Source organism: Vanessa atalanta, chromosome 7 (genome assembly GCF_905147765.1).
Source record: "Vanessa atalanta chromosome 7, ilVanAtal1.2, whole genome shotgun sequence".
NCBI classification, from domain to species: domain Eukaryota; kingdom Metazoa; phylum Arthropoda; class Insecta; order Lepidoptera; family Nymphalidae; genus Vanessa; species Vanessa atalanta.
Genome location: NC_061877.1, coordinates 11,616,734 through 11,760,912, shown reverse-complemented (window position 1 = coordinate 11,760,912; position 144,179 = coordinate 11,616,734). Strand labels below are relative to the sequence as shown.

Here is a 144,179-nt window from a genome sequence, read left to right as displayed (position 1 = left end):
ATTATATCACAATGTACATAAATATCCTATAACATCTACAAAACACCCAATATCTTTTAAGAATATAAATCACGAAAATAATACAATTCTAAAAATAACTTTTAATTCAATTTATATGTAAAATCGTAAAAATATAAATATTATAATCTAGTGTTTCGCGAGAATGTAAACTGTCAAAATATTGTGAACCGTAATAATGTAACAAATTGCGTACAATTTAACTCATAATTTTTATCGGTCGAAATAAATTTGAAGTAAATATTATAAAAACTCTAACCTAACCTAACCGAAAGATTATTAACTCCCGATATTTTATACGTTTTATTGTAAGTTCATAATCATGTGACAGTTTACAATCTCGCGAGATATCTTATAATGTACTTACAATGTTAAATTTATTTTTTATGATATCCGTAGGCGGATGATCAAATTTCTTACGTAGTCATTGCGCCACCTACCTTGGGAACTAAGACGGTACTTTACGGTAGAATATCTGATGAGTGGGTGGTACCAGCCCAGACAGGCTTGCACAAAGCCACCAAGTAAAGTATGGTGATGTACATACTATATGAAAGTCAATAAATATACTTCTATTGTCTACATTATAATGAAATAAAACGGAAAAAGTTTTATTATAGTATTAGTATTTAATAAGTAAAAATAAAACAACGATAATTATATTAGAACAATAAAACAAATTAAATTCTTTATCACTGAACCGTGTTCACAACATGCTAAAACTATAAGAAGGTTAAAAACAAGTGTAAAAGGTCCCGCCACATTTTGATATCATTTGTTATCAATGTACAAATATGTTTTAAAAGTGTTAATAATTTAATGTAGGTAAGTAGCAGCCCCGTCTGGAGTACGTTGAGCACCCGGGTGCAAGCAATGTTACGGCGATCTTCAACCGCTAACAACATTTCATTAGTTCAAGGGTTAATCGTTAGACACCCCCCAACACGTAGCATGATTTATTTACACACCCTGAACTCAGACAGGCCTGGTGAGAACTGTTGAAAACTCATAAATGTTGTGTGGGGGGTGATTACTTAAACAATGTTGTCTTCCTCATTCGAATGTCAAATTCATAAATGACCGAAGGAAATAAATCAGCGTTGAACTAAAAAGTCGTTAAAAAACTTCCATAAGGCAGTTAGTATTTGTCTTGTGCTGGCTCCACACAAGCTGAACTCCCGCGTGGCAGCGAACTCGAATGAAAATAGTTTTCACGCTGTTCCCGTGTTTCACGCATGATTGCGTCTTGTTCTCCGTTCCGAGTCGGTATGTACCCGCGTCAAAGGGTTTGCGGGACGCGAATGTAGCGTTAACGCAAAGGCAGCCACTCGTACCACGAAAACCAGCGACGTGTTAGTTTATTATTTTCTATGTACACATAACTATAGTCACGTACTAATGATCAATTCAATAGAATGAGCTAATAATTTAACGTCCACGCACATTGAACGAGTGAAATAAACTGAAGTAAAGTTGTCAACGATTGCGACTGAGGAAATTCATGCTATTTAAGCCGGCTTCTCTTAAAAATGTTAGTTGGCCTGGTGGCTAGAGTAACTGCAAATACCTGGGTAAGATCAAACAAAGATGTGTGATACCTTATTGCGGAACGGGATACTCATCATACTCTAGAGGAATGCCGCTAAGAGCTAGAGACTTTAACGAGACGTTTACTACAATCAGTCGTGTCAAGGCGGATGTTGGTATCAATGTGGAGAAAGAAGGTCTCTTTTTGGAAAATAGATTGGCAGACAAACCACCTGATGGTATGTGGTCACCACCGGCTACAGTCATTGACGCTATAAGAAAAATCATCGATACCTTAAATTGCTAATGACAATCAACTCTGGGAACTAAGATGTTATGTTCTATTATGTGTTGTTATACTGGCTCACTCATATGAAGCTGAACGATTACGAAGAATTTACCTGTATTTATTTACATACTAAATCTTCGACGAAGATTACTTTCATCTGCTCAGAAAAGATTTACCACGAGTGGTGCATGGCAGTGGACGCCGAAGAACACGATCCCGCACCCTCTCTTATCCATGTTGCCGACGACCATCGAATGGGTTTGAATTGTTAAGAATTCCTTAAACAAAATCTTGGAAGGGGGTGTTCGAATTAGACACACGAGACCGTTACTTAAAGCATGGATGCTTTAAGCTAGCTAGGGCCACGCCCTATCTTTAATGGCCCCGGGCGTCAGGAGTGACAACACTGGCCACTACACCAAAGAGTCAGTTAGGTTAGGTTAGGTTTTTTTTAATAATATAGCACGGGCAAATGGGCCACTGCTGGTAAGTGATCACCACCACCCATAAACATTGACTCATTGATTCTTGTATAAAATATTAAGCAATCCTTACATCGCTAATGAAGCATTAATCTTGGAAACTAAGATGTTATGTCCTGTAGTTACAAGCGAGTTATTTCATCAAAATAAGCTTGGCAAATGTTTTCGACACTAACACAGATGTATATCAATCATTTAAAAAAAACTTGAGCTCTAACATTTTATAGTATTAATATGTTTCTTTGCTCTCGACATAAAATATATATTTAAATATATTTACATAGTATTGTCGAAACAAACAATTTCAAGGGCTCTATTATAATTACAAACACCATTATAAAAGTAATAGGTTTTTTATTCAACATTAAAATGTTGATTACACATGATGCAACAAGACTTAATCCTTTCATAATAACAGTTTTAATAACTGGTTTTGAAAATTAATCGACAGTCACATTGTTTACTAGGTAAGTTTCCACCAAGGAGTTCTTATGTACCGTACATACAAGATACACGACTCGACCTTACATAATATATACATTCAACAGCGTGTAGTATTAAATTCGTTGATTTTAATACATAGATTTTATATACAAATATAATTATATTTTATTGAATTTTTATACAATATTAAATGTATAAAAATTATGAATATTGTTATATAAATTTAAGTATATGCGTATATGAATACGTGAAGTAAAGGTTAAGTTCGCAATTTTTCCAACTTCGCAAAATCAATACATCGTTTCAAGGGTATTCGTTTTATAATAAGATTTTGCTGAACATTTTAAAATAGCGAGGTAATATACAACTTAACATAAATTTATACACTAACATTTAAAATTGGAAATAAAATCACTATAACGGAAATAAGAACAGATCTGACAAAAATTTTCGTCGCTATCAAAAATTTACAAATATCTATCTATGTCATTTACTAATTTATCTTTATATATGTTTTTAAACTTTTCTACTATGAAAAAGAACCTTTTACCCTTTGTATTTTTATGAAAAATAAAAACACTCGAATTTATACCGTGGGTGTTGTAACCATCAGAAACTCATCCATCAATTGAGGGCGTCACTGCTCGACCACCCGTATTTTGGGGGGAACCAATCCATCGGCAATGCAAGCTGGAATAGTTTGCTAAGTATTTTTTCAGAAGATCACAAATAAATTGGAATTATTATTCTTTGGAATATTTTTATTGGAATATTTCTTCTTCCAATATACAAAAATCAGTGGTGTATTTCCGTCTTTGAACCCGTAGAGTCCAGTTGAAATCCTACTGTCTAATCCACTGGTCCATTTCGCTTCAAATGATATATATTTTTAAAGAACAACAATTATTATTAAGTATACATAATATACAGTATATACTAATTGGTCTATTTTTCTTATAAAGTTCCGAAGCTTTTGATAGAAATAGGTATGATTAAGTCCAAGGTGAATCTGCGACTTTCATATCACTTTGCGGCGCTTGCAAGCCCTTGGAGCTACTGGCTTACTGTATAAGTTCAATTTAATTATTTTATAAAGTATAATAATATTGTACTGGTATGTAAAATATATACACTATTATTTTGACGACCTCTGTGGTCGAGTAGTGTGTACACCGGTTTTCATGTGTACGCCACTCCGATGTCCCGGGTTCGATTCCCGGCCGAGTCGATGTAGAAAAAGATCATTAGTTTTCTATGTTGTCTTGGGTCTGGGTGTTTGTGGTACCGTCGTTACTTCTAATTTTCCATAACTCAAGTGCTTTAGCTACTTACATTGGGAGTACTGTATGTGATGATGATATTACATCAGAGTAATGTATGTGATGTTTTCATGAATTTAATGCAAGTTAATTTGATGAAACCCGAGGGATCCAAGACTGTTGCGGACTCAAACAAGCAAGTACTAATGAATTTTCATGTGGTCAGTTTGTGTTTGTAATCTAGCGTTTGCCGATGAAGAATCTAGCGGTAGCCTGTTTGTGTCACATGTGTATCCACCAACCATGCATGCATTGGGGCGTGGTGGAACTTTAACTTTAAAACGACCTCTTTCTACGACATTACACTTTCGCAGAAAGAGACCATCTCGTTCCAGCACCTCTCGCTGCCTAGCATGGCGGTTATCACGTTCGGCAACGAGAGATCACCGCTGACTATCGCCACCAGGGAATGCCTCTGAGGCCCCCAAGCGGCACACTCCATCAGGGTTTGACGCGCTGTGTTCAATGGCGCACCACACTCGCAGGCGGGCGTCATTTCCCGCCTCACTATCTGGTACTTACCGAAACAACCATGCCCGGTAAGCAGAGTCAGTCTGAATGTGAGTGTGCCGTGACTCCGTTTCAAACATTGGGCGTGCCGCCCCCACTTGAGTCGATGTTCAGGACTCCAGGGCTGATCAGCTTACTATCAAATCATGTATTATCAAAGTCACTCAAAAATAATTCCAGTTTAAAGTAAATATTGTTTATAACATTCGTAAATATCGATGAACCATTATAGTACTCTTGCTATCATTAAAGCCAGCTATCACCGAACGATAAGTTTGGTCGCAAAAAAAAGTCGTTCTTAAAACAAAATCCATAAAATTATATGTTATCTTATACCTATGTTTACAACATTGTTATTGTTACGAGATAAGATTTGAAGAAAAAAAAAATGTAGCGTCGATTTGCTTTTAGTAACTCGTTGCTAAATATTGTTATTCTAAATTTAAAAATCTGATAAATTTTCTGTAATATGCAAATAGTAGCTCGAATTAAATATTACACGGACACAGTATTTATTGCATTTTTAAAACGCATTATACTTCACAAAATGGTTTGCCAAAGGTATGGTAATAAAAAACAATTCTATTCTATTAACGAGCGGGACAGCAAAAAAGTCATTTACGAATCAAAATGCAAGTGTTCAGGTGCTGGCTCAAATGTTTACAATCTTTCCAAGGCACAAGAATGAAAACACTGCCAAATTCCAGAAAACAAATTTTTTGTTAAGCATTCCAAAGATCTCATAATTTATGAGTAAAATTTTTGAGTTTGTTTTAAATCGTTGTAGTATTTAATCTTTGTTACGTTTCAATTTCAATTATTATATACTTAGGTTTATATTTTTGAAGGGCAAAGTTGTCTACACCTTTAAAAACGCATTACACGAATGTTACCGATATTAGTAGTCAATTTTAAGTGCTTAGTGATAAGTCGAAGGTGTCATTATTTCAGTAAATAAATAAATAGCCGTACCAAACCGAGTTTTGGATATAGGACCTCGAGACAAGCCACTGGACTCACGAGGTAGTCATATTACAATTAATTATATTTTATAGTTTATTCTCATAAAATCCGAAAAATTATTGTATAATCGTTCAATAATTGTATACGAGAAGTAAAAACTTCATGTGATTCCAAGAAATCGATACATAAATATTTCCCGAGGAAAGCTTTTCATTTCTATAATTAGATATTTTAACTTATCGTTTAAAACATTTAAAAATTATAAGTGTGTTGTGTGATAATATTACTTATATTTAATAAGTATGCAAAACAGTGAATATTTTTTTGGAGTACGAATGATTGCAATAAAAATAATTACATTGGTATAATAAAAAATAAAACAAATTATCCAAAACAACAAATTTAAACTTTAGTAATGTATAAATACTATCGAAATAATATGAATTTAAAAGATTAAATTATGTTCAACTTAAAAAAAAAAGTATTTGGGTTGCCAGTAATAAAAACTAATAAATATTCATACAAATTTGAATTAAAAACCAAATAACATTATATGCTTTCATGATTACAATATCCTTTGCATAAAATTACATCACAAAGAGTTATTCTGTACAAGCCTATAAAAAATGTAATAACAGAAAGTAATTATTTTAATTAGTGTTTACACAACACAAAAATGGGCGTTTTTAAAGACAGTTAATATAAAATCATCATCCTCGTCAATATTGTGGATAAAACACGTGGGTTTTAACCGATGATTGCAGGCTTAAATAGGCCAACGTCCTCACTTGTCACGTGCTTAAATTGTGTTAATTATTTTTTTTCATCTCGTGCCGTCTGACGAAGGAAAACATCTACTATAATGTATGTAATTCGAAGTAGATCAACGTTGTGGAATAGCGACCAAATCTTCGCCTTTAAGAGTAAAAGTTACATCATATTTAAAGGTTAGGTTCGAAATTCCAACTCCAATTGATTCCAATTACTTAAGAGAAGTAAAACAAAAATTATCAACTTTCAAATCGAATCGAAAAGATATTTGTCGAGATCTCGAATAATCTTTAGTATTAATTGGGGACTCGTGATAATTTTAATACATTTTGAATGACGCCGAAGTTGATATCGGAGTTTTGGACGTCAAATTAAATTAAATAATGTTAAATTAAAAATAAATATATAGTATTAATAATAGTCTGTAGTATATGACATAGCAAAGCTATAAGCAAATCATATGGAAAGTGTAAATCTAAGGTTTGTTTATCTTCAAAGTCGACTCCTTCAAGAGGAATAAGCTATATATCAACGTCATACTCATCACCCCTTTGTTTAAATGATAAATTATTTCCTTCATACCTTTTATCTTCTAAAACAATATGTGACGTACAGAAACACAATGAAGTCTCATCTCAAAAATTCTAGATTCTTTTTTCGGGTCGCATTGTTTTTAAAGTTTTTCACTAATGAGAGAATGATTGCTATATTATATTTTCAGGCTCATTTATAAATAAAACAATACTATAAGCACGATTTTTTTGGGAATTATTTACTGAATTAAGCTGTTGAACTCATATACATTAAACGTATATTATTAAGATATAGTGCGTTTCGATGGTTTTAGTATTGTTACCATCTTTGAATTGAGACTATTTATTGACGTCAAGTTATTGATATTGTCTGTTATCTATAAAAATATTATAAATGCAAAGATAACTCTGTCTGTCTGTCTATTGCTCTTACTCGGCTGAACGACTGAACCGAATTTGATGGAATTCCGTTTAAAGCAAGTTTGAACTCCAAGGAAGGACAAAGCCTACTTTTTATGTCTAGCAGCTGTTGACCAAACCCTAAAACACGAACAAAGCCGCGGGTGACAACTAAAGTGACAAATAAATTTGCAATACAAATAAGTTACCTAAAGGTGTTTATATATATTTTATATTAGCATTTCAAAACAACCACAACACCCGTGCGTTGTAGCCTTGATAATATATTTTCAAATAAAAAAAAAACGCATTTTGCATTATGAATAATTTGTCGTATAGTGCAAGAAGGATCCATGTTGCATCATTACGATTACAATTTTCTCACTCAATCCAATAGATTCTTACGTGATCTAAATTGCACTTGTTTTAATAAATTTATTACTTATTTCCTTATGTCTATCGAAATATTCTTTCCATTTAAATTCGAATGTTGTAAGACGGAAAAGAATATTGTAAAATTATTAATGCTTAGTAATTTTTAATGTTTTATCAATTAATCAGGATGTATTTTATTAATTTACTATTTATTTTATTTAATAACTTATCTATGCTTATATTATAAATGCAAAGGTAATGTATGTTAGTCTGTCTGTATGTTATTCTTTCACCCTCCAACCACTAAACCGAATTTGTTGAAAAGTTAGAAGCAAGTTTGAACTCCAAGGAAGTCCATAGACTACATTTTAGGGTTCCGTACCCAAAGGGTAAAAACGGGACTGTCTGTCACCAGGCTACACAATTGAAATTTAAGGGGGGTTCCCATAAATCAAAACGCCATTTTATGCCTATTTTTGCTCGAAATATTCATAAAATACTCAATTGTATATTTACTTTAACAATAAAATAAAAATAAAAAATATTTGGGAGGGACTCTCATACAACAAAAGCAATTTTTGCCCCATAATAAATCAGCACCAGGTAAACGCTTGAAATATTCAAATTTGTGTACATACTATTGTTTACGTGTTGTCAATTGTACGGAACCCTTCGAGTGCGAGTCCGAGTCACACTTGGCCAGTTTTTTATGCTACTTATTATTGCACTAAACTACTAAAACGAGAGTGAAGCTGCCGGCGACGACTACTTTAACATATATCACATAACATACACGAGGTATAAATTGTGTTAATAGGAACGTATATAAAAAATAAAAACAAAATATATTTCAATTCTATTTTATTGCACACATGCATAAAATTGGTATTGCCTTGTTAGAAATTTTTAATAGCTCCATCTGTCATCTTCATATGTCCATTTGCGACATAAAGAAATATAATACGTACAATTCATGCATTGAAGGAACCTATCTCTAAAACAAGTAATGAGTATGATAATTGTAAAGAAATTAAAGCTTTCATTAAACTTGTTTAAGTTCTAGTATTAGAACGATTAAGCTGAAAGTATGAACACATTTTTGATATTTTAAAACAAAAAAAATATTTTTTTTTTTAATAATTCAAACCTAATCGAATTTGATATCGAACTTTATAAACAGAATATAATTTAATTATCAACATTGTTGCATCGTACTTAATTCATCAATTTACCTAACCGTATCCTTGTTCACTTACACGAGGCGAGCGATGCCTCGTGTTTGATTTTATAATAAACTATAATTTTATTATTTTTATAAAAATAAAGAAGACAGTTAATAAAAATTTTGTTCAATCGGAAAATAAAGAATTTTAGTCGTGCTCATTTCTAATTTTAGTGTATATATTATTGGTTTTATTAATTATTATTTATTATGTAATAGTTAAAAAATGTATTAAAATTTTCATCTGTAATAATTGATTATGTTTGATTTATATTTTTAATAAAATAATATTGTGTAATGTGATAGTGCATGGTGAGACTACCTATAAATAGTAGGACATAATAATTTGGTTCAGAAAATGGTTTTCTAATAAGATATAATAAATATACCAGTCGGAAGTCGCGTTGGTGCGTTTCAGAACGTTGAACCATTATAATATTGGTTTAAGGGTGATTTATATTATACGGTGACCTGAAGGCTTTGGACAGCATTGGATCACGATCGGCTTATGTTGATAATGTTTGTAGGCTTTAATTCCAACTCCATGCATAGAGTTAATACTTACTTAGTTAATTAAATAAATATACGTCGATTTATCTTGTCAGGTTAACAAAGTAAGAAAGATGTATTTAGAAAAGACGTTTAATGTTTTTCTGTAATATAATATAACTTTCTAGGACAATTTTTTATCTTTTGTTGTTTTTGAATAAGGGATAGATTTAATGGTGAAGGGCATTTTAGGGGAAATGTGTTCATAAACTATCCTATCACTTCCACTGGGCCCTACCATAAGTAATGATGATAGTAATTACTGTTCCGATTACGATGACGACGATGACTAAGAAGTAGACTACGATGACGATAGCTATGAAAAAGATGGTGATGAAGATGAAGATGCTAATGATGATGACTTTGATATTGATGACGATGACAAGTAAGATGATGACGATGATAAGTAAAATGATGACAATGACCAAGTAATACGATGACGATGACAAGTAATATGATGACGATGATAAGTAATACGATGACGATGACAAGTAAGATGATGACGATGACAAGTAAGATGATGACGATGACAAGTAATGCGATGACGATGACAAGTAAGATGATGACGATGACAAGTAATACGATGACGATGACAAGTAAGATGATGACGATGACAAGTAATACGATGACGATGACAAGTAAGATGATGACGATGACAAGTAATGCGATGACGATGACAAGTAAGATGATGACGATGACAAGTAATGCGATGACGATGACAATTAATATGACGACGATGACAAGTAAGATGATGACGATGACAAGTAATACGATGACGATGACAAGTAATATGATGACGATGACAAGTAATACGATGACGATGACAAGTAAGATGATGACGATGACAAGTAATACGATGACGATGACAAGTAAGATGATGACGATGACAAGTAATGCGATGACGATGACAAGTAAGATGATGACGATGACAAGTAATGCGATGACGATGACAATTAATATGACGACGATGACAAGTAAGATGATGACGATGACAAGTAATACGATGACGATGACAAGTAATATGATGACGATGACAAGTAATACGATGACGATGACAAGTAAGATGATGACGATGACAAGTAATGCGATGACGATGACAAGTAAGATGATGACGATGACAAGTAATGCGATGACGATGACAATTAATATGACGACGATGACAAGTAAGATGATGACGATGACAAGTAATACGATGACGATGACAAGTAATATGATGACGATGACAAGTAAGATGATGACGATGACAAGTAATACGATGACGATGACAAGTAATATGATGACGATGACAAGTAATACGATGACGATGACAAGTAATATGATGACGATGACAAGTAAGATGATGACGATGACAAGTAATGCGATGACGATGACAAGTAAGATGATGACGATGACAAGTAATGCGATGACGATGACAATTAATATGACGACGATGACAAGTAAGATGATGACGATGACAAGTAATACGATGACGATGACAAGTAATATGATGACGATGACAAGTAATACGATGACGATGACAAGTAAGATGATGACGATGACAAGTAATACGATGACGATGACAAGTAAGATGATGACGATGATAAGTAAGATGATGACGATGACAAGTAATATGATAACGATGACAAGTAATACGATGACGATGACAAGTAATATGATGACGATGACAAGTAATACGATGACGATGACAAGTAATATGATGACGATGACAAGTAAGATGATGACGATGACAAGTAATATGATAACGATGACAAGTAAGATGATGACGATGACAAGAAAGATGATGACGATGATAAGTAAGATGATGACGGTGACTAATAAGATGATGACGATGACAAGTAATATGATGACGATGACAAGTAATACGATGACGATGACAAGTAAGATGATGACGATGACAAGTAATACGATGACGATCACAAGTAATATGATGACGATGACAAGTAATACGATGATGATGACAAGTAATGTGATGAAGATGACAAGTAAGATTATGACGATGACAAGTGATACGATGACGATGACAAGTAAGATGATGACGATAACAAGTAATATGATAACGATGACAAGTAAGATGATGACGATGATGACGTTGATAAGTAAGATGATGACGATGATAAGTAAGATGATGACGATGACAAGTAATACGATGACGATGACAATTAATATGATGACGATGACAAGTAAGACGATGACGATGACAAGTAATACGATGACGATGACAAGTAAGATGATGACGATGACAAGTAATACGATGACGATGACAAGTAATATGATGACGATGACAAGTAATACGATGACGATGACAAGTAATATGACCACGATGATGACAATGATAAGTTAGATGATGACGATGATAAGTAAGATAAAGACGAAGTTTACGGTGATATTAATAATGATGTTGATGATAACTTTCAGGGTGGTACGTTTTTTGTTTATAGTTTGTTACATGTAGTAACTACTTTTTTACTCTTTCTTGCTGTAAACATAAAAGTAAACCATGCGTTCTCGTCGAGACTCCTATATTTTATATTTTGTGTCTTATATATATAGCTAGTATTCCATAGTTATAAATAGTACAATACTCGTATATACTTGTACACCTGTTTCTATGAATAAGACCCTTAGGGGTTCGATACGATACTAATGACAGTTGGAATTACTTCGCAAAGTGCTGTTGTTTGAAGGGAGCCATCGATAAAAGTTTATGTACCGAGATAAGTATTAGGGTAAAATCATACTAGCGAGTTGTTGTACGGAGTTATCTTTAATATGTATTTGAATAATCATAAAAGAGAATTTGATGTATTTTTTTTCAAATTATAACCACGTAGCAGTCAATTTATTATGATGATAAAAATGGTCATGATGTACAAGGAAGTACCGTTCCTTAAAATAAAAAGAATGATTCTAAATTCCATCCTTGGATTGTATTCTTATACATTATTATAATATACAGATGTGTATACATCACAATCCAATCGGACGTCGAGCACCGGAGTCCTAGCATTGATTTTATTAATGTCTGACCCTGGGTTTGAATGCAGAACTTCGGAATTTTCTAGAGCTAAAACTGAAATTAAACGTGCTTTTGTGAAAACATATCACTACAAAGTAAATAATTAAGTCGCTTCCCACTGTCTGTCTGTCCCTATGTACTTAGATCTTTAAAATTACGAAACGGTTTTTGATGCGGATTTTGTTGCGAAAGGTAGATTGATTCAAGGTTTATATGTCTAATAAATACACGCATAACATAGTAGATAAAATAATGATAATTTTAGAGGTTTCTAATGTAAAGTCGTAAATAAATACATTTTTTTTTTGCGCTTTCTTTGCAAACGCTGGCTGAACCCTACGAGATATATAGATCAGAATAATGTACTACATTATTGTACACCTTAAAAGGTCTTTAAAAAAGTCGACAATGCTACACATCTATCTCAAAGGGATAACCATTTTTTATCCTTTACTTTTTACGAGAAATAAAAGCTTATTTTCGAAGCGATTTCAACCAACACAGCATGAAACCTTATTTAATTTGGTGCCTTAAATACATTGTACATTTAATATAGATTAATATGGATCTTTACAGCATGTAATCAAAATGAAGATTTTCGAAGATATTACCGATTTAAAATGCAGGGACATAGAGTGTCTAATGACAAAAGCTGTGAACGTTGTATATAAAGACATTTTGTATATACTACTTAATATCTGTTTGTTGTACTGTTTGTAACTCATAACTATGATACCTATACTATCACGATAGATAAAGTTCTAAATCCTCTTATTCTCATGTGAATATGACATTCAATGTTGTCTGTGTAACACAAGCCTTATCATGTTTCACTTAGACATTAATTACTCATCCTTAAATAGGAACTGCCTATAGTAGATACATTTAATCAATAAAAGCTCTGAATAAATCAAAAATCTATCAAACATACTAATAATTATACAAAACAAATGAGAATTTACTGACCGAATAATTCAGTTAGTGTGGATCCCGAATATGATTTTTTTTTAATAAAAATAAAAATGTTAACCCGTGGCCACAATTTAGACCATTATGTCAAGATGCGGCTGACGATGGAGCGGGCGAACCTATTAAATGCCGATTCTCTCTTTAAAGGGGTTTACGTTAGTACCCGGAAATACAGATGTCGGCAGTTCTAAAACTCAGCGGTGTTCATTATGAAGCAATCTGCAAAGTGCTTAGTTACGGTTTTAATATATATGATATTATATTGTACTTCGGCTTGTACTCAGATTATATAATAATGCAGATATGGTGTGATAGAGCACCGATATATATACCGTGTAAAGCTTGGTAGGTTAGATTTAATTAGCAACTTGTGGCCTATTAATCTCTTGCGTGTGTGTTGACTCGAATAGAGAGCGATAATGTGATATTTCGTGGAATCAGAGTCTTATTTATATCGCTTAATATGTTTATTTCTCGCATCTTTATTTGATATTACCTGATAATATCTTGGATTTAGGTGACTGTTTAAGTATTCTTTTTTTATATCGATACGTGACAAGCTGTCAATCAAACGGACATACTACGTAGTACGTAACGTAGTTTTTTACAGATCTTAAATGTAACCTTTTATATCCTTCAGCTTACATAAAACGTTGAACCCGAACCGAAGTTAAAGTTTGGTAGAAATGCTTATTGACTTGTATCTGCTTATACAACAGTGAACATATGATTCCTGATCTACGTAAATTATAATATTCATGCATTTCGAAGCAAAGAGAATTATGCTGGAAACTTTAAAAAAAATACGAGATTTAAAATCGATAGTACAGAGAGGGCTTTATATTACGTTTCTATAGTAATCAATATAGATTTATAGTATTTATTTGATACAAGATAATAACAGTGTTTCCTTATATATGACACGGGAAATTAATTATCACTTTCCGTAATTAATATTCGACTTTTCACTTAGGTATTATCATAATAATGAATAGTTTTATAAAAATAACTAGCTGAACCTTTACCCGCGCTATTTATAAAAAACAAATTTCCAACCCCCATTTTTCCCCTTTAGGGGTGGAGTTTCGTAAAATCAGTTCTTAGCGGATATCTATATCTATACAGCCTATAGGGAACCTAAAAGACAAATTTCAAATTTGTAGGTGTTGTAGTTTCTGAGGTTTCGTGATTAATCAGTGAGTGATATTTTGCTTATATGTATAGATTATATAGAGAGAAAGAGCCGAGATGGCCCAGTGGCTAGAACGCGTGCATCTTAACCGATGATTTCGGGTTCAAACCCAGGCAGGCACCACTGAATTTTCATGTGCTTAATTTGTGTTTATAATTCATCTCGTTCTCGGCGGTGAAGGAAAACATCGTGAGGAAACCTGCATGTTTCTAATTTCAACGAAATTCTGCCACATGTGTATTCCACCAACCCGCATTGGAGCAGTGTGGTGGAATATGCTCCAAAGCTTCTCCTCAAAGGGAGTAATAAATATACATTTTATACGTAGTTATTAAGATTTTCCCTTTACGTTTGATGATTCCGTATTTAGCATTTTAAAGTGTTGACACGAATATGGAGAGCTGTACGTCTGCAGTTGGGTGCGATGTTGACAGACGAGCACTGATGGAGTGGCATTTATATATTGAGAAATTGTTCCGCCTTTCTTGCGACTTGGAAATATAATATTTCGCCTATTTTTATTCGCTGTGAACTCTTTCCTTTCGTCATGAGTTTTATTATATATTATGAGTAGCTAGGGAAAATGTAGCTAGGGGAAAATGGAAAAATGGGTGAGAATTCCACTGCCAATAGACATTGGTACTGCTAGAAATGTTAATCATTACAAGTTTCAACCTAGTCCGTGTTCACTACACGTGTCTTTTTCAATCTATCAAATCGGAACACAATGATACTAAAGTACCTATTGCTGTTTGGCTGATGAACATAATGAATGGTACCTATACAGCAGGACTTGGCCTTCGAAGTCCTACTCCCAATAAAAGTATTTTTTTTATATAAATAAATATTATAAATAAATCTATTTAAAAGATTTAAAAAAATATATATTTTCTTGGATCTGGTACTATCCCGACGTACTACATAACCAATTCATATTATCTTGCATTTTGTATACTTTTGTTTCTAGTCAAGAGATATGTTTTTTGTAATGATATCAGAAAATAATTATTGAATTAAAACCTTTTGAAAGTATTGAAATTACAATGATAGAATTATTTTTTTTAAATTCTGTACCAACGAGAAAACTTCTTTATAGGATATATACCTTTCTTACTTATCACCAAATTTAGCACCTAATGCAAAAATTTTACTGCGTAAAACATTGTGAAAGAATCAATAAAAGACAAAACTTTCATCATCAAAGAGATACTCCCGTTACGATCTTTCATCGCTTTCCATGAAAATATAAGAAAAAGAAACAAGCACTAAAAAAATAAAATAAAAGAAAAACCTAGTACCTGCTGGAGGCGTAAATAGTCAGTCATTTTTTTTTTTTACTACTAGATCTAAAAACATTTTAAGGTACAGAAAGTACAACTTTTGCTTTAATTAATCATTGTATTCTTCTTGATTATTATATACTCCAAAGAGAACATCAAAGACATACTTATTTAATTACTATACCATGTTATTTAAATTCCGAAAATATTGCTCGTCTTAAAATAATTTTATTTCGTTAACCGTTATAACTTTTCGTGTATCGAAAACTTTGAAGTATAAAGCAACTCAAAACGCTCAACACAAACAAAGTGTCGCCCTACTCTAACAGTTCTTTGAAAAATTGAACGATACGATTGTAAATATTTTAGATAGGAATACCTACTATAAATTTTCAAAAGTGTTTGCGTTTAAGATGAAAACATTTATGTATTTTAAAACAAAATTGATTGCTTGACGTAACGATCATTTAACCAAGCGTTTTCAAATTAAATATAAGAATAATCGCGATATGGGAAAGAAAACCTTTGTATATTAACAATTCACCAAAAAGCGCTGCAGCAGCGATGTAAAATAAGCTGGAAGAATAGGAGCGGATTGCCTATCAATAATACATTAACGCGTCACTCAGCTCGATTTGCCTGGTGGAATAAGTAAATTTTAACTGAAAATTACGGGATTAAATTGAGGCATATTTGCCTCGTTGAATTTTCATATGTGTAATCCCGTACTTTTATACGGTTTATACGGTTTATCTCTTTTAAAACAAAAAACGGACACAGTGTAGGACTGGAAATATATAATCATTATTATGATTATTTAGTCTACCGTACCTACACCTTGAGAGACTTGTGTCTCCTGCTGGACACAAGTCTCTCAAGTTGCGTTAAAGACCTGAATACTTCGCCATCCAAATCCCGTTAGATCCCACCATGGCAATCGGTCATACGCCATAGTTACCAAGCCAGTACCACTTCAATCTGCTAATTTTCCAAATTGTTTTTGACTCATCGTCGCTCCGGTTCTTTATGATAATGTCATGTCTGATTTTTTTATTTAATGGAATTCCTCAGTTCCATATTACCTAAATTGAATTCTGTTTATAAATATTAAATGTGATAAGCACTTAGGTGTCTAAATTCGTCACTTTGTAACGACCTTAAAAAGTTTTAATTGAAGGGCAGACGAAAACTTTTCAATATAAGGAGTTTTTCTAAAGATAGTATCAAAATATTAAAGAATTATGGAATTTGATTTTTATGTGAAATAAATTCATTTATAATTGTGCTGAAATTATTGAAAGTATTGACATGTTATGCTGATTTTTTAACGATATTTTCCTCCACCGCCGATCACGAGAAGAATTAAGCACAAGAAAAAAAAACATGCAATCGTCGGCTAAAAATCACGCGTAACTGGTTATATTATTTTGAACGTGATTTATCATAGATATTGAATTAGTTTTGCAGAAAAGAGCTCTTTGATTTTTATACAATAGTAGTTCTATTCATACTTTCGAGAAAAATTTAAAGAAATAGGTGTTTTAACGCCTGGTGATTTTAGGTAATTGTATTCGCATATCTACATATAATAAAAGTGGAGTGTCTGTTTGTAATATTAAAATAACCGCTTCTTACTAAATGCATATGTATGTACACGGTACATACCAATACCAAATTAACATTTTTTACAATTTTTGTCTGTCTGTCTGTTTGTTCTGACTAATCTCTGGAACAGCTGAACCGATTTTGACGGGACTTTCACTGGCAGATAGCTGTGATAAGGAGTAACTTAGGCTACTTAGGAACGAAATGCGCACGAAGTCGCGGGCATCGCTAGTCTATACATATAATAAAATCGTAACTGATCAAAATCTGTACATCTATGAACGCAAGAGATCACGTAATATGATTTTTGGAATTTTAGTCTGTTTGTCTTTTTGTCTGTTTATGTGTTCGTTTGTTACCTCTAATCTCAGCTTAACTGATTTAGTTGCGATTTTCTCTGATGTACTGCAGTAACTTGAGGGTGTAGTAACTTACAGGGTGTATAATAATAAGCGTTTGTTTTTTTAAAATCGGGATGTTGTGGAAACAGGGCTGATGAGGTTACAGGTGGAATAGGTTAAAACATTTACAAAGAGTTCCAATGGTGTTACATTATCCCTTTGCATTTAAAAATAAATATACTATAAGTATAAATAGGTACGGCGCAGATTATTTTATGTTATTAATTTATAAGAAAGTCAAAGAAAGAATAAGAAAGACAGTTATATTATTTTTATTTACAATTTAAATAAAATACTTTCTTGCTATTGGTTCTCGGTGAGTTTATTTAACGAATCGTAGACAGGTTTACTTTTAATCATTTCAAATGGCGACTATAAAGTACTTTTAAAGAACTTGATTAAGTTTATTTTACTAGTTTACGCCCGCGGCTTCGACCGAGCGTTAGGAGGTCTAATGTTACTGCCACATTTATGATATTACTATAGATTTTATTTATTGTTTTATGCACAACGTAGGGTTCTACCCACTAGACGATTTCGGGTTCAAACCCAGGCATCACTGAATTTCATGTGCTTAATTTGTGTTTATAATTCATCTTGTGCTCGACTGTGAAGGAAAACATCGATAGGAAACCTGCATCTGTCTAATTTCAACGAAATTCTGCCACATGTGTATTCCACCAACCCGCATTGGAGGAGTGTGGTGGACTATGCTCCAAAACTTCTCCTCAAAGAGAGAGGAGGCCTTAGCCCAGCAGTGGGAAATTTACAAGCTGCTAATGTAATGTACAAATGTAATGTCTTATGCAAGTCGTTTGGTGATACAAAAGTGTTGAATATTGGAGTAGTTTATTTTAATTGTACAGTGAGGTACATAGCTGCGAATGACCCACTACTGAGCATCGACTTCACCTCTGTTACAGAGAGCTTTATTAAAGCTTATTTCACGACACAGTGACTGGATTTACTCCATCACGTGCAAATTTGAAATGCTTTAGGGCTTAAACCCGCAAATTTCATCTATCACTTCGAACGACAATACGCTAGATACAATAGTTAATAATTGTTATGACGTCTATACGCGTATATCTGAGAATTTGTACGACCACGTATTCCAGCCACAGAACCATCTCGGCTATAATGAAGAGGAAATTGGAAGGAAAAGTTTTTTGAATATTTATATTCTGTGATGAAAAAAATACTCTATTTATACTTTTCATGTTTCAAAACAAATATAGTTCTTGTTAACTCTCATTTTTTTGCTTCACTTCTGTTCCGAGCGCTATGTTATGTAAAGTTTATAATTGAAAACCATGGTTAAATATTTTTACACGTTTTTACTTGTTAGTAGGGCTTACTTTGTTCAATACCATCTGGGTAGCTTCTACCCATTATTCACATATTGGCCTACAAGTGCAAACAAGAATACTTACAATTGATGTTTTTCGGTTAAAAGGGTGAGTTAGCCAGTATAACAGTTACGAAGTAGATAATATCTTAGTTTCAAAGGTATGTGGCGCATTGGCGAAATAAGGAATGGTTGCTATTTTTCAGTGCATTAGTGCCTAAAGGCGATTGTAACCACTTACCATCATATGGCCCATTTGCAACAATTTATAATAAAATAGTTCTTATAGATTCGTCATTCAACAAACATGACGAATCTATACGGGTTCCGTTTTTTGCCATTTGGCTACGGAACCTTAAAAATATTATGACGATGTATGACATTTTATAAAGTCAAAATGTTGAGTTTATTAGAACCAAGTTGTTTTAATATTTAATCTGCTTTTAATAATTTGTTTATTATCAGTACTTATGTTCCTCGAAAAGTAAAGTATACCACATTATTTAGTACATAATAATTAACCATTATTTATACTACACTACCATGTCGATATTTTAATATGGTTCTTTAAGTGGTATCACAGGCGCCATCTATAATTATTTTAAATTGTATTTGAAATTCGTTTTAGCGCCATCTATGATAAAGATTTTAAACTATAACATTAGAACTGTACCAACTTAAGGTTCTGATTATTTAGAACATTTTTACAGGAGATGGCAGTGCAGATAGAAAATGGACTAAAACGTGTTTTATTAAGTATTCATCTTAAACATACATTTTAGTACTTACATTAAAATGGACAAAAACATAAAAAAAAACCTTTAAAAATTATTAACGCTTACACAAAAAAGTTAAGTTATAAGTTTAACGCATGCCAAGTAAGTTTATCTGTTTGTGGCATCGTAGCTCTTAAACGGATGAACCGATTTTGATTTAGTTTATTTTTAGTATCAACTTAGACCATAATAATAAATAAACACTTGAAGAATAAAATTTTATTCCATTATGATATTTTAATATTTTGATTAATAATAAAGCTGATTTTAATTAGTTTGTGACGGATACATAATGTTAAATTAACTCATGGTATTAACAAGAATTTTCTAAGGGCGGCTATTCACAGCCCAAAGACATTTTATAACTGGTTACTATATATTTTTAGATTTAATATTCAAGCGAGTTGCGATAGTCTTTTAAATGAATGAGTTTTTATTAATTTATCTTAAAGTACTTCAACTATATCTGCCATGAACAAATAAGAACAAACTCGTTTTTTCCGTTTATATTTAGACTTGGAAGTGGATAATTAAAACTGCCAGCGAATAGTTTTAATTAAAAAAGGTTTTATAAATAGAAAAGTACAATTCATCTATTAAGATAAACAGTCATAGTTACGTTCCGTTTCAGAAGGAATTATTTAATAGGTAAGGCCATTGTTTAGTATAAAACTTTAGATTCATTTTAAACGAGAATTGTTCTTACACGTCTCGTTCATTAGTAATAGTTTGTTGTACCAGTTGGTTGTTCACAGTATTTTCCAAGCACAGATTGTAAATAAATTTGTACCAACATTTATTACTTAAATTCTGGGTACAGGAATCTTGGTATGAAATATTCAAGGATTGAGGAATAAGATGTATTGCGGTATGAAAGGTGAATGAACTGCAGTAATTACACGTTAGGCACGTAAAATAGTAGCCATTACGTTGACTCAACTTTATTTATCGGGTCAGGGAAGTTATAATTTCGTCCGTTCGTATACCGAACCGGCCGTATAATATTACATAATTATAAAAAAAAAAACTATATACGGGTTAATATTTAAAGTATGTGATAGCTCGCCTAATTGAATCGGCAGATGATCAGGGGACCGACTCCACCAACTCATAACAGTTACGATACGTTCCCGATTTTCAAACCCCCGTTAAAAATAAACCTCAGTTTAATAGTAAGTATTTATATCGGTTATGATACAATTCTGAATAAATTCCGATTCAACTTCGACCGAACCACAAATGAATCGTTGGGTTAGTGGAATAGGATAACGGCTGAAGGGCAACGATTACGTGTCGATTCGACTGCGTTAGATGGTTAATTTATTAGTTGAATTGGGACCAGGTTAGTTCATTTATCGCACGGATAATCGGGATTGTAACTGAACGGAGAAATGCTATAACAGGTGCTTGATCGAGAACCTTATTATATATTAAACTGGCCAACCGCCCCGGCTTCGCACGGGTGCAATTCTGATACTAAATACACTACAGAATGTCTTAAAACGTTCACAGTTTTTTTGTCATTAGACAATATTTAATCGGATAAGGATTTTAAGGTACTTAATTGGATAAGGATTAATGCTGTATTATTTAAAATTGCTTCGAAAATATTTCATTATTAAAAAACGATTATTGTGTGTTATCCCTAAGAGATAGATATATACCATCGCGGACTTTTTTTAAGACCTTTTTAAGGTGTACAATACTGTAGTGCATTATTTTGATCTATCTCGTTTCTAGCGTAAAAATGTGTTTATTTACACAACTTTAGAAAGTTCTAAAATAATCAGTGATTCTCTACTAAGCTGTGCATGTATTATACATATAAACCTAAGCATACATAGTTACAGACAGCGGTAAGCGACATTGTTCTATACTATGTAATAATTATGATGATTAAAAGAAAAACATTTTGTTTTGGAGTACATAACTTATAATTAACATTACAATATGGTGTAAAAATAGTAATTAAAAATAATTTATGCAAGGAGGTTTACTATTTTATAAAGCTGCATGCTCATTTGTTTATCGAATTACTCGTGGCTGATCGCACTCAACTCGGTCACGTGTTATGTTACCGCTCTACTTGTCGTATACGTAGTTATATTGGTACTTTCAGGTTTATCTTATAATAAGTTAGTATTAAAAAGTTTCCGTCACGCGAAGCCCGTCAGATGTGAAACATCGATGATCGTTATTAAAATATTAAAATATTTTTTGTATAACTAGTTGTCGCCTGCGGCTTCGGGTTTTAAAAGTTGGTCAACGCGTTTCTGTTATTAAAATGTAGCCGATGTCTTTCTTTGAACTCAAGCCTCATACCAAATTAAACTCGGTGGTTTGGTCAAGAAAGCGTGACACAGACAGATTTACTTTCGCTTTTATAATATTATAGATGATACATATTTTACTATGTGTAATTAAAAATACCAATAAATATATAAAAAAATACAGTTCTGCTTATAAAATAAATTGATTTGGCATGACAACAGAGCGTCATGCCGTTTGACGCCTCGTTATACGAGTCAGTCTTACCCCCAAAGCGCACCAATAACTTCACATAAAATAAACATGTCTGTCTGCATTTAACCTTTAAATGAATTTTAAAACCAGTAAATAAAATTAAGATAGTACTTGTAGCTTGTAAATGTATCAATAAATTAACTATTGATTTCAGTGAAAGAAGCACGGTTTCAGTGGACGCATACCGGTTTGAATGGTAAATTAATGTGTTAATGGTAGAAGGCGAAGCATAAAAACGATGTTTTTTGTTATAATGCTAGTGTTTTTTTACGGTGGTCAACATTTAGACATTTGCTTGCCTACCTACCTGAAATAAAAAATAAAAAAAATCTTTCGCGTATTACTACGCGTACGTGTGACTGAGTTGGAACTTGTTAATAATACAATTTTATATAAGAATACATTACTTACATGAAATTAAAATAAGCGACACATACTACATAGTATAGTGTAGCATTTTATATTTTTAGTTATATATAACTTAATATAATAATGATCTCCGACACTAATTATACTTAAGTACCTAAATATAAAAAAAAAATGTATTAAAAAAAACATGTACTTCATTAAATAACACTAATGGTCGCCCTTTGGTCAAAATACTAACGAAATTAATTGCTGATAATAAATATTTGATGCTTTTGTTTGCAAAATGAGGCTCATCTAGGCGATAAATTTGTCAACATTACATAGTATAAAATAAAGTCGCTTCCAGCTGGCTATCTGTCCCTATGTATGCTAAGTTCTTTGGAACTACGCAACAGATTTTGAGGTTGAAAATGAGGTTTGAAAAAAACACAAAACGCAGGCTCAACTCTACGAGATAGATCAAAATAATGTACTACAATATTGTACACCCTAAAAAGGTCTACAAATAGTATATGTCTATCACTTAGGGATAACTTACAATAACCATATTTTATCCTTTACTATTTACGAGAAATAATTGCTTATATATGAAGTGATTTTAAGCATTACAGAATGAATCATTATGCAATTAAGTACCTTACATACATAGTACGTTTAATATAGATCAATATGGCCCTTTACAGCTTGTAATTTACATTAATATTTTCGAAGACATTACAGATTTAAAATGCAGGGGCATAGTTCGTTTTCGGTTCGTAATATCTACAAAAAGTGAACATTGTATATAAAGACATGCTGCATGACATGTAAATATACTAATGATTTTTATCAGCATTCCACCCGTAAGAAGCTGGGGCGAGACGCTAGTTATTACAAAAAAAAACCCAGAGAAAACAAGTCAAAACCACGTTATTGATTTCTTAGCCAGCGTGTGTCGTCAATGACTGTGTGTACGTTTTATTTTGTTTCATGTATAGTAATGTATTTACACATTTTATGTTTAAATTTACCTTTCTTAAATTCTTCTCTCTACAAACTTTAACTATTAATAATCTTTCACCCATCTGTTTGCGCATTACGCTTAATATGTGAAGAAAAACTTTGTATCCGTTTTTAATACATAAGTTACTAGCTCAACCTGCGACTTTAACCGCGCGATATTAAACTTTATCCATAGTACAAACTGTCAATCCCCATTTTACTCCCACGAGGGGTGAATTAAAAAAGTAGCCTATGTCCCTTCCCCGGGACTATCTCCATACCAAATTTATAGAGCTAACAGACAGAGTTACTTTTTCATTTATAATAGTATAGATTTTGTTGAATCTCTGAATAAATTGTTGCTTATAATACTAATTCACACATGAATGCAACAAACACGAACAAGATCCCGAGATGAATTTTTGCGTGCTTAATTTGTGTTTATAATTCATTTGTAACGGGCTTAGAACTTGCGAAGGCTACAATATAATTCGTATATGAGAACTAGCCAAGTCAGACCTTAGGCAACAATATATTATCCAAAGTTATAAGAAGAAATGATATTTTATGTAGTTATAAATAAATTTCAGGAAGGACCATTGTACTTGGCACCCGTTTAGATCTCACTTCTTTTGTCGTTGAAGTCAACAACCAAGGTATATATCATAATATTGGACTTGGCTCTAATTTTTACATTTATGTTTTTGATGGGATTGTAGTATAGCTAAAACCTTTACGGACGTGCCGACAACTCAAAAGGCTTCAACTCAATCGGGTGATATACGCGAATGCATATACGAACAAAAGCCTTCATCTATATTAATATTATAAATGCTACAGTATCTCTGTCTGCCTGTCTGTTACACTTTTACGGTCAATTAAAATTCAGTATGATAAAGGTTTTTTTTTTGATACTTGAAACCTACCTTGTTTAGATGTTGAAAAAGAGTACCTACTGAGTTTTTTGCCGGTTCTTCAGGGTAGAATCTACATTCCGAACCGGAAGTAGCTTTACTTAATATAGTTTGTTAAATGGCGATTCAAAAGTGCTTGTAAAAGCCTACTTGAATAAATTATATTTTGATTTGATTTGATATAAAGGTCCAGTCGCGTACCCCATGGGATATTTCACCGGTACACAATCTAATTTTGGTCTTTTAATTACAAACATAAGCCAATATATTTAGCTATAACATTTCAAACAATGAAAAACTTTTATAACAATTTATTGTCTTTCACTTCCAACCAAACCAGCTTTCTAATTTATATCTAACTTTCAAATATGACCAAATTCCATAGACTTTTTTATACTTAGTTGCACTCTCACAGGTAAATTAATATTTGTCTACGAATCGTTACCATAAGCCTTAATACCGATTTCCATATTTCTAACATCAATGACCAATTTATAAACAAACTTTTATCCCCTTTTAGGAGATGATTTTTTAAAAATCCTCGCTTAGTGCTCACCTATGTTCTATAAGAGTTACCTGTAAATTAAAAAAAAATTTAAGTAGATATTTTCATATTGGTCTCCAAAAAAACGCCGTCGGTAACAAATGCATGCGATTCGAGACGAATCGATTTCTATCGGCTTAATATTCACATATATTTGTCTGCATCGTTGTTCTAGTGGCTATAAAGCCGCATCTCCCGATGTCCTGATTAGAAGTTGTTGAATTTTTCAGTCCACGAATTCTCTGTGAAAGTCCGGAGTCTAGAAGTTAGAAGTGTGTTCCGTGCCTCGAAAAGCACGTAAACCAGTTGGTCGTGCGCCTGAACCCTTACCAGTCCTGTTGGCGTTTTTTGCTGTCCCATCAGATTATGATAGTGAGGATATAGAGTGCACCTGTGTTTACGCAAACACTTTTGCTCTATAATATGTCCTGAGTAGACTAGTCCCATGAGATTGACATTAGACATTATTATTATTATTAGATTTGTGAAATGTCAAATAATTTTGATATTTTTAAAATATGTTATGGTGTTCTCTACAAACGAAGTCGTAAATCGATGTGTAGCTTCAACCCAATTATTACATGCATGCACATGTTAATGTATGCAGATAACATTCCAACGACGGTATCTTTTTAATTTTCCAATAGACTGCATTTCATATTAAATGTGGACACATATTCGTTTCATTTGTATGAAAAAGTACACGTGCTGTAATAATGTTTATAACAATGTCTTGGACACAAAAATATACAATATAATAATATTGATTTGTCTGTACCTGCGTTTATTAACACGATGTTTATTTAAAGAAGAATGAAAAATAAAGATCAATGGTTGGTACAACATCTCAGCACTTATATAGTGATCCCAACTTTGATACTATAGCTGATTAATTCAAATATATGAGTCAATTTATAGTAATATTATACATGTGAAAGTATATCATTCTGTCTGTCTGTCTATTGCTCTCTCAAGGCAAAACCGCTGAACCGAATTTGATAAAATTTAGTGTGAAGTAAGCGTAAACTATTAGGAAGAACAAAAGGTACTTTTTAACACGCTTATATTAGCTTCACTTGTAACTATGTATGTAAGAAAATCTTGGAATCTTAATTTGACCCACTTTTCGGTCTTCGATTAGGATGAAATTATGGATACGCTCTGAATTCTGATGACAATGCATAACTAGTTAAGAAACGTCATTACAAATCCAATATGGCGGCCTCCCCAAGATGGCGGACTGGCTGTATGAAATACACCCTCATGATATGGATATCAAATGAAAGGGTTTGCTGTCAGGAATACGAAAATATGGTCTTAAATCCAATATAGCGGACGTCCAAGATGGCGGATTGGCTATTTGAAATGCACCCCCATGATATGGGTATAACCTAAATAAAAGGGTTTGCTTTTGAAATTTTTAGTGCGTGCTAAAACCCTTTTTTTATTTTTTTAACACTATTTTATTTACGTTATTTATGCCTAACACCTCACTACCAAAACCTAAAACGAGAATGAAACCACAGGCGACAACTAGTTTCTTATACGTTTCCAATTGTATTATATAAAGTATATTTAATGCATATAATGTATCTGATGATCCTATTATTTCTCTATATATCTATAAGTCATTCGGAGCTCATTGTTTGAATTCCCACGGGGAATACCGCTTCTTTGATTAAATATTTATACACAATAGTCAGGCGTGATCTCGCTTACTTAAATATGCTGAAGCTGCTAAGGTTAATATGATTAAGGATTTCTTACATGATTAGATCTGTTCTTGACTTCATTTATTTGGTAATCGTATAATAATTTCAAATCAGTGTTATTTTTTTCATAAATTTTGGTGTGATAATTATACAGACTACAAGGGATCTTTTTGACTGACCTAAGTGCCAGTCTATGAACGAAACTTGAAGATTTCCTGCTTAAACTTGAGCCCGTGGCTATCAGCTATCAAAATTAAAATCAAAATATACGAGTACAGGTAGGCTTTTACAAGTATTTTTGAATCGTCATTTAACAAAGTATAGTAAGTAAAGCCACCTCCGGTTCGGAAGGCAGATTTTACTGAGAAGAACCGTCAAGAAACTCAGTAGTTACTCGTCAACATTTAAAAATATAAAGTCATGTTAGTTAAATATAGTTATATATGTATATAATACATCCTGCCTGGAAGTCAACAAGTAGCTCCACGCTTTTTATCATCTATATAATCTTGTATTGAATAATATGCCTTCTTTACCAATATTTTTTTTAAAAATGTTTTGATTTTATGAACTGATTAAATTATAAATTTATCTTTTGGTCGGTTCAGAACATTTTGGTTTACTCATTATATAGACCATTTCAAGGTCCAGGACAGTAAAAAAGTCGTCTATTTAAGGTCCAAGTATTTGAATACTCATCAATAATTTAAATATATCTATCATATTCCTTGGCATCGACCTTCGAAACTAAGATATATCCCTTTTGCTTATAATTACACTGGCTCACTCATCTTCAAAAAGGAACACAATAATAATTACTATTGCTTTGACGATAAAATTGAGCTTTACACTTCTCTTCACTTGGTGAACCACTCATCAGATATTGTACCACCACAGCAGTACTTGGTATTGTTGCGTTCTGGTTTGAAAGGTGATTGAGCTAGTGTAACTGCAGACACAAGGGACATATCATCTTAGTTCCCAAGGTTGATGGCGCATTGTTTATGTAATGAATGGTTAATATTTCATACAGTTCCATTGTCCATGGGTGGTGGTGACCACGTACCATAAGGTGGCTCATTTACTCGACCACCTATACCATAAAAACTGACCAAATTACTGTACAGATACAATTATTGGAGGAAGAAAAAACTCGCCATATAGTATTAAATAAAGATTTAGATAATTACTGTATTCCTGTATGAACGATGAGTGAGCCAGCGTAAATATACTCAGAAGAGACGTAGCAGCTTTCTTGAAAAAACTGACCTATCAAGAGTAATATCCCTTTACAAACTGCGGGAGTATATAAACTCGAATGTGAGTGTGGTTTATCTTACATAGGTCAAACAAAGAGAAGTACCGGTACTAGGGTCAAGGAACATATAGGAGATGTCAAAAAAAGGCGTTCTTCAAATTCTGCAGTCTGTGAACATGCTCTGGATAAACCTAACCATTTTATTCGATTTGATAAACCACAGATCCTCACTAGAGAACACAGATTTATTCCTAGAATGATACGCGAGGCTATTGAAATTCAAAAACATCCGAACTTCAATAGAGAAGATGGTTGGAGACTTTCTAACACTTGGGATCCACTTATTAAAAATTTAATATCCCAAATCCAACAGACTGCAAGACCTAAAGATACAGTTAGTGCCTTCTGCGTGCAACCGGAACGCTACTCAAGATATCAATTAAGAAATCGTTGGCGGTAGTTGTAAATAATATTTTTTTTGTAATTCGAACAGACAAATGTCACCTTAGTCTGCCCGTGACCACGAACATTGCAAAGTGCTCGAAACGTCGGGATGTTAAAATAATTAATATACGTGATTAAATCCGTTAAAAACTAGTTTTATTTCAATGTGTAATAATCGCGAAAATCTAAGACAACATTATCTTGTTGTCGTTTTTTAAAAGTTGGCAACGCACCTGCAAGCCCCCGGTGTTGCGGATGACCATGGGTGGTGGTAGTCAGTGTCCATCAGGCGAGGCTCTATCTGAGCTGAGCTCGTTTACCACCTATAACATAAAAATGCTGCTGAGGGATTGGGGTCCATATTGAAAAAATTAAACAGTATTTAATTTTTAAATAATCTTCATGTATATGTTATTTATTCAAATGTTAACACAGATTAATTCATACTATGTAGTTAAATGGATGTGTATTTGGTGTCGTATATTTGTTCAGTTATTTAAAATATAAATGTTTAGTGCAATTAATTATCTATAAAAGTTAAAATGGTGCCCTGAAATTACATATAAAGTTTAATTATCTTTTATAGTTTTGGCAGCGTTCACTTGGGATGCGCTTGGAGCGATAAAGTTCTCTACTACTATAACGGCATAATACTATACAGGACTCAAAAAAAACGTATTATAAGTGAACAATAGTACATATTCACCATAAAGATATCATTCAATTTAATTGGATTTTTCGTATGAAATCGGAAAACCCGACTAACAAATTATACCTCTTTGTACTGTTAGTATAATAACCCTGAACAAGTTTTACTAAAATGAAGTATCTTAAGATAGATTACATTTTGATGTAAAAATAATTTAGAGTTTATCAAAACAATAATTTTTTTTATTCATTTTTGATCTATAGCCCATTATTTGTGCACATCAATAAGAACTATATAAAATAAATAAATATTTTTTTTTATATTTTTCTCAAGGAACCCTAAATAGCGCATAATGATTATCGCGTATTGCAGTAGGCGCTATCGATTTCAGGACCGTTATGCTTGCCAGGACGAGGAAATTCCAACTTTTTCTCCGTGTCATTTACATTACATAACTTTGTCAAAAGAATTCATATTGACCAATTTAATTGTGATGTTATACCTAGGCTCTAACATACCTTACCTAGACTTTATTACAATCGAATCGAAACGTAAACCTTACCTTTCATCCGTTGTTCTCTTGCACAAAGTTTTAATTCCGATTATAGTCCGATTCAACACCGACCTAAAAATTCGATCGGACTATAATCGGAACAACCTGCAATTGTAAAACCTTCGTTTGTCCTATAATAAACTATGCAGGCACTTACTGAATGATTACATTCAAAATATATTCTTAAGCTTAATGTTGTAAATGCTTTCCGTCTGTTAACATAATAATCAGTTTTTAGTACGGGCCTGCATATTAAATTCATGGAGTTTACCTTCTGATTCAGGCTTTCTACATTTGTTCTGCAAATAGCAACGATAGGGTTAACCATTGTAAATGTCCTCGATCACATTTAATATCTCTACCGATTCCAATTACAAATGTTCCGTTAAATGAAGTATTACGGCAGAAGTGATCTCCATTCTGACCACGTCATGACTTGATATGAAAATGACTGATGAAGATGGAAATCATTTGGAACTCAAGATGGTTTTCAAGGTGAAATCTAATTCAGCTTAGTTAGCTTAATTTTGCTGTTGAAGTTTTTTTATCTATAACTCTTCAACTTCTTGTTGAGCTATTTCATAAGAAAAAAAAAATCATACCAATATTTAGAAAAATCAGAAATAATTTAATTCAAACTTTAATTCTTAGCAAAAAGATTTTATTGTGGAGTTTCCATCCGCGAGTCCACATTAATATTTGCATCGAAATATAAACTGCACAGCATCAATCAAAACAATGAGAAAATGTTTAACGGTTCATTTACGATATCGATTAATGCTCAGCATTTTACGACTACGTAATAATCTCCACTATCAAAACTACAAACAAAATATAATAATATTCACCGTGCTTGAACTTTTAGAATTTTGAATCACTATTTAACGTAACGTCACACACTGGAACATAATAATAATATATTTCCATAACGTGATTTAAATATATAATTCGGTAGTATAAATCAAGTGCATGAAGATGAGAGTCGAGTTCTGACAAAACTATAATCTTTTGCTAAAAATGAACATCGATATATGTTAAGGACTTCACAAAAGCTATATAAATCCTTTAACATTAAAAAGGTAAATATTTATATCATAATCTATTTACAAAGAAAATTTTAAGAGGATTGATGTTGCTATAAGCTGATTGTGGTTAATATCCTTATATCTCCATGTCTACGGCTGGCTTGATCCTCTATGCGCTATTTTCGTCCCCACATCTAACACAAGCTGTAAGTGGACGAATGAAACGAACTATTGATCGAGGAAATTCAATTTATTATTTTGCATGGTAATATTCTTACAATAATAAATTAACACAACTATAGCGCGATTTAGAGAACCACTAACGCCATCTACTTACAACAAAATAAAACAACTGTTTTATTAGACTAAAAATGTAAAAATTGATTATGCTTTAAGAAGGCCTTTTTTAAAATGAAGATATCGTTTTTGCTGCAATGAATATGCATCAACTGAATGCAGAATTGCCAAGAAGTGGAAGATCTGACTTACATTGGGAGACATCTCTGACCAGGAATGGATTACGATAGGTCGATGATGATATAATGATGGAACACAACACATTATGTTAAATAAAAATATAATTAAGGATCACGCTAGTGATCCAAACTTAACTGTAATTTTAATAAAAAGCCTGTTCTCTTTTTTATGAAATACAATCTACATATATGGTAACCATATTCCATAGCACAAACGTTAGAACTGTAAGAAATATGAACTACTTCTTACATTGCCAATGCTTTACCAACTTTAGGAACTGAGATGTTATGTCAATTGTGCCTGTAGAAATCTGGGCTCCCACAATCTAAACCGTAACACAACAATATTAAGAAGTTCTGTATGGCAAATTCACGCAAGACCACCTGCCGGGCGTCCTCGATGACTGGATGACTTAACCACCGGTCTTGCCCTTGCGGTTGTCATAACGGCAAGGACAAGACAACTATCGGATATGACTTCACCACTGGGCCAGTCAAGCTGACCCATTGGGTCAGAACCACTGATACAGCAGCTATAGGTTACCGTTGAGGAAATGCCCGGGTAAGGATGGCAACCTCGAGGACCATACCCGGCTTGACCTTTGATCAACCAGGATGACCACGATGATGGTATTGGCAGTAGAAGCAGGGAGTAATTTTATAATCATAAAATAGCTGATCGAAGATAACAATAAAGCTATGAAAGTTTTGATAGATTTTTTAATACTGCATATAAATTAGATATTTAAACTTTAATGGAAAACTATGTAACAAAAAACCTGTTTTATGTATTAACTAGTTTCGTAAAACAAGATGAGAAAGAAGGTTTTATATCAGAATCTGTCGAAATGAGCTTGAGAAAATTACCCCTGTATGACTCCCTCGGGCCTTATATTGTCAGCGTTTGTTTCATTCTCAGTTGTATTTGCTACAGAAGTAGTTTAGTAAGCTGTTTTTTATATACTATGTCCTTGATTTAAAAGCCTTGATAGATTACTGAATTTTCATGTTTCATTAATAGGGCGAAAAAAGACCCGTGAATAAATTACGTGTATCAAAGTAAACTGCCATTATGTGTCCACCAACTAGCCTAGAACCGGCGTGGTATTACAAGCTCTAAGCAATCTCTTTAACAGGATAAAAGATATTTGTTCAACTGTGGTATATTTACGGCTGTGAATATTATATGAGTATTAACATTATTGACATTTCGAACAAATTTACCATTGATATTTATACATTGTTATTAATTTCTAGAACATACTATTCAAATAATGCACTTAAAAATAATCGTGCGTAAGTATGTACGGTCCTGTCAGATAGCAGTCCTGTTGGTATATAAGTTTAAGGGAATAGACAGCGCTTGAGCGAGTGAGAGCACTATACTCCTTTGAGCCTTCGTTGTCAAAATCAGTCAGGAGAACAGTATTATCAGAATTCACGTGAGTAGATTTAATTTGAAATTATTGGAAATCATTTGTAAATGTAGTTTTTATGTATATGTATGTAATGTGAATAAAGTTTTTGTGTATAATGTATTTTTATAACTAGATCTCTAAGGCTTCGAATGATAACTCATAGATAAAGGCATATTGTATTATCAATATGGAATTTAATAGTTTTTGTTTAAGTTTTATGTTAAACAAATTATCAGATTCTACAGGAAAAAACATAATTATGTTTCTTTGACTAATTACTCTACTTACTAGTTTATGTAAATTAAGTAAGTACGAGTAATAAATAATAATAAATTAATTAATCCTATTTATATTAAAACGAACAAATTTTGTGACTTTTTTGACATATTAAACTATAATAATAATCCTCAATGAACATGTTTTATATAATAATAATAATAATCGTAATAGATCTATAAATACTAAAAGTTTTAAACGTTCAAAAAGCGACACAAACTTTAATATCTCAAAAGGTTGACAAAGTAATAAAGTTATGTAAAACGTTATTTTGCCGACAAAGCCTTTGTCGTGAAACCACAAAATATAAACCAGCGAGCCTTTTAAAACCATCGAACGATAACACAGTGGTATAAATTATAAATTTTTCCCCAAAACATATAGTTTTGCTCGACAGTATTACTGCAAAGCGCGGAGACGGTTATTTGGGGACTACGTCTGTTTGTATTGCGCATGTGCACACCATTTGTAGTGATGTGATATATCGAGTGTTATTTATCGATACGGTAAAACGAACACAGCAAAATATAACATTTAATAAACGAAATTGTTATTAATTGTTTTGTTGTATTTAATAATTAATACCAAGAAACAAACTAAACATGATACAGGAGGCTATATTCATTCTGGAGAAGTCTTATTTATAAATGTATCTGTCATCGGATCTTTGAGAAAAGACACATATCAACTTATAAAATTAATTGAACAATTTATTAGGTCGGTCGATTTGCTTTTAACTTTTCGCTACATTTGTCGTTGCGTGATATGTGTAAAATATTCACAGATACTCGATAACATGTCCCGTCCCTACTCGTAGCAGCTCGTAGTCCGCGGCTAGAGTTCGCAGGCCGCGCCCGTGTATCAAAAATACTCCCTTAAGTAAAATTATGTTATAATGAGCTTCAAAAATACCTGACTTTAGTGGCTGGTGTTTACAGATAGGTGCGCAGGATTCTAACACATGTGGCAAAAAGGCATAAGGTTCGATACAGCGTGGCACAAACCAGGGTAGTTGGTTGATTCTTCGAGCGACGGAATGATAGGGTGAGTCAGTTGGTTTTGTTCCGTATTTTTTGTTTTGATTTTACTTTTCAGGTATTATATATTTTAACCCATATACACATACTTTATTAAGAATAATTTTAGTAATAATTACTATGTTGTCTATTAAATATTCAAAACTATCAGTAATAATACCTTGTAGTTTTCAGTTCGAAATGTTTTTCTTTTTTTGGTAGAGTGGTAACGTCCCCGTGGGCAAGTATGGGTTAATTATTTATCAATTAACAATGTTGTATTTAAATTTGTAAGTTCAAAGTTATCATTTGTATCAAAAACAGAAATAAAAAATCTTCGAAGGCGTATATACATAATTATGTATAATTGTTAATTAATTTCAACTCGCGTGAAAGGAGCTCTCAAAGCTAATTTTTTAGGATTGTTTAATTATTTTTCATAAATGATACTTATGTAATTATTTAGTTATAGAAAATAAACGTACCCAATGACGGAGAGATCCTAGATCAATAAAACATTTAACATTATTATTATAATAACATACAAAAGTCATATATTTTATAAAACCGTATACATATCAAATAGATTATCGTCCTTTAAAGAAGATATTTAGTATTACTTAAGATATTTATTATTCGAAAAAAAATACAATCAAAGATATTTTTTCAACATTAAATAATGCCTTTTTATCTGTTGAAATGTACGAGCGGACGGCAAACAGGAAACATCGCTGGTCGTCGTGGGTTACTTGTAATTTGTCATTTCATAATTTTATATCGCGTATAAAAAACCCTAAGCCGTTCATAACAAAGGGTCCAAGAATCATTTAATCATAATACTTTACACGCAAACGTTTATTTATACGAAAATATAAGTATTTATTTTTCCAATTACCTGTGACGTAGTCTAAAACAAAAGAAATACGCAAAGAAGAACGTCTCTTTGTTACGGATTTAAATGTTAGCTTTGTGTAGGTTTCTGGAAATGGTTAATGAACGGCAATGCGATTTCCTGGCTAGGAAACATTTAACTATTTAACTCAATTTGTCTCGTTGTACGTAAATTGCTCAACACTGTTTTACTAGCAATTTTGGTTTAAGCACAGATATAAGAGAGAAAAGATGGTTCAGTGGTTAGACAAAGCGGATCTTAGGTAAAGATCGCATGTTCAAGTCCAGGTAGGAACCATTGAATTTCGTGCTCATATTCATCGCGTGCTCAGGGTTAAGGAAATCATTCACCAATCCGCATTGGCGCAGTGTTGGAATACAATCCAAATACTATTCTTTAAAATGAGAAGAAGTCTTAGTCCAATAGTGGGAAATATACAAACTGTTACAACTTTAAACATAGATATAGTTTTAGGAAACAAAATAGTAGTTCTCATTGAAACAGCAATGCTTCTAATACATCCGAGATTATTGATTGATTTTATAATAATATTGCTACGTAGCTCATACTAAAAGAACATTAAATATAATGTACATATTTTAAATGGACGTTTATTTTTGTTAGGTATTTATTGTGCATATCAGAAACCCCTAATATACATATACATAGCTGGCAGTAACTCTTTAACGTAAATCTTTCAATTAAAGCTTATTTAATCATCCTGCTCTGGTGTGGGTTTGCGGAATTACATGTCGTTTTGGATGACTCATGTGTGTTACCTCAGGATGTTTTCCTTCATCATCGAGCAGTCAGGATGCCTCATCATCGAGTAGGAGTTAAGTATACGATTACTTACTACTTGCCCATATAAGAGCCTGACAGCGATCGATTCAAATGGACCCATTCCACTGGCTCGCTTAAAGGAAAGATGTACTTTATCTTAGAAACACCTTTTAATAAAGCGAGGATAAATCGCGTGGGATCTTTGAGTTATATTAAAAAAAAATTGTTAGTAATCGTCATCGAAATAGAAAAAACTTTAAAAAAATATATTATGCTATTCAAAACTCTGTGTTTTCAACATATTTATCAGTAACGTCCATTTGGTCAACGACGTATATCCACTAAATATATACCTGTATCCAAACTACCAAATCTCATAACTTTGTCTTCGTTCCATAGGTACAATCACGCAAAAATATATATAATTTATTGAAGTAGGCTTAATTTACTTTTCTTTTTGATTACTATAAAGGAATCTGCGTAATGTTTTCGTCTTATTGTTACACAAGGTACGAATCGTCGATTTGTTTCCTGGACTTGAATCCAAGTCGCTGTGGGTTCAAAGAATCTAAATGTAGGTTAAAATGATAACTAGACCCATAAAGAACAATATTATATATCCCGCTGAGTTTCTTTCGCCGGTTCTTCTCAGGTCCGAGGTGCTAAATTCCGAACCGGTGGTAGATTTTTGACTATCAATAAGCATGTGTAGACACTTCTATATTGAATAAAGATTTTTGACTTTGACTTTGACTATCCTCAATGGTCGTATTTATGGTAAGATATTCTAGAGTAAGAAAAAGACCCTGGTATTAGGCGACCGAGTCAATGGGCCACCTGATGTTAAATGGTCACCTACGTTATAAATAATCATACCTTATATTGCCAATGCGCCACCTTATTAAATAAGATGTTATGTCCCTTGTGTCTGTAGGTACACCAGCTTTCTCACCATTCAAACCGGTACACAACAGTAAGGGTATTGCTGTTTAGCGTTAGAATATCTGGTGAGTCGGTGGTACCTACCCAAATGTGCTAGCACAATGCCCTACCACCAAGTAAATAATCGGTAAAGAACTATGCTTCTGCTATACTAAATAAATAATGTTTTGTATGATAAGAGATGAAAAAATACCTGCAAGTAATCGTTAAAGAACGAAGTGTGCACCTTAATTTGTTCTTATAATAATTATCTTCTTTTTCTTATAATTGAACGTTTTTTTTAATTAGTTGATCAGATCCCCAATGCGGCTCTCTAATGTAAGTCGTTGGCAGGAGATAGGTACCCATGTCTTTTTCTGATTGATCGATCTCATCGGTCGAATAGTTAAGACGCAAAAGTACTGACCAAATTGACTTTACGAAGAATAATTTCTCATTATCTTCGAAATTTTTCCTCTTAAAACTTTGCATATATTTTCCATAATAAATGTTATACGTAAATCTGACGTAAACTAAAATTTATAACGTTCTCAACAATATGATTAAGCTGAAATATTTTTTTTAGCATTAGCAGCCCGTAAATGTCCCACTGCTGGGATAAAGGCCTCCTCTCCTTTGAGGAGAAGGTTTGGAGCATATTCCACCACGCTGCTCCAATGCGGGTTGGCGGAATACACATGTGGCAGAATTTCGTTGAAATTAGACACATGCAGGTTTCCTCACGATGTTTTCCTTCACCGCCGAGCACGAGATGAATTATAAACACAAATTAAGCACATGAAGTTTCAGTGGTGCCTGCCTGGGTTTGAACCCGAAATCATCGGTTAAGATGCACGCGTTCTAACCACTGGGCCATCTCGGCTCATCAGGCTGAAATATAGCACACACTTTTCGTTGTAGTTGAACAATAAAATTTAGTACATTCAGTATTAAAAAATATATATCTCGATTAAATGGAAATTATTATGGTAACTTAAAGTGTTGTACAATACTGTACAAATAATTTTACGATAACATTGACTAAAATCTCGTGCTGACTTTACATAATATGTAATTTAATAATTGACTTAGACGACCTCCGTGGTCGAGTAGTGTGTACACCGGTTTTCATGGGTACGCCACTCCGAGGTCCCGGAGATACATTGGGATCAGAGTAATGTATGTGATGTTGTCCAATATTTATATATTTATATTTTATATTTATATATATGTATAGTCTAAAAGGTTATCTTAAAGGTCTTCCAGAAGTACAGTAAATACAAAAGAAAAATTCTTGTTCTTTCTAGGGAAGTTTATATTATCGGCTTTTCATACACATCAACCTTCCTCTTGAGTCACTCTGTTTATTGATGAAACCGCATTAACATACGTTGCGTATTTTAAAGGTTTAAAGGTATAGATGGAAGCGACTATGTTTTATCCTATGTAAAAATAAATGAAGTGATCAAATGAAAATATTCTTTATTTAAGTAAGCTTACAAAAGCACTTTTAAACCGTCATGTTAGTGTTGAATTTGATGTAAAGCTACTACCGGTTCAGAAAGTAGATTCTATCGAGAAGAAACGGCAAGAAACTCAAAAGTTACCGCTATTTTAATTACAGAGTATATCAGTAAAGAACAATTAAATGTTTATATATCCTGCCTAGAAATCAAAACATACCAAGTTAACGCATAGTATCTTTAATATAATCTTGTATTGAGTAATATGCCTTATTTATCAATGTTTTTTTGACATGAGCTTTAATTTTTGTAATAGGAAAAGTTAAAAATAACCGTGATATCTCATTATAGAAACAAATACCGTGTCCCAGAAAGGATGTCTTAACTTTGCGAAGTCGGAAACTAGGTGTTATTAGTTTACCTTTCCTCCTCGTGTCTATATAATGATTGTTACCGTTTCTTTCAAAAATATCTATATTATTGTTGAAAAGACCAATGCAAAGTATTGGCTTGACAAAATTATGCAGATAGATGCGACGAATAAGAAACGTAAAAATTGATTATTTCATCATTTACTTTTATCAGTTCAGTATCAAAATAAATACATTTTAATGTTTAGGTAGAAATTTTATAAAAAAAAAAAAAAATCAAGATCTGTTTATTGATCAAAGTATCTCTTTATTTTATCATGTCAGTGGAAATATACAAAACGTATGACATAGTAGTGGAAGGTTCGATTTTCTCGCCAAATATTTGTACGTAACGATATTTACAGAACGAAAAGTTGGGCTCGTCTAATGGCGTTCTTCGGAAAGAGAATCAAACGTTTGTATCGTGTTTCAATTACTGAGTAAGAAGTAACATATTTGGTACTATTAGAAAACCATTACACTGGCAAATACGTAAGGTTTCATTTTTTTAATGAATAATTTATAAAGAATATTTATTTATTCCTACTAAAACTTAATGTACATAACGCTCTGTTTATTTAAGAATTTTAGTATTATATGTTACGTTATATATTATTTCATTTGGATATATTTAATTTTTTTTCTTGTTTTTTTTTTAATTTAAAATTACAATTAAAACCTTATTTTAAACGAACTCAAAATAAAAAAAGTTACATTCACTAATAAATCTTCACGTCTTCAATCCACTTTTGTTGAGTGGCATTTCTTCATAAATTGCCTTACAATGTGTGTAAAATGCTGTGAAGTTGTGCATTATGATTACAATAGCTGTAGACGAGTGAACCCTAAGCGGCTATGCGTTTTTACTTGGCACGTTTCCAACTGGCGTTAAACTGATGCCCCGAAGAAAGAGGCCAGTTCAGACGTTACTAAAATTAATTTGAGATATATTCAAATGCTTAAAAAACATCTCGACTTGAACAGAGTTCATTTTGTGTTACACATTATGCATTTATTTCGTTTGAGTCTCTTCACACTTTTTTCTCCATCGGTAAAAGGTCACGGTGGACTAAGCTCTGACACTCAACATTGCCTTCATAATATAATCATTTATTCATTAGAATGTTTGTACTCTATAATATTATAAAACAATAATTTCAGTGGGTATAACATTAGCCGAACCTAAAATTTTGCAAGTATATGCGTATATATGATTGATGATAATGAGTAACTGCTGAGCTCCTAGCCTCTCTGAACTGAGTTTTTCGACAGAATATACTTTCCAAATCGGTGGTAGCTTTAAACATAATTTATCCTGTACATTGATGATTCAAATGTACTTGCGAAAGATTAGTTAAATGAAATATTATGTCTTTTTTTAATGATACGATATTTTCGCATCGATCGTAGAGCCTTCCAAGCAACTGCCGACGTTAATTCAACGGGCTTAAACAAATGTATTCGATTCGTGACGACACGATGTCTATTAACTTTGTATTCGTATATATTGGTCACGAGACAAATACTTGTATTCCAAGAGCCTTATTACGCCAAAACTGAAATAACTTATGTATACAGTTCATTATTAAATAATTTATTGTTTAATCTACTGCGTCAAGCTGGATTATTTTAGAGGGTTAATAAAATAAATGGGGTACATAGTAATCTTACTTAAGGCACCAACTAGTCTAGAGTTGGGAGAGGTTGGTAAATAATCTGTCATACAAGTCCTTATATCTAGTTCAGAAACGAGTATTTTACACATAAACACCTTGATAGAAATTACTATCTAACTAGAGAAAAAATCTGTACCTATTTCTGTAGGGGAGAACAATAATCAAGATATAGTATTCAAAAATCTGTACCTAATGTTCTCATATTAAGTTTTGCTCGTTTCAAGCCATTAAAACGATGTACTGTTACTAAATTTAAAATGTCTATTGGAAGACATAAGATCGGCCTGGAAAGATGCCACATACTGAACAGTTACAATACAACGGCAAAGTTATGCTAAATTTTAGTTACTTAGTGTTATCCCGACGGCCAATAAAACCCAGAACCTATTGTTGCTGGAGTTGACAATAAGAAATGTAAAACGCGACTTACTATGCCCATGTCCGTGTGTTTGTCGTTCTTTTGTTTCTTTATTTAATAAAAAAACATTTTTGAATTCATCAAATTAACTAATTCTGTCGTTTGTATAATAAAGTCATGATTTCAAAATAGAGAAAATCTTTCTCTGTATTCAAATGATTTGGAATTAATTCTTGATTTCAAATTAAGAATCAATTTGTATGCAAATTAAATAAACATATTTTTATTTCAAGGAACCTTTCACAAATTCAAGTATATAAGTCATATTCATACAAGCTCACTACACTAACAAAACGGAACATCGCGACAGACTTGTAAAAAACTTTCAAGAAACTACTTATATTATTAAAATCATTATTGCCCGGTCTCGTTTGGAGTTATGAGTACACGTGATTGAGAAGGGAATTGATTTTTATACTATACGTATAAAAATCAATTCGTATATTTAGTATGAAAATTTGAAAGATTAATAAAATCTAAGTCGGAAATTAAATTGAATCGAAAATGCCAATCCATATATATTTTCCTTATATTTTTTAATGTTTATTATTTAGGCAAGTGAATTATAATTTATATAGATAATATCCTAAGATTTTAATAAATCAATGAACCTATAATTAAATTCCTAAACACTCAAGTTAAAGAGATAGAGCTACGAAAATTCGTTTGAATTACTTCATGAATTATGTATATATTGTTCAGACATAAAGCGTGTCAACGTGTAACCGTTTGAAGAGTCCCTCCGTTATTTACTTCCGTATATATACTTGGGTAAGCTCGTTCAGAATAAACACAATGTTAGCTTTGCAGGTTGTGTTGATGAACACTTTACAGAGTTTGTTTTTGCAAATATTCCGGAGAAATAATTTTACTGAAACATCACTATAGTTAATTAGGGACGTTTCTCATTTTTACTTGTATTACTAGCTTACATTATCGATATATTAAATTAACATAAAGGTTTTTATTCTAGCATTTAAGAGATATATCTTCCACATTTACATAAAAATATTGAAATACATTTTTATTTTTGAAATAATTAATCTCAATGAAATATATCTTTTTATTATGAGTTGTTGATCGGAATGTCCTTTTATTATTGATGTTATTTTTTATATTTGAGGCCTAACAAAAGTTGTTAAAAAACATTAAAGCTGAGAATCACGATTTATATATTCTGGTTGTAGTAGAACACCACCTCGCCGCCTCGTATTCGAGATGAGCAATAATAATAATATTAAAAATACTTTACATATCTATATCAGCTTTGAAAGAGCTTCGATCGATATATATATATATATATAAAATAATAATTATTATTATACATTTATTTATCAACTGAAACTGATGTCGAAATGGTTTTTTATTCCACTGAGAAGAACTACTAGAAACTGTAACTATGGATGAATTATAATAATGAATTAAAATAGTACCGAAAAAAATATAATATTTAGTAAACATTTATACCTCTTTACAAATATAATTATTTTGACTATAATTTTATAAAATATCATCAAACGAACTTGTCTGTCGAGAATTGTTGATAGTTATGAAAGAATAGTGAAACAAATAATAAAGTATTCTCGAACTATCGTGTTGGCTAGATGAAGAAGGTTTACTCGTGGTGAATACCTGTTACAAGTTTCATAAACTTTCTTTTGTAAAATTTGAAGTTTAACATTTTAAGTGTAACATATTTGAAATTTTATTTATTATATAGAAATTTGCAATTTTATTAAATAAAGATGTTTTTTTTATGATATCGGTAGGCGGACGAGCAAATGGGCCATCTTTTGGTAAGTGGTCACCCCCGCTCTTAGACAATGGCGTTGTAAGAAATATTAACTATTCCTTCATCACCACTGCGCCACCAACCTTGGAAACTAAGATGTTACGTCCCTTGTACCTGTAGTTACACTGGTTCACCCACCCTTCGAACCGGAACACAACAATACTGAGTACTGCTGTTTGGAGGTAGAATATCTGATGAGTGGGTGGTACCTACCCAGACGGGCTTGAACAAAGCCCTACCAACCCACATAAGCCCACCAATGTTGTTTCTCGTAATATTATATTATGTTATATACATTTAATTGTATTTAACTGAAATAATTATTTCAAATGTTGTATGAGAGTATCCACGGAGTTTCTACCTGTTTCTTATTGTTGAAATCTATATGACGCGGTAGTAGTAGTTTTACGTTTAGTACAATTCTGTAGAATGATTCAAATGTGCTCGTAAAAGCGTCCTCTGAAAGAGCATATTTTGATTGATTTTGATCTACTATAAGTATTACACTCTGAAAATCCTGATATGACCGCAAATACGAACAAAAGCTCTACTAACTGCTCTTAATTTGTTAAGGAAAAAACTAATTAACTTTGACACTGGATGTGAACTGTGGATGCAGGGAGCACCTTTACAATTCTTTGTGGTTAGACTTAGTACAAGCCGGCTGTTATATATAGCCGGCTTCAGTACTTAGCATTGTTGTGTTCCCGTGTTAAGGGTGAGTAAACTACCATAATTATAAGCACATGACAGCACTTAACATCAAATGACCTATTTGACCAGTTTTACATCAGATGACCTTTACTAATAGATTAACGATATTACTAATATAGCAATAAAGCTTAACTTGAAGATCTAAAAGAAACCCTTGTGGAGGGGCGTTCTTGCATCAGGGCTTGCTTGGTATACAGTAGTAATTTTGATACCATTTAACAAAACAATATAAATAACGTTAAATAACGACATTCTAACTAGTGAGTTATAAAACTCATCTCATAATTGACGGGGCAGGAAAACGCCTTCTAATTATTAACCAATATTTCCCACTAGCACTGTATAGACGAACATATACTATGTATATATTGTATATATGTGGTAATCAACGTTTCATACTCGTTAATTTTTTATTGTATCATCTTTTGCGGTTCCTTAAAAAAGAAGGCCTTCAGGGAACGTTTGGCAGGATACATCGTTTCTACTGCCAAATGCATTGTGTTGGTGTGCGTGAATACAGCAGGATATTATATTAACACACACACTTGAACATCTTTTTGGCTTCAGATATTTTATAAAGAAGGATTTTCTTTAAGTTTATTTAAGACTTACAATATGGATTTAGCTAAATGAAAATCATTATTTTCATTTATTAAATAAAATTCAATAAATAAATTAATTCTTCATTCTTTTATTAAATTTATTTCATGTTTTTTTGTTTAAATAAAATAATATTGTATTATCTTTATCACAATCGTTCCTGCACCTGTGACTGACCGTATATTCGCGCAATACTTACATTGTCAAGACGATAAAATCGAAGTCTAAATGTATCTGCTGGTCTGCCACCAACTTTTGGAACTGAGAGGTTACGACCCTTGTGCCTGTAGTAACTCACTCACGTTCCGAAAGGGAACACAGTATTAGTATTGTTGCTTGGCGATAAAATACATGATAACAGGGTGGTACCTATCAAGAAGTGCTTGCACAAAACCCTATCACCGAGTTACCAAAAATGTACCAAAAAACATATGGTATAATATCCAATATATGAGGATTCATCAAGATGTTTTCATTTACCGCCAAGATTAATTTATACTTAATATTATAAATGCAAAAGTCTTTGCCTGTTACCTCTTCACGCTTAAACCGCAGAATCGATTTTTATGAAACTCGATATGGAGATAGTTTGAGTTTCCTGGAAGGATATAGGCTACTTTTTTTAATTCATTCTTCGAGGAGATAGAATGTGGGGTGACGGGTGCTTTGTGTGCTATGGGTACTTTTATAAATTTCGCGCGAGTAAACTTGAGCTAGTTATTATGTATGAACATATAATATGATTACCATAATATGAAAAGTCGAGTGCGAGTCTAGGTTTGAGACTTTAATCTTTGATTGAGATAGATATATACTAACCATTTGGTCATATCAGCTAGCTAAGATGCATCATGCTATGTTTAATGTATTTTATGCTTAGTGAGATATTTATAATATACAACATAAACGACATTTAAGATATTAAATTAACATGGTTGTATTTATTACTATAAGTCTATTACTATATGTCTTGTTCACGAGTCTCGTTAACAAAACATTCGTAAATAATGTCGAAATATCGAGCTCCACCAAATAAAAATAAAAAACATGGTAAATATCCCGTTTCAAATACTTATAGTAATAAACGATAATGTCTCGATCGATTTCAATATAGATCGTAATAGATGCAGCGCAGCTTTTACAAGAATACGTCTTATAAATAAATATAAATATTGGACAACATCACATATATTACTCGGATCCCAATGTAAGTAGCTAAAGCACTTGTGTTATGGAAATCAGAAGTAACGACAGTAACACGAACACCCAGACCCAAGACAACGTAGAAAACTAATGAACTTTTTCTACATCGACTCGGCCGGGAATCTAACCCGGGACCTCGGAGTGGCGTACCCATGAAAACCGGTGTACACACTACTCGACCACGGAGGTCGTCGAACGTCTTACATTGTAAGAAATTACTGTAAATATTTAAAAGCAAAACTGTTTTCTATTATGTGGTAAGTTCGTTCATCAGTCCACCTTTTTTAAATGTCGGTAATTTTATATTTTATTCATAATCAAGATTTTATTTTGAAGTTTTAAATTCGTGTTTATTAGCACGCAAAAGTTTAGTAGAGGCCTTGAATTAAAATGTCGGAGACGTCAAATTTGAAGGATGATTGTATAGGGCCTCTATAATTAAATATAATGCTAAAGATATTTACTTTTAATTAATAGAGTGGTATTATTTCCAAAAGAAATAAATACGGCTATATTATATAAACATGTATGATACTAAGTGCCCGCGACTTCGTATGCTTTTTAATTTAACAATAAAAGTTATTGTTGAAAACTAAGTTACTCCTTATTATATCAGCTATTTGCCAGTGAAAGTCCCGTCAAAATCGGTCCAGCCGTTCTTAAGCGTAGCCGGAACAAACAGACAAACAGACGAAATTGTAAAAATGTTGTTTTGGTATATGTACCGTGTATACATACATATGCATTTAGTAGCGGTTATTTAAATATGAGCCGAGATGACCTAGTGGTTAGAACGCGTGCATCTTAACCGATGATTTCGGGTTCAAACCCAGGTAGGCACCACTAAAATTTCATGTACTTAATTTGTGTTTATAATTCATCTCGTGCTCGGCGGTGAAGGAAAACATCGTGAGGTCACCTGCATGTGTCAATTTCAACGAAATTCTGCCACACGTGTATTCCACCAACCCGCATTGGAGCAGCGTGTGGAATATGCTCCAAACCTTCTCCTCAAAGGGAGAGAAGGCCTTAGCCCAGCAGTGGGAAATTTACAGACTGCTAATGCTAATGCTAACGCTATTTAAATATTACAAACAGACACTCCAATTTGAAGATATGTAAAGAAAATGATATTACATAGAAATCTTGATGGCATTTTATTGATTTTCTATTTAATAGTAAGCGTCAATTATGATATTTTCGAAGAGAAACTTCTTTAAGAGAGACAGAGACAGCGATTCGATAATCAATAGATGAACGAAAACTGAGAGTAATTTTAAGGATGCGTCACATTTAAGCACAGCGTTACATAAGAGTGAAAGAGAGCCACATTTTTTATAAGTTTCAATTCTATCACGTGAACAGGGTTGCACGCGAAATTTTCATTATTAAAATTTACATCACTAGTTCTGCTTTAGTTTGTTTCTGTGAATACATTATTTTAGATACGAGAGCCGAGATGGCCCAGTGGTTAGAACGCGTGCATCTTAACCGATGATTTCGGGTTCAAACCCGGGCAGGCACCACTGAATTTTCATGTGCTTGCTTGCTTGTGTTTATAATTCATCTCGTGCTCGGCGGTGAAGGAAAACATCGTGAGGAAACCTACATGTGTCTAATTTCAACGAAATTCTGCCACATGTGTACTCTACCAACCCGCATTGGAGCAGCGTGGTGGAATGTGCTCCAAATCTTCTCCTCAAAGGGAGTGGAGGCCTTAGCCCAGCAGTGGGAAATTTACAGGCTGCTAATGTAATGTTAGATACGTATTATAATTTTGTCTTTTACTTAAATCAACTGCCGTTTCGTTTTCTAGTGACTATATATTACGACAGATTGATGTGTGATGACGTTCGAAATCTCGGTATTCTGTAAATGTTTAATTTTACGAGCAGCTCAGAGTTAAATATTTGTTGTGTAGTCACTTACACTCTCGCGCACAGAAGTCTTGTACCGGATCTCTCTCTAGTCGTGTGTGATTAGACTATGAAAGCGAGACAATAGGGAATACACCGGTGGTTGTGATAACGCATAATATATACATATGAGTACTTTAATATCTGCAGCAAAGATTTTAAATTTCGATCAGCCCGTAGAGACATTACACATAAGACATTATAATTATGATTTAAAAAAAAAATAAGGTTGACATTTGCGTAAGACAATCAACAACTACAGTTTTAAATTGGTTTTAATAAATGATCACTCAGCTTTTTATTGCACTTATGTTTCATCCAACTTCTAGACATTAGGATAATTTTAAATATAAGACTACATTTCAAGAATTATGTACATATGTATTTTTTATGATAACGGTAGGCGGGCGAGCAAAAGGGCCACCTGATGGTAAGTGGTTACCACCACCCATAGACAATGGCGTTGTAAGAAATATTAACCATTCCTTACATCACCAATGCGCCACCGAACTTGGGAACTAAGATGTTACGTCCCTTGTGCCTGTAGTTACAATGCTACATATTTTAGTATTAGATTCTACTTCCGCTTTATTGGATCCGTAAGAGCCAATCAATGAATTCCTTTATGTAGCGCATTTAACATTCGAGCAGGTAAGCGCCTCAAATCTAATAGCTTAAGCATTCACAAGAAGAATTGTCGTCGGGTAGAATACCAACTATAAATCTGCCAAATCTTTTTAAGAAGATTTACATAATTAAACTACGCCGACAGAATAAATGAAATCACGACACGAATGACGATAGAAATGGAATAGAACTTTTAAATGAAACTATAAATCAAAGTAGTCGCAGTTGCGATGACTTAGTGGTTAAAATACGTAAATCTTAATCGAATATCGTTGGTTCAAAACCAGGCCAGAGCCATTAATGATTATGATATGAATTTGTCTTATTTTTGTATCACTTAACGCTCAGCGGTTAAGTAAATAATCGAGAAAAATGTATGGAATGAAAAATTACCAAATTTTAGTCTCAGCGTGATGGAATAAGCTCCAAACCATCTCTTCAAAATTAGAGCCTTAACAAAGCAATAAATAACAGTGTGACTTTCCTACTTCTACTAACTGTCCTGGTTACGCAAAATTTCACTGTGACGAAAAATTTGATTATAATACGTAGATTTTTGTTACAATTGATAAATATTTAACGCGAAATATTATCACGCAACAGATAGCGTGAATAGCTAAAATAAAACACATCGTATGTCAAGTTGAAACGATTCTTAGTTTTCAATATCTGGAAATATATTTTCTTATTTCTAATATGAGGAGTATTGATAGTAGAGAGTAGAGATTTTTCACGTAATCTTATTGAAAACTTCAAATGATGAGAAGTTCGTAGAACTACTAGCTCGCTTGCATAGCATTCAGATTGTGACGAGAATCCTGCTAAATTTGCAATCCTGCCCCTTCAAAGTTAAATAATAATTATTTTAATATTAAAACTACATGCATGAAATATTTAAATTATTCAGTCGCTCAAATAATAATCTAGAGTTAAGACTTTGTTTTAAATTTATATTTGAGATAAAATCCACCATTATATAAATGTGTTGTTATGACAATCCGTTGGAAATAATCTGCATTAGAAACCACACGATAGCAATGTTATCCAATGAATTGTTAATGGCAGTTATTTTTTATATAAAACGTACTAATATTATTTGAGGATTTTCTATGTAATAGGTAAGCGGAAAGACAAATGGACCACCTGATGGTGGTTGGTCACCACCGCGCAGACATTGGCCTTGTAAGAAATAATAACCACTCCTTACACATACGTTTTTAATTATTATAATTCTCGAGTTATTATTTACTAATAAAAAAACAAAAACGTCTAAAATAAAATTTATTTTATCATTATTATTAAAAGTTAGCGTGACAAAATCCAAACATCACGTAATATTTTTGAAGAGACACCTTTCAACAAAATATTTGTTTCAAACGTCTGTCATACAGCATCTTTCAAAATAGATTTCTAAAGCCCATCTCGGTTCATATTCATGCGCTCTTAGTACTAATGACGTAGCACGTGGACGAGAGAGGCTTGTCGCGTGTTCCTTTAGGGTGCATACTAACTAGAGAATCACCTTAAAATGTAGCATTCTTGCAAACTGGAAAATACAAAAAAGTTCACTTCGAAAAAGTTCTTATATAATTGTTATTAAGTTGACAATTTTCTACGTCAGATTTGACGCTCCATTTTTTTTAAATTGTTATTTGTTGTACATAGTTTCAATAATTATTAGACGTCTAAAATGTTATATATTTCCACGTTCTTCTAAGACCCCAGAGTACTAATCTCTATTTTTTTAATTAGTCACGTCTCAAAATATCTAAAGTATAAATATAATAGTGAATCCAAGGCAATGTTACTCGCCGCGTAATTGCATATTGAACATCTAAGTGCTCTTGTATCGAAGTGCATTAAATGGGAAGGCTATAGTGTAGACCAACCAATCACACCGTTATTATTAGGACTAAGCAACAACCCTACTTATCTGATTTGAACTGGTGACTATCACATCGGGTCGTATTTTCGTTGAAATAATCAAGGTCTACAATTTTGCGCCAAAGTTCTTGATGAAATAATCAATACGCACTGTACAGTTTTGTGCGTTTATTTGGATGGTTTATAATAAAAAAAGTGATGGTAGGACTTTGTGCAAGACAGCTACTACCACTGTACTAAATACTGAGTTTCTTGCCGGTTCTTCTCGGTTGAATCTACATTCCGAACCGGTGGTAGCTTTACTTTAAATAGTTTGTTAAATAACGATTCAAAAGTGCTTGTAAAAGCCTACTTGAATAAAGTATATTTTGATTTTGATTTTGTAATGTTGTGGTCCGGTTTGAAGAGTTAGTAAGCCAGTATAATAACAGGTTTAGGGGACAAAACACCTTAACTCCCAAATGAAAGGGTTTTAATAAGCGATACTGTGATTTGAATTTAACTTTGGACGCAAGGTAGTAGAAATATTTTGTTCAAAGAAGTTTAGTTCAATTAAATTTTCGACGTTACGTATCAAGAGTACCAACATACATATGTGTGGGCGCAGTACAAACTGTTTATTTTTTTATTTTAACAGTTGTGCACAGCTGACGCTATTTGTTGTTTATAAAACAATTATATGTATGTATGTTATAAATATGTTTTAAAAGTTGATATAGTACTTCGTCGTTCAAATTAACGCACTGCGCTTGAAATCGTTGTGTTATTTTTAATTATTTGTGCTGAAATATCAATGAGTTTGACGAAGTTAACCTACAAATGTACATAGCTGATTAAAAATTAAAATCAAGCATATCAAATATCTTGCTGTTTGGTTGATAAAAAAGCAACCAAGTCCGTCGTTATATTAAAAATGGAAATGAATGCTGTCAAAATCATTATTTAGATAACCGTAACGATATGAGATCGGAATTTAGATCGTGGTGGATAAAGTCATTGGAATAAGGGTGTGTGTCGAAAACGTCTTGTGGCGGATTTTGGCCAACTGCGTGGCCGTTATGTTGGTACATTAAAATGATATACGTAATAGCTTTTATTTTGTTTACCATGCATCAAATAAAGTCAACGGAAATGACGGTAGCTCGCTATATCTAGTCTTGGTCTTGCGTTACACGATAACTTTAAATAACTAATGGATTTTTCCCTACCTACCTACCTACCTACCTAGTATATTAGTATAATGGTGTACTTGACTTATATAGAAGGTTTTATTGTAACCGATGTCGTATAAAACGAACCAAGTATTAGCTTTCTGGTAGAAACATGGCTTAGGTATATAAGGGAAAACCAGTTAGGGTATTCTGTCAATCGAAACTCGAAACTCATCACAAAACACGAGTTTGAAATGTCAGAATAGGATACACGCCTTTGTATTTAATAATTATAAAATTTATAGGATACATATATCACAACATGACGTATCACTGTAAGCCGTTTGTCATATGTTACGAGTGAGATACGAAGTGATTTCTTACTGAATCGCACTGCTTCGCTACTGAATCGTACTTAAAAGTTGAATTATATTATTTACTGATAGTTAAACTTTAACCGAAGATTGAAAATACGGTATCATAAGAATCTCACAACTTTGAAATAAATATCGCCTTATTGTTAAACTAAGTTAAGGATTTAACCAATTATAATATTGTGGTATTTCATTCAATAGCTTTCCATCGTAGTAGTGACCGAGTTATTGAAATTTATTCAAGAATTATTAAAATTCAGTGCGAATAATAGCAATTTTAAAGTTGCTTATTAGCATAAATAACAACTACTTTTTTAAATTGCCATTCGAAGGCCTCGCAAGTGTGCTACATAAAGTTGACTCCAATAATTGAATTAAAATAAACTTTCAAATTTATATTTATTGCTTTGAAACTTTATCTTATATTGAAGTCTCAACACTTAGGGGTTGCTTGAAGTTATTGACAATTATGTTTCTAGTCTGTCTAGTTATTCAATTTTAAAGTCATACGCTTATATATTAAATATATATATATATAAATTCTTTAGTCGTAACTCAATTATATAATAATAAATAAATAAATATTGGACAACATCACATACATTACGCTGATCCCAATGTAAGTAGCTAAAGCACTTGTGTTATGGAAAATCAGAATTAACGACGGTACCACAAACACTTAGACCCAAGACAACATAGAAAACTAATGTACTTTTTCTGCATCGACTCGGCCGGGAATCGAACCTGGGACCTCGGAGTGGCGTACCCATGAAAACCGGCGTACACACTACTCGACCACGGAGGTCGCCATATACATACTTCATTCAGGGTTCGAGCACTCTTTAATAAATATTCCATACGTCCGTGATATTAATTGAACGTGAACTAATTACGATATAGCATTATGTAATAATTAATAACAGAAAATATGTTATTGCTTGTATGTATAACACTGTTAGGATATTATTGAGTGAAAAAGGTTCTTTTACGTCTAAGAGACAGTTAATTGAATATTTTTGTTGCGTTTTAAAGATTTTTACTATATCTTATTGTAAGTTTAGAGATAGATACATCCCTAAGAAGAAAAGGTTGACTGCCTGAAGAGGAAATCAAAATCATAGAGAAGAGCGCTGAGCTGTGATTTTAAGATGATTAATTAATGACATTTCTTAGCATAAAAATGGATTATTCATGGTTAATGACTTGTATAATCTGCGCCCTCTCGGCACAAATAAAAGCTAAATTAAAAAAAGATGGCGTCATTTCTATAATTATTAGTAACGAAATTTTAGATTAGAAGTTATAGTTCTATCTATTGTTACTTAATCTTAGTTAGACACATATTTAAAATTAGCATTTCGTGAAAAGAATAACCCATTACATTCATCAGTGGGTACATAATTTTTGAATACTGAAAACTAAACTATAAAAAAAAAACCAATAGAACGTTTATTTTAAACAAGACTTTTGGTTTTGGTTAACATTAATAAAAATATAATACTCACGTATTGTACCTTTTTCTTGCTTAAAATATTTATGGTTGATTAAACGATTAGAATGGATGATTAGGATTGGCGTGGAAAAGCATCTGTATTTCTTTCAATGGAAGGAGTACATATTTTCCCACTGATAATTAAAAGTTGTTAAAAGATAGGCAATGACTGGTCATATCCTATAGTCGTTTTTTGTTCCATTAAAACGATTATCGTTAATAATTAGTTCCAACCGATAATTCATGCTCTACGCATTCCGACTCCAGCGGATTCCAATGAAATGTCTTTATTGGAAATATTGGAATCCAGCGGAACGTGATGTGCCAGCAAATAAGTTATGAATATTATTCGGAATACTGATGGAAACTTACATCTCAAAAAATAGGTTTATAATGTAACTAAGTTTTATTGAAGTTGTTTTATTACAAATAAAAAATTCACGTATATATATTTTTTGTTAAAATTGTTTTGACAATTGATAATATAATCGTAAAGACCAGAGATTGTTTCGTTTTTGTCAATACATTAAAATAGTACTATACGAGTAAATAGGATTTATTTTTACTTGAGTTTTAGTGCCGCCGTTTCCACATACATAAAGTCGCAGATCCAGAGAGTGTAGAGCTGTGTAGAGCTCGGGTTGGGCTAGTAAGTTTGGGGATTTTCCGTTAACAAATTAGCAGCGTCAGTAACAGCCCGGAGTCTCACTTATCAAAGTCAGTATCATTTACACTTTTGTGACTCACAAAGCATGAATTCAGATTGTTTCGGAGGTCTGTCTCGTCGAATTTGTTATACTGTTGAATTATGAGTGAGGAAATATAAAGTGAACTTGTGCTTTCACATACTGTGCATCGTTATATATCCTACTGTTAGCTTGTATTTCAGAATAGCGCCGTGTCTAAATTCACTACGAAGAACATCGTCATCTTGATTAAGTGTCGTGACTTGGATAAAATGCATCTAATTTTAATAGAACTGAAGTCTCATAAGATAAGACGTCGTCGTAGCTAATTACAAAGTTCCCAACTTATATAGACGTTAAAACCTGGGAGCGTTGACTTGTGACGTCACTTTTAAAGACAGGAACATAATAGCCTATTTACGGTGTAGTGTAATCTACCATTAGGTAGCTGGTAGTGCTTACTTTTCCTTTCCAAAGGTTTCTTAATTGTAGGTTTTCATTTGAAGCACAAAAGGTTCTTTAGTTGAAATTTCACAAAAGTAAACAACTCTAGAACAAGCAGAAAATGCTCTTGTATTATTAATATAGCCGAGATAGTCACGTGGTTAGAGAACGTGAATTTCAACTGAAGATGACGTATTTAAACCGTAAAGTTTTCATTTGCGTAATTCGTTTTTACAATTCATCTCCAGTTCGGCATGGAAGGAAATCATTTGTTTAAATTCTGCTGCATCTGTATATATCATCTCGCATTTGATGCCGTGCAGTGAACCGGCATGAACCTATGATTGCGGGTTCAAAACCCATAAGCACTACTGAATTTTCACGTGCTTAATTTGTGTTTATAATTCATTTCATGCTTGATGGTGAAGGAAAACATCGTGAGGAAACCTCAATGAACGTGTCTCAATTCAACAAAATTCTGCCTCAGGTGTAACAACTAATCTACCATTACTAAGTGGAATATGCTCCAAACCTTCTCCTCAAAGGGAAAGGAGGCCTTAGCCCAGCAATTTGAAATCTACAGCCTGTATTTGGTGATGAGGATATATTTGATGATGCTTTTACTTCTAACCAGAGGTTAGTAGGCTTTTGTTCAGCTGTGTAAGCTGATATTACAAGCAGATCCTTCATTAATATAGGCTTACTATAAGATACGCTTTTGTCGTCTTTATTTAAGATTTTAGTTTCAAAATATGATGGTTTTTTGTTCATCATTAGTTACTTTGCCAGCTGTTACCACAAAATATCTATGTGAGAGTCCCGGAGGCCCGATACCCTTCCCCCCCAAAAGGCAACGCACCTGCAAGCCCCCCGGTGTTGTAGATGTCCATGGGCGGTGGTATTCACTTTCCACCGGGTGAGCCTCCTGCTCGTTTGCCACCTATGACATAAAAAAAAGAGAGATTTTCTTACTGCGTATTTAAACATAATTAACAATTATGTTAAGACTATGTATTATTAAGAATAAAAATCTTTTTATACAACAACAATAGAACAAAACCGCAGTCGTTTTGAGTAATCGATAAAGTGCTATCTCTTTCAAGTGACCTTGGGCCACAGGAAATGATCTTACATAAATCGCCTATCGCACTTAAAGGTATCGGTTTAAATATATCTTCGCCTATGTTTTATATGTGATAAGATATATTCACAATTATTTTGATTATTTCAATAGATATTTCTACGTATGTGAATGTGGAAATTAAAAATAAACTTAATAAGACTAAACTAAACTTAATAAGACTTTCTGATACCGCACTCAGTTTTTTACCACAAATTATTTATTTCATTCTCTAATCTATACTAAATACATAAGTGTAATGAAATTTCAATATCGATAATCCAAAATCGGTCGTATAAACCTACTCGATTAGATGTTAGTTTTATATTTCAATACTCTCAATATAATTAAACCTTTAATATTTTCTATGATAATAATCGTATGATCGTTTAAAATATAAAAGCTATCGTAACTATTAATCCTATCGGATATCGACTGCGTATCGATATGCAAATCACCGCTTCAATCCTCCGACTTCTATAGCCAATATTCAGGGTTTGATTTTAGTTGATAACAATGTGGTTTTCAATGTCAAGATTAATGTCACGAACTGAAGGTTCAATTAAATTTGATAACATTTGAATCCAAGATGGCGGATTGATGTCTTTAATGAACTATTAGTGTAGTTGATATTGTGTCAAATTACGTTTAATAAATACAATGACAATCAAGCACGTGTTTGCTGTAATCATAACGATTATATAAATGTTCGAATTTGACGAAAAAATAATAAAAGGTGTTTTTATTTTTATTTTAAACAATTAGCGTCGAATATAATTATCGATTAATCGATTTTCTAACATTCGTTATACATAAATAATCGTCTGCATTCACAATCGCCAGCCAAACAAATATAAAAGAAAGAAACCTTTTACAAATAACGTCGAACTGAAAGATCGTTTAAAAATTAATATTTTTCCATTACATTTTCCACGAACCGATCGATAATCACGTGACGTACGGAACACCTAATGCATTTTTGCTTTATTTAACAAACGTTCAATTCGTTAATTGGTACAAATAAAACAATAGGTCGGCTCTAAAATATTTCTATATGATTTTTTTTATCATCATTTTATTCTCAAATTCAAAATACTCTTTACTGTACTCCAATGAATATAGATACAAATTACATACAAAAAATATGTATGGCGTGTAGTATAAATAAACATATATAAATATAATTCACGAAACCATTTTTTTTTATTATACCTAAACGTAGGCTGAACGTCTAATGGACCACCTGGCCGTAAGTGGTTAGATATCGGCGCCATCGCCCTTAGATATCGGCGCCGTAAGAAATATTACCTCGGGAAATAACATTTTATGTTCTTTGTGCTTGTAGTTACACTCTCACTGACCCTTCAAACCAAAACACAACACACTAACTATCACTAACAGACTAACTACACGGACTGACAAATAAAAAGTACATTCGTTTGATGCAACTTCGGTTCACAGTAGGATGGAAAAAATAGGTCAATCGAGATTCATCGCCGGGGTGTCACGGTAGCGTGGGTGAGCGAGCCCGTGATGCCCCCCGATGAGATGGAGTGGTTGCCGCTGGTTTTTATTTTATTAGTTATTCGGGCCCTGTCGGCGCCGGGAAATACGTAATTATCGCTTTCCCAGCGAGATAATAAGAGACCTTAAAATACACTTCCCACAGTCATAACTCTTTATTCCAGATTTTAATAATTAACTTAATTGTGATATTTGCTATGAGCGGAAATTCTGTAAAATTTTCTTTCGGTTACGTCTCTATGTGACAATTTATGAAGCGACTTAGTTATAAAGACCCTTGGTTCAAGTCGTTGATACATTCTAAGTAGCTGCTCGTCACATACATTTTTAGTCTGGAATTTGGCAGTGATTTCACTCCTATGCCTAGGAAAACACTTAAAGCCAATGGTCTTAAGTCTGAACTTATACGGGTCGTGTGGTCTTGCCCTCTCATTGGATTGTAACAGTGCTTCTGTGTTTGCGGACAGTTGTGCACTAATCTATTATAGGTTCTACGCAATCAGGTAATCTCATAAGCATGTCCGCTATGCCAGAAATCGGGCATTAAAACATCATCATCTTTCATGACGCATTTACAAGTGTATGCATACTCGTATCATAGTTCATACATATGTTTACCTCAAATGGAACGAAGTAGATTGAAGATTCAAGTATAAATAATGAAAGAATATTATTTTTCTCGATATTGTTCTTCTGATGGTACTTGAATAATAAAAAATGAACACGGCTCGCAATTTAAAAAATGAAAATATTAAAATTGTAGAACAATATTGAGGTACGGTGTGTGTTTTACGTATTCAGTCGTATTACGAGAGACGTTGTATTTGTTTTAACCTTGAAAAGATTTTCGGAAGAATGCTAAAACTTAGTTTTTAATATATCCAGTGCTAAAGTATGTTGGTATTAATTACATCTTTATAGACAGTCTTATTTAAAATTATTATTTTCTCTCGTATATTTGTTGCAATTATTTTCTGTATTACAAGTATTATTCTCGGTGGCGGTGGTAGTGGTTGGCTTTGAGGTACCGACAGCAATACTTAGTATAGCTGTGTTTCGCTTTGAAGGGTGAGTGATTCAGTGTAACTACAGGCACAAAGGATATAATATATTAGTTAACAAGGAATGATTTTATTTCTTACAGTGATAATGTCTGTGGGTGGTGATTACCACTTTCAATCAGGTGGTCCATTTATTGGTTCGCTTACCTATTTGATATATTAAAAAATCTCTTAGTGCCTCTAAAGGACTTTGAATGTCTTCGACACAAAGGGGACGATCCAAATTCTTCTAACATTCTTGACATCATTCAAAGTGGTCATGATTTGTATTTTTTTATTTGTTTACATTTAACTTAATTAAAATAAATTTTACTCTTAAAATATTCATGCAAGTAAATTCTTATAAGAACGTACGTTGTACGTTGTCAGTTTCTAAAATCAACAACGTATATTCATAATAAATATTACTACCAGACAGTAAATTAACAGGTGAGTTTGAGGTACCCACCTAGACGAGCATAATGTTACAAAGTTATAACATTCACATTGAAACTTTTGGTACTATAGTGAGACTTGTAACTCTGTCAAAATATGCTTATCATTTCGTTAATATGTTAAAGTTTCTTTGAAGCGAGTAGAAGTAACGGATTTATTTTTTAATTCGTATTCTGTGCATGCATGTGCATGTATAATTTCGTGTTATATTATATATTACTTATTATTATATTATAATTATAAAGTCGTTTTCGTCATATATTTTCTAGTAATATTTTTTCAGATTTTTTGTCGCTTGACTGTAATAAATAATTTATATTAAAATACATGAACATTAATAGCTCCTGATGTTCCCATATAATTAAATCGTTTCGGGTGTCAAGAAGTCTTCGTAATTCTGTTTAAGTAGATTTAATGTTAAAGTGTTTTACAATCTCGTCCTGACTAAAGTTTTTGCTGCACTCAAGGCGCAAACTTCTTGTCACAAACAAACATCCACAAGAGCGGATTTGCGTGTATAAGTGCTTAATAAACTAGTTCGATTGTAACGCTATAATTTCTAAATGTTTTATGGATTGACACTAACTGACTGCATTTTGCAAAAAAAACAGTTTGGAATAACTAAGTATTACTAAAAATACCTAAGTATGAAGTCCTTAATGTCAATAATTCCAATGTATAATACCTACACTGAAATAACTTCCACAGTTCGCACAATTAAAAGATCTGAACATATATTATAATAGGCATTTAACACGCCTTCATTGTTCAAGGATTATAATATTGTTCGCGGGGCAATGTAAACTATGACACGGAATTGAACGAGAATTGTAAAATAGTTTCTATATAAAGCGTTCATTAAGCAGAATAAGGCCTTCCGTAATGCTCCATCCACACGCTCCGTCTTATATGCGCAGTGTTTCAACCTAGTTTGCACAGGTAAGCGCGTGCGTGAGGACAACGACACGGTAGTTCGAGCAAATATAAATGCATGGTTAGAACAGTAGTTGACCTGCTAACGGTTGCACCATATTTATTTGTACGGTATCTGTTGGCAGCACCAAATTGTCACGCTGGAAGCACGCTTGGTATGTTTCAAGCTCATGTCAAAAACATAATAATAAAGCATATTTATACTCAACACAAGATAATGTTAAAGATAAAAAAAAACGTGGATTAAGTATTTATTGATTTCTAGGAACATTTAATTGTTCTTTACTGACATACTCTGTAATTAAAATGGTGGATAACAGTAACTACTGTGTTTCTTGCCGGTTTTTCTACGTAGAATTTTTTTTTCGATTGGTGGTCCATTACATTTAATTCAACACTGGAAGATGACATTTCATAAATGCTTAACATGCCTTTTTGAATAAAGTATATTATATAATAGAAAATTTACTGTAATTACTTACAATATGGGATGTTAGGGTCAAACAAGGGCATCAAAACCAGTATCGGGTGTCGTGTCCCTTCATAGTAGATAAGTTCTATCGAATACTTTTCGTACCAGGTCGTGCTAAGCGCTAAATCCCACTACAAAGACAATTTAATTATCACAGTGGCAGCCATTTTGTTTACGTCAAAATTGTGTTGACAAGTGATTGCGTATATCAGGAATTTTGCTCTCTTTTAATGCGTCATATTTTTTTAAATATTATGTTTGAAATTTTCTTTTAATAATGAAAGCAAAACATGAAGAAATTTAAAATATGTCTATCAATACTATATAAAAATGTGGCATTATATTTATTTGTGTCTGTTTTTTGAACAACGTCTAGACAGAATCAAATAAAGCTTGATATAAAACCCGATTATTACTACCGTCTGGGTAGGTACCACCAATACCAGCAATACTCGGTTTTGTTGTGTTGCGATTTAAAGGGTGAGTGAGCCACTGTAACTGAAAGCACTAGGAACATAACATCATCCCAAGGTGGGGGCGCATTAGTGTGATGTGAGGAATTTTGTTACCAATGTTTATGGGTTGTGGCGACCACTTTTAAAGTGGTACATTCGTAATAAAAAAATGAATTAGAAACTCATGTCATTAATTTTTAATTCACAACAAAATAAATTCTTTACTTAAACCGAAGTCTGTTTTTACACAATTTACCAATGTGAAATATTCTAAAACAATACGAACATTTTACGATGTTCATGTTTGATTCGATAACAATCGTTTTCAATAATATATGTTAATTTTACCTACTAAATGCGCTTTTGTGTATAATTATTAGTCGATTTAGTATAATTTATAAAAAAGATAGTATATCATTTAAATAAGGAAAAAAAAACATTTTCAACGTATATTGATATGAAAAAGTGATCAAAATTCAACAGGAATAAATAAACTCAACCATGTTTAATCTTCACGATGAAAGTTAATAAATTAAATGGTACTGTAATATCAAATAAAGTTTTCAGGGAATATTCGCATTTTAAATTACTCGAATTGTATAAGTACAACGATAAATCATTAAAACGTGTTATATGGAAGGCATTACGAATGTTTGCTGACGTAATAACAATCGTGTTTAAATATTACCAAAAATTCGCAAAGCGAGGTCTGATTAATACATTTTTATTTTATGTTCAAACTTATTACAAACAAGGGCATAGTACGAAAGGTGGATTTAACACGAATCAAACATTCTCTTTCATTCAACTAGCTCCTAGCTTAAACAAGTTAATATATTCACTCACCATGGAGGTTTTGCTCACAACGCTGAGCATTGGTAAGATCAGAGTGATGTTATATTGATCAGATCTCTAGTACGACCTACTAGAGAACTACGGATGAAAGCGGGACAATCATGAAGATATTTACGATGGCCACATATGTTTAGATATATATTAATAAAAGTTACGTTAATACAATGAATTTCCCGATCGATGTCGTCAAGCAGCCAGTATAAAGACTCAGTAGTTAATTGTAAAAGTTATTATAGTTATACTTAGTGTGTATATACAAGTACACAAGCTGTGCACTCTCTATTTCTTAAATCTTATAATTCGATGGGACAGCAAAACCGAAATTATGAGAAAAAATCGAAAAAGTTGATCTGCACTTTTTCTAGACAGTTCGGTTTTGCCCAAATCCATTCGTGATTTTTTTTTTAATTTTTAATGATATAGGTTGGTGGATGAGCAAATGGACCATCTAATGGTAAGTGGTCACTATCGCCAATGCGCCACCAACCTTGGCAACTAATATGATATGTCCCTTGTGCCTGTAGTTACACTGCTCACTCACCCTTCAAACCGGAACACAAAAATACTGAGTACTGTTGCTTAGCGATAAAATATCTGATGAGTGGGTGGTACCTACCCAGACGGGCTTGCACAAAGCCCTACCACCACGTCAATACAAACGTAATAAAAAAACATAATACAAACTTAACCCTATATGAGTTTTCATACCTTTTAACGGAAGTATCGAGTGAGTAGCGGATATTATATTATCGGCTGTCTGACATCGCTGCCATTAATTAGCGTCTAACACACGAAGAGTTAGATAAGCTTAGTTCGATAGCTGCACAATAATGTTGACGATGGCCTTAGATTGTAGGATTATTGATAGTATAATCAAGCGTTTGGAGAGATAGTAGTTAATACAGAGAATAGTTTCGAACGATAATAAAATATAGAACAGTAATATTCTATAATAAGGATTGCTAATATATTTTTTTAATAAGATACAAAAATAAATGTAAAAGTAATAGGAAGATACGAAAATATTACTCTTAGAATACATTTTATTGCATAAGTAAACGACGATTCCACGTATATTTTTTTAAAAAAAGGATGTTCTATTTAGGAAAAAAATACCCTTGTCCAGTCTCTTTATTAAGTTAAGGCCCTGATTATTTATTTTAAAACAAAAAAATACCGAGTTTATTCATTCTTTCAAGTTATTTATACGTTTTTTTACCTGTTTCTGATCTGAAATTTCAAAGAAAAAAAAAAACAATTATTACGTATATATATATTTCTGTACTTATATATATTTATTAAGAGATATACGTCAATTTGCTATTTGATAACGGATGGATTAATATTGGAATCATTGATTTACCTTTAATATTAGGTAGTGTAAGCGTTTACTCTTGTGAAGTTGAACAACTCATAATATATTTCGATTAGAGTAGATTATTGGAGGTACATGTTACAAATTATATTAGTAGCTAGATTACATTTTAATTATACTTGACAGTTTCAAACAGTTTGCCATATTAATCGACATTAACGATTACTGCTTTGAATTGAGTTGTTAAGCTTTTGTATGTTAATAAATATGTAATTTCCCACTTAGCAGTGGATACTTGGTGGATAAGACTTTATGTCCTTGAGGAGAAGATGTTTAGCTAATTCCACCATGCTCCAATGTTGGTAGATACAGTGTTATATAGTAGAAGTAATATACTCTTTTATACGACAGAGCACTAAAAGGAAAGAAAAAGTAAGGACGTGAAAATTCTGTCATGCTTGTTGCTGGGTTTAAGATCTTATCTTTAGTCAAGATTCAGATTCATACAAAAGAAAAAAGAGCCGAGATGGCCCAGTGGTTAGAACGCGTGCATCTTAATCGATGATTTCGGGTTCAAACCCAGGCAGGCACCACTGAAATTTCATGTGCTTAATTTGTGTTTATAATTCATCTCGTGCTCGGCGGTGAAGGAAAACATCGTGAGGAAACCTGCATGTGTCTAATTTCAACGAAATTCTGCCACATGTGTATTCCGCCAACCCGCATTGGAGCAGCGTGGTGGAATATGCTCCAAACCTTCTCCTCAAAAGGGAGAGGAGGCCTTTATCCCAGCAGTGGGACATTTACGGGCTGCTAATGCAGATTCATACAGCTTTTCTCTATTCATATTAAATATATCTGATACGAAAATAATTGTTAAAATAGATTTGTTAGCTACTTAGTTTAGTTCAACCATACGAAGTTTGAGAGATGCTTTTTAATACGCGTTATGCAATTTAGAAATGTCCATCTAGGCCATTCATCAGGGAAATTGGGTGACGACATTTTAACGCTTTGAATCAGGATAGAAATTTTATAGCTGCAATTTTTGAACATAATAAGATTTTCTTCGTCTCCCTACCGGAACAGCCGCCATTTTAGGAAAATATCATGTCTGAATTTTTCTCTGACAAAATGGTTTTTTAAATGATGATGATTATAAAATTTTGTATTATTTTCGAAGTTTCAGTTTCAGTCAAGTGAAGCTATTTCTCTCATCTTCTTGTTTTGCTTTTATATTTAAAGAAGAAATAAAACAAGTGAGCATATTGTCTGTACCTTTTCAAGTCAGTTTTGCGAAAGCCACTCAGGAATTATGTACAAGGTAACTTGCCTTGTGATTTAACTCTGGTACATATTTTAGCACAAAAGCACAATTCTATATTGAATATTTGTCATATCATTGAATACGTATCAATTTATATACACTTGGTGGTAGGACTTTTTGCAAGTCTGTCTGGCTAGGTATTCATCAGATATTTTACCGCAAATTAGCATTAGCATTTTTTAGCATTAGCAAATGTAACACCGTAAATGTCCCACTGCTGGGATAAAGGCCTCCTCTCCCTTTAAGGAGAAGGTTTGGAGCATATTCCACCGCGCTGCTCCAATGCGGGTTGGCGGAATACACATGTGGCAGAATTTCGTTGAAATTAGACACATGCAGGTTTTCTCACGATGTTTTCCTTCACCGCCGAGCACGAGATGATTTATAAACACAAATTAAGCACATGAAATTTCAGTGGTGCCTGCCTGGGTTTGAACCCGAAATCATCGGTTAAGATGCCCGCGTTCTAACCACTGGGCCATCTCGGCTCGAAATTAGCAATACCTAGTATTATTTTGTTCCGGTTTGAAGTGTAAGCAAGCCAGTGTATAAGCACAAGATATAACCTCTTAACATCCAAGATTGATGGCGCATTAACGATTTAAGGTGTGGTGACCATTTATTATCAGGTGACTCATTTGCCCGACCATCTAGTTATACAATAAAAAAAGCGATTACAGAAATACGCTTAAGCCATATGTTTTCATAAGGGTAGACTGACAAAGAACAAAGAATTATTCCAATTGTAATTATTTGGTGGCGGTGTTTGCAAATAGATTTCAATAAAACTATGTTTTCAATTAACCAATAAAAAATGAAATAAGAAGAAGAAGAAGGAAATAAAGCCCCTATGGAACCATAGGGGCTTTATTTCCAAAGGAAATAGAATAAAATCTGGGAATAAGCTAACCCTGAAACCTCCTTGAATAACTAAATTTAAAGAATTAAATATGTTAGACAGTAAAATATGAACACCACTAAAGTGTAATTAATGGCTTGAATAATTAGTCTAATTAGAAAATTCGATAAACATATGCAAAATAAATGACCAAGTTTTTTCTAAAACTTAAGGGTCATATAAGTCATCTTTCTAATTCTACAAAGGAATATCTTCAGCTCGCATCAAACTGCCGCAGCAAAAAATGACGCGAGAGGGCTTAAGTCAACGGGCTCAAGCGGTTCGAGTAAGGCTTGAGTTTTTTCCTATTAATATTTATCTTTAAATATTTATTCGTCTTTTCTCCAACACCAACGATCAGATTTTATAAATTATATACAAAAAAAATTGCACACAACTAAAAGTTTTCTGTCAAAATAAAAAATCAGTTTTGAAACGATGAGTAAGTACGTCGATGTTTTTTCAATAATATTTTCTAGAGAAACTCGAAGGAGGAATTTCAACCAGTAATTTTATTAACCATACATCATTTAGTTGGCATAGTTCATTTGGCATATCAGTGCCACGTCATAATACTTTGCGAATAAACTAAGGCCTTGAACAAGACTAAATAAATAACATCTAATCATCAATACTGTCAAACATGACTGTTTTTTTATATAAATTAGGTAGACGGACTGACAAATACACAAGTACCCTCTGATGGTGATGCCCATTGCCCATAAACAATACCGGTTAAAGAAATTAACATTTCCTTAAACCATAAATGCACCACCAAAAAAAAATTATAAGAAATGAATATAAGAATATTTCTTGTACCTGTAATTACACTGACTCACTCACCCTTCAAACTGGAATACAAGTATACTAATTAGAGCTCTGCGGTAGAATAAGTATTCAAAGCAAATCAAATCAAAATATACTTTATTCTAGTAGGCTTTCACAAGCTCTTTAGAATCGTAATTTTACAAAATTGTAAAGCTACCACTGGTTTTAAATGTAGATTCTACCGAGAAACACTGGCAAGTCAGTTTTCCAACATTTGAAATACAAAGATACCTCAATTAAATAAAATTAAAGTCAAAAATTATTAGCTCTATGCGTTTTTATCTACGAAATATCACTCACTGATAAACCACAAAATCTTGGAAATCATAACACCTACAAACTTGAAATTTGACATATGATTTTTTTTTGTTGTATTATATCTAACCACTAAACTAATTTATATAGAACTTATTTATATTTAAACTAATATTATAAAACTAAAGACTTTATTGTTTGATTGAACGCACTAATCTCAGGAAATTTCCTGGTCCGATTTGAAAAATTATCTCAGTATTAGATAGCCTCTTTATCGAGGAAGGCTATAAGTTGTATACAATCATGCTACGACCAATAGAAACGAAATCATGTATGACAGAATTTGAAATATTGATGAGCGAAGTCGGAATGAGGAGCTAGGTTTAGTATAAAATATTATTTTGTAAGCTGTTCTGCGGAATTTAGACTACCGATGTGACAAGCGTGAATTTTATGTTCCTGTAATATCGTAAATGGAAGTTTTACGAATGCACCGTTTGTTCGGAATATCTATTACTGTCGTCGTCGGGAAGTCTTATCGGAAGGTAATTCGGCATGACCGATTGCAACTATGTACTTCTTTCAATATAAAGCTACAGGAGGTACTGTAAGTTATTTTGTAGCCTTGCATAGATCTTTTATTGAAAATATATTGGTTTAGGTTTTTGTAACTTAAAGGTATCCAATAGTTGCTATGAGCTTTTTCTTCTTTGAGGTGGTTGGTTTTTTTCGTCGTTTATTGTAGGTTCAAGTATTTTTCGATGATAGCCCCAAGTATTTCATACTCTTTATCTATGGTTACACGTGATCATTTGTCTTGTCCAAATTTTGATAAAATTTGATGATGAGGAAAGTATGAAATTAGAAGGAGAGTTTAACTTGTGTAACTTGAAACCAAATCAACAGTACTTTGTTTTTGAGCATACACGGAGAATACATTTTTTTTGTAATCATACTTAGATCTTCTCTATTCCACAGCTCTCATTCCAAGTTCTTCTAGAAAAACATTGGTATGATTATTGGGACAAGCAATTCATTGGACTTTATCAAATTCTAAATTAAGAATTTCGTTAGTGTTCTGTATGTTTATTTTTGGTTATGTCGTGTTTGTCTTTTTGCCTGTCTAAAAATTTAACTTTTGATCCGTTTTTTCGAGGTAATCACTGAATCAGGCCAGAGTAAATTTTTGTTTACGTTTCATTGATTGCAAGGAGAAATGGTGTTATGGTGGTCAAAAAAAAATTGAATAATTTTCATTTTGATTAGGCTATGACTCGGTGGACATTTATTGAGAGTTAAGTTTAAATATTTTTTTCAATATATTCGGGACCAAATATGTACACATGTAACATAATAATAATGAATCGCTGAGTAGAAAACAAAAGCCTTGCATTTTTTCAAAGAGGATATCTAAGAAAAAAAAAACGATCCTTCATGTAAAGAAATAGGTCAAGTCGCCTAAACATAAGGCCACGTTATAAAAGCGGATGTTACATCTCCATACATACGATATCAGTAAGACATATCTTTCGTCGATACACACATCCAATATCATAATATTGAATGGGTATTTCTTATTCATACGTATAACATTCAACACTTTTTTATGTAGTCGTTATGTGAATTCGACTCATCTAACGTAACAGATATGCAAATGTCAGAATCTTATAAAATAATATGTAATTTTAACCTTACAACATAAAGATGGTATTTTAAATGTACGGTACTTTTTGTTAGATTCGCTGTTAAAACAAATTTATGTGATATAAAAGTTTGAAACTTGCGCGAAAAGCTTTAGCATTATATAAATTTGTATAATGTATGAAAATGATAGATTTTATTTCCCTTAAAGTTTATTTTAAATTATTTATTAAAGAAAAGATATTTAAATAAAAGCTGCGAAATAAAATCATTTGGTTGTAAGGCTAGGTACCACCCATTGACCATATATTCTGCCACCAAGCAGAAATATTTTATACTATATTTTTGTGTTTCGGTTCAAGCCTCAGATGAGTGTGCCAGTCTTACAGGCACTTTACAGGCGTAAAGAACATAACATTTCAGTTCCCAAGGTAGGCGGCGCAATGACTAAAATATCATACAGCACCAATTTATATGGGCAGTGGTGACCGCTTACCTGACTTACTAACTGAAATTAACAGCGACAACGATAAATTAAGGTTTGCTTGTTAATTTACTGCAATTTAGTTCTTCAATGATAATACTTTCTAGTGACTTCACCGTGATTAAAGTAATAGGCTTGGTTTGTCACTGAAAAACCCGGAGTCTCTACGAATTTTTTGACTGCGGTTGTTTTATGAGGTGATCGCTCATCAGGAGCAAACTATGTCATGGTGACACTGAGAATGGGATTACAATAACAATTTAAAACAAAGGACAACCTTGAGTGCAGCAGCCATACCTGAGAACAGGATATAACTATTGAATTATTATACACTTTATATTGTTAAGCGTTAAAGAGAACGAAATTGAATCAACATAGAAAATAACAGATCCGTAGGAAAAGGAAATGTGGGGCAAATTTAATTTGCAATATTTGATCACACACCTTAGTTCTTCTGCGGATCTCCTCATTTCTAATTCGATCTCGCAGAGAATCTCCGAGCATAGCCCTCTCCATTGCCCTTTGGGTGACCTTGAGCCTTCTTATGAGGCCCATTGTGAAGGACCATGTTTCAGAGCGTTAAGGCGTAATGGCACATTGCTCGAAGAACCGATGGCCGATGGGGCCGATGAGTTCTCGAATGGCGACCATGGACCGGAAGACGCAGCGTGGGTAGGCCCCCCAAGGTGGTTCGACGACCTGGTGAAGGTTGCGGGAAGCCGCTGGTTGCGGGCTGCACAAGACCGGTCATTGTGGCGATCTTTGGGGGAGGCCTATGTCCAGCAGTGGACGTCCTTCGGCTGACATGAATAAATGAATCAATGATCATACACACCGCGACAAGTGAAACTTAATAATAAATAATGAACATAAACTCGTGTACTATTGATCTATTGACGCTTTCAATTTATTTCTAGGTCATATTTTAAAATGCAAATAGAATTTATTTCATTTTGAAGTCGTGCGTTGAATATAAATGCCATATCCTCTGGAAATAAATTAGATGGAGAAGACGCAAAAGGTCCTTGTTCGTTGGTCTATTATTAATTCCTAAGTGGCAGTACATTGTGCACTGTCACCTCGTGATAAAATTATGAGGAGACCAGACCAGAGGAGTTGAGAGATGAATAGTTTACCAAATTTGTTGTACAATATTGGACGATATGTTTTTTTTTGGAACTCCAAGCCAGTCTTACAGTTCTGTATTCAAAATATAATTATGTTTCTCGTTAAATCTGTATAGAATAAATAAACACAGAGACAAAGAAATCTTGGGTAAAAGAATCAATTGACTATACAAATATACAAGTACACGATGTTGCGAATCGTAGCTACGGATTAAGGACCGATTTCGTTTAGATCTTTTCATTCCGATTTGACGATAAAGCATTTCTTTTTTAAAGCTTTCTTTCAATCTCTGTATAAATCTTTCTCTGAATTTTAAGATGTAATTAGAATCTTAAGATTTAAGGTTTAATTTACTGTATGTATACAAATAAATAACAATATTATTTGACTACAAATTTTCTTCTTTGGCACATAATCAAAATAAATTGTGTATATGATATATTAATTTTGATTTAAATAGGGGATATCCGTATTAACTACTTTTGAGTTTCTGAAAATACTCATGTTCAATGACATTAATATTCGAAAACCAATATGCCATTCCTCAGTTAACGACAGTTCTAATAGTAAGGCAACCAGCAAATCGCAAGATTATACTTAGTATAATATTATAGATATTCCAATAATCTGATATCAAACTAAATTACCTTGACCTTGCACGTTCTATACGGACCACCGTCTGTCTAGTTAACTCGATCGATTTTCATTGATTACAATAGATTGTCGCTCAAACCATTTCTTTTTATTGTGATTATATTAATGCTATTTTTTGTAATGTTGGATCATTTGGACTAGTTGTAAGTTGGTGGTAGGGTTACGTAAAAGCCCATCTGGGTAGGTTCCATATATTATACCACCAAGCAGCAAAACTTAGTATTGTTGAGTTCCGGTTTGAAGAGTGAGTGAGCCAGTATAACTACAGGCACAAGGGCTCACAAGGTTGGTGGCGCATCGATAATGTATGGTATGTTTAGTAGTTCTTACAGCACTAATATCTATGGTCAGCGGTGACCACTTAGAATCAAAAGACTCATTTGAAAAAAAATGTTTTTCAAAATTGTATTCTATTACACTGATTATACGGTTTATTTATCAAATCTTTTCTCTTCGTCTCTTGTTATATTACACATTCATATAAACGCTGCTAAGCGGGTATTTAGTTAAACGCAGATTTCTCTTAATCAGTCTCTTTCTGATTTATTTGACAATGGCAAATATCATACATAAATTTTAAATATTGTTATTATGAATTAAGTAACCCGAAATTATAATTAATATAAATACGAATAAATTATAAAGAACTCTCTTTATTTTTCTTGTGTCTTAAGGGTGCCTGGAAGAGACCGACGTAGAAAAAGTTCATTAGTTTTCTATGTTGTTTTGGGTCTGGATGTTTGTGGTACCGTCGTTACTTCTGATTTTCCATAACAATAGTGCTTTAGCTACTTACATTGGGATCAAAGTAACGTATGTGAAATTGTCCAATATTTATTTATTTATTTTATATGTTCTATATTTAAGTTTTCATAACAGTTGAAAAGTTACACACTAAAAAGTATTTATAAGCAATAATAAACTCACATATAGAGTCAAGTCTTTTATATTATATTTAGTAAATAGGTACAATAAAGTATTAGAGTATTAAAGCCGTGTTACGATTCATTGAATGCCTTATAAAAAATTAAAAGTCGAATTTTGAAACCAAAGCAGTAATGGTATTCTTAGCGAGAACTAATTTCCACGAAATTACGTATTGATGAGGACAAGATTGCAATCAAGGCTGGTCGGAAACTGGAGTTTCGAAAACAATAGACCATTTAATGGGTTTTTCGAGATAATGGACGAGGAAGTAGGAACACTTCTTGAAAGCTATTTACTGATTGAGTTTTATGTTTATTTGCTGATGTATGAGCTAGGATTAAATCTGGTTTGAAAAAGTAAATACTTATAAGTAAGAATATAAATTATCGAAATGGATCGATTGCTAGAAGATTCGGATTCAAATCAATCAACGATGAAGGAAAAATTCGTGAAGAAATATACACGTGTTGTAAAAAAAATATATATTTATACAACTATAAATTGATACTTATAAAAAATAATTTTAAACGAAAACAGAATTGAAATGGAACTCCTGACAGGAAATAAAGAAGTAAGTCAAATAACCGTTTTACTGAGTGAACAGAATCAGATATTATGTATAAATATCTGATAAAATAACCCATAAAACTAATACACAGTCTAGTTCATAACCCTAAGGTTATATACAAATCTAATATATAAGGTGTGTGAATTAAATAGAAGCTTAAATTAATATTTGCGGTTATAATACGTTTTTGTAATTAGTCCCACGTGGAATAAAATTTATGGCTTCAAAATACATGTCTGTGTAGACATTTTATTCAACCCCAGTCAATGAGCGGCGCTTTTAATAGAGGGCTTAATCGAATCGAATCGACCGTTTGAAATCAATTGACCCAAATTTATTATTAAGACAAAAATATAAAAAAATCTGAAATAAATTCAACGAAACTTTATTAATACTTTTTTTTAAACTATTTCATAAATGCTTTTATGTATTTGAAATGTATGTTAACCTATTTATCGTTCGTTCGTTCTTCTAGATCGAATTCGGTGCAATTTTTCGTTTGTTTTTAAGGACCCATTTGGTGGGTAGTGTAAATGGATTCTAGGATATTATGTCGATGTCGGGAAGGTTTTTTTAAATATTTTTTTTTTTACTTTTTTTATCCCTGGGAAAACATCTTTACGCGTTTCTCCGTGAAGTGGGGAGGTATGTGGGACTCGTCGGTGCTGGGTGCACCGGAATACTCGCTGAAAAGCGGTAGCCAATCTGGCCCAGCTACCGTGGATGGTGATTGACGTCCTCGAGAAGAGTCCCGACATGGACAGTGGAATAAGGAGCCTTACGTTTTTGTGACATAGATCCTCCCTTTAATTCTATAAATATACAACTTTTTTTTTATTGTATCCTTACTAATATTATAAAGGCAAAAGGTTGTATTTATAGATGTTTGTCACTCTTTCACGCTAAAACTTCAGATTTGAATGAAATTTTACAATAATATGGCTTATACCTTAAAATAACACAGACAATTTAATAATAATAACATAATTTATAAACAAATTGTCTGAATAATATCTGACAACCATAACCTAAAACGTGTGCGTAGCCACGGGCAAAAACGAATATATAGTAAAATAGCTCCATCGACATGTTGCCTTTGGTATATTTTATCTTTAACTTGTAATTTTTTTATTTTAGTCAATGCAGGTTAACTAAAATAACTGTATGTTTTTATTACTAGGCAGAATCATAATTTAAGTTTGAATCAACAATAATTTATCAGATATTATTTTAAGCTCTGATTAAAATTATAAATTATAATACAATTATGAAACTATTGAATTAGCTAGAAATTGCAAGCAGGTACTTACACAGCCTTGTCCGAGCTCAAACAAAACTTTTATTGTAAATCAAAATACATTTGTAACTAAGGCACGCACGCTTTCAAGGAACAGTACATTAACTTTTTTTTTTTAGAATGAGTCGTGAGAAAGAAAACCTTTCGTAGAAATGAATAATAAAGAAAACATTTTTTATTCATTTTGTTCTTAAATTGAACATCTTACTGTTCTGTTTTTATTCGTTTTCTTTATATTTTATTTGTGGCCCTTGATACACATGTTTAGTTATTTTATGATTTTTTTTTTTATGTCAAAAGGTGGCATACGAGCAGGAGGCTCACCTGATGGAAAGTGACTACCACCGCCCATGGACATCTGCAACACCGGGGGGCTTGCAGGTGCGTTGCCGGCCTTTCGGGAAAGAGTACGCTCTTTTCTTGAAGGTACCCAAGTCGTATCGGTTCGGAAAAACCGCCGGCGAAAGCTGGTTCCACAGAGTGGTTGTGCGAGGCAGAAAATGTCTTAAAAATCGCACTGTTGTGATAAGTGGAAAGTACAGTTATTATTATTTAAAGCCAGAATTTTATCAATGGGTATACTAAGTCAATGTAGTTCTCAGCGAAGGCTGCTTATAATATATTTATATACGAGTATCGTTGTTATAAATTAAAGTTTTCCAGTAGGTGTGTTTGTTTGTACCTACTCCTGACTGTGCGAACATACTCGGTTTCAGCCAGCCGGTCGGTCAGGTTTCAGCCATCACTCGATTAACTGGTGTGAATTTTCACCAATTACAGACGTTAGTTAAGTATTTGGTAATGTTTAATGTACAAATTAGCCAATGACGTGATGATATTTGTCGATTGAATCGGGAAGAAGTCGGGTCATGTGCCTGCATAGCGTGCGCTATGTTCATTTATTAAAGTATATCTACGACAATAATGGGAGTTGGAAATCCCTGAAGTTCGTCTCTATATAAATGCAGCACTTTATTATGTCTATCTACTTGGTACTTTTTAGTAATCCGTGGGGGTAGGGGAAGTCGACTAGTTTTTATAGGTACTTCGATAGGACTACTTTTAATTATAATCATTACGATGCTTGATACGATGGTTTAAGATCAAAAAGTCATTGAAAATGTTTCTTCAATTCGAGTTGGAATTACAAGTGGTAGATTATCATACAAGGAGACTAGGGGTTTTTTTAAGGATGAGCGCGTGATGTATTTATGAAAATATTGTAGTTTTTGTCCGGATTTCAAGCCATTATCTTCGGGTCAGATTTTCAAGATGAAACCACTAATTCATCTCGCCTGTTATTCATCTCGTTATAAAAACACTGGTTACATTATATAGACGTGTATAACATATAAACTCTCTGAACTTAAACAGATAAATAATAAAATACTTTGATTGTTTACTCAAGAAATTTGCAAAACGCTCAAAATGCATATCGAGCGCAGTAATAGCAATTTAAACGCAAATTTTCACGTTCACAACGTAAACTTGAGCGTAGTGGTTTACTAATTGCTTAAAACAAAACACATGAATAACTAATCTGTCTGTGTAAAAATAATAATGTTTGACTGTCATAAAGCGAAAATGTTGCTGATAGAAGTTACACTGGTGTATATAGCACCTTACCTATAAACTTTATTTAGATTAAAAGTATTTTGTCTCTTTCTCTTAGGTTTGATTTAACATTTTCAAGATAAAGACAAAGCTATGTTTATAGATTAAGTCGATAAACTTTAAGCCCGTTAAAAAGGAGATTTTTTTTGTGTTTAAAATCTAGGATTGGATTCCAAATATAGATACAAAGATTACTTAATATTAAACATATTGGTGAAGTGATATTTCAGCCAAATAAATAATAAAATTCTTAATTTATTGGCCTTTATTTGTAACAACCAGGCTCAGATGAGCGAGTGTTAATTATATGATAAATAGACATGAAATTTGAACTAGTGAATGAAGGGAAATCATTCATTAAACGAACGCAATTAGAATTATTCGTTAAATGAATGAACGGATGTCGTATTTAATCGTAATAGATTAAAAATAATTTAGAATTATATATTAATTCTAAATGAATTTTAATAATTTCTGTGGATTACAGGTAAAAGAACTGATTTATTTTTTTGACTGACACGTACTGGTTGATGATTTTTTTTTTAATTCAAATAAGTGTTCATAATTAAAGAAGTCTTTAATTTTTTTTATAATTATTTAAAATAAATTATCTTGCTTCTTATCAGCTTTGAAACTTTTAACCTTATATTTATGTTGCTGTTGTTATTGTATATACTTAAAATATCTGTTTTAAAAGGAATGAATTCTTCCGTAATTTATTTAACGGGCAAACTTGGTCATTGTCGACATAATCTGTGGCTATTTTTGCCACTTCGAAATTATAATTATCATTTCGAAAATTATTTTTATAATAAATATTGATCAAGAACTATGTGTAGTGTATAATATAACAGAACTATTAGCAAATCTCATGGAATTTGTAAGTATAAAGTTTGTTTATTATTACTGCTTTAAGAAGAGTGGTCTCTAGTTTCATATTCAACGTAACACAACTCACATTATATCTTATTCGTAATGTTGTTATTTATAATGTTAATGTCATATACAGATTCTGTAAGAAATCATTTCGTATCTCACTCGTGAAATATTGACAGCCGACTTACCGTGATACGCCATTTTGATACGTGTACCTAATAAGCTTTATTTTATTATAGTCAATATCGCATATCAAATTCTGACATTTCTCGCTCGTTTCCTCCGATGAGTTTCGAGTTAGTTCATATACCTATGTAATATATCTCTGATCCTTGTTTTAACTTTACGCCTTTATACAGAAAACATCATGTTGTAAAGCATATAATTATTTAAAGGAACTCAGTCGTTGTGTGGAGTAATAAAACCAAGGCATTAATAATTAGGCGGAGAATTATATAGTTTTTATAAAGTTCGAGCTATTATAAAGTTTATGTACGAGTTATAAAATTATGAGCTCTAATTTGATTACAAAATATATTCAAACGAGCGATACGGATAACGCTTATCGGCTGCGCAATTGTTTTATTCGTCCATGGCAAGCTTATAACGCTACAAATAACAAGGTTATTTTTGTAATATATTTAGGCGAACGAGTAAATTCGATGTGGGTATAGACGTTAGCTCTGTTTGAAATATTAACCATTCCTTAAATCGCCAATGCAACACCAACCTTGAACTAGTGACATTGGCTCAATTACCCTTTAAACGGGAACACAACAATAATAAGTATTTCTGGTTGGCGGTTGAATATCTGTTGTAGTGTGACACTATTGTAGACGGACTCGCTCAAAGCCCTACGACCAAGCAAATAGATGGGTCGGGCACTCAGTAAATTCACAATGACAGACTGAAATTTTAATCATATCCCATCCTTTACTACTGGAAAGTATCCAGGTGCAGATCCAACACGAAGTGTAAATGGTAAATAATGTATAATATACTTCTTTACACGCGTATATATTTTTTTCTTATTTAATATTTTTATTTATATTTGAAAGTATATTGTTATAGAAGTTGTATTTGGTCTGTGTTTGGTAGTAATTCTAGTTTTCTCAGTTCCTTCTTCATGACACAGGTAGGCGGACGAGTAAGTGAGCCACCTGATAGTAGGTAAGTGGTCACCACCGTTCATAGATAAGGGTTCTGTAAGAAATTTTAACCATTCGAATGCGTCACTAACCTTGGGTACTAAGACGTTATTTGCCCTCGTGCCTGTACTTACACTGGCTCACTCACCCTTCAAACCGGAACATAACAATACTGAGTACTGTTTGGCGGTACAATATCTGATGTGTGAGTGTTTCCTATCTAGACGGGTTTTTACACAAAGGCCGAGTACATATAAAAACTCCGTTCGTGTCAATAAATATAGCGATAAATTATGTATTGTCACATATTATTATATATAGTATATCTGGCAACCCTAATTTCACTATTCGAATAATAATTCGAATATTAAAGATCAACGTTAATATTCTTAAGAGAGGTCAAAGTTTTTCATGTAGGTCGTTATCTCAACGTTGTATAAACATTGGACTGGATCGCTTTTGTTACGAGAGTACTCACTCTCTCTTCGTGTCATTGTTATCATTTGACATTTAAAACTTATTTATGGTATTCTTTTGAAAAATCGTTCACTTATATAAAAATCTTGGATATAGATATGATTAGTTTAAGCTGAAGTTGTACATATATAAATATGTTTTTACGTCTACTAATAAGTGTACTTTTTAAAATTATATAAGATTAAAAATCCGAAATTGGTTATACTTTGATAATAATTCATGGTTTTAATATTATTAGATCTCAATGGACTAACGTTCATGCCAACTTAATGGCGATTTTAATATTTATTAGAACAAGAAGTAGCGGAGGGACCCTGGTTGGCACGAAGTTACTGTCCCTATTTATTATGTATTGTATAACAGACACGATAAAATAAATTAACAACAATGACAAAATGAAATTGAGCTGAGATGGCCCAGTGATTAGTACGCGTGCATCTTAACCGATGATTTCGGGTTCAAGCCCAGGCAGGCACCACTGAAATTTCATGTTCTTAATTTGTGTTTATAATTCATCTCGTGCTCGGCGGTGAAGGAAAACATCGTGAGGAAACCTGCATGTGTCTAATTTCAACGAAATTCTGCCACATGTGTATTCCACCAACCCGCATGGAGCAGGGTGGTGGAATATGCTCCAAAAACCTTCTCCGCAAAGGGAGAGGAGGCCTTAGCCCAGCAGTGGGAAATTTACAGGCTGCTAATGTAATGTAAAAAAATAAATGGCAAAATTGTTATTAAAATCCCGCGTATACAAAAAATAAGTTCAAATAATTTGATATAAAATATATACCGTATAGGTACAATAAAAAGAGAGAGAAAAGTTGAGGTGGAGGAATTACGCCCCCTGCATGACGGTTTTTCCTTAAGTGATAATGTCTGCCAGTACTGTATGCCCCGTAAACGAACTTTATTCCAATATATTAACTTGCTTAACAAGTTACAACTAATATATAAATTTTGTTTATTTTATATATAAAAATATTTTGGTAATTCCTTTTTTGAATATTATTGGAAATATTAGAGATTAATAAATGTACTATCGATTTACATATTCGATGAGATATGCAAATAGTTCTTAATATCATTATTTATAACTAGCAACCCCAATCGCGCGTTGCTGTATCTACGTTATACTTTGAATTATAATGAACGATAATGTTTGAGTAAAAATCGTCTTTGAAAAACGTTGGATAATAGTACAAATTTTATTTCAAAATATTCAGCGGTTTTTATGAGATGCGCGTTCAAAGAATACAGCGTTTTTTTATAGAAATAGAATATACAACACTGCTTTACTCAACTTCGCGGATATTCAAAGCGCTGTTTTATACAAATCTATAATGAAATCCCACAGATTAAATATTCAAGATGTCGACCAATGCATGTCAATTTAATGTAAAAAATATATTTGTCTCTTCTTTAATGCAATCGGAGTAGGCTATACGTTAACACATAATAATTGTTCTGCTATTATATTGTGAGTGTTCTTTACGACAATTCAGTAACTATAAACTAGTTCCCGCATCCGTATGCGGCATCGTCCGCTTGTAAGGGGGTGGTTGCGTCAGGTGTTAGGTATTATAATCCCACATAACTCGGTTCCCTCCTCCCGTCCACGGACTGGGTGCCTAAGAAGAAAGGTCATACGTATCCTACTATGTACCTTTGCGAAATTGTATTTAAAAATCAGGATTTTCGATTGAGTATTAAAGTGACAGCCATAAATAAACTGACTTCCAAATTTATAATATTAGGTAGGTTAGTTATTTTTAATATAAGTGGAGTTTATCGATGTTTATCGATGACGACACAGCCCAGATTTACTAAATTGAAGTAAGTGAGTTCCTATTAGGATTGACTTGTTTGTAAGGAAAACATTTATCGACGAAACGCGCAGAGACGAGACGTGATCGGCGCGAGTTTTGTTGTGTTACAAAAGTTTCGTTAGCGAGAGCTAAAGTGAAGTAAGATTCATTAATAACACAAAATAAATTTTGTTTGGTATCTGTATGGGCTGGAGCGGTCTTAGTTGTTCTTTGTGACCACGTGCGTAGTTACTACTAAGTATTACTAACACAACAATACTAAGTAGTAGTAGGTAGAATATAATAATAATAAATAATTCCGCAGACATTTTTAACTTTGCCGTTTCATAGATTCAAGTCATTTGTAAAAAAATACATTGTTAAAGAAGGCATATTATCCGATACAAGATTATTTTGATGATAAAAAAGCGTGTAGTTAATGCTCGTTGACTCCCAGGCAGGAGACATAACATACATATATAATTGTATTTAACATGACTGTATTTTTAGATGTTGAAAAAGAGTTACTACTGAGTTTCTTGCCGGTTTTTCTCGGAGGAATTTACATTCCGAACCGGTGGTAGGTTTACTTAAAATAGTTTCTTAAATGACGATAAGTGCTTGTAAAAGCCTACTTGAATAAATTATATTTTGATTTTTATCTGATGAGTGCGTGTTATCTACCTAAATGGGCTTGTACAAAGCCTTACCACCAAGTAAATGTTATTTATATATTAAATATAAATGTTATAGGCGTAGAAATAAAATCAATATAATATGCTTTATTTAAGTAGTCCCTTAAATAAAGCATATTATACGAACGTTTTCAAATCTTAATTTTACAAGACTTATTTTAATTTAAAGTTATCACTGGTTCCGAATGTAGACTGTACCTTTTTTTTTCTCGCTGGAAAAACGCGTTACGCGCTTTCCCCACGTGATGGAAAGTGGTGGGGGTTGTGGGACTCCCCGGAGCCTTGGACGCCGAGTGCGCCCAGGTACGCTGGGTATACCCACTAAAAAACCAGCGGTACCGTCTTTCGGCGGGCGCCACTTGATCGCTTGCGCATGCTACCGTGACGCCCTGACATGTAGACTGTGCCTAGATTAACTGATAAAAAGTTAGTAGTTTCTCTTTTATTTTTATTTAATGAAACATAATTAATTATTATTTATTCTTAAAATGCAATCAGATCAAAATTGCTGAACGGATTCGAATTAAACTACTAAGTTAATTCAAATTACTCCACGTATTATGATCGGTACATCAAATCTTAGAATAGTAATATTTATAAAGTTTAGTTGAAAGATCAACTAATTCTATATATGAGCTCAGCACAAAATCAAATCTATCGGATTATCTGACCATTGCAAATCGCTGTTTAATGCGGCAAGAACGTGTGAGGCGTTATCAGTCTGAGTTACGTAAGACCCTACAAAGATCCTTACTTGTTAAGAAGCAGGCACATAAAACTACTTCAAACTAAATACATTTTCTGAAACGACTATGTTTGTGTGTGTGTTTGTAGAGTATTGTTGAAGGTTCGGTTTCTTATACTTTTCAAGTATTTATTATAATACAAACAGTATCATTTGTTATCTGTATAAATATTAAATATAATGTTACTAGTTATTGTATAATGTTTGAATATATCTTATTCTGTTTTTAAATTTCATTATTTAAAGGAGTTACACTAAAAGTTTAGACCATATACCATCGTATAATAAACAACCCTTAACAAAAATATACCATTACTTTTATTATTATTTTCTGTTCATAGTTTATAAACTTTTTTTTACTTTTAAATGTAAACTGACAATTTTGTATCATTAATAACATTAATTCATCGCAAATGTTATATATGAAATGAAAATAAAAGTTGTATTCGATGATAAAATATTACTATGAATGATAATGTTAATAAGATTTTTTTTATAGAAGCTTGTATTCTTTGAAATATTTCTTAGCTTTTTTATGATATCGTTATATAACAAAAAAGTACTAATGTGATTTCAGTGCGATATGTTTGTCCAAAATAAATTTCTTAGTAAACTTTAGATCGATCGGATAGAGATGAAGTTTAAGAAAGGGCAATGCGAGTAAAAGTGTGGCCGTTACGCCGGGACGGCCGACAGAATTAAATATCGTGATTGGAGTTTAATGAAATAATTTATAAATATAGAAAATCAATACATAAATAATTTTGAAAATCCATAGTGGACAACTTAACGCTATTTATAAAATATACTCGTATATACAATACAAGTCATTTGGTATTTTATTTGTTATACTTAAGTCTTAAATCCTATAAAGGACACTAAGTAAGTAATCTTTAACGCTACAACAAATGTGTTCGAAAAAAAATCTTCGTTAGTGATTTTTTCCGTAGATAACAAATTCATGTACATGTGTGTAAAATCTGAAAATAAACCCTTTTTTTTACGTTTCTATCATATTTTTTAAAGTACAGAATTCATCTCCTTTAAATTATCTTTGAACTCACAAGGGTATAATAATAAATTGATCTTAAAGCTTTCACTGATAGTCTGATTCGTGTGTCGTGCAATATGTGTTCGCTTGAAGAAATATTTATTTTATATCTTTATGTATTTATAGTCCCATAAATATAATATGACATAGAGAGGTTGATGGTCATAATATAATAATAATAATTTATTTATTCACACCCAAGAAAACAAAAGTACACAATTTTTATGCTTATTAACTAAATCTAGGGCTTTCACATTATCACACAAAAATTGTGGACCTCTGACCCCGAAACTAATGTAAATTGTAATATCAGAGTCAGCGATTCCTCAATTCATTGTACACTAGATTTCTAAATAGGACATAACTTCAAGTGTTGTAAAATATGGTCGAGTACTGTACTCGTAATTAAAGCCAAAAGCTTACTTAATGGTGGAGTTTTAAAAATTCTATCTACTCACTCAAGTTCGACAAATAATTAGAATTTTTATACCTTTGACAGTTTTTGTTATATGGTATTAATTTTTATTGATTTCTTTATACGATTATTAATAATTAATAAGATGGAATAACTTTATTATATTGTTAATAATGATCCCACTTTTATGTTTTTTATATAAAATTGTTATATATGGATTTGCATCAAAAACTTTCAATCAAATATTAATTAAAGAAACATTTTATTGAAATTAGAACTTCATATTTTATTCTCATCACGACAGTTTTTTCGTGAAAAGTGTTAAGATCTTAACACTATTACCTAAACTATATTTCAAAGTGAAAGGTGATTGACCTTATGTACGACTAGTTACTAGCTGACGGGTCATAAAAATTTAGTTTTCAAGGTTGGCAGAACAGTGGCAATTGTTGAAACGAATACAGGTACCCTTTTTTTCAAACAGACGTTGATGCGTTATGCTTCATACCAATACGATCTCATACTAAAATTAACGTTAAAAAAATATGAATAGAGTCTATATCTTAACTGAGGGTAGCTACGAAATGGAGTATACTTTATCTTAAAGAAATTTACCTGGATTATATAAAATACTGACGCATATGTATCCATCGACCCTTTTTAGAGCAGCGTGATGGATTAAGCTCTAAACCTTCTCTGAATAGGAGATTTTCTTAAAAGGGAACCTCGGGAACGTTTTTCAAAAAGTATTATAATACCATAGTTTTTTTTAATTATAATATCACTTAACTTAATGCGTATAACAACAACGCATAGAAACATTATTTCATAGGTTTAGGAAAGTTTTAGGTAATGTAAGAATACTTATTGTATTGTCGCTATATATTTAGTTAATAAGAAAAAAATTAAAAAAAGAACCCTTGAAATATCGGTTAATTTGTTTTTATTTTTTTAATGCCCAAGATCCTCGTCATTATGATGGAACAAACCTATTAAATTACTATATATTGTCATCGATCCTAAATAAGTGAGCGAAGTTTAAATTTAATCCGACGTTTTGAAGTATGTAAAAATCACCTTCAAAGATTCCGTTACAAATTTATTAAATCGTGTTAAAAAATGTATGTATACAATAATATAATTTTCAAAGAATCAGCTACAATGATTATATAAACACAAGTAATAAAGATAGATATCATGTTTCCGACTCCGCAAAGTCAATAAATCATTCCTTGGTATTCGTTGCTATGATAAAATTCCACAAGTAGTGGTGTTCGTTGGTTGTCAAACACATTACGTATTTTTTTTTTTATGATATAGTTTGGCGGACGGGCAAATGGGTTATGTGATGATAATTGGTGGTGACATTGGCGTTGTGTGAAATATTAACTATTCCTTATATCGCCAATGCGCGTTTATCGGAACTAAGATGTTATTTCCCTTGTGCCTGTAGTTCCTCTGGCTAACTCATACTCAAACCGGAGCATAATAATAATCCTAAGTATTGCTATTTCAATAAGTATATTTGATCATTGGGTGATGCCTACTCAGATGGGCCAACAGTCACACACAGCTACCACACAAAGCCCCACCAACGTATCTACATATACTCGTATATAAAATAATTTTATTAGCAATAAAATTTCTACAGAATTGTTCGCATTTTCCATAAATAGTGAAAAGTTTTTAACGCATAGGCTTCACTATGTCGATGAGTTTCTATTAAAGGAGTATTAGAATATATATTTTTTTATTGATTTCTGTGTTAATGAATTGTTATTAGTCCTTAATTAATTTGAAAACATAAATATATCTAAGCCTATTCAACAGTTCAATTATATCACAATAAAGTTTCAATTAAAAATTTCAAAAGGTCATAAGTAACAGATTTTTATAAAATTAATAAAAATATTTTATTGCGTTACATTATATCATATGTCATAAGACAATAAATTCTAGTGTTAATTACGAATCGTACATACGACCTTATTACACGATTGACGCTAAATGACAATTAATAATTTACTATTAAATGGATTTTGAAACCGTCACAGAATAATTAATAACGGGATCGTGTTGTGGTTTTATCTCCATTTCGCAGATTATGTTCTGATATTATGTAAATAATTAAATATTACATATTAGAATTAATACATTATATAATTCTAAGTTTAAATGTTTTAATCAAATCTTGTAACCTGAATTAAATAATCGATAATGTCACACATTTAAGGTATTGTACCATTTCAAATGATAATCTGTATGAGTACAATGACGATCTCCGTGGCCGAGTAGTGTGTACACTGGTTTTTCATGGGTACGCCACTCCGAGGTACCGGGAGTTTTCAAGACAACAGTCTTGGGTCTGGGCTTTTTTGGTACATCGTTACTTCTGACAGTGCTTTAGTTACTTACATTGGGATCAGAGTAATGTATGTGATGTTGTCCAATATTTATTTATTTACAATTTGATTGCCTTAGTAGATTCTCTGATATAATAATTAAATTGGTCGAATTCAAACTTTAATATATTACTAGTTTATCATAAATTTACTAAAAGTACAAAGGCCTCAGGACTCGTAACTTTTTTAAATTTAAATATCGAATCAATGCAATGAAAGTGCATGTGCATAATTCGTCCCCATAAAACTGGATCAAACATTGGCAAGGAATTGGATCAAATGTTTGTGTACGTCACAAGTTTTTTAGTTTAATGGGGGAACCTCACGCTCATACTCGTCTCGAAGGCGCCGCGCACTGCGGTAATGTAACCACGCATGCGTAGATATGACGAAGTAATATAAACTCTAATACCTTGTATTAAAGCTTAGTATAAAATGTAGCAGGTTGAATAACCTGTCACCGAGGGAAATTCCGGGAAGAAGAAAAGGTGGTCTTGATTGAATGCAATTCCATATGAAATATCATTTTCAAGAGCCTTATCGTGATCTCTTTTATTTAGTTTTCAGTGTGAATGTAATATTTGTATCTGGGAATTTAATTTTTTATATTTTCATCTAATGAGTAAAACGACAATTATAGTATTTATACTGATTAAGATTCAGTTTTAACTATATATCTTGTACAAAATACTACTGACATCTTTGAAAAGGTGGTATCGTCAGAAGTTTAATATCGTTTAAGAACGAAAGCCGCCATATTGCTAAACTTCTTAGGGGTAGTTTTGACATGTTGCTAGTTAACGCAGCGATCACTTACATCATAACTTTGACTTACTTTGTTAATAATAATAATATTATTATTAGTGACGTAATAATTTCAAAATTTCAGCACATTTATATGAACAATTATGTTTTATTTAGTTTTCTAACAAAAAGAAATAGCTAGATGCTAAGTACTGGTCTAAATTACCTCCAGCTAAATAAGTGCTACAAGCGCTTCAAGGGCTACATTTTGCAGGCCATTGACCCCAAAATTACATTTTATAAGAATATGAGAAATTTTAATGAGTTTTAAAACTTATATCTAAATTCGAACTCATTTTGTATTCTATATAAAATATATTTGTGTTATTTCAAAGCAAATACTACTATGTCTCACTATGTGTACAAAGAGTGCTTAGAAAGTTACGCTTACAACAAAAACAGTTTAAAATATACCATAATTTGCAATTATCAAGTTGTTTTTTTTCCTTTATGATTTTTTAAATTTCTTTATTGTGTATATGTGTGTTGTGTATTTTTATTGAATTGATATGCATTGATTTAACATGTTGTAAAGTAATATTAATAAAAAGTCGTTAATAGAAAAAAAGAATATCGATTGGCAAACAGTAGAAAAAGGTATTAAGTTCATTTATTTTTATTCATATACGGTTATTGTTTTTTTGAGATGTAAGGTTTTTCTTTTCATACAGTTGATATTAAATATAACATTATATATAAACATGCTCAATTAAAAGTATAATTAAAATAAGAACTGTACTGTCATCGATACCAATATTTTTTATAAAGAGATTTAGAATTCAACTGACAGGAGAAGTCAAATTAACTCTTAATATTCGGGATCCCGTCCATGATAATCACGCCCCGTAAATGTCTTATTTATATATCTTCTTAAAAAAATAATGTTGAAAGCGTTTTTTCTAGAAGTATTCGAATCCTTCTTGTATGTAATATTCTTGATGAATGTTATAGTTTATTTATCATAACGCTACGACAGACAAGATCAGAATAGTGATGTTTAACGCGGGTGAAATCGTTTGGCTAAGCTAGTTTTATATGAATGTTAAGTGTCAATATCGCAATGGTTTAAGGGTCGCCTAGCGATGTAAAAAGTCGCAGGATCGATTCTGACATCTAGGGCAATCGTCGTCCCCACTTCTGACACAAGTTTTAAGCTTAAATGGAGGGGTAGATAAGAATATTAGTGATTTGTAATAGGGTATTGCTATATATTACATTAGCAGCCTGTAAATTTCCCACTGCTGGGCTAAGGCCTCAAGGCCTAAAGGAAGAGTCCTTTGAGGAGAAGGTTTGGAGCATATTCCACTAGGCTGTTCCAATGCGGGTTGATGGAATATACATGTGCCAGAATTTCGTTGCACATGCAGGTTTCCTCACGATGTTTTCCTTCACCGTCGCGCACGAGATAATTATAAACACAAATTAAGCAAATAAAAATTCAGTGGTACTTGTCTGTAACACAACTGTATAGTGGTTAAGTAAGTAAAGCTATTGAATCTTCCTTTACTTTAATTCGGTCCTTGAACTATATTATTGCAACATTCCACGAAGTCCTTCTCAAAAGATGCATTGCGCATTTTATGCGTTTACTAGTGGCATACTACATATATATATTATTGTGTAAGTTCTTCTAAACTACTATCTCATTAATTATTCATATCGATTACAAAACGTCAATATTGCTTTAAAGGGAAATACGACATAACATCTTAATGACTGTTACAGATATTCACTTTTTTTTTTGGAATAAAATTCTTTTACGCGGCTTACAGTCAAGTGAATTGGCGGTAATCTTCGCGTAAAGAAAAATGTTAAGCCCCCCCTCCAGGTGACCTTTTGCTCTCTTCCTCTTTTGTTTTAATTCTCACGATATTTTCAATAACATTTTCGTCATTTTAATTAAATTATTCTCAAATGTTAATTTATTTTATTGGATCTGTTATTTAATACGTAATATATAAAATCAACTTGTCCAACGAAACATCTCGTTTATTCAATTTACCTATGTTAATTTCTTCTCAGAATTTTCCGTCTGTTCTTTGTTTTGAATTTTCTGTCTGTATTACAATGTGCATAATAATCTCGTTTGTCTCCGATACATTCTTATCATTGATGAGATCTTATATAAATATGTACAAATATCGATTGCTTAATATATATTTTTTTTATAATATAATTTCTTATTCAAATTTTTGATGTCGACTTATTAAAATACTCGTATATTCTATATTCTACTAAGACGCTATTTATTTTATGTGGCTTAATATGACTTTGTCGTGTCTTGTTTGACATAATAATATACCACATATTAATAATTAACATTGGACATTATAATCGATTTACAATTCCATCGAATTATAATGAGTGAGTACACCGGTTTTCATGGGTACGCTACTCCGAGGTCCCGGGTTTGATGTCGAGTCGATGTAGAAAAAGTTAATTAGCTTTCTGTGTTATCTTGGGTGACAGCCAGAGTGTTTGTGGTACCATCGTTACTTCTGATTTTCCATAACACAAGTGCTTTAACTACATACATTGGGATCAGAGTAATGTACGTCATGTTGTCCTATATTTAAAAAAATATATATATATTTAAAATTTCATTCGAATCCAGATTAATATTTTCATCTCAGCTCTCAGCAGTGTTATTCTGTTAAAACTCTATCGTATATAACTTGGGAAATGGTGACAATCGACTTACGATACGATGTCTCATGCGTGTATCCTTTGATGTTATAACTTTCTGAAGTTTTACGATTGTGTTCTGCGGTGAATTTCGAGTTTGTTACATAATAGCGCCTCTGTTTACTCTTTCTGTTTCTCGTTATATTTATGTATTTAGTTATTTATATTGTGTCCATGATACTGTTTCTTTACATGTTAATAAATAAATAAATAAATAAATAATCTTTATTCACATAAAAAGTTACAAAGTATAATAAAGTCCCTGATTTCTGAGCTAGGCTCAAAGACCTGTATTACAGAAATCAGTGTCCTCTCTCATATTTTAGTGTCATATCGTTCTATGTAAATAAAAATAAATGATAAATAACTATTTCTTACTGTACACTATAGTAGAGTGTGTATGTGTGAGTATGTGTATGTGTCTGTGTGTGTGTGTGTGTGTGTGTATGTGTATGTGTAAATTGTTTCACAAAATATTATAGCAACAACAGCTCAGTTTGTTCATAATCTAGTCCTAGTAGCCAATTTTTAATATATACTTTAGCTTCACGATTACATAAGGGATGGATATTTTTTATTTTATTTATTTTGTTATACAAATAAACTGCTTTATAATCATGTTGTCGTTTGGCTGAAGCTGTTCGACATATAACAGGTGGACATACGTTTTTAATGACACGTTAATAATTTACCGTTAATAGGTTTACCGTTTTGATACATTTTAATACACACCATTATTTATGTTGGAATAATTCCATATGAATTCCGCTTTCGTAAGTGTTATTGTTTATGTTATATCTACTACACATATATGATAACGAAGTATATAGTTGAGTATAAATTTGGGTTATAGTTATTGTTTTTCCGCCATAAATGAGGTATTTAACCATTAAGATGGTAATTACTGCAACGAATAAATATATATTTACAAAGATGCATGCAGTCTGCCAACAAGCGCTTCTGCTTTAGCCTGGAATTGGCACTTTGCCAAGTTTCAAAACAGCCATAGCTCACGACCTTTAAACTAAAGAACAAGAATATACAAAACTCATTACATTTTTACTGGGTCGAATGTTTGTTGTGACTGAATTATTTACAATTTATTTTTCCAAACAAAAACATATTTTGAGGGTATAAGGAGTTTTGAGGATCTTACGTTTAGAATTGTGACTTTGACCGAGGAAGATGTCCGTTGCAGGTCCGTGTAAGTAGGCCAATCATTGAAGTGTCACAGTTACATAGGCAAGACAATCCGTTTATAATATTAGAATCAAATTTATTCTTAATTTTATACTTAATATAAAAAGGCATCTAAAAAGGCACCTACCTGTTTACATTACATTAAGTTAGAATTCCTTACAATGTAAGGAGTAGGTGATATTGTCAAGTTTAATGTTTGTTTGCTTCCCGTGGTATATTTAGAGGTCATACGTTCAAATTGATATTGTGTTCTTCTGACCGAAATTTCTTAGCAGCCTGAAGTTTCTAAGCTGGTAGTGATTGTTTTTCTGACTGTACACAAACTGCTGTCAAAATGTCCAATCTTAATTAGTTGCTAAAATAGTTCTATATAACCTCACAATTTTGAACTTAGATGATCGACAAATAGTATCTACGTGACCATTTCAATTCTTCATGTATAATACGTAAAACCCAAATTTGTTGCATATTTTATTAGTATTTAGTTAATAAAATCTCATAATGACCGACTCACATACAACACACAGCCTTAACTGGTGTTTTTAATGGAAAGTAGAGAAGCACTTCAAAAATATTTTTTAATCGTCTTCTTGTTACAAGAACCCTTTATTTATAAAATAGGTGATGAAAGTTTGTTTAATAATTCGATATTTTTGCTGTTAAAAATATAGAAGTTTTATATTTTAAATAGAGGGAAAAGAAACGTTAAGAATACGTTTATTTCACCATTAAAACCTAATGTGCTGCAAAGCTCACAAAAAAACGAGTAAATTTTAAACATTGACGTTCCAAGTACGAATTAAAAAGTGCTTAATATAATTGTATTAATTAACTCAAGTTACTCTGTATTGTTAATACAAAAATAAAAATATGAATAATGTTTACGTGTGAAACGCCATACGGTGACGTAAAATCATGAATATAATGTGTATATAATGAATACTCATTAGTAAAGTAAACATAGTGTGTATTTTTAAATGCATTGTGATATGTTAAGTTAGTACATTACTTCGTAATCCCGAGAGGCTTTAAACGCAATGCGTATTATTTCGTCATTAGATTTATTTTCGTTTCAATGTGTGAGTGTTACTCATGTTATATATTTAGGAGTTCGAAGCAGAAATTATTAAAAAAAAACAGTTAAATTACACATTATTAAATAATTACAAAATTAAACAAAAATACAAACTTAATTACATACCCTTTATACCAATCGGCTATACGAACAAAAGTACTCTTTTTATAAATACTTTTTTTTTATATAGTTGTATGACTTTTCTAAATATATGATAACATGATTAAATAAAAAAATACGGTAATATGTAATGATAATTAAAAATGACAGGGTATAAATGTCACACTGCTTGGCTCGGACCTCTTCTTCCTTTGAGGAGAAGGTTTGAAATAAATTCCCCCACGCTGCTCCCACGCACGATGTTTTCCTTTGCATATCAATTACAAACATAAACCGAGATGGTCGAATGGTTAGAACGCGTGCGTCTGAACTAATGATTGCGGGTTCAAAACCAGGCGAGCACCACTGAATTTGTATGTGCTTAATTTGTGTAGGATGAATAATCTTTTGTTTATGTGTGCCGTCCCAAACCATTTTGGCCACCGTGATCATTAATGAGAAACATACATTGTGCAAGACACAGGTAGACTCTCAAATCCCTCACCTTAATAATTCAATGGGTTGGCAAATCCAACACGACCGGAATAAGTTACGACGCGGGACCCACGGTTTTACGCAATTTCCGGGAAACAGCATTTGACACTTTTGGTAACTGCTTATGGACCCAATGTGGGGTTTGAGCTTGGAATATCAAGGTCATTGTCCTTTTATTAGCCATTAGTAGCTAGTAATTTGCATCAAAACGTTGCACTTAAACTTAAGATTTCACTTTAAAGATACCCAGCAGTTACCTTTCGTGTAGACTGACTTACAACAAACTAGGCGTTAACTAAAACCTTTGTTAACGTGAAAATTCTAAAGCAGAAACTGTCTGAATGTAACTTTAAGCACTTTGTTAGAGAATGCCTTTGTTATGAGTTTTCGTGTCGCTGAGAAAATCTCTTATTTACGTAACTCTTACCCAAAAATAGTTGACATTTTTTTCTTTTAAGAATTGATAATTATTCAATTGTCAAATTATAGAAATCATTATATTTTTTATTCATAATAAAGTAAAACTTATACCATTCAGTCATAATTACATTACACAAGTACGATTTTAAGCCGAACGGTTATATACTGTATTTAATTGCTCGATGTGCTAAACTTAAGGATGCAAGACACTCTACCAAAATTCACCTCTAAATTTTACTCAACTTTCTACCGTAGTTAGGCTATAGGTTGTCTGTCAGTCAACAATTTCATATATATATATTGCTAAGTGCAATATTAACCGTCTTTAGGTTTGGCATCGACTTCGGACAGCTTTGTAGTAAATATAATACCACCTAATAAAAATGACATATTGAGTCAAGGTTCGTGATATAACACGATATTTAAAATGCATATAAGAAATGATTACGGTACAGTTGTTATAGGTAATTTACAAGGATTTAAATTACAATGCCGTTTAACGTTTTCACTCTACTAATAACAGCACACACTTGCCAAAATAATAACAGCGCAAACAAGTGAATCACGTGACCTACTTTAAAAGTTTACACACAAACTTTCTTTAACCATAAACAAGGGCTAGGAATAAAATAGGTATATTCAAGTGTTATAATATTGAATTGGAAAATTAATATGGAGAATTTCATAACTGTTTTTCTTTTTATTTTTACAATAAAGTTTCACAAATAATCTTATTAAACAATAATAACAATAGATAACTTATTTCATTTATAATGTTACAATTTAAATTTTAGAATCCACCTTTGTGCTATATTTAGCTTTAGTGACGTCATGTCAGCGAGCGAATGCGTTGAGAGGGTTACATCTTCAGGAATGATGAATATACAATCTTTTGTAAGTCTAGCGGTACTCTCAAGTGAGTAGCTCAATAAAATCTTCTTGAAAATGGAGTTATATGAACATAAAGATCTGTACACGATTACATGTGGATGATGACTAGAGATTCGATATGTGGTTTGTACTAGAAATATTGCGAATATGCCATTGCCATATTGCAAAATGTTGCAAGCACAGCACCGCGTTAAATTTATTACAAGCTACATATTATTTTTCGTAAAGTAACAGTCCAAGATGTCCTTTTCTGGACTCTTTGAAGTTCTTTTTCCAATGAGGGTTGGTTACACATGTGGCAGAATTTAATTGACATTAACATATGCATTTTTCTCACGATGTACTCACATGGAAATTTAATGGTAATTGCCGAAGTTGAACCCGTAAACATCGTTTAAGATTCAGGCTTTCTTTCTGATCACTGGGTCTCTCAAAATTTTCACCATGAACATTTATAAACCGTGATTACACCAATCTATTTTAATAACTCTATATAATATAAATATAAGCTCTCGTATCCGTGATTTTAATTTTAATTTGCGTGGCAATGTCGTACTCGTATTCGCGATTTAAAATAGTACGTGCAACGTGGCGGAGATGCAGAGCTCGCCGCACTGCGAAACAAAAGTGATGTAAAAATAATACGTTACACATCTCTATTTAAAAAAAAAGAAAGTTAAAATTACCTATGAATTGACACAGAATTGCGCAACATATATATGGTCAATAATTAGTCGTATATATATGTGTATACAATATCACTTTTTAATTTGACAGCAGACATTTTGCACTGTATGCCGACTTAAATATTACATATTATGATAGTAAATGGCATTCCGAGTCCATAAGTTGATATAATAAAAGGGCATTAGTAAAATAGTAAAAGTAAAACTGAAAAGCTTATTTCCTAGTTTATCTGTCAAAGTAATTTTGTTAGTTGAATAAATATCATGTCAAAATAAGTTAAATGAGATATTATTTCGTTCGTTAGTGTTAACTACTGTAAACATTGGCTACCAAGCATGAGATTTAAAATATTGTTTTCCATTATTCCTGTAATTACTGAGTCGCTCAACCTTTAGCATTTTAACATTACATTAGTAGCCTGTAAATTTACCACTGCTGGGCTAAGGCCTCCTCTCCCTTTGACGAGAAGGTTTCACTCCAATGCGTGTTGGTGGAATATGTGGCATCACGATGTTTTCCTTCACCGCCGAGCATGAGATGAAATAATTAGCTGAACTGAAATACCTATCCAGAACACATACCACCACCACTTTTATGAAGTCAACAATACCTTGAAATAGCAAAATAATGTTACGTATAAATGTAGCCAAGTTACTTATCAAGAATTTCAGTTATAACGAGTCGCGGTGAATATGCTTCATTTAATTAAAGTTCATTAGCAAAATCAAACTGACGGTATAATTGTAGGCATTTTGTTATGAATACGGATTCGTTTATTCAAACAATTCGCTGTTGACATTTCACTGTTTTGAAAGGTAACGAGGTCACATATAAGTGGTTTAGTCGTTGGTGATGATTTTAAAAAGTATTAACCGTTCATTGTGGATACTTTGAAATAAAATTTAAATTGGTAGGCTAGGTTAGTCTGGTAAACAGGCAATAAAATATATTGGTCATTCCTTACTTTGTCAATGTGCCACTAACCGAGGGAACTTAGTTCCGATCTTCAATTGTTGTTGTGACTGCAACGATGACTCAATGACCAGCTTTTAAGGTCAAATAAAAAACATTCTGTTGACACATTTTCAGGAGCCAGGACAATTGAACAAGGCTGTGTGTTTTCGTGGTTGTGAAAACGGCTGTGAATTATTTTTTTGTTGTAAATATGGATTGCCATGCGTATAAAATACTTGAATTTCTATCAGATACGATCGTAATCAAAGGATATAAATGCAGATTTTTTTTTTATTCCAAATTTTAAACTTATTTTCCTTAAAAATCGTGATGCTTAAAATATGCATTTTGTTAAAATACAACCCGAAACAAATATGAAGTGATTGGAACAAGTCAATTAAATATTCAATCCACGAATTTCATGTACTGAATAAAACATTTTTGACAAAGCGACGCAACGAAATTATTTTTCAACACAAAATATTATGCAACGATTGAATGAACTCACCGAAGTTAACATTTTATTAAACTAACAAGGCTCCCTTCCATTGATTTCCTGAGTTTTGGGGTTTTCCGAGCGTGACTCACGCACATTATAATTATTACGAGTTAACTAACTGAATTTGATTTTTAAGAAACGAGCTACAGGCCATGTTAATAACAAAAAAGTCATTCCTAAATGTCGACTTTTTTTTGTATTTTTACATTCATAAAAAATATAACCTTACTTTACTAACTTTAAATCAATTTTAACAATTTCTGAAACTTTGGAATACAAAACCGAGGTATCTTTTAAATAATTATATTATATTAATAATTATTATTATTATATAAGAAAATATATTTGTTTGAATTTTTCCGAGTTCGATGATGATATTGTTCTTTTAATAGCTCTAGTTTATCTTAATTTGGTACTGGTTAAAGTTAGGTGCTAGGGGCCTGCTTTGTCCTCTTTGATAAACATTTTTAGAGCATACTTCACCAGGCTACTCCATTGCGAGTTGGTAGTTGCTACTGTAACACTGGAACAATAGTACCAATAGATAAGTATCTATACTGTTGTATCGTATTCTAAGTAGAATACGCATTTGTTATTAAAATTTCAAATAACTTCAATCAATTACTACGATTATATTGATTTAAGATCAAATGACGCGCCTTAAAGGTAAGGCCCGTCGTATGCCGTGGTGACAAACAGCATAACTCTCATATGCCATCATATCTCTTTCCGCCGCTGCTCTCTATCTGACATTTGTGTGTGTGTGTGTGTGTGTGTGTGTGTGTGAAGTGATACAAAACAAAAGATCTATGTTTATTTTGTTTTGATTTTTCAGTTCTGCTCCTCCTCCTGTAATATTCTAGGTTTTTCACAATAACGCTGAGGTGTATTGAGACGATGCTGAGTTCAATATCCGGCACGATTTTTCATGCCTGATTAAGTTTCAATGATCAAATTCTCCGAAGTATTGTATGAATGTATATTTTTCTCGTTACCACAATGATTGATGAGTCAATATCGTGAAACGTTTCGCTTGAATTATTTGGAAAGTGATATTAAAAATCACTTAGTGATTTATGATTTGCAACACTAATGTGCACCTTATTTTATGTTAAGCCCGTTTTCGCTAGAATTATAAAAAATAGAGCGTATAGTAGTGTGGGTAGGTCAAGTTCGAAAAATATTTTCCCTTTTCCAAACTCATAATTATTAGAATATAAAATACTGAATCATTTCTGCATTTAAAATTCGAACATTTCGATTCTTATTAAGCTTTTTTTGAAAATCGAATTTATAATTTTTTTCTGCTATAATATATAAAATATTAATGTTATATATCAATTTCTAGGCTCATAGTACGAACGTTTAACTGAAAAGTTTTAAATAACACTTTATTTAATATTCTACTTTGTTGTGTAAATAAAATTTTATAACTTCATCTCGCTTACCTGGTAAAGGGCTTCAGAGCTGTAAAGTTTTATGGCTAATGTTCTCTCTTGGACTAACTAAATAAATGGAAAATTATTTATTTATAAGAAAGAAGAACTAAAAAGTTTTCATTAATTACATTAAATTTAAATTAAAACTAAATAAGACTTCGCTAAACGGGTTCGTAAAAGTCGATTTGTTAAAAACGCTTTATAAAATCGACTTTTACGAACCCGTTTTAATCTTTAAATAACGACTCGCGTAACAGCTCTTTATAGAGTGATTAATTATAAATTTGGGATATACTTAGAAGAGCCGACAAGAAATTCATTTACACCTTTGATTTCACTTCAGTATATGTGTTTTTATACATATATATTATGGCATATGAGTTTTATAGTTTACGTCACAATAAAATCAACGTAAATTAATTCAACTCTTGTTTTCAATTAGCTTTGATATAACTTTTTTTTTTATATGATATAGATTGGCGAAAGGGCAAACAGGTCACCACAAACCATATACATTGGCACTGTAAGAAATATTAATGATTCCTTACATTGCCAATGCTCCACTAGGGTACTTAAATGTTATGTCACTGGTGAATGCAGTTACAGTGGCTCATTCATATTTCAAACTGGAACACAACGATACTAAGTATTGCTGTTTGACGGTAGTGTCCAATGAGCGGTATCTATTCTAACGATCTTGCATACACTAGCCCTACCATTAGGTAAGTGTGTAAAGAATTATTCGATACGAGTAGCATATCATCTGTTATTTTTTAAGCATATAAGAAACCGCTACGAATATATGAACGTGTTAAGTCTTATCAAGACGTTAACCTTCTTGGTGAAACTGAAATACTAGTGTGAGCATAGCGCGGGTAAAGAGGTATCGTATCGATTATAATTATAAGTATCGACGTCCATACCAGGACTGACTTCAGGTCAATCAGGAAGAGCACACGTTTCAACTTAATTGGGTGAACGTTACGTGATCGCATGTTATATAATATGGAAGAAGCGTTAATTTTTATGTTTATTATAAAATGTTATAATCTTGGAGAATATAATTTTATAGCTTTTAGTAGTGCCAAGCAGACTCAGAGTATTTAGTATACCGGTATCGTGTAGCGGACGCGTCAAGCCGTCGACTAATTAATTTACGTTAATGAAACCGGAATATTTTATAATAACGAGTAACGCACGGGCTTAATAAGAGTCTACATAAAATGTATATCTACATAATTGAGGTCGAATGCACTGAAAATGCTTGTTTTTTTGGCCTTGGGACTTCGCTGGCGTACACATCTCTAAGTTTCTTGACAATCCGATGAATAGTACTGGAACGAAAAGTGCAGAAACATATAAACATTAATTCACATTGTTTCATTTATTATAAAGCAGAAAAATATATCAGTTTTTTTGAATAATTCGTTTCTATCTAGATTAAAGTAAGTCGAGTATAATTTCATTATTAAATTGGAAATGTCTATATTGGCGATAATTTTTTTGGTTTATTTTCTGAACATGTCGAAGCGTTTTGTTAATAAATAAAATATGATAATTATAACAATTTTGTAGTAAAATATGACTTGCAGATTTCCATATATTACAGATTGTAACCAGAGAACCATTGAGTTTGGCAGACGGAAACTTAGTGTTATAACTTAAATTATTCATAGCTGCAAATAAAAATATTAATATGATAATCAACTGGTTCTTACTAAGGTTTATATTTTACTTTATTCAATTTTACTATCTGAGTTGATATCGCCCAGTGGTTAGAATAAGAAAATCTAAACGGGCCTAAACACACCACTGAAATTTTATGGGCTTAATTCAACTTGTGCTTGAGAAGGTAAACATTCCGAGAGTCAGAGAAGGCCTTAACCCAGCAGTGGGATATTAAGAGGCGGTTAGCTTACTTATTCTCACGAACACAGTTTTGCTGAATTTTATTATATATAAGGCTTGATCGTAGTGAGGTAATACACAGGTTGACAAAGTCAGTATTAATATTTATTTGGCAAATTTGTTAGTTATACTTATGATAATAGTATCAAAAAAAGAAAGCTGAAATATTTTCGAGATAAATTCTACTTTTTAAGAAATAATCTTTTACTTACGAGCATGAATGTTCTATGCTATAAAGGTAACAAAATTTAAAATATAAAATTGTCATTCTTGGTGATACTTTAAAACAAAATTAACTTAACTTTTATCTCACAGTTTTATTATAAAATTTATACGGACATTTAAACAGAAAAAATGGTGTGACGATTCAGTGCAATTTTGAATAAGACAATTAAAATAGTTACTTGGTTAAATTTGTTCCTCGGTGGTAGAACTTTGTGTAACCCACCTGTTTAAGTATCATCAGATATATTCTTTTTCTAAATAGTAATACTTAGTATTCTTGCATTCCGGTTTTAAGGGTGAGTAAATCAATCTGTATACATAAAAAACATAACTGCTTAGTTTTCGAGAATGTTGGCGCATTGGCATAAGGAGTAGTGATCACCTACCATCGGTTGGCACATTCGCACCTCCGATATACATATATTTAAAAAAAAAATAATCAGATTCTGCAGAAGAATATCTAGAAAGGAGCTTGTTATCATTAACAATTAATTACAGTTAATTAAGAAAACGTCTAAATTTGTAATGTTAAAAGTGACATACCAATTTAGAAGAAATTCGAAATATGACATAAGAGGGAATGAGATTACAGAAATTATTATGCTATAATGATTTAAATAATTACAGCAGCTGAAGTATAGACGTATCAAAATAGCGTGGCATCATATTACAATGTTTTTAAAGAAAATAATTTCAAATTTTACTTATGATTGTAGAAACGTTGTAAGTCTCAATTCAGGTCCACTGGAAATTAGCCATTAGGTAAATGAATCATAATGAAACATTCTAATATAATATAAACTAATGTAGTTCATCATGTAGAATAATTCCAGAGGAAATATAATTGTGTTAGTTAAGAAATTCAATTACCAAATGTGATCGTTAACCGAAAGTACGGAAATTGTGATCAGAGATAAGCACATCTATTTCCAATTTTGGTTTTATATCGCACATTAACACACGAGATTATAGTATATAATAATTATAAATGTTAAAGAAACATGGATTCATTATTATTTAATTATCACTAAATAAAAAATATTTTATTACACATTCCTAAACAAAAACAAACTCGACGGCATATTGGTTATTTCTCTTTTAAATAAAGTAATTTTATAGTATAAAAGTCCGGTTTGCTAAAAAAAAAGTTTTAGTTACATAAGGATTATTACCATTAAGGCCTTAACCACAGATACAAATAAATAAAATTAAAAAAAATATTTTTGAAAAATCTAAATTCGAATTTTTTGCGTCGGTAATTCTTCTCGATATTTAAGTGTCAGAGATATAAAGAATTATTTTTATAAAATAGGTACCCCTCAAAATCTAAAATGTAAAACAATATAATATGATGTGTGGGTGGTACCTATCCAAACGGGCTGCACAAAGCCGTAACACAAATATCTATCTGATATAATATCCATTACATATAAATCCAATCAATAAGTTTCAAATGTACAATATATAAGACACTGTAAACGAACTATATCAACTATGTTGAAACAGTTTGAAAAAACTAAAGGAAATTCTGCTGAAGTTTTTTCAAACTTGATCTCGCTATCCAGGTGCAGTTCTATACGTTTGGATAAACTAAAATTTTAGCTATCTCAATTTGTCAGTCTGACCTAGATCATTGTAGTCTCTATTGTCGGATTGAATCAGAATTTTCTCTAGCATGAAGATTTGCACAAACGTGTCGGTCAATTGGTTGGTTCTTTTAAAGGATACATATTTTATAGTGAGCAACAATGAGCGTAAATTTCGAAATATAATATATATACTTGGTGGGCTTCTAAAAATATTTATCTATACATAATATTAAAATATTCATGCGATTTTCTGCAATAAATACAGACGTACAAAAATCCTTACGATAAGTGCTTATGTTGATAATGATATTGTAATATAAAAGTAATTATATATGATTATTACATGTTTAAGATTGATAAAAAACTACTTAACTTCTGAGTAATAAATCAGAGTCTGCTTACCTCAAATCATTTTCTTAATTTAATTTACGTGAAATAAATTTTTGAGTGTCAGCAAAATTAATGAATTAATTTAATTATGTTATCAGAACAGACACTTCAGTCAGTTTGATGAAATTAGTTGAAAATTCGATTACAATGTAGGTATAACTTGTGTACAAATTGAGTTCGTCTAAAGACCTACTTAATACGTAAAGGCCGGCAACGCACCTGTAACCCCCCTGGTGTTGCAGATGTCCATGGGCGGTGGTAATCACTTTCCATCAGGTGAGCCTCCTGCACGTTTGCCCCCTATATCATAAAAAAAAATATAAAAACAATTCGACTACTACCTGCTTAAACACGATTTACTTTTAAATTTCTATTTTATGGTTAAGTAGTGAAATTGGCTGGCGGACTCAGTACATAAATATTAGAAAAGTTATGTTTGGTTGGTAGTAGTATAGTTTAACATTCATTTTCACATATAAATTAATAAAATACACCTATTATACATATATTATAATATATTATAATATAAAAAGTAAATACTCGTAATTTCTATATTCTCGAAGACAGCTCTAGCAATTTGAATAATACCTAGTTTCTGAAGGGTTTTGTAGATACCACGAAAATTAGATCTGTTTAATAAATAAATACTTAATTTTTAATATTAATCTGATCTATGATTGAAATGTAAACCTCAAAAATTTTCAATACCATTGAAAGTTCGACGTAATTGATTTCATTTATTTTATCCGCACATATAAATCGAAAGTTTTATTTTTGTATAAGTAATGTCTTATGCGACTTAAAAACAGGAAAATGTAAAACTCATCTCTAGAGCAATAAGTGTAGATAGCATAATAGATTATTATCCTTTGGCATCATCAATTACTTCCAACCTTGGCCAAGTATACGTTTCTCTATTTAATGCTTAACAATACTGTCACAAACACAAGCAAATAACAATTGAGATTCTACGCTCGGTATCATTCGCTCTCATTCAGCATTCTATCTCACAGAAAGCATGAGGTGACTATTTATCATCCGGTCGCTATCACAATTTCCATTCAAATACGAAACAGAACATTCCAGAAGACAAAGCTGCAATGCTATACTGTAAAAACTCACTTCGTATTTGACTCGTAAAATATTGAATTCGACTTACCGTGATACGCTATTTTGATCCGTGTATCCTACAAAGGCTATTCATATTATAATCAATGTCGCATATGACTTTCTGATATTTCAGGATCCTGTTGTGTGATGAGTTTCAAATTAGTTTATAACTCTAGGGAGCTTGATTATAATATTTAAAGAATAACTTATAATCTATTAATCAAAAATTTTTGAGTAATTTCATACTTTTTACTTGGTGGTAGGACTTTGTACTAACCCCTCTGGGTAGATGCCACCCACTCAACAGATATTCTACTGTCAAACAAATACCCAGTATTATTGTGTTCCGATTGGAAGGGTGAGTGAGCAAGTGTAACTACAGTTACAAGGGACACAACATCTGAGTTCCTAAGGTTGGTGGCACATTGGTGATGTAAGGAATGGTTAATATTTCTTATAGCGCCTTTGTCTATGTTCGGGGGTGACCACTTACCATCAGGTGGCACATTTGCTCGTCCACTTACCTACATCATAAAAAAAATAACCAGCCATTATTTTTGTCTTTGCGTATGGTATATAGCAGGCCCAAACTAATGTCCCACTGATTTCCACTTCGTAATAATATTTAATTTCTTATATTCCAATTAATTACAAATATAAGACAAATATAATTATTTGAAATCACCTTATGTATTATATCGCTTGCGTTATAATTATACAATATTTTATCAACAAATTTTTGAACATTGCAGCTGTCACGAGAGTCCGAATCAGAAGTTAGTTGACGTTAGTTCTAACTAAATTTAAATTTATCAAACTCACGGCTAGCAGAGTAAATGGGTCAAGTTATAATCCTCTGGGTGTGTGAATAATTATTGAAGCTAATCCCAAAGCTGGTTGTTAAGTCCAATCAATGCCTATACGCTATGAAATAGCAATTACATAGCGGATCCCCTTTTGTTTTTGGTTGTTACGTTGGAATATACGCGTGAATTTTAGACTAATTATTCCCTTTTTTCCTGAGGTGACACAGATATGATTTTAAGTTTAACAATGAAGCCGATGCATTTAATGTTCTTAATAATCAAGTTCTTTAGTCAAACACAACCACTGCCCCTAGCACAGCCAAAAAAATGTATTAAATTCAAAATAATAAAATATTTATTTCTACCAAGTATAAAATGAAATGAATATAAGCTCATTGATTTTTATGATACAATATACAGTGATTATTATTAGGAGTCAATGACGCACGCCATGGACATTAAAATTGGTATTTAAAGAACTTAGTATTATAGATATTAAAAAGAGGTTATTTGATTTTTATTGCTGAAATTAAGTTTATGATACAGAGGTGAATTGATATCACAATCACCGATAATTGGGCGTAGGCTTGATGTCAGCTTGCACTGAACTTCATTTGAAATACGTCATGACAGTTTAACAGGTGACAGGAGATAAATCAGTTCGAAATTCGAAACACGCGTCCGATTAGTTAATTAATTAAGTTTTAATCTGTTACAATGATAATTTAATCAGTCAAACGATTTGTACGATTTCAAATTTCGAATGATAATGGAATTATTTATTTATTGTAAATTAAAATATCGTGTGAATTAAAAATCTAATGGTTATAGTATAATTAATTATTTATATAATGTCTTCGATTTCAAATAGAGTTTTTAATAAACACAAAGATTTTAAATATATATCTGAATATATGTATTCTAATAAGGAATCGTGTTTTGTTATACTGATGGTATATATCTTTTGCAGAGGGTTGATTGGCATGTGACGGGGGGCTTAGTGAGCGGCATGCTGGCCGAGCGCTCGAGGCGAGCCGCGCTCGCCGGGCTCGTGGCGCTGATCGCGCTCGGGCCCTGCTCGGCCGAGCTCGAAATTACAACCGCTATTGCGTTTGGTGAGTATGAACTTTTTAATATACTTGATTTATTAAAATATCAATATTTATTATTAACGTAATTGTTATGCTTGACTTATCGCCTGTTCAGTGATTATTAAGTAAGGATGCCCATCCCGAAGCACTGGATTTCAATACTTCATTTTATTGAGTTTTTTCTGTCAAGATACTCAGTGGCTATTAGGGATTATAAAAATGAAGTAGATGACGTACATGCTTTATACGTGTTCATGTGTTTGTATACTTGTATCTCTTACACAAGTTGTTTTTAAACTACAAGAGGATATTGTACGCTACTTACAATATACATAATTTGTAATAGGCTAGCTTTATTTTATGCTTCCGTAAACTACACTGCGTATTCGCTAGTTTTATATATTTTGAAAAATCCAGTTAGGCTTTCGACATGCGAATTCTAATACCATATCCGTTTTTATTAATCAAAAAGGCTTTTAAAATAACGAACTAGTGAATAGTTTTACCGAACTGGAATAACCCGCATACTTCTGTTTAACTGCAATTTAATCTAACCCACAATCTGTCGGGATTAACAAACTTTGAGAACCGTAGCCGTTTTAAAAAAGTTGACAATTCTAACTGGCGTTTTTTAAGTGTGGTTAAAGTGACTACGTTGCTTAAAACTTCTCGGAACTTTGTTTTTTTTTTTTAAACGCTAGACTAACAATTATTTTTGTCGGACGTGGTTCTTATTTTAATACTGCGTCATTCGAACATACCCAAATGCATAAATGTGCCAAGTTATAATCACCAAAAGATGTAAAGTTTGTATTTTTATTTGTCTGTTCTGAGCACTTTAGAATATAATTAAAATCTCGATACTTGATCTTTAATTCGAATTGATATTTTAATATTGTAATCATCATTATTAAGGAGCAACGCTGAGACTAAAAAAGGCAATAAATATTGCCCTAAAGTTTTTGTAATTTGTATTTTTATATATGTTTCATAAAAAAAAACATATAGTAAACATTGTTGTTTACGATGTAAATAATATAGCCCTGCGAGTTTATTAGTTTTTTTTACAAATAATCCTGAATATTTTATGTTACGTTATGAGCGCGTGTTGATGAAGAGAATATAAGCCGAAATGATTATCTAAATGGCTTAACAACCCTTTATTTTTATAACAAGAACATGTAATATGAAACAAACTACTTTCTTTTTTCCTAATACTTCAATTTCAAGGTACCGTGTCATAATTACAGATCCATCAAAACGCGGAGGTGCCATGTATGGTGATGGATGCTCCACGGTGATAGAATGCGGGTTTGCGGATTCCATATGTGACAGCGTGCAAAAGACTTGCCGCTGCCACCCGGAGTTCGCCGTCACCAACTATGTGGACAAATGTGGAAAACGTAAGTTTCCATTAATAAATAAATAAAATAATAATTTTAGTTTACGGGCTGCTGAACAGTCCAAATATGTTTTCTCGAATGCCACTTTTTTTTTTAGCTGGTCGATGTTTTTTTGTATCATAGAAGGGGACGTGCAAATAACCCAACTGATGGTACGTGGTTACCACCGTCATAGAAATTGGCGCTGTAAGTAATCTTAACCATTCCTTACATCGCCAATGCGCCAAATTCTTAAGAACTAAGATGTTATGTCACCTATGCCTGTAGTTGTACTGATCACTTACCCTTTAAACTGGAATACAATAATATTAAGAATTGCTCTTTAGCGGTCAAATATGTAGCCGCTCAGACAAGTTGGCACAAAGCCCTACTATTAAAAGTCACACCATGTCCCTATTATTTAATATTTATTTTAATTTAAAATCTATAGGACTCGCTACTTAATCTGGGCTATCTGATAATTATCATAATCAGCCTATATTCGTCCACCGCTGGACATGGACACTGAGCCCGAACTTCGGCCCTTCTCATCCACCTTCGATCCTTCTCTTCCACCTTCCAACCTTCTCTTCCACCTGGAACACATCAATCGTGAATATTGTACAATATGAAGTATCAATAGTACCTACCAAGAAGGGCTTGGGCAGTATCCCTATCACCCATACGTGAAACATAATCTAATATGATAATTATGACATTATTGAGAATTATATCATAAAAAAATTATACAACTTGTATATAAGCTTCTGGCGATATATAATATAATAAAAATTCATCAATCAATATAATATCAGCATAAAGCCTCTTCAGACATGCTAATGCATCCAATACGGTTCCATCAGTGTAAGCGGATATTTGAATAATGCCTTCGGAGTATTACCAACATCTTCGTCTATGACGTCATTATGTAAAAACAATATTGTAACACTATGTACGCAATTAAAGATTTAAGTCTGATCTGACTGCGCAATTTTAATGTGCTACTGTTATTTAACCAAAGTTCAATGTTTTTGCCCAGTAGTTAGATAATGTGAATTTAAACCGATATTTCCGAATACAAATCCGAGGCAACCACTGATTTTAAGTGCTTTGTGTTTATAATTCATTTTGTGTGGCGGTGAAGGTAAAAAATAGGCCGATGTAGGTTAATGTATAAACTCCAAAATTTACCTCAAAAAGGAGATGAGGTAAAACTAGTTTTTAACGGATTTAATCGCGTATACTAATTATTTTAACATCCCGACGTTTCGAGCACTTTGCAGTGTTCGTGGTGTTCTGTGAGCACTTTGCAGACTCTGCCCGTGACCACGAACACTAGTTTTATTTCAATGTGTAATAATCGCGAAAATCTAAGACAACATTAAGGAGATGAGGTCTTAGAAAACCCAGCAGTGGGTCACATACAAGTTGTACTTTAGTATGTTTATAGTCAACTAAAAGCTAGTTAGCTAGTTACTTAAAAGCTTGTATTAAGCTTTTTATATTTTATTTTAAATTGGAGTGAATAATGGCTTTCAAATAAAAATGTACAATTTTTTAAATATCTTGGTACAATAAAGTGTAGTAAAAATAAATAAAAAATAATTTGATTGACACGAAACTTAATTTGAAGTTCTTTTACAAGTGTATAATTAATTTTTGCTTAATTACACCTTACCTTCATCCTTTGTTCACGTTTATTTCTCATGGGTTACGTTTTTAATGACTTCATTTAAAATTCATATTCAAAAGGGTTTTATAATGTTTTTTACTCGATTACAATACGAATATTACTTCGCCTGCAGTATTCATGAATAATTTCGACTTAGAATGATACGATTATATTCAAAAAATTACGTATCGTAATTATTTTCATCAGTGTCTTTTTAATATACAAAATCCTATCTTGATGAGTAGAAGTAAATAAATACCCTTTTATTTGTCCTATTGTTGTTAAAGCCTTATATTAAGGAGAGGGTTACAAAATGCATAAAACCGCTTTGTCCAAACCGGATATGGATATGGTAGATTTTCAATTCCTTAAAATGTTTCCTTGCATGAGATGAATTACGCACATTAGCAACTGAGAATCGATGCTTGCCCGTGTGTTTGAACAGTCATCGGAGAAAATTCAATTCAAGTGTACAAACCGTTGTAGATTAATAATATATTTATTTATATTAAAAACATTGGTATGAGCTTTGTGAGAAATATTAATTTATATCGTAACTACGCCACAACCATGATAATTAAGATGTTATGTTCCTTGTGCTTGGTGTTAAACTTCAAACCGGAACGCGAGGATACTTAGTGTTTCTGTTTGGTCGATGAGATTAATAGTGATTACATATACATAAAATGATTTTATAACATAAATGTTATTTATGAGTAACTGTAATTAGTATTTCATTAATAAATTACAAGCTTTAATCCGCTTTGGTAGAGTTTTTCAAACAAACTAAAACGTACCTATTCCCTAAAAGCAGTTTAACACGAACCATTAAATAAACAATTAATCATTGTCATTTACATAAAAAAGGGCAGGTCAATGTTTCATATAAAAAAATAAGTAAAGAGTTCAAACTTGCGGATTCTTTGTTTTGACGATAAATAGACCATTAAATCACAGCATCATTAATTATAATTCATTTTAATATACATTGTCTTAATAATTTTAGTAAACTTTATATTTTACCGATTAGCTTAAACATCAATCGGTAGAGTTTCTTCAACTAATGCAGACTCATTAGTTTTCTGTACCACTTACCCTTTTTAATATTTTTTTTCAAATAAACAAAAAATCATTTTGAATGATAAAATTATGGTTAGCCTTAAACTCTATTTCATGGCTAAGCTCAAATCATTCAGTCAGTCCCTATATATTTAATTTGGATTTTAATTAGATACTGTTCCAATGTAACCAACACCAACCAATCCAACACATGAAAGTTTTCTTACGCGAAGCACATGATGAATTATGAACACAAATTAATCACCTAACAGCTCGGTTAAGATTATGGTGTTTCATTCACTGGCCTATCTTGATTCTGCCTTTAATATATCAACATATTATTACAAAAAAAAATATATATATATATATATATATAAAATGCATTACATCGATTAAACACAGGCGAGCTGGACTGTCGCGTGTTGCTACTTCTTTTTAGTATATACCTAATGCAATATTGTAATCATTCGTGCCAGGTCGTTGTATCTACGTAATGGTTTTAAAATATATTTTAAATTGTAGTAATTATTCCTTTCAATTATAGACCTTATTTTAAATGCAGTATAGTGGCCTGATTTCATTTTGTACATAAAATACCTCATTTTGTACATAAATTTTATGTTTATTAATGAACTATCGTTACAAAGACAAATTGTTTTGTATGTTGTACAGACAGATTTGATTTGTATGAGAGAAGCTACAAAGAGTACCATTGATTAGCATTGGGCTTTGGAACCTAAGGTGGAAGCTGAACTGGTACACTTATTTGGGAAGTAATTGCAGTCATTGCTTCTCAAATATTTTTTTTTTTATGGCATTGGTTGGCGGACGAGCATATGGACCACCTGATGGTAAGTGGTCACCACCGCCCATAGACAAAGGCGCTGTAAGAAATATTAACCATTCCTTACATCACCTATGCGCCACCAACCTTGGGAACTAAGATTTTATGTCCCTTGTGCCTGTGATTACACTGGCTCACTCACCCTTCTAATCGGAACACAACAATACAGTTTACTGTTATTTGGCGGTAGAATATCTGATGAGTGGGTGGTACCGTCTGGGTAGACGGGCTTGCACCTTCTATTTATCTTTGTTTTATATTCAGATTGTGTCCGTTTATTGAAAAAGCGAATAGCGATTAATTGTTATAAGATCTGCAATTTTTTTAAGGTTATTTCAGAGTCTAAAGCTTTGTAAGATAGCCAGCCTAGTATCAATATATATATACTTACATATACAATGTATAATTGTATACCTATTATACAGAATTTGATGAAATAGTATAACAGAGCATGTGGTTACTAATCGTCGGGTCTGTCCTTTTCAATTTAGTCTCTATTGTCTACGAGCGTATTCGGTCATATACATACTTCACACTATAGAGTAATTTCATACCGCTATTTAGTTTAATTGTAGCGCTTCAAGCAACTTACCGCGCTATTTTGTCGCGCTACATTTTGTAATTCACCACCTTTTTACTCTACTTCAAATTTTAAGCCGTAATATTTCTTTCTCCAGTCTTGGAAAAGATGTTTAAATTGTTGTTTTAATGACGCTGTTTTTCTTAATTTGGCTTACGGATAGGATATTAAGTGATCTGTGCTCACCGTTGACCATAGATACTTGTATCCTAAAAAAAAAAAATACTATCTAAATAAAAAATAATAATATTGGTAATTAATGTTATGTTTTATTATAATAAATATCCACAAACTTTCTGTCCGTGTTTTTGTTACATCATAGCTAGCCAAACCCTTGGTTTTACCAGCGCGATATGTATCCTTCTTTATAACATATACAATCAGATGATGATATTTCATTTCAAATCAAGTTTCATTTAAATCGGTTCAGCAGTTTAGCTTGAAAAGGTAAGACAGACAGGCAGAGTTACTTTCGCATTTATAATATTAGTAGGGTTTTAATGTATGTTTATATTTATCGAAATGAGAATGCTATACATACAAATATCACGAGAATAAAAATTATATGTTGTTACAAAATAATATTTTCTATTAATATAAGTCTACTAGAACTTATACAATTTAAATGGAGAGTGATAATATTGACTTTAGTTGTAACTCCATCTCATACTATCGAACAGAAAAACGTTTAATGTCTTAAGAATATATTACGAACCCACGTGACTTGATATTTACAAACATTGAAACTGGTACGTCTATTAAATAAAATTCCTGTCGTAACAAATTACACCAAATTAATTAGAAAATTAGCAATAAATGGCCCAGTGGTTAGAACGCGTGCATCTTAACCGATGATTTCGGGTTCAAACCCAGGCAGGCACCACTGAAATTTCATGTGCTTCATTTGTGTTTATAATTCATCTCGTACTCGGCGGTGAAGGAAAACATCGCGAGGATCACCTGCATGTGTCTAATTTCAACGAAATTCTGCCACATGTGTATTCCGCCAACCCGCATTGGAGCATCGTGGTGGAATATGCTCCAAACCTTCTCCTCAAAGGGAGAGGAGGCCTTTATACCAGCAGTGGGACATTTACGGGCTGCTAATGAATGATAATGATAAAATTAGCAAATCGAAACTTAGTAAAATATCGAACAGAGGATTGAATAACTGTTTAGTGTTTATTTAATATTGTTCTTTATTATTTCTGTCTGCTTATATGTATTGCATTATTACGACTGTAAAACTAAATTGATCGTAATCACCCACTTTATCTATACGCTTTGATTAGGCTCTGCTAATGAGTATGGTCAATAAATTAATATATAATTTATCGTAAAATAACAATGATTTGTTTTATTTACTTGTTTGTAGGGCTTTGTGTAAGCCCGTCTTTATATGTACCACCCACCCTTTATAAAAATTCTACCATTAAACAACAATACTTAGTATTATTTTATTCTGATTTGAAGGATAATCGGCCAGTGTAATTACCAGTGTAACAAGGAATTCTAATGTAACATAACTTCTTAGTTGCCAAGGTTCGTGACGCATTGGATGTAAGGAATATAATATATATATATCTTTAAGCGCCGATGTCCCTGGGCAATGGTGACCACTTACGAGCAGAGCTATCAACACCGCCTGCCAATATGTATCCAAACTTTTTTAATATCATTATAACAATAAAAATGTTTAAAAGGTATTATGTTTGGTTTGAAGGGTGAGTGAGCCAATACAACTGGCACAAAGAACATATCATCATAGACCTAGCGGTCGATGGTGCATTCATTGTGTTTACAGTGCTTGTTCTATTTCTGGGAAGACACTGAGCATTGTTTTATTATAATAATAGTATTATTAACACGTATTTGTGATTATTGTATACATGTATACAATACAATACAATATTATAATATAATGTAATGTCTCTGACATTATATTATAATAGTGCTTTCCGTGATGGTCCCGGATTAGAATAGGACCTCCCCAACTCTACCCGTGGGTGTCGTAAGAGGCGACTAAGGGTATTCAAGGCCCACTGCATATCACCTGCACTTAGGGCTACCCGCGCGGTGGCGGGTAAACCACCACGATAGCATTCCCAAGGAGGGTTGGTGTCAGGCAGGCGGCCGACCATAAAATCTTAAGCCAAAACCCTTAGCAGCATGGATACTAAAAATCATTCGAGTGATAGGGCTAGGGCGTACCCCACAGGCGACGCGCAGGGGCAGCACCCGGCTCCTGTGGGAAATGGACAAGGGTTGTCGCACCGGAACGGGCGGGTGCGACGTAAGAAGCGAGCTCGAAGTGTGAGAGAGTTAAAATTGAGGTGTGCAAGTTGGAATGTAGGAACGATGTCTGGAAGAGGAAGAGAGCTAGCAGATGTTTTAAAAAGGCGACGGATAAATGCAGCGTGCCTGCAAGAGACAAAGTGGAAGGGTGCAAGGGCTAGGGAAATCGGAGAAGGATATAAATTATTTTATTGTGGAAGTGATGGCAAGAGAAATGGTGTGGGTATAGTTTTAGATAGTAGATTAAAAGAATGTGTGGTGGATATAAAAAGAGCGAATGATAGACTGATAGCGATTAAACTGATTGTGGACGGCATGACACTGAATCTAGTAAGTGTGTATGCGCCGCAGTCAGGCTGTGAGGAGAGCGTGAAAGAAAAGTTTTGGGAGGACTTTGATTGCCTGCTGATGAATATACAGGATAGCGAGGAAGTCTACGTGGGTGGTGATTTTAATGGCCATGTAGGAAGAGAGAATGATGGATATGAGAGAGTGCATGGTGGGTGGGGATTGGGAAACCGGAACGCTGACGGTGAGACACTTTTACAAGCTGCCTGTGCCTTCGACCTGGCTATAACAAACACGTGGTTTAAGAAAAAAGAGGAACATCTAATAACCTACAAGAGTGGCCACCACGCGACACAGATAGACTACTTCTTAGTGAGGCGGAGGAGTCTATGCTGTGTCAAAAACTGTAAAGTGCTGCCAGGCGAAGCATTAGTCGCCCAACATAGGCTTGTGGTGATGGATGTTAAATTAAGTGTCTCCCCCAGAAACAGCCAAATACGGCCCCCTCCAAAGACAAGATGGCGTATGTTAGAGAATGATGAATGTGCTAGTAGATTTAGGAACCATATAGTGGAGAAAATTATAGAAATGAATGAGATGGAAGAGAAATTGGTAGATGATTGTTGGAATGAGATGGCCAGGCACATAAGGAAGGTCGCAAAGGATGTGTTTGGAGAGTCGAAAGGAAAAGGTCTGATAGATAGGGATACATGGTGGTGGAATTTGGAAGTTCAAAATGTACTGAGAGAGAAGAAAGTGGCATTTAAAGAATGGCAGGTTGTAAAAAATGTGAATACAAGTTTAAAAGATGAAAAAAAGGAAGTTTACAAGGAATTTAAGAGGAGAGCAAAGAAGGCGGTAGCAGTGGCCAGAGCTAAGGCACAAGAAAAGTTGTACAACTCACTGGACAGCCCTAGAGGCCAGAAGGAACTCTACCGAATTACGAAAGAGAGAGAAAGACGATCGAGAGATATAACACATATCAAATGCATGAAAGATGAGGCTGGTAAGGTGTTATGTAGAGATGAGGAAATAAAAGAGCGATGGAAGATTTATTTTGAAAAGCTTATGAATGAAGAGAATGACTGGAATGGTATTCTCCAAGAGGCACAAGTAAATAAGGGATTAGTAAGAGAAATAAGCATGGATGAGATAATGACAGCAGTCAAAAGTATGAAAAATGGGAAGGCTTTGGGTCCAGATGACATACCAGTTGAAGTATGGAAGGTGTTAAAGACTGACGGATGTATGTGGTTGACTTTATTCTTCAATAAGTTGTTGCATGAAGAAACCATCCCTCAAGAATGGTGCAGTAGTTCGCTAGTGCCCATCTTCAAAAATAAAGGGGATATACAGGATTGCAACAACTATAGAGGGATAAAGCTCATGTCACATACTATGAAAATATGGGAGAAGGTAATAGAGAGAAGATTGCGAGAAGAGAGTGAAATTGCCCAAAATCAGTTTGGGTTTATGTCAGGTCGAGGGACAATGGACGCTATTTTTGCACTCCGCCAATTGTGCGAGAAGTACAGACGTGCTCACAAGAACCTGCACATGGTATTCATTGATCTCGAGAAAGCCTATGATAGGGTGCCTCGTGAAGTGTTATGGTGGGCATTGAAAGAGAAAGGTTTGCCTGGGAAGTATGTGGAGTTAGTCCGTGCTATGTACAGGGGATCCTGTACCTACGTCCGATCGTCTGCCGGCAACACTGACCAGTTCAGTGTGGCTGTAGGGTTGCACCAAGGGTCGGCTCTAAGTCCTTACCTCTTCCTGCTGATTATGGACGCTCTAACGGCGAACATACAGGAGGAGGCACCCTGGTGCATGCTTTTTGCCGACGACATTGTACTGGTTGGTGAAGATGGACCTGAGATCCAGAATAGATTGGAAGATTGGCAACAGAAACTGGAGAATGTTGGCTTGAAAATCAGTAGAACGAAGACTGAATACATGTTCTGCGATTTCGGCGGTCTCTCCGGTCCTGAAGCCATAGCGCTTGATGGCGTAGCCCTTCCAGTCTGCTCCGACTTCCGGTATCTCGGTTCACTCATTCAAGGCGATGGCGAAATAGATCGAACGGTAAAGCACAGGATTAACACAGGGTGGATGAAATGGCGGCAGGTTACGGGAACAATTTGTGACCCCCGTATTCCCCTTAGACTTAAGGGAAAGATCTATAAGACCATGATCAGACCTGCTATTCTATATGGATCAGAGTGTTGGGCTATAAAAGGGATGACTGAGAGACAATTGCATGTGGCGGAGATGAGAATGCTGAGAGCAATGTGTGGTGTTACGCGAATGGATAGAGTAAGGAATGAGTACATAAGAGGAAGTTTGAAAGTGGCACCGGTAACCGAGAAGCTATCTGGAAACCGGCTGTCTTGGTATGGGCATGTTATGCGGAGGAATGAGGACCATGTTGTGAGAAAGGTTTTGAGTATGGATGTGGATGGATATAGAGGTAGGGGACGACCCAAGAAACGATGGATGGATTGTGTGAAAGACGATATGGTTAGAAAGAATGTTACTTGTGAGATGACGTCTGACAGAGAAGTATGGAAGAAGAAGACATGCTGCGCCGACCCCAAGTAAAATTGGGATAAGGGCAGGAGGATGAGTGCTTTAGCTACTTACATTGGGATCAGAATAATGTCTGTGATGTTGTTCAATATATATATAAGAGATTACTAGCACATTTTTGTTCGCGGGGCTAGTTAGTGTGACAAGCGAAAAATCGTCGCGGCCCCAATCAGTCGGGAGGTCATAATTTTTTGTCTGAATTTTATAATAAATGTCATGAACTTTTCCAGCGGCTGGCATTAATGAAACATGTGCATTCAACCAACAATGTGAAGAGGCAGTACTCATGACCGAGTGCAGAAATGAGCGCTGCGTATGCTTGTACGAGATGGTCGCTGAAATGACAGTCGATGGGGGTTTCGCTTGTAATCGTGAGTATTATTAACATTATATTCTCAGGGTATCTATAAATCTAAAATTTAACGTAATATATTCAAGAAACTTGTGTTGGGAGACGATAGAATTGCCTGCAAGGCGTGATTATAAAACGTTTCGTGACGTGACGGATCTACTTTAAATAAACGGATAAACTTTAAATATAGCAAAATAATATCATACTCTTTAAATATGATTACAGTTATAACAAAAACAATCCTTTTCTCCTCCAATTATTTTCAACATATTAATGAAAAACTTCTAGACTGCTAATTACAACATTACAATGTCCGTGATATACGAATATGTAATTCATTTGACATTTCATTTACTAAAATTATCTGTGTAATTTTCTCGAATGTTCGTGATAAAAATAATGACTGATTTAGAGATAAGTCCGCTTGTTGCACCTAATGCAACTTTGTACGTTCTGTACATTTATTTTTTAACAATCATACTCTATAAAAATTGAAATTTCAGTTTCAGTCAGGAATATCAATACAATAGCTCTATACTAAATGTATAATATGAGAGTATATACAGTAATTATAACAAAAGAATTTGAAAATGTATTGTCTAACTCTCTGTCGGTCTGTATATTGTTTCGGCTAATCTCGATATGTTTTGTTAATTGGACTCCAATAGAGAATGAATGAACAAAAAAAGGAATGGTCACTTGAAATAACGATGGCAGTAACTTATTGTTATAAGCATTGTGTGATTCTATTTATTTAAATGTCTGCTTTGTCACGCAAATGTTTTCTATATTACACGGAATAAATTTGTACTCACTGAGAAGATGATCCTTACTAAGCCATGCGTGGATATTTTGTATCAATGAATATTATGAATACATACATTAGTACTTTTTCTTTATAGCGGTGAAACAAGTCGAAGAATCAACTCGTACTCTAGATCCGGCTATGATTGGAGTGTTGGTCGGAATGGCTCTTATGTTTGTCATCATTTGCGTCGTGCTTCGTCTCTTTAGCCGGTAAGAATTTTTTTTTATGGACGAGCATATGGGCCACCTTATGGTCACCACCGCCACCAACCTTGGGAAATAAGATGTTATGTCCCTTGTGCCTGTGATTACACTGGCTCACTCACCCTTCTAACCGGAACACAACAATACAGAGTACTGTACTTATTTAGCGGTAGAGTCAGTAACTCTTTTGTGGGGCAATGTATATGCTTCTACAACAGGATCCCAGAAAGTGTTCAAAATGCTTCTGTTGCGAAATTTAAAAAAAATTGTTAAAGAACGCTTGTGTGCTAAAGGTTACTATACAATTAATGAGCTTATGTTTGATAGCACACCTTGGGAATGAAACGATCGCCTCCTGGCTGTTTCTATTCATATACAATTATGTATATAATTAATTTGACGAAAAAAAAGACCCGCTGAGTTTCTTTCGCCGGTTCTTCTCAGGTCAGGATGTTCCTTTTTCCGAACCGGTGATGAAGAAAGAGTAATGCTTCTATATTGAATAAAGGAATTTGAGTTTGAGTTTGAGTTTTCTACTATTGTTGTTGTTGTGTGTTTCGGTTTTAAAGGTGAGTGAGTCAGTGTAACAGGCTCGAGGGTCATAACATCTCAGACCTTAGCTCCGAATGTATGTAGCGTATTGGATTGCCATTATAATAACTTAAAATGTATTTCTTATTATGTTTTGTATATTTTCAGAGCAAGATGGAGGGAGAACCGCACCATTTTCAATACACCAAATCCTCGACTAATGAACGTCTCACTGCTACGGGATTCTAAGCTTTTGCATTCTCAGGTAACACATGTATTTAAATTATGGGAAAAATATTATTTTTTTTTAAATACAATTTTGGACACGAATACCGTTAATCACTATGCCGTGTGAAATGTTAATCACTCTACGTATCCTACTCTCGAGAAGATCTCCTCTCCCTTTGAGGACAAGGTTACGAGCATAATCCACCACGCTGCTCCAATGCGGATTGGTGGATTTCTGTGACAGAATTTCGTTGAAATTACACACGCAGTGAATTATTTAAATACATAATTATAATTTGTATTGAAACACATGAAATTTCATTGTTGCTTGTTTGGGCTTGAACCCGCAATCATCGGTTAAGATGCACGCGTTCTAAACACTGGGCCATCTCGGTTCTACCATAATGCTCGTGCTGATAATATCTATGTTTAGTCGAATTCATTATTGGTACGCGGTATATCTAATCGACAGTCGCCGCGACATCCAACAGATATTTTCTTTTGTAATTGCAGAGGTAGGATATTTTTTAATAATTGACATATTTTTGTAATTGAAATGATGGAATGATTACTGATAGTTTAATAAAATCCTGACAACAGAAGAGTGTTTTTAAAAATGAACTTGAACACAATTTGATATATAGTCTATTCCAATAGAAAAAGGAATAAAGAAAACCAAACTTTAGATTTACGTATGTAATAGCTTAGCTATATTATACACTACTATTAGGTCTTGACTAATATATTTAATTATTATAATCTTATAATATTGACTAAGCTACTTATTCAATTTAATTTAACTTCAAAAGTATCCATAACAGTTTTATTGAAGTTATTCAATGCCATTTTTTTGCAAATCCATATTGAATACATACATAATTCAAGCTCACGAATATCGCGTTAATTCGATGTCCAACGTTTTTTGTTTTTTATCGGATTGGAATAGACTTTAAATGTTGATAAATCATTTCTTGTATTTATTCCAGGACCGGCGCGGCTCACGCGTGAGCGTGCGTCCTCCATCGAGGCAAGCCAGCCAACAAGAACTCAGACCACATTCGCCCAGTCCTGGTATTTAGGGCATCTGTTTATCGATTTTTTTTTTATCTATTTTTACGATGATCTTTTGATTCTTTGATGTGTATCGCTACCAATGTTACCGCTATTATGTGTTTTTTATATTTTCTATATCGATGTGTAATTTTTATTTGCTTGATTTTTATTGGTATTATCGCTATATGTGTACACACTTTTATAAAAAAAGAAGAAAAACCACACGTACAAGTTAATTTAAGTGTTACGAAAAAAAAAAAAAAGATAAGTCCCACTACAATATATTACAATATACCTTTTAAAATATTTTATCTATGCATCTTAATTATTTTAAATTTCACTTCGTTATTTTTTTTTTAATGGTTTATTTTTATATTATTTTCAGTTTAAATGTGGCTTTGCCTTCACTTTTTTTTTTATTTATCCGATCCGAATACTGTCACGTGACTCATACATTATTTCATTTATCAACAGCACGACCTCACCAAAGCCATCAGCTACACCGAAAAACCTCAGGTTATTTGGAATATAATTTATTTATGCTTTGTCCGCAACGCAATAAATTAACGTATTCGTATTTATGCATGATATTTATCCACTGCATTGATTTCGGTAAAAATGCTTGAGATTTAACAAAAAGAAAACTGCAGAGAGTTAAATTAGTTATCACCAATATAATTAGTGAAATTGGATTATGAATATGTTAGATGTATAAAAGTATAAAATAAAAGCATGAATGATTAAAATTCAAATGTTTGAATGACCGTATTCAGTGATGGCTAGTATTCATTTCAAAACATTAACGTATCGAACAGTAAGAACGTAAATAAATTATGATTTAGCTTTTTGACAAAGTATTCTCAAATTAGACATTGCTTAAATTATTTCACAATTGAATAATTTATGAGGTAATCACTTAGAACAGAGAAATAGATTTGGAAAATATACTCAGAATCATATCATAGATACATTTTAAGGCATGAGAAATAATACGTTGGAAAATGGTTTGCTGATAAGCATGCTTCGTTGTATAATTTTTTTTTCCAATTTTAATATATTCGTTTTAATTTAGGGTCTAGGCGTGGATCGAGAGCTAGCAGTGGACACTCTGCGACCTCACTTAGATCTGCCACGCTCAGATCACCAACCGCTCCGGGACCTACTTCTGTAACCGTTGAAATACGAGCACCGGATGTTTAAATACATATTAATCTAAATGCAAGCAATAACAAAATTGTCAATATATAAAAAATAAATAAAGATAAAGATCTATTAGATGGAGTGACATATATTTAAGATGGAGTAATATAGAAGTTTAGTCTTAAATCAAGTTTGAGACGTATTCAATTGTTTCGATTCATATCGATACAGTCGAATCGATATCCAGTCCAGCTGCTTACGATATTTGTGATAAACTTCGACATTATATTTAGCTTATATTAATCGATTATTAAGACTTCTTGCTATATTGTAGCAATAACGTGCACTATTATAATTATCATGAATTCAGCCACTTGATAAGTGCCTCAACGTGGAATGCGTGAAGTTTGTCAGTCATTAATTATAATATATTATAAGTAAAACAAATTTTAAAATATATTAACAAATAGATTTATAAACAGTTTATCGTCGAATAGTTTTATCAATCTCGTTTCAAAATGACACTTCTCTAATATTAAGTATAGAGCACTAAATGAATATATTCAAAGGTATCCATAGGATAATTCATAAATTTTGAGTGAAGATTTATAGCTTTTTTGGCAATGATGATTCGCTTTTTGGCATTTTCGTAGTTCAATAGTTTAAAGTCTATTATTAAATTTAAGTCTTAGCTCATCGTTTCAAATTAATCTTCTTTTTTTAATAACCCTAATAAGAATGCTAGATTTGTGATTGCCTTAGATGTTTAATTAGATCACAGTTCGAAGTAAGCAGGTAAATTAGATCTATATATTTACGGGGACCACCTCCTTCGACGGGAGTGATCTGAGTTTGATTTAGGACAGTATTAGATTAGGTAATGAAAGCTTCGATGCCGCTTTCAATTTAAGACTTTCGACTCTTAGCTATAATTTGTAATGACGTAGCTTTTCGTAAACCATTTCTATGAGAGAGTTGTGAATCGATTCTAAGAATTTTCTTCTCGACTTCGTTTCGTTTTTAGTGTCACCTAATTAATATTGAAAATAATGTGTAAAGATGGGGAAATTTACACATATTAGGTAAGGCTTCGTTGCACCATTGAAGCTTAGACCAAATGTATCGCAATACGCACAAGCGAAATAACGAAAACCGTAGAAGATTTATTATTAATAATTTGTAATCAATCAAAGCATCTTAGATAATTTCATGACGTTATCATCAGTTGCGAGTGGTACAGTAATTACAGGGGAAGAATTCTTGTATTACTCGTATATATTCACTATCATTTTTTGACGATGCAAATAATAAATATGACGTAAGCCATTTGTATCTTTAACTAACTATGCTCACAATATATTATATATTTCGAACACTGTGCTAGTTTATATATGTATTAAAATGCTGTAATTTACTTATATGAAATTTTATTATAACTTATACTTCTGATTATTGTTTTATTTCATGTCCATCGTTAACCGGACTAACCAGGATATGTTATAGTACAGAATTGTGGGTGGATACTGATAAGCCTGAAGATAGATCTGAGATACTAAACGATATGCTTTACTTGCTTTCCAAGGTATGAGGTATGCTAATAAACTACGAATAAATACGCTCTTCGAGCCCGATTTCCAAGCTCTAAATGCTATTGTATATTACATACATAACATACATAAGCAGCCCGTAAATGTCCCACTGCTGGGATAAAGGCCTCCTCTCCCTTTGAGGAGAAGGCTTGGAGCATATTCCACCACGCTGCTCCAATGCGGGTTGGCGGAATACACATGTGGCTGAATTTCGTTGAAATTAGACACATGCAGGTTTCCTCACGATGTTTTCCTTCACCGCCGAGCACGAGATGAATTATAAATACAAATTAAGCACATGAAATTTCAGTGGTGCCTGCCTGGGTTTGAACCCGAAATCATCGGTTAAGATGCACGCGTTCTAACCACTGGGCCATCTCGGCTCTTATTGTATATTATATTATCAAAAATATCTCTCAACAAATTAAGCAAGTATTCAGTAGATTAATAAGGTAGTTGCTATGATATGATATATGTCTAATGAAATTTAAAAATAAATACATAATATGTCTCTAATACAGTTTTTACTTTATGTAAAATTATTATGACACAATGTTCACTCTATAAGCTTTCTCATTTAGAAAAAATCTAATAATATCATGGGTATATTGATAATATAATTGGTAGCTTTTAAGTATGATATCGATTTTATTATTATTTATGAAATATTCTATTTTATAACTCACAATACTTTATTTTATATTAAAACAATTTCGAGACCACGGCTCAAATGCCTTAATGTCTATTTTGAGCTTTCCGTTGTTTGTTCTTCTTTTTCTTTATATCGTTTTCTACCTTGATATTCTTCTCTTTGCTCTCTTATTCTTTAATATTGTTCTCTGTTTTTGTCCCTTGATATTCTAATAATTAAAATTTTCTTTTATTTTCTGAAATCAAAAACTGCTCGAACGATTTACAAGAGGACTTAAAATTGCGTCTGATTCAAAATTATAGTTTCCCAATTATGCATCGAATGATACAAATGAGCATGCGACTCTATTAATCTTAAAACTTGCAATCAAGGATAAGTTCTTATTGTTAGTTCGTATTCATAGGATTATTATAAAGAATAATCCATATATTTATTTGTGACCTATTAAAATTAAACATGAATACTAGTAGAAATTAGAATCAGTTCAAATATCGAGTGATAATATTATATATTATATTATATATTACATAGACTTTGCTAGACAACTTGGTGGTAGGGGTACCACTTACTCGTCATTATACGTAGGAGGTAGCATACCCCTAATCTGCAATACGCGGTGTTGTTGTGTTCCAGTTTTAAGGATGAGTGATCCAATGTAATCACAGCCACAAGGGATATAACAACTTAGTTCCCAAGATTGGTGATATATTGGCATAAATTGCCAAGTTAAAATTTCTTACAAATTTGCAGTTGGCATATTGGCAATTTAAGGAATAGTTAAAATTTCTAACAAATTTGCAGTTGGCATGGTCCTATTTTCCAAAAAGCGCCATCTATCGAAACATTTTGGAAACATATACAAACGCGTGTAACTTAAGAGGAATTCGTCTTTATTTGTACAGATGGAGTTTTACAAATATCGTTTTAAAAAGTTTGAAAAAAAAATATAGTTCGATGAAAGATCTAACAAAATAAATCAGCAATTAAGTATTTATGTATGATGAAATCATAGTTTCAATTTTATCTTGCTATTCTCTAACTAGCTGTTTAATAAGTCTTCGTAACAGAATAAGCTTTTAATAAATAAATAACTTGCCTATGTCTTTCCTTGGAGTTCAAGCTTGTTTCATGCCAAATTTTATCGAAATCGGTCCAGTGGTTTCTCCGTGAGAGCGAGAGGAACAGACAGAAACAGAGAGGTGGACAGATATGGTTACTTGTGCCTTTTTAATATTAGTATAGACTAAATGACGTTATCAACTAAATTTCAAAATATTTTTGATACGGGATGACAATTTAGAAGTAATAATACAAGGTATAAGTATAAAGTTAGGAGCTCTGTTTTCTCTCTTACACAGGGTTAGTCGTTCCTTTGTAAATAAATAAAAAATATGCTTTTAAATAAAAAAAAAATAGTCTAAAATAAATAACGGTGCGTGCACTTATGTACGCTCAACGTGAAGTTCTTACTAAGTGATACTTCTTCGGGGCGATTAAAATTAGTTTTTAATTGTATGCAAATATTTAATGACAATTTAATCATACTTATGTATGTAACAGTAATAATGATTATGATACCTTTAATTTTTATACCAAAACTTCTAGCATTGAGTCGAGAATTTAAACATTGTAAAATAAGATAAGGCATGAACTTGTCGATTTCGAACGTCTTGATACTTAATTGGCGGTTAAGAGAACAATTTATTCGTAAAAAAGTTATCGAACATTTATTTGTCAAAAGTAACTACAAAAATAATGACTTTTGAAATATGAGAATACACCGTGGGAATTATAAGTCGGCCTTCAAATTGGCTTTAATATCAAAATATTTTCATAGTTTATTTTTGAGACAAAAATTGTATGTAATGTGCATTTTGTAGGAAAAGTTAAAAAAAGACTTCAAGAAAATTTGAATAGGTCCTGCGATGTATTTATACATGTATTATATATTATGTATTTTACATGAGTAGTTACGAATGATATCAATCGGAATTTTTCAATATCGTATAACTTTTTTCATCGTCAAGAATGTATTAAAAATATATAAGATGATACATAATGATTAGATAAAATCAATTTGAAAGGCTGTACGATTCAAAACTAGTCGAACTACGTGTATATTTATTGCAGGCTCAATTTATTCATTGATAGTTTTATAATCTCAGCACCTGAATAAAATTTTGCTGGGCCAAGAGCAAGAGAATCCTTAAGAAAAAGAACCGAAAGTCAGAAATCATTGCGTTCTGGGACAGCGTTGTTGGTCATATATGTCAATTTGTTCTGAATAATAAATTGTGTTTGTTTCTTTCAAACTAAGTTATTTAATCCATTACAAAATAAGTAACAACAATCAGTACCACTTAAATATCAATTCATATGAACCTCAAATCATTCATAATCGATATATAAGTAGTTTACTAAAAATAATTCACTGATTGTAATATATGTAATTAAAAATTTAAAAAATAACAATTTTGAGCGCATGTTTTAGTTTGGTAGTGTTATCGAAACGCCAAATCAAAAAGTAAACGTCGCTAGCGAAAAACGTGAAAACATTTTGAAAAGAATCATTGTTTACATTTCAAAAGAACGTCCCTATTTAAAAATAGCCCTAATAGGCCCACGATGTACATTCACACGAAAAACCAGCAAAAAGATTTCGCTGGGTGCATGTATCTTGACAAAAGTAAGAGCAAACATCGAATAATAGCGAAGCAAACAAGCCCGCGAGCCTTGAATGCGAGAGGAGCTAGTAAAGAAGCTTAGGCCCTAAATAGTGACACAGTGCCGACGGGAGCGGCAGCGGGAGCGGCAATTGAAGATATCAGATTCAGATGAGAAATATTTTCTTTATCCTATTTTTATAATAATCTGCTATTATGTTTGCTAATATTCTTTTAATTTATACAGTAAACTTAGATCGCTTGGGCGGGTGGTGTGGTCAGGTAAATGGTTTACCTGACGGTAAGTGGTCACCATCACCCATAGACATTGTCACCGAAATCCTTACATCGCTAATGCGCCACCAACCTTGAGAATGAAGATATAATTCTTTTTGTGGTACAGGCATACCCTTCAAACCGTAACACAACAATATTAAGCATTTCTGTTTGGTAGGAGATCTATAGGAGAGAGGAGATATGTGATCAATGGATGATAATTTCCGAGATGGGCTTGCTCTACCACCAAGTTTTTATTTGATTTTATGCATCTATATTTAAATTGAATCATCAATATGATTAGTTTCCATTAAAGTACCTATTTTAAGCGCTAGACAATTGACCTTTAAAATTTTTACGACTAATGAAAATGTTATTCAAGATAAATGACACGCGCTATTAATAAATCACCATGTCTGAGAATTATTTGATTCATTTACTTAAGTTAATCACAAATAATTTTGTATAACAATACACGCGAAAGAGAGAGTTCTTTGATTCTTTGATTTTTATATTATAAAAATAATATAATCACTGAATACAGTATTTTGTAAAATTTGTTTCGTATAAGGCGATAATTCGTTTTTGGTAATGTTTTATTTCTCTAGCTTAAGCACTGTGACCGAGGTCTTACGGAACTGGGACAGCAAGTTCAGAATATTTGAGTTTTGCGGTAAGTCGGTATTATGAATTTTCTTTGAACTTACCTTATTTATTAGTTCCAATGAAAGTCCCTCGTTATATTTCTTATTTACAGCGAAGATTGAATCGTTTCTGATATACATTATTTTAAAATAAATATTTGTGAAGAGTAATTCAAATTTTCAATTTGGATTAAATTAACTTCGTTATGGTTGACAAATTATTTGCTTTGATTGAGATTCAAAATGTTTTTAATACTAAATACTTTTCGTCTGGAAACAGAAATTACTATGAATTGATGTTACGCATAATATTACAATAGGTGAATAGTACATATCGCTTAGTAGTAAATTCCCAAGTTTAAGTCTGATCCCAATATTCTTTTCTCGCTTGAAAAAATACGGTATGTGCATGTTATGCTAACGCGCCCTTATACATCAGACTACCCACTAATTTTTCGCATGCTGTCAAAAATGCCTAAATCAAAAAACCAAAATTTAATAATTCTAGTAAACAATACATTCAATATAATTTTAAACCTAACCAAATTTAGGCATAAAAATGTCTAGAGATGTATTTTATCAGTAACAGCAAATCGGTTATATACAGCTATTTGATTTCATGCATTCTGATGATTGGATCGTAGTACAAAGTATTACGTCCATAAACCCCAAGTTAAAATAATTTAAAAGTTACTTTGCGATGTCTAAGATACATAATAAGTGACGAAGAAAATAAATATAATATTGTATATTGTGATCAGTTCTATTCAGTTACGACGAGTAAACGACGTAAGTTGATTTTTAATACTCGGGCTTTATAAGATCGGAATCGATGACTAAGACAAATCTGTATCTTAGTATACCTAACAATTTCAACTAGATTCAGTATATGTATAAATACTTCGCAGCAAGGACCAGATGACACCAACGTATTCCAAAAAAAACTTTTGACTAAAAACATTTAAGAGGTGCCTGAATTCTTATTCAGTAAATCGAGTTACGAAGTCAATCACTTACGACGTTCTGATAATTAGACAGTTGTGATGCTACTAGAAAGTAAGCTTTTCGTTAAAGTATATTCCCAGGTCCCTTATAATGGACTTGTGTTTTTTTTTTTATGGCATTGGTTGGCGGACGAGCATATGGGCCACCTGATGGTAAGTGGTCACCACCACCCATAGACAAAGCCGCTGTAAGAAATATTAACCATTCCTTACATCACCTATGCGCCACCATTGGAACTAAGATGTTATGTCCCTTGTGCCTGTGATTACACTGGCTCACTCACCCTTCTAACCGGAACACAACAATACAGTGTACTGTTATTTGGCGGTAGAATATCTGATGAGTGGGTGGTACCTACCCAGACGGGCTTGCACAAAGCCCTACCACCAAGTAGACAATAAATAACATAAGACTACAGGTACACTAGACAGCTAATTTTGGAAATTGTGTGGAAATTCATCAAGACTTTCGACATTTATCTATATATATTTTAAGGTCGTCTGTATAAAGAAATTTTTGATAGTTAAATTTATTACTCAGATCATCAGTAACTATGTAATAGTAAAATGAGCGATATTTTGATATTGCGTTTAAGTTCAAAATTGAATTTGTATATATAATTTCACATCTAAGACCGAACCAATTTAACTTTATAACGTGAATTGTAATATTGCATAATTTAATTTGTGTAATATTCATTGCATAATGGCATTAATTACATCATAGAGGCAATGGCAATATGAATGCTAATTTGGGTTCGTTCGCGTACTATTGTTAACATGTTGTACCACTAATTTAAATATTTTAATTACGAAATCAAACGTTTACGCGACTCGTGTAATGTTTGCTTTAATATCGGCTTATAGTGATGTCGAACTGATGTTACTTTAATCAATTTATATCACGTTTCCGTGATAAAGTTTCGAATATTTCTTTTGTTTTGTGGCTAATTAATAAGTTTGCGATAGAAGATTCTGTTACATAGTTCCAATATTCCATTGGTTGGCGGACGAGCATATGGGCCACCTGATGGTAAGTGGTCACCACCGCCCATAGACAAAGGCACTGTAAGAAATATTAACCATTCCTTACATCACCTATGCGCCACCAACCTTGGGAACTAAGATGTTATGTCCCTTGTGCCTGTGATTACACTGGCTCACTCACCCTTCTAACCGGAACACAACAATACAGTGTACTGTTATTTGGCGGTAGAATATCTAGTTTTTTTTTTACGTGGCACAGGAATCCCTGCAACTCGGAGCTAGAATTAAGAAAAAAAACATTTTTATTCTAAACAAAACCGGGGCTTGAACTCAGTACCTCTACCCAACAGACAAACCAAACAGTTAAACTGGTCGTAACATTACTCTATAATGACGTAAAAGGGTCGATATACCTTTTACCCATATGCTAATACTTCGTATGCTATAAGTGTAATGCTCTTCAAAATATTTCCATTACGAATAAAAATTTATTCGTGAACGTAAAAAATTACATTCGATTCGGTTACCCGCCTATTATAGGGGTAAAACTAATTCCATTTGGCGGATGGAAAAGTTCGATAGTTTTTTATTTCAGAATAACATAACCCGAAGGTCTAACTTTATCAATAAACGCTCGATAAATCATATATTTTGAGGTACGATTGAAGTTTTTTACGGCAATATAATTAATATACAACAAATACTATTAAACATAATTTAAAATTTATTATATATATTACAACTACTAATAGGGCTACTAATATTTGATATTGAGGATACTATAATGAGGTGCATGTGTACTTTTGTATACCATACTCTAGTATACCACCACATTTTGATTCGTGTATTGAAAATATAGTTTTAATTTAACAGCTCCAATAGTATTATTCTATGATATAAAATATTTTTTTAGAGCCATTGTTTTTATGCAAAGAAAAAGTATGCTTCTAATGGCAATTTTGTTCAAAGAACTAATCGTTTAAGAATAGTAAAATCGTGAGATTCGAAGTAGTATGCATCTGACATAAAACAAGGAAGAATTTTCACATTTACTCTCTGATGTACCATAACGATACGTTAAATACCTATAGGAACCGTGGATTATACGAATTGTAAACAAAACACGTAATACTATTAGCAAAATAGATTACTGTTACGAAATGAAGATTAAAAACGGCACTCCTTTCTGAAGATTCGTGTATCACAGAAAGCATTGCTAATATGATCCTTTTATTAAATTAAATGGAACTAATTTGATAAAAGAACGACTTTGCTCGCAAAGGTTGATGACACATTTGCTAAATGAAATTTTCTGCAACCACCGCAAAGAATTAGATTTATGTAATAACGCTCGAGCGGGGATTGTTCATTTCATCACACTTTTTTTATAAAATATAGACGAAAACCTAGGTATTATTATATATTTAAATAGTATGTTCTTGTAGAACCAATTAAGGCTTTTCCTGATTAATATAATTTAGAACTTGTACTGTGAGTTCTGTAAGATGCGTAATCATTTATTTGAAGAAACAGTTTTCTTGGCGATAGGCGTTTGCGTTTTTATTTGGGTAGGTACTCATTAATTACATGTTCTACCACTAAACAGGAATACTTAGTATTGTTATGGTCTAGTTTGAAGGTTGAGTGAGCCAGGGTAACTTGAGGCACAGGGACATAGGCGATGTAAGGAAGAATTCATATTTCTTCCAGCACCAATATTTACTGGCGATGGTGACCACTTACCATCAGGTCACGCAAAATAGGGGCAGGTCAGAATGTGACAGGATTTCACACGAAATATGAATACAACACCAAAAACTATATGAATCATATACTCTAAAGCACATTTTTATGTGTTCAGTATAGTTTGTCTGAAATCATACCCGCAATCAGCACCACCGTAGTTCAAAAACTTTTCCCAATCTTTGTTGTTATCTGTCTATTAGAATGAGAAAAGTATAAACTATATGTAGTAAGCAGTTGAAAACTTAAAAGCTGTACCTAATCTACCTAACATACAAATAAAATTTCAACTCAACTTAAAAAAAAGATCTTACTAAAATTATGAACGTGAAAAATTGGATGATGTTCATTACTCTATAAGTTTATAATCGCTTAACGAATTTGAATGAAACTTAACACAGAGATAGACAACGTAACATCTTCACCATTGACAACTTTTGGGACAAGTTGTCAGTGTAATCAAAATGTTTTAATTATCATTCAACTTAGGGGGATTACTTTTGATTTTTTTTTGTCTTGCTTATACTAGTGTTCGCACTTTTATCTGAGCGCTATGTCAAGTCATCATTTAACGAAGGAAATATACTTAAGACTTTATAGTTTAATTGATGTTAACATTCAACAAATAATTATACACCTAATTTGCTGATTATGGCACGTTAAAAGAGATGTAGGCGAACGTCACCGTAAAAAAAGGAAAGGTTATATTTTACAAGATACTGCAAGAAAGCTTACATAATTGGCAGAAATATTGTAGTCTGATGATTAGAAAGTAAATTACATAAAAAATATTACATGATTATATCAACCTTTACATACCCAGCTCATGAAATATGAGGATGTGTTATGGAAATCGCGGGCGATTTATATTATGGGCATACTTGTGATGGATCAGCGGCATGTGATCAAATTTCACTAAAAGACAACTCGCGAATGTTAGACTTCTCTTTATCAAAGTATCACGATCATGGTGTAGGCTAGAATTAATTTTGGTGGAAAAACATAAATCGATTCAATACGATTGAGTTTAAATGCAGAGCATAACTGTGATATGATTTTTTCGCTATAGTTATTCCTGATCGACAGCAGATTTCATGATCATGCATGATAATGCATGTGCACACCCCGCAAGGCTGATAATAAAACTAATCAACGTATTCAGCGAGTTCAACACCACGTAGAAGCTTTGTTGTACTGATGGTTAGTGGTGACCACCTACATATAGTCATTGGCGCCGTAAGAAGTTGGAACCATTCCTTACATTGCCAATGCATCACCAACCGTGGAAACTAAGACGTTATGTGTCCAGTGCCTGTTGTTACATACATAGCTCACTTACCCTTCAATCTGGAACACAACAGTATCAAGTAAGGTTACATTCAATATTCTCGTACTCGCAATCAGTATGATACACTGGTAATATTTTTTTAAATTTATTTTTACTTATATTTACAGAATTTGTATACTTATAGTACTTTAATGTTAATTTTAACATAATTACTATAAATACTATTGTTAGAAGTGTACTGTTACATGCTTTTATTTTATTTGCAATATTGGTTTGTTAAATTATTTAGGCAAAAAGGTCTTGCAAGTAGAATCTCTTCTTCATTTTATTATACGGAAAATTTTACATATTTATTCAGTTCTAATAATATAATAATTTTTTATAGTAAGCATGATCTTATTCTACACGCAGGATGCGGTCCAGACGAAGTAACTCTTCGACGCTCAACAAACAAAATTTCGTGTGTATGCTACACACGAAATTTTGTTTGTTTTGTTTGTATACATATAGAATCTTACTTAATAAGAATATATTACTGCTATTTATTATTTAATTTAAAGAAACATTAAAATCGATTTCGTAAAATTTGTTAAGATGAGTTGAATTTAGTGTATCCAGGACAAAAACAAGTATTTCCGATAATAATAAAATTCTGAATTATGACTGATCAATATTTCCTAAGCGATTGAATTAAATTGAAAACACATAGTGTATAGCTTAGTACTAATAACAAAGATTATTTACCGAGAATTTATGTTGGTAAGGAGGTTATCTATGGCAGGCTAAGGGCAATTTATACATCCGAACCCTGCTCTGGTGGTTTGAATTCGATATCCGTTGGAATAAATATATATATACGTCCATAAATCTGAGGCTTTGATTGTTGGACCTTTGCGTGATAATAAAATAAACATTCAATCGTATATGGTTTCATGATCTTACTAATATTGTTAATACGATAGATAGATTGTTTTTTCCCTTTTATTTTTGTTCTTATTAACAGTAATACTTAAAATAATGTTCCATGTTATACATACATTTTACTATAAAAAAATCAAACAGTCATTAGTCGGATTATACTTTGTGGTAGGGTTTTGTGCAAACCCGCCTGGGTAAGTACCACTTACTCATTAGATGTTCTACCACCAAACAGGTATGGTAAGTAAGGTAGTGTATCTATAGGCACAAGGGACATAACATATCATCATTTGAGGTGCATTGGCGATATGAGGAATTGTTAAATAGTTTCTTCTCGCTGAAGGCTGTCCAAAATAACGGTAGTGTTTAAATATTGACGATTCAAAAAAGGTTCATTGTGTAGTTTACTTGAATAAAATTGATTTTATTTTACGGCGCCAATGTCAATGGGCAGAGGTGACCTCAAATCATTTGCCTATGCCATAAAAAATACCCAATCGCATATATTACAGGACATAGGCTTTTCCACAGATTCTCCAAAGCTTGGTTCTTCGTTTTCCAACGGATTGTTCTATGGTTATAAAATAGTCGATAAAATAAAAATATGGAAAATCCAAAAGTGCACTCATAACGCTCATAGAAACAAAAAATCAATAAATCAATTCTACTTAATGGCAAATCTTCTCAAAGTTGAGCGTCTTCTCGAATTGTTTGGACCTTCAGATATCTCGTCAAATCCACAACAGCGCGATTTACAAGGAATTTTCTGCCTCGCACACAACCACTCTGCGGAACCAGCTTTCGCCGGCGGTTTTTCCGATACGACTTGGAAACCTTCAAAAAAAAAAGAGTCTACACCTTTCTTAAAGGCCGGTGACGCATCTGTAAGCACACTGGTGTTGCAGATGTTCATGGGCGGTGATAGTCACTTTCCATTAGGTGAGCTTCCTGCTCGTTTGCCTCGCAATAATAGGAGCAGAGTATCGATGAAAAAAAAACAGGGGAAAATTATTCATTTAGAGAGCTTTACACCATTTGTTATCAATTTTAGGAGATACATTTTAAAATTATATCTCCAAAGATATTTATTGAGCTTAAGATATAATAAATAGCAACAAAACAATGATCAAGTACTATAGTTACCTTCATAATAAGATAATAAGACCTAGAACTTTCCATAACGTTCTAAAGTTCTACTCTTACTGATACTAGCGTGATGTAGCTAAACAGCTTCTCATTGTAATTAATGACTTAACCAATATTTTCAACTTAGTACTCAAGCTAGTACATTATGAAGAAAATGCTGCATTACGAATATAATTATGTGGTATTCAATTTGGTCATTAAATAATTTTATCTCATTTCATTTTGCAACATAAATTATATCCATATTTAAACTATATTTAAATGGAATAATAATAAATTGTATTATTTTGATAGTTATTTGTTATATTTTAAAGTTGGTTTTGTTTTGATACATTTTGAGGTAAATTCTAATTAAAACGACCCTGCAATTGCAACTGGAGTCTGTATGCAGCTCGAAACATAGTTATAAATAATATCTAAACACAGCTCAACTTCCAAAAAATTGGAAGTTTGAACAAAGCGAATGTAATTACCAGTCTCAGAGATCAAAAGAAAGTTCGTGCTTTAACTTTGGTACGAGGGTGTCAGGCAGTTCTGAAGCTAAGTTTCTGTACAAAGTTTTGTGAACAAGTGTTTTGTACATGTGTATAAACATATAAATTAACAAAGAACGATCCTGTTGTTGGACAAAAATCTTGTCCATATGTTGTAAATAAAATGAATTCCAATGTAATGTTTGTGTGAATAAAGATAATCATATGAGATGAATTTCATGTACCAGTTTCAAAAATACTGCTATTTTTGAAATCGAGATAATAAGAGATGAATAAAAAATTTGGGTTCAAGTCTGAGTTAGCATCACTTAGTTTTTATGTGCTTATTTTGTGTGTATAATTCATCTCGCGGTTGACATTAGAAGACATGATGAGAATACTTGCATATGTTGGATAAAATTCTTCTATATAATATGTGTTAAGCTGCATTAAAGTATCGTTGTGGAATAAACTCAAAAACAAACCAACAACCTTAAGAGATAGAAGATATTTACAGAGTTATTATTTTTGGATAACTGCCCAAAATTATTCAGAAAGAAACTCAAAAAGGCGGCCGTGTCGTGTCTTTTGATTTCTTAAATTACTGTTTAAAAATCTTTTCCCCGATAAACTTTAAAGTAATCTTGGATCAGGATGAACTGACAATGACTTCCGTAACATATTTTTCTTCCCTTTATATAAAAGAAAACGTAAACGAGGAAACACACTAAAACCGTTGAAGTATGGAGCATAAAAATTAAGGAGTAAGTTCCTTTAATAGCGTAGCTGAGACGGAATTTTTGAAGATTCCCTTCTAGAAATGGAAAACGGGCTTTGAAAGGCTTTTACTTGATGTAGGGCTTTGTGCAAGCCCGTCTGGGTAGGTACCACCCACTCATCAGATATTCTACCGCCAAACAGCAGTACTCGATATTGGTATGGCCCATTTGATTCTCCGCCTACTTATGTCATAATATAAATACTTTACTCCAGATTTACGCAGTATTGCGTTGGATCTGGTTATTTAAAACAAGTCCTTTATATTGATTAAAAGCAAATTCTTAATTAGATTAACAGGGATGAAAACAAGTGATACAAACTTAATCACTGTCGCATAATTATTATGATAAACAGACAAAATTTCTTCTCTCTCTTCTAGTAACGGTAATTACATAAGTGTGACTGTGACGAATAGATCTTAGTCACTTAATATTTATATAAAATATTTTAAGTACCTAATAAGTAAGTAAGTAAATTTCTATTTTTTTAACGAGGTAGTTAATTGTTTTATATAAAATATTAGGATATACAAAATAATGTTTGTTTGTTGTTTCTTTACGTATTTTCCGGTTGAGTTGAAAGAGATACAATTGAATGAAGATTTAAAAGTGAAGGAAAGGAAAAAAACGGATATCTATTTTATTTGTATATACACACATAGATTTATATTATATTGTATTCGTCTTTATATTTCCATCGGTTGCCAGCGGTTGATGTGTTTAATGCTTGTGGTACAGATATACTTTATTCAAAAATTTCCCACTGTCAAAAGTTTTAGAAGCTTACCATACGCTTGCGTTTTGTCCATACTAATTCTATAAAGCTGATGAAATTGTTTGTTCGATATTTAAAACCTGTGATTCGATTTGAAAAAAATAAAATTGAATAAGCGTTAATTTTATATAGTTTATTTATTGAGACAGACTGTAGATTATATTATAAGGTCTGGTTACGACACAGCAGGGAAGCTGCCAAGTAACGTTTAATATTGGTGAAACCGGAACAGGTATATTCGCTATTTATTTATTTGAATATTTTTTCTTTTGGCGGAAATGTAAAATTTATTTTTAAAACATGATATTAAATGAATCTGAAACGAGAATATGATTTTCATCCCTATCACGTTAATAATATAAATTCAAATCGAATTTAACTATAAAAAGTAGAACTAACTACCTATTTATAATTTAGTAATATTATATACTAAAACCTTCTTTGAAACGCAGTGTATCTTCTGGTATAATCTTTATGTATACTTTAGCTATATAGGAACCCTTATGAGATCTCTTCGTTGTCTGTCTGTCTGTCTGTCTGCCTGTTAAGTTTTTCTCAGGAACGCGTAAAAGTTGAGTTTCAATTTATATGAAATATTGTTTTTTTTTAATGGTCGGTTACGTCACATTCCCCATACATTCACATTGGATATAAAAACTTCCGAAAATTGTCTGATTTTATTTAAAGCTAGAAATTACAAGAAGACTCATTTATTGGAACAGATTAAAACACAATGTTTCACACGACTAACGAGGACCAACTAAGTAACTTTGAGTTCAAACATAAACGTAAAATTTTTGGTTTCAATGCGGTAACAAGGAAAGTTTTTCAGGATTGTTTTAGAGTATCATATTTTCGCTTATATTTTTATTTGTTCTATATTGTTATATATATAAAAGTTTAATTATATTATTTAATATGATTGGAATAGTTAGTACAATATTTTCGCTAAAGATGAGTTACTCAGTTAAAGATACATGCAGCTTTAATGAGATCAAACCTTCTCAAGAGCAGAGCATTGAAATGTTTATTCTGAGTGTTCGTTTGCTTTTTTTTCTTTTACTTTAAAACCAATACTCTAAAGCAATTGTATCTGTTTATTGTCATGTCTATGTATATCGTTATAAGGCTTTTTTTTGTATTATTTTATGGTCAGTTGGCTACAAAAAAAAACATTGGCTATTAAAAAAATATTAACCATTCCATACATCGCCAATGCACCACCAATCTTGGGAACTAAAATGGTATGTCCTATGCCTTTCACTTTCATTGCCTCATTCACCTTGCTGGAACACAAGAATGTTATATAGTATTGCTGTTTATCTGATGACCATTCATTTTTAGCAATTGACTAAAGGTTGTCTGAATATGCTTATATTAAATTTTCACTTCCTTGATATACATGATTGTATACGAAAGGAGCTAAAAAGTACTTAATAAAATTTCAGTCACTTTTTCCTCAATGAACAATTTATCGTATACCTGCGTATGGCTTACAAAATACATATTTTTTCCGTCGTCACTTGTACATTTTATGCCTGTCAAGTTCCTTTTGCAACGTCAGGGACCCTCCACAAATGGACTCTCCGGTCCCTTGCCGTTAGCGCTTTCGAACTTAGTCTGCCTACGTCTATTAATGTCATCGCATTAGACACTTATAGGATTTTATTTTACGTTTGCTAATGACATCTTACGTTGACAGTTTATTTGGGATTTATCGCAGTTGAACAATCGTGTTTCCATATTAGAAAAATATTTTATTTACTGTGACAGCAGAGTAATGTTAAAATTATAAGTAAGAATATTTTCAAAGAATTTTAATATTTCTTTTTTTGGATTATAGTGTAAAGCTTCGTTTTCAAAAATATTTATTTACTTTTTTTTATAGCAAATAAAAAAAAAGTAAATAAATATTTTACTAATGAAATTTTATCGAAGTTGACGATATTCATCAAGTGTTTATTATGATTTTTTTTATTCGATTAGGTAGGCAGATAGACAAACGGGACAATTGATGGAAATTGGTCACTCCTATATATATAACACATATATAACTATCCTTTAATCGCCAATGTGTCAGCAAACTTGGGCAAACAAGGCCAACAGGCTTTTCTTGTTTTTCATTTTTAATTGTAATTTTTTGTTAATATCTATCATCAATTTACTGAGGCAGTGGGTTAAAACCCCCAAAATTCACAACCTTATAAGCTATCCTCCTAGATCAATAAAAGTAGTTTGTACTATCATATACGAGTATATTATATTGCCACACTGCTCATTAGCGCTGGTTTAAGTAAAGATAAAAGGAAAAAATAATATTGTAATGCATGTTACGTGTTTTTTCAAACAACTGGCTACAGTCGAATTGATTGCATAAAGATAAAAATTATATTGGTACTATGGTATTGGTATAGTGATAGAAAAGATGAAATAAAATTATTTCAATTGAAGATTGGACGTGACCTTGGAGATCATTAGAACCAACCAATGCATTTATTAGAGTATAATACGCTATCAGTAGCAGGAATATCAATCGTTGCACGAACACGGTAGCATGCGGTTTCAACAACAGAGCGTCGCTAAAACAGTTTGAGACTATTGTATGTTGCGTTTTGACTTCTAACTCTAGTAATTTGCATGCTTACATTGACTCCTGTCTGATACGCTTTTGTTATGAAGAAAACATTACAAAGTTCAATGAACTCGCTAAAGATACGTATACTTATGTTATATAATAGCATAATTTTGTTAATAATAAATAATATTATAGCATAAACGACTCTTATTATGCTGCGTTAATCTTACTACGATGTTATTGGTTATTGTCTAAGAAGTAATATCATTAACTGAGTTATTATAAAGTAAGTATAATTAGAAACATTTAAAACCCCAACACTACGTAGGCACCCTCTCCTATAGATAACGAGGTTTGATGCTTAATACACTACACTCCTCCAATGCGGGTTGGTGCACACTAGGCAGAATTTGCGTCAAATATGTGCAGATTTCCTGGCAACACTGTCGTTGACGTCACGCACGGTATTAAGTACATCAATACTGATCAGCACCTGCCTAGTTTTGAATCCGTAACATTCCATTAAGATTCAAGTTCTACCCACAGGGTCATTTCAGTTCTGTATTGTTACAAGATTATCATTGCTATCTTTTCAGATTTCAAAAGATAGATCGAATACATCATTCCGCTAGATTGGATTTCCATGTAGTTTCGTGAGTAGGTCATTTCCGGTCAATATACGGTTCATAATTATATATTAATCGATGGTAATCAGTACATGAAATATGGATTAATCACTTAGTTGCACATTATGCTACATCGATAGCGTCAGTAATGGCCTTATTATTACCTTATTATTCAAATATGTCAAGTTATATGCAAACCTAGTTATCTTTAGTTCATTAATATTGCATTTATGACGCAATTTTGTATGAAGATTTTGACACGATTGGTGGTGATACCGCTCCTTTACAAGTAATTCTACAGCTGTTTACATTTCTTCTATTTGTCAAATTTTGTACATTGTACTAAATGTATAGTAAAGCACTTTAACTTATAATCAAAATCAAAGTATTCTTTGTTCAAGAAAACTTATAATAACACGATAAAATTGTCATGTTAGTATTGAATCTACCATCGGTTTAGAAAGTAGATTCTACCAAACATAATCGGCAAGAAACTCAATAGTTACTCTTTTCCACTAAGGCATTACAGATTATGTGAATAAAGTACAGTTAATTTTATTTATATCCTGCCTAGAGATCAACAAATATTGAGTCCACGCTTTTTTATCGTTAATATAAACAAGTACCGTTTAAAAACACTGTGTGATAAAATATATAACCTCTCTTAATATAAGTAGAAGGTTTTTCAACTAATGACTGCTGATTTAATTCCCACTCGAATAATATTTATATTGGATGCTATACTTACTATCGTAGGGGAAGCTTTTAAAGTAATCATTTGCTCTAGTTCAGTCCGACTTATAAGTAGTATTATTTTAGCCTATATAAGCTTATGTAAGACATCTAATTCAACTTAGTAATTTAATTGTTATAATTTAATTATATAAAAAGAGTAAATATTTCAATAATTTTTCATTTATTTTCTGGTCATTTATTAAGATGACTTTCTTATGCGATGTTAAAAAAAAATTATGTATATTATATTCAAAGTTCAGAATTGTTATAGATTTTAAGTTAGGTTATGGTAATGTCGTCCTGTTGATTTCGGTCAGGGCGGATAATCACATGAGAGACCAACCAACTGCGCAGGACATATTATTGTCCACAAATGTGTGTTTTTCGATTGGAGTTAGAACTCAGAAACTCGGTTTCTGTGGCATTATATCAAGCCTCTAAACCAACGATGTAGTCAGTTGTGGAAGTATGGATAGCCTATCCATACTTCCATACTTACTAATATTATAAATGCGAAAGTAACTCTGTCTGTCTGTCTCGCTTTCACGTCAAAACTACTGGACCGATTTAAATTAAATTTAGTCCACAAATAGTCTAGAGCCTGAGAAAGGACATAGGCTACTTTTTATTTGGAAAAAGTGCTGTAAGGGCTTGAAAAGGGGGATGAAATGTTGTAAGTTGTTGAAAGTATTGTCATTTTTAGAAGTAGAAGCATAAAACTTATATTTAAGTCTATATACTTATAAACTAACATATCATGACACCCGAATTTTGGAAATTCTACACCTAAAGGGGTGAAATAGGGGTTGAAAGTTTGTATGGAAGTCCGTAATTTTTTAAGTTAGAAACATGAAACTTTACTTTTGGGATACTGATTAAAATTAGTTGATACGTATTTAAACGATTCTGGATATTGTACGAATAAGGAGGGAAATAGGGGAGACAATTCGTATATAAGATAGTCTGGAAGACCGACATTTTTGAAGTGAGATGCTCGTAATTTTATTTTTGGGCTACCGATTAAATATGAGTTTATTCGCATTTAAGCATTTCTGGATATTCTACCCTAAGGGCTGAAATACACACCAATGTGGTATACAAAGAGGTCTTAAATGTACGTAATATTTTAATTTAATTTGTAAATATATTAATATTTGAAGCCGTGGGGAATATGAATATATATACTCTTGGTTTCTTAGTTTCTTTATTTAATAAAATCTTACCTAACGTTTAATATGTTCTACTATCGAAACAAAATAATATGATATAAGACCAATTATTGTAAGCGCAAATCTTTAACAAGCACAATAATAATTAAGAAAGTCACGAATGAGCAGAATACCAGCCTAATATGAACCCTATTTAATATGTTCAACTAAATCAAAAAGAGCTCAACTTAAATTGGAAATTGTTGGTAATTTTTAATCTACATTTTTTTTAACTCTGTTTTTGCATTAACTCTTAATCATACGGTTTCATAGACTATACTAGTTAAACAAAGTTTCAACGATATCAACTTGACTATATTTTTTCAATAAATATTTATATGTATTTTTTTTAACTGACAATTTTTTTATTGGTGAACCAATTTTAATACGGCACCATATGTTACCCCAAGGTTGTTACAGTACATCAGGGAAAACCGCATCCAAATCGGTTAAGCCGATTCCGAGATTAGCGGTAATAAACGAACAGATAAACAGAGAAACAGACGAAAATTCTATAAATCATATCTATGTGATCTATTGTGTTAATAAATACCCCTAGTAATATTTTCTCTCAAATATCTTCCAAGTACAGATTTGGATCTAACTGATCCATTGATTTTATTATATGTATAGATATAGACATAAAATATAGTTTATTATCGTGTTGCCAGCAACCGCCTAGATACCATCACTGTGATTGAGCTGTCAACAAAATTTGATAAAACGTTAATTAATTAATGGTTATGTAAATTATTAACAGTTATTCCTATTACGGATATTGCCAAATATTTCAGTGGATATACTATTGCACGCCAAATGCAGAGATCAAATGACATTACAGTACATATCAATGAATATACTTGAAATTAATTAGCAGCATATCAACGATTGAATAATTAAACGCTCATCTAGATACAGCATGGATTATCTCGTTCAGCTTGTTGCACTGATGTTATTGTAATATTCAATTTTATGTCATCTGCGATCTATTCTACGAGAACAAACTCGAAATTCGCATCTCACCATTAACGGTATTGATAAACATCTGTCAGGAGGGCTGGTTCGTTTTTTGCCCAGAAGATCAGAATTGCGATTCAACGGGGAAATGCTGCTAGCATTCTTGCCACCATTCCACGCAGTCAACATTTATACAGTAACTATTTTTAATTCATATTTGTATATATTTAAGGACTTAATGTTAATAATTTTTATGTTAACAAATGCAATTATACATCAATAAAAGTTTTATATCATTATAATTATAACATTTAAAGGATCGCAATGAAATTGTATTACCGTTAATTGGTCAAACAGAAGTACTCACTATAGTTTGGTCTGGTTTGAAGCATGAGATAGCCAGTCTAACCTTATGTGCCTTGTGCTATGTAGTCTACGAGGTTGTTGGCGCAAATGCGATGTAAGAAATGGTTAATATTTGTTATAGCGCCAATGTCTATGGCGGTGGTGACTACTTGCTACCAGATGACACATTCACTCGTCCGCCTACTAATCTAATAAAAAAAAAATTAAGAAATATCCCTCATGCCGCATGTTGTTAGTTAAATTATTTTAATTAATTATATTATATATGTCCACTCTACTTCAAAGTGAGATGGATGAAACTTTCCGAGTAAAATTTTAGCGCAAGGTAAATACGGAACAATGCAACATCCCTACAACAAAGTAAGACGTAAAATTTATTGACTTCTGTGAATTGGGCTGAATTTAAAGCGATAAAAATTAAATAAACAAAAATGTAAAATCTTAACAAATGAATTACTAGAAATACATAGTATAAGGCTAGATATACCAAAATCGACCAGTAAAATTTTCTGTCCAGGAATTTTCAGTAGCAGCTCGGAGCTAAATGGCAAAGTTTACGCTCCCGTACCTCGAAAACCACGTAAACCCTTTGATCCTGCGCCTGAACTGTCGCGTCAGATCTATCGTGATTGCCGTCACATCAGATTTTGAAAGTGTGGAAATATACTGTGAACCTGTGCTCACACAATAGTAGAATTGGTGTTTATGGTTAAAATCGGTTATCTTTACATTGTCAAAATTCCTAGTTCTTTAGACAGAGAGAGCACTATAACAGATATCAATTACAACGACATCGTAAGTTTTTTAAACGTTATTTTTTTTTTTTTTTTTTTTTTTTTTTTTTTTTTTTTTTTTTTTTTTTTTTTTTTTTTTTTTTTTTTTTTTTTTTTTTTTTTTTTTTTTTTTTTTTTTTACTATAACAGATATCAATTACAACGACATCGTAAGTTTTTTTTTAACAAAAATCTGATAAAACAGAATGATTTATGTATTATGATACGTTGATGAAAGATCTAATAAATAGATAAAGCAACCGCCTGTAAATGTCCAGCTGGGACTTCTTTCCTTTCAAAGAGAAGGTTTAGATAATTCAGTGCTTGCCTGAGTTCGCACTCGCAATAATAGATCTCTCAGATGCAAACGTTCTGTGGGCTATCTCGGTCTTATATCATATTAAATAGGTAGAATGATTACCGATGTCATTATAATATTACATCATCGTCATCCTCCTGCCCTTATCCCAATTTTATTTGTGGTCGGCGCAGCATGTCTTCTTCTTCCATACTTTTCTTACTGACGTCAACTCACAAGTTACATTTTTCCTAGCTATATCGTCTTTCACACAATCCATCCATCGTTTCTTTGGTCGTCCCCTATCTCTATATAATGGTACATTTTTTGAAAATATATTTATGTATTATAAACAAGTAATTATGTATATTTGTGTCTAATATCTATGTATCAAATGGTTCAATAAACAGTCGTCAGTCAAACATGATACATAATCAATCATTATGACGGAACATGTCACGATGGATTATGGATATGCTATTCAATATTTCAATAAGAGAACTTTGTCTTCTATATTTCAAACCAATTGCAAGTATTCTACGGTGGCGCTTATGTTTTGTAAGTAATTGACGTTGAGTGATTGGGTAATATTAAGCTTTTTTGACGTCTGATTGAGATCCGAGCTGGTCTTGTGGTTAGAACAGGTGAATATTAACCGATGATTTCCGGTTCAACCCCAGGCAAGCATCTGTCGAATATAAATATAATATAAGCCGAATAGATTAAGTCTAGTAGTAGTAGGTCAATAATATGTTGTTAATCATTAATATGATTGATTCTTGCTTTCAGAATATAATTTACTAGCTGAACCTGCGGCTTTACCCGTGCGAAATTTATAAAACACAAACATCCAACCCCCGCTTAACCCACTCAGGGTTAGAGGGTAAATCTGTTCTTTGCGGATAAAAAATTTCAAGTTTGTATGTGTTACAGTTTCTGAGATTTCGTAATTAATTAGTATTTCGCTTATATTTATATATATATATATATATATGTGTGTATGTACATAGATTATATATATATATATATATATATATATATATATATATATATATATATATATATATATATATATATATATATATATATGTGTGTATGTACATAGATTAAAATGATTCTGTCTCTACACTTTAATAGGAAAAATTATATCTTAATTTCTCAGGACCTTAAAAGGTCAAGGCAAAAATCCCTGAATAATGTCCACCAATAAAAATAAAAAATAAAACGATTAATAGGGATTTATTTGTTGTACAGTATTTATTACTATTTAAATATAGTTATATTAAGCGTTATATTACTTTATAATGTTAGTTTTTTTTTATTTCATCAATAAGCTTAAGACCTACACAAAAGCTAAAAGGCTACCTACCTAGTATACCTACGGCTTTACAGCTAAAATTGCTAAATAAAACACAAACAATTTCTCTTTCAATTATTATAATTCAAAATTTGGAATAAGAAGTCGATATATTTTGTAACTATACGATCGACTTTCATTGTTTAGACTGAACGCCATATTTTAATACGCCAATTGAATGTATATTTATATTATGTAACTGCATTAAATAATTTAATCAAGTAGAATAATAAAAACAGTACAATATTGCTCCGTCGTCTACAAATAGAAATACCGTCTCAGGCTGTGCGGGGTAATTAGACTCGGAAGCCTGATTGTTAAGGCCACAAGTGGGTTGAATTTCTTTAGTTCGAACCCTTGTAAATTAAAGGGTTCTGTTATTTTATTAATTAAATTGTAAATTGAATGATGAAATATTAGCTCGTGTTGAGAAAGTTATGATGTTTTTCTCTTATTGTTAAAGGTCTTTTGAAATAATAAAATATTTCGTATTTATTTAGTGATTTAGTTTGACATTTTTCCTTTTTTAGCATTTTAGCATTAGCAGCCTGTAAATTTTCCCACTGCTGGGCTAAAGGCCTCCTCTCCCTTTGAGGAGAAGGTTTGGAGCATATTCCACCACGCTACTCCAATGCGGGTTGGCGGAATACACATGTGGCAGAATTTCGTTGAAAATTAGACACATGCAGGTTTCCTCACGATGTTTTCCTTCACCGCCGAGCACGAGATGAATTATAAACACAAATTAAGCACATGAAAATTCAGTGGTGCCTGCCTGGGTTTGAACCCGAAATCATCGGTTAAGATGCACGCGTTCTAACCACTGGGCCATTTTGGCCTTGAAAAATTATAAATGGATATTTGTCCAGGTTTCGCGTGGGTACTGTAAGGTACCATATATATATTGAATCATTCTGTTTATTGATAAAATCGTATTAAAATCCGTTGCGTTCTTTAAAAGATCTAAGCGTGCACAATTAAGAAACATAGTATTTTAAGTACACGTTTATTTAAACTTAGTTATTATAAGAACTTATTGATGTGGGTTTTGAAATTGTTTTAGAGTAGTTTGGATTCCACATACTCAACCTGTAAAATATATGTATATATATATTTTTTTATTCGTGTAGGGCTTGCTCATATTTTTAAGTTCTAATTTTACATAATTATCATAAATATGAAGATACCGGCTATTGGTATTGACTAATATTTAATTTTATTAATTGGTAAATTTATAAATATCTACGAAATTTTATTGCATCACGAAAATCTTGCTCCAATGAAGATTTATTGACTTTGCAGACTCGGAAATGCGGTATTATAAGTTTACATTTCACCTCTCATTAATTTTCATTGATAAAATCAATATAATTAATATTATTAAATATCAAATAATAAAAATATACTTTATTTAAATAGGATTTTTAAATGAGCACTTTTGAATCGAATCGATACGATGCGACTTTTAAAGAATTTTTTTTTTTAGTCAATAGTATAGTAAGTAGTAGAATTAATTATATTCCTATTTATTTCTCCAATTAAGTTAATAGCTTGTGTAAGGAGAGGAGACAGCTGATAGGAGAGGGAGACCTGCTACTTTTTACATCGTCAGGCAGCTCGTAAACCAATAATCATCAATAATATATCATTATACTTGTATATCCTGTATAAAAATAAACGAATACTAACTCCAAACAATTTTATTATGATTAAAATTATAAAGCTTAATGTAATTGTAATAATGCTTAGTTATGAATATTTTATTACATAATTATAACTTAAACAATTGGTAACTGTAAAATGTTCTGCGGAGTTTTATTATAGAGCGCCCTGCCCTAGGAGAATTGTATTAACTTTGTATACTCAACAAATTGATGTAACAAGTTTGTCTTACTTCTCGTCTTTATATAATCTTTGTCATTGTTTCTTTCAAATAATTAATTTCGTTATGGATATATATGATATATATTTAAATATATTGAAGATTCACTTAAAAGTGAGGTATTAGACTGTAGCCATGTATATATATATATATACGATTGCAAATGTTAGCCCATACTGAAGCTACGATTCGAAAATTCCAGATAGATTATTAATAAAGATGTTTACACTAATCTGTATCGTGTAGACTGTAAATATTTAGAAACATATGTTAATATACATCATCCAATCGGTAAAGTAAAGCCAGAAGTAATATTTACTACTAATCAATTAATAACGTTGGAATAAAGTCTTGATTAAATAAACAAACAAGAGCGTCAAAACGGACAGAGGCACAAAAAGTAGAGCGCAGTAAATCGTTTGCGCGAGTATACGCGTATTGTTGCGTCGCAGTGAAGCTAATAATAATGTAGCATGGCACACGTTTGCGCAGGACGCGGGCGTGAGTATGTGCGCCAAGAGCTACTACTGTGTACCGCGCATTGAAAAATATACGCTTAGAATACTTTAAAAACAGACAATTGACGTATTTTACAACGGAACTCTAGAAAAACTTTTCTAAAGTTTTATTTTATTTTCTTCGTCTTAGAGGTGGCAGACCATTGTCTTCTCGTTTGTGGTCTGTGATTTAAGATTTGATAAGGCACCGCTCGTAGTTTTATTGTATTTATACTTAGTGGAGTTTATAATCGTGTTAGTGTTCTCAAACAAAATACTTTAAAAGTAACAAAGAAAATAGAACAACCCTTAAGTATATTACAAAAGATTAATGACAAAGGTTTTTGGTTTGTGTTATTTTTATAAGATTTACATAATGTTCCTTTGCACGCTAATGATTTTAAAGTAGAAACTGAAACTGTTACAAAAAAAAAAGTTGTGACGTATGTTAACCTGGAAAAAAATGGATTATTCCAAAAATACATAGTAATAATAACACTCATAAAACTTTCGATTAAAAATATAATATATATCCATCATGAATTATGAAATTAATAGTGAAAGCTGGTCGACTCCAAAGATATTAATAAAAATTATTTCGTTTTAACAACGGCTGATTCTCTGCTTTGTTACTTCAAGGAATAGTTGCTTCGGGATTATAAGGTAGTATTATAATTACATACCAATTTTAAATAATAATAGATAATTCAGTACTATACATATAATATAAATTTCAAGCAGATACTTAGGACATTTCGTCAAGGCCAAAATTTTACACTTTTATAATGTATTGTATGTATTAGAATTTAAATCGGCTGAACAAAACAAATGGTGGTTTTTTTTAAAGTAAAAGTTACAATCTATTGAGTTACAATTGGTAATAATAATAAAAAATAGAGAATAGTTTTTTTGGTAGATTTTTCCAGGATCAAAAGTAATCTATGTGCTTTTCTACTCATTTTTTAATGGCCACATATATATAACATTATCAATATCTACAAACAAAAATAACTGATTTTGTTATACAGTCTCCGAATTTAAAAAGTAAAACAATTACAACACCACTTTACATAATAATAGGAGACGCGAACAAAGCTCTGTATATCATAGCTTATAATCAGTAGGACAACCAACAGTAGATACAATGTCACATCAAAATAAAAAATAAAAACGTTTCAAAATTATCTTGGCAAATGTTTTACTAATTACAGGTAGTCTTACCATGCACTATCACTTTGCACAATATGTATTAAAATATTAATTAAACGTAATCAATGATTAGATATATGTATATAGGTAAGGTGATATCTATTGGGCTAATAATATATTCTGTGAAGTGGGGAGGGTATGTGGGACTAGTACACCGAAATACCCACTAAAACCACCCTTAGTTTACAAACTCATGTACATTTTATGTTTGTTATGTGGGAAAATAAAAATAAAAGTGACCCAAATAGACGCTCATTAATATACTCTAAAAATAGTTTTGTATATTTTAATACGAAGGTATGTATATACTTAGATCCACAGATATAACATAATTATTAGTTTTTATTTATATATTATAGCAAAAATTATAA

At 32.4% G+C, this 144,179-nt stretch overlaps 1 protein-coding gene and 1 long non-coding RNA gene across 4 annotated transcripts; one reads left to right on the top strand and one right to left on the bottom strand.

Moving 5' to 3' along the window:
• Positions 1 to 33,953: 33,953 nt before the first annotated feature.
• Positions 33,954 to 116,489, top strand: LOC125065305. Of its 3 annotated transcripts, none has more exons than XM_047672840.1 (9): positions 33,954 to 34,174; positions 101,244 to 101,388; positions 102,615 to 102,767; positions 112,304 to 112,444; positions 113,328 to 113,442; positions 114,136 to 114,232; positions 115,182 to 115,266; positions 115,723 to 115,764; positions 116,321 to 116,489. In XM_047672840.1, the coding sequence occupies exons 2-9, from the start codon at positions 101,283 to 101,285 to the stop codon at positions 116,446 to 116,448; spliced, it is 867 nt and encodes a 288-aa protein (XP_047528796.1). In that variant the 5' UTR covers positions 33,954 to 34,174; positions 101,244 to 101,282; the 3' UTR covers positions 116,449 to 116,489. The 3 variants fall into 3 exon arrangements, with proteins under 3 accessions (XP_047528796.1, XP_047528794.1, XP_047528795.1); XM_047672838.1 differs by lacking the exon at positions 33,954 to 34,174 and adding an exon at positions 74,141 to 74,263; XM_047672839.1 differs by lacking the exons at positions 33,954 to 34,174; positions 115,723 to 115,764 and adding an exon at positions 74,141 to 74,263.
• On the bottom strand, positions 48,830 to 51,602 carry LOC125065306. The gene is made up of 2 exons (XR_007119612.1): positions 51,573 to 51,602; positions 48,830 to 49,107 (listed from the first exon to the last, which is right to left on the bottom strand). It is a non-coding gene; the product is annotated as an uncharacterized LOC125065306 (long non-coding RNA).
• Positions 116,490 to 144,179: the final 27,690 nt, after the last annotated feature.

Bases quoted from the DNA above. Each gene is read 5' to 3' on its own strand.
- LOC125065305 (XM_047672838.1), top strand. The intron at 101,389-102,614 runs GTGAGTATGAAC...TCATAATTACAG, and splicing joins TACAACCGCTATTGCGTTTG to ATCCATCAAAACGCGGAGGT. The intron at 112,445-113,327 runs GTGAGTATTATT...TTTTCTTTATAG, and splicing joins TGGGGGTTTCGCTTGTAATC to CGGTGAAACAAGTCGAAGAA.